Source organism: Scomber japonicus, chromosome 12, assembly GCF_027409825.1.
Source record: "Scomber japonicus isolate fScoJap1 chromosome 12, fScoJap1.pri, whole genome shotgun sequence".
NCBI classification, from domain to species: domain Eukaryota; kingdom Metazoa; phylum Chordata; class Actinopteri; order Scombriformes; family Scombridae; genus Scomber; species Scomber japonicus.
Window position 1 is genome coordinate 14,613,059 of NC_070589.1, and position 144,179 is coordinate 14,757,237.

At 40.5% G+C, this 144,179-nt stretch overlaps 6 protein-coding genes across 7 annotated transcripts; 2 read left to right on the plus strand and 4 right to left on the minus strand.

The window, feature by feature from the left end:
- The first annotated feature begins 18,356 nt into the window (after window positions 1-18,356).
- Window positions 18,357-20,209, plus strand: LOC128368534 (fractalkine-like). Its single transcript, XM_053329376.1, has 3 exons — window positions 18,357-18,731; window positions 18,847-18,961; window positions 19,501-20,209. The coding sequence occupies exons 1-3, from the start codon at window positions 18,665-18,667 to the stop codon at window positions 19,976-19,978; spliced, it is 660 nt and encodes a 219-aa protein (XP_053185351.1). The 5' UTR covers window positions 18,357-18,664; the 3' UTR covers window positions 19,979-20,209.
- A 4,696-nt stretch (window positions 20,210-24,905) lies between these two features.
- Window positions 24,906-25,741, minus strand: LOC128369165 (monocyte chemotactic protein 1B-like). Its single transcript, XM_053330156.1, has 3 exons — window positions 25,610-25,741; window positions 25,366-25,474; window positions 24,906-25,165 (listed from the first exon to the last, which is right to left on the minus strand). Exons 1-3 carry the CDS (start codon window positions 25,671-25,673, stop codon window positions 25,045-25,047), a joined length of 294 nt encoding a protein of 97 aa, XP_053186131.1. The 5' UTR covers window positions 25,674-25,741; the 3' UTR covers window positions 24,906-25,044.
- An 8,757-nt stretch (window positions 25,742-34,498) lies between these two features.
- LOC128369088 (C-C motif chemokine 20-like) lies at window positions 34,499-36,129 on the minus strand. Its single transcript, XM_053330051.1, has 4 exons — window positions 36,041-36,129; window positions 35,765-35,885; window positions 35,093-35,170; window positions 34,499-35,000 (listed from the first exon to the last, which is right to left on the minus strand). The coding sequence occupies exons 1-4, from the start codon at window positions 36,120-36,122 to the stop codon at window positions 34,841-34,843; spliced, it is 441 nt and encodes a 146-aa protein (XP_053186026.1). The 5' UTR covers window positions 36,123-36,129; the 3' UTR covers window positions 34,499-34,840.
- Window positions 36,130-43,631: 7,502 nt separating this feature from the next.
- Window positions 43,632-65,954, plus strand: LOC128369329 (ephrin type-A receptor 4-A-like). 2 transcript variants are annotated; one of them, XM_053330347.1, is made up of 20 exons: window positions 43,632-43,725; window positions 44,463-44,530; window positions 46,761-46,958; window positions 47,227-47,337; window positions 47,711-48,065; window positions 56,519-56,674; window positions 57,489-57,623; window positions 57,810-58,013; window positions 59,378-59,502; window positions 59,647-59,806; window positions 59,908-60,019; window positions 60,886-60,944; window positions 61,190-61,303; window positions 61,419-61,604; window positions 61,704-61,765; window positions 61,866-62,075; window positions 62,393-62,569; window positions 64,579-64,766; window positions 64,997-65,170; window positions 65,837-65,954. In XM_053330347.1, the coding sequence occupies exons 1-20, from the start codon at window positions 43,632-43,634 to the stop codon at window positions 65,952-65,954; spliced, it is 3,006 nt and encodes a 1,001-aa protein (XP_053186322.1). The 2 variants fall into 2 exon arrangements, with proteins under 2 accessions (XP_053186322.1, XP_053186323.1); XM_053330348.1 differs by having other exon boundaries at window positions 62,396-62,569.
- Window positions 65,955-78,491: 12,537 nt separating this feature from the next.
- On the minus strand, window positions 78,492-97,656 carry LOC128369615 (phosphatidylinositol 4-phosphate 5-kinase type-1 gamma-like). The gene is made up of 17 exons (XM_053330693.1): window positions 97,563-97,656; window positions 90,715-90,743; window positions 90,398-90,487; window positions 90,040-90,170; window positions 89,812-89,929; window positions 87,810-87,962; window positions 85,258-85,557; window positions 84,921-85,129; window positions 84,614-84,697; window positions 83,805-83,853; window positions 83,551-83,635; window positions 81,667-81,843; window positions 80,538-80,694; window positions 80,344-80,412; window positions 79,687-80,254; window positions 78,632-78,715; window positions 78,492-78,506 (listed from the first exon to the last, which is right to left on the minus strand). The coding sequence occupies exons 1-17, from the start codon at window positions 97,654-97,656 to the stop codon at window positions 78,492-78,494; spliced, it is 2,412 nt and encodes an 803-aa protein (XP_053186668.1).
- An 825-nt stretch (window positions 97,657-98,481) lies between these two features.
- LOC128368581 (phospholipid hydroperoxide glutathione peroxidase-like) lies at window positions 98,482-103,383 on the minus strand. The gene is made up of 7 exons (XM_053329432.1): window positions 103,305-103,383; window positions 102,289-102,383; window positions 102,029-102,173; window positions 101,511-101,662; window positions 100,539-100,563; window positions 100,343-100,402; window positions 98,482-99,013 (listed from the first exon to the last, which is right to left on the minus strand). The coding sequence occupies exons 1-7, from the start codon at window positions 103,371-103,373 to the stop codon at window positions 98,981-98,983; spliced, it is 579 nt and encodes a 192-aa protein (XP_053185407.1). The 5' UTR covers window positions 103,374-103,383; the 3' UTR covers window positions 98,482-98,980.
- Between the last annotated feature and the right edge of the window lie 40,796 nt (window positions 103,384-144,179).

Genomic DNA, 144,179 nt, shown 5'->3' on the forward strand with positions numbered 1-144,179 from the left:
ATAATTAATTTTTTTAATGGTGTGACAACGCTGTTGCCAAAAATCTGGTCATGTTTATGCACAAAACCCGATTGTTTAGGGTTAAGAAAACCATGGCTTGGGTTAAATGAAACGTGGTTTTATGTCGTCTTCATGGCAGCAGTAAATACCATGTTAAGGCTGTATTATGGTAGGTTGTCACTTTTGCTGTCACTCAACAGAAACTAAAGAGTCACAGTGACCTTTTAATACTATAGTGCTTTTAGTTATCTCCATGGTAACCAGACACTATCCTCGAGCTGGCTTGTTTAGTTATTACATTATATAATACTATAACAAAGACGCACAAATAATCTGAAGTTACACACCAAAATATAAAAAAGGAAGTTCAGTGAAAACTACAATCTTCACAGCGATGTCAGGAGTACTACCATCACATTAATGCTTTCTGCAACATGAACCCAGTGTAACAATGACATAATTTCTTTATTTTTTCTAAAACAAATCTGTAGAGGAGAGACACTTATCAAATGGGTCAGTGACCTACACTTGACCTTTCTTAAATTGGCCTTTACATATATTTTTTTTTAGAAAAAGGCCAGATTCATGACTGAAATGTGACATAGACCCAAAAAAATGGTCATGATGGGCTGAAAGAAGAGTTTAAACAAAGTGGTTACACATAAACATCAGGGCTGCAAGTAACATTGTAACAATATTTTAACAATATTTTCTCAGTTAAACGATTAGTAGTTTGGTTTATAAAATGTCAGATAATGGTGGAAAATGTCAATCACTGTTTTCCAAACCCAAAGTGACATCCTCAAATTTTGTACAGACCAACAGTCCACAACCCAAAGATATTTAATTTACTGCCAAAGAGGACTAAAGCAACAAGAAAATATTTACATTATTTGAGAAGCTGGAATCAGTGAATTTTAACATTTTTGTCTTTAAGAATATCTCCAAATGATTAATTGATTATCAAAATAATTACAGATTAATGTAACATTCAGCAACTAATTGATTAATCAGCTAATATTTGCAGCTCCAATAAACAGCACATTTCAAAAGTTGTCAAAATATAAAAAATGTTTTGATCTTTAAATAAACTTAAAACATAAAATGTAATGGAAAACCTGGTGACTTTGACTTTTCTTTTTATAGGACATCCATTCAGGTGAATATATGCCTTGATTCAGGCAATACAGCCTTTTCTTGTGAATTTGCTACCTTTGGCAGGGCATTTTTTATTTTTTGTTTTCTTCCAGTTTCTCTTATGTTTCTCCATTCCTCTTCCTAGTTAAAATGCAGGGCCTTCAATGACAAAACCAGAGTCAGTGTGGTTCAAGTCATGGGCTTTTATTAAAACCAATTAAAAATCTATCAATCGACAAAACACAAAAAGAGGTCTGATAGAGCTTCCACCAACCACAGTATGAGGGACTGGGAATTCAAAACATAAAAATCTACAAACAAACAAAAAATCATGGACTAAAAAAGGTGAGTGAACTCCCAGGGCACCAACCACTTCTGTGACCGGAGGCAACCACCAACCTCAGACCTAGAAGGTAAAAAAAATCTTCTAAAAATAATTACAAACAGGACCTGAGCTTTATTTTCTTAACAGTAACTTGATATTTACTGTTGCCATGATGACAACATAACATTTAACCATGTTTCATTTGAACTCAAACGCTGCTCTTTTCCTGACCCTAACCATGTGGTTTTTGTTCCTAATCCTAACCAGACCTTAACCACAGCATTATTAACGATCAATATTTCATTTGTTAACAGTGATTTGTAAGGGTTTTTGGAAGCAGCATATTCTATGAGTCATTCTTCTGGTCCCTATCCGTCCAATGGAGGGCTCATATATGTCACTTTGGGAGTTATTGGAAATAGATCAGTTCTGTCGTTTCAGTATGAGGACATGTTTAAATGTTAACACCAACTCTATTTAATTGTCAGTGCTTCAGGGACATCAACATCAATATTTAGTTATTTCTTCCAAAGCTATCCTAGGCTGAAAGCCTTACACAACACAAATTCGACTATAATAGGCTGTACATGTCACAACAAAACCATCTTATGGGAATTATGGGTTTTAACCAACATTTCAAACAATATTAGCACATTTTAACTCAAGGGAGAGGGAAAGGGGAAAAGGGTATAGCAAAAATGATTTATATGTACTATTTTGCTCAGCCATCAACTTATTTGAGATGAAAAAGTGACAGATGTTTATCCCATCTACTTTTCAGGAGCAGTGACCCAGTTCCAAAAGGGTGCAACCACTGAACATTAAAGACAAATGAATCATGATCCCAACTAAAACAATCAATATGAACCATAAGTGTTATCTTTTTGCCGACTTCATTTGCATTAGAATATTTAGGTGAGATAGTTATTCCACAATGGGAACTGTCTATTGTTTACCCGCCACCATGTACAAACCACAAAGCCAGCCATCTCATTACTGATCCAGATTTGTTGGGATTCACAACAGACAGTGTGGGTATCACCAGGATAAACACTTCTATCTCACTGTATAAAATACTGTCAATTATTTTGATAAGCAACATGGGCACATGGCTATTACTGGATTAGTGTCAGTTCCAGCAGGCCTCTTTCTATGTTTGCCCAGTTGTTGATATGGTTCCTGTGGATGCTACCAGCAGTTGACAACACCGGCATGCATGCGATTCCAATCAAACACTTTATGGAGATTTATTCAGCCTATGTTACATCTATTTGACTGTAGTATGGATGTCAGGAATGTGTGTGTGTGTGTGTGTGTGTGTGTGTGTGTGTGTGTGTGTGTGTGTGTGTGTGTGTGTGTGTATGTGTGTTTGTGCGTTTGTTGGCTGTTGGTATGTCTCCGGCAGACTGTCTTTAAACATGAATAAATAATGTGTGCAGCCTGTCATATGAAATGTGCAAGGAGGAGCTGTGAGTGAGCGAGGTCAACCTTTCAATCTTCCACTTCTTTAACACTGACAGAGCTCATGTGGCGAAACCCCTGCCCCTGATGGGAGGAGACGACGTTTAGCAGGATGTTACTTCTCTCGCCTAACTGCTCATCTGTGTGTCTTTGTTTCCCTATACAGGATGTTATACATTTTATCCATTCACTGTCAGATTCTCACTGTCTGTTTTGACCAGTTTAATCACCTGCAGGTCGAAGTCAACACAATATAATTACACCAGCAACAGTTTATGGAGACATAGGATGTGTGATTTGAATTGAATTTGCTAACAGTGTATGATTCCCTTCTAACCTTGAGTCCTTTAATTTTCACTTTTTTGATTTTATTCCTGCGAAGATCAAATCATTAATTCTAACTCTAATTTTATATATTTTGCTGTTTGGTTTTAGATATGCATTTAGTGAAATTAGGACTTATTTATGCATCTAATTTGGTATTTTTCTCACTGTGAATGTCCAACCCAGCTGAAAGAATGGGGTAAAAAGATCCCATAGGTCACCTGATGCACTGGGATTTTTCTCCCCAGAGGCAGCAGGCAAATGCGTTGTGACCACACCATGATTTATGGAAGGATCATGACCACAATTATATTTACCACGAGTAACGTTCTTCTATCACACTTCTGTCCCAAATGAGGCTCCTGAAAGAGCTATAAAACTGTCAAATGTACCCTGATTTATGCTGAAATTCTGTTTTACCCGCTTGCGGCCATGTGTGCAGCTACAGAAGTGTGTGTCAGCTCTTGTATTTCTGTGTATGTGTGGGTGTGTGTGTGTGTGTGTGTGTGTGTGTGTGTGTGTGTGTGTGTGTGTGTGCGTGTGATTGTGTGTGTGTGTGTGTGTGTGTGTGTGTGAAGCAGCCACCTCCACAGATTTGTTAAGGGTCCAATTATGATGATGATTTGTTCCTTACAATGGCTTTACTTGGGTGACCTAATTTCCTCATTGAGTGTGTGTGTGTGTGAGTGTGTGTGTGTGTGTGTGTGTGCGTGGGGGGGGTTACTATTCCTTTTTTTCTTATCATCCTTTTTCTTTCTTTCTTCTTCTTCTTCTTCTTCTTCTTCTTCTTCTTCTTCTTCTTCTTCTTCTTCTTCTTCTGCTGCCATGACTCTGCATTCATCCGTACGGGGACAAAACATTGCTGTCATGCATTCCAGCAGTGACAGCGTGACACGGCCCCTTAAACCCTTGTCACTCTCTCTACTGCGCACACTTGCATGCACAGAGACATGCACACACACCCCTGCATGCCTTGTGGAAGAGTGATCTCGCCAGTGTAAAAGGAGCGCTTTTGCATAATGACATTTCAAGGCTACACGCAGACACATTCAGTGACAATTCCCTGACAGTGCTGAGCGACAGTAGCCTAGAACAAACATTTTAAATATGTCATGTGTTTCCTTGTGGCCTTTCTTGCTGTATTTGACCCTCTTGAGTAAAGTCGGCATGTTTTATTTCCAGAAGGAAGTACTGATCTCTTCCTTGTCCTTCACTGATTTTGAGAAGATTTCTTCTTTCATTCAATGTCCCTCCTCTTTCGACCTCAAGACTCTCACCCCTCACCCTGCGTGGCCTGGCTGGGTCAGCCATTCACTTTCTCTGTCTTGGTCAGCTAATCAGCCACCCTCTTCTTTTCATTCTAAATACACACTCACACATACTGTAAAGTTCCTGTCAAAGAAAATAAAGGACAGTTACAAAGTAGAAATAGAACTTGGATCATCGCAACAGGCAGCACAGCAGGAGTGTGTGCAAGTGTGTGAGTTGCATGCATGTGCTATTGGTGGCGATTGCTTGTTTGACAAGGGCCAGAGGTGATGACAGGGTCGTCTGCCTTGCCAGGAACTCCCCCCTGTAGCCACCACTCTCTATATACACACACACCCTTAGCCTATTCAAAGCCACTCACTCATGTGGTAATGTCTCTATTGTGACAGCCTGAACGCTTTATGGGCAACAGCTTGATGCTGGCATTTGGGCAGAGGCATGTGTGTGTATGTGTGTGTGCGTGCATGTGTGTGTGCCTGTGTCTGGCTCATCCACTGTGGAATCCATCCATCTAGAGCTCAAAGCTTTGAGACCTTGAGTCCTCTGCTCCCGACTGGTGACAGACGAGCAGAGAATTGTAGGACAGAATGGGAAGCAGAGACATTTTCAGGAACAAAGATTAAAAGACAAGACTGTACACACACAAATATACACACACATCACTCCACTTCACTCCACTCTTACTTTCCTACTGCCACCATCTCAGTTAAGCAGGCAGAGCGATTCGTCATGTCAGAGAGCCCTGGTGCTGCTATACAACAAAAGGTGAAAGGGAGTGTGGGAAAGGGCTGGTGCACAAAGCCCTCCCTGCCCCCGCCTGTCTCCCTGTCTCGGATGCATACGCAGGCTGATAGGCCCTTCAACATCCCCCACCTTGTAGTCTCCTAGGCCCCCATCTGCAAAAACACACCCAATCTCCCTAGACCTAGACATTTACTTTAATATCCCAAGCTTACTTGTTCATTTGGTGGTGCAGGATATCATAATACCTAACACCAGCAGGAATGAGGTTAAAATATTTATTGTTCAAATCTTAAGTTTCCAAGTTCATATAAAGTGTGCACAAAACATCTCAAACATCAGGTTTTTAGAGCCTCAAAAAACCTTTAGCTCAGTCCAGACAGCCATTCAGCCAGATAAATAGAGGGAGGAAGAGACAGAAGGACAGAGGGAGGGAGAAAGAGATAAAAACAGCTATTCAGGGAGGAAAATTTGCCCATCTCTGCCAGCTTTTAAGAAAGCGGGAAAGAGAAGGAGGATCTCCTTGAGACTGACGCCAGCTATGCAGACAGAGAGGCAAACACAAACAGACAGACAGACAGACAGATAGAAGGGCTGAGAAAAAAAGATATTCACACTGTTCCAAGTGTCTTCTCATCGGAGCTGTGTTTGTGTACCTGATTTTCTCTGGTTGCTAGAGACCAAAATGCTGAAGACACACGTACACACACGATCTAACTGCTGACTCGTTGGAAAGTGAATGTTGTCTGGCTTATAGCTTAGCCCAGACGAAGGATATTTACCGTAAGTCTGCTGGGGAAGAGCAGTCAGTGTATCAATTGTGTCCTTCTAAAACAGAGGAATGATTTAACAATCAATAAAAACTGACCTTGCCTTCCTGTATCACATTCCCTCTGGAGCTGACCTATTAGCCGATGATGAGAAAAAAATGCAGATTCACCACGGGAGGTGAGGTGAGCAACAATTTAAATAACATCTGGGAAACAAAGTAAGCTCATTTGCTGAATAATTTTCCATAAATGAGAAAATACTAAAAATCTATCTTTCATGTCCCTCATAAAGTTATCTTGAATCTAAGCAAAACAAATGGGAGCAAGTCGTGACATTTAAGTTGTTTGCTATGGCCAATGTCACATCATATCAAAAGCGGTGAAAGAGAAGAGGAATGGACGGATAAAGAAGGATGGAGTCATCATAATGAACTAAAGTTTGCCCAAATAGTGACAGTCTGTTGGCAGAGAGAGTAGAGAGAGATGCCCAATTCAGAGCGCAGTCATTTCCTGCTTGCTTAGTGCTTTATATCGATAGGCTGCTGGAGATCAAAGAGAATATGAATAAGGATTTAGGCTTCTGAGTCATACATATGGACCACACAAAACTGTTGTCATCAAGGATCTGAGTGACTGATGCCTCAGAGACAGTTAATCCTTAATGTAAGGGCCAATAAGTTAATAATTTAATGGTAATAATTTAGTTAAAAACAGTTAAAATTGGTAATGATAGTGTAATTATAATTCATAAAAGATTTAAAATATCTTAGTTTAAATATAATTTAGTAATGTGTACATGATAAAAATGCTCTGTGTCTTTAAATGTTTTGCTATGATGTCACTGTGCAGTTGTACCTGTGACTGGATATAACAGTTTTCAGTTTGGAGTCAGATAATGGTGGAAGCAACACAGTCTTTTGACCGTGCAGCAGACATTGTAATTTACTTTTAAGTTTTCAAGTAAACATTGTGAAAACCAAAGGAAAGTTGTCTCCTCGTTGTCTCATTGTTCGCGTGGCAAGGGAGTGTTGGTTGACTGACTTCAACGGTTGGTGAGAACGGAGTGCCACTACACTTAATGTCCTACATAGTTTTGGAAAACTATGCAGGACATGGGCAGAAATGTATGATAGCTGCTGAGGAAAAAAATCACATGGATCAGGTATTATACTAGAACAAACTTTGATAAGTTGGTGGAGAGGAATCCCCACTCAATGTTCCTCAAAGCTGTGAATGAAGGAGAAGTTCTTGATATTGTAAAGAATTTTAAGAATAAAAAAATCCACTGATTGCAATGACATTGATATGAACACAATCAAAAGGGTAATTGAAGGGATCTCCAAACCACTAACGAACATCTGTAACTTGTCATTCTAAACTGGTTCATTTCCTAACAAAATGAAAACAGCCAAAGTCATACGTCCTGTTTCATTATTACCACAATTCCCAAAAATTCTTGAAAAAGTCTTCAGCTAGTCTTCGGCTAGACGAATTCATCCTTAAACACAACATACTCACTGACAGTCAGTATGGTTTTAGCACAAATAGCACAACATCTCTGCATTAATAGACTCAATAGAAAACATTATGAACTCAATAGAACGAAAACAGTTTGCAGTGGGGCTGTTCATTGACCTAAAAAAGGCATTTGACACCCTGGACCATATTAAATAAATTGGAACGTTATGGGATTAGGAGGGTAGCCTTGGATTGGATTCAAAGTTATCTAAGTAACAGACAGCAGTTTGTGAGGTTAGGTGACAGTTGCTCTAAATGTTTGGACATTACCTGCGGGGTCCCACAGGGGTCAGTATTGGGACAAAAATGTTTTATCCTTTACATAAATGACATATGTCAAATATGAAAGGTATTGAAGCTTGTTCTTTTTGCGGATGACACTAATATTTTTTGTTCGGGTGATGATTAATATCAACTACAAGATGATCTGAGGAGGGCTACAATCTAAGAGGTCATACTTATTTCAAACCTGTTACCGTGCATACGATGAGGAGGAACTTTTGTGTTTCTGTTTTTGATGTGAGGCTATGGAACAGTCTAAATGTGAAACTGAGGGAATGTCAAAGCATTATGTTTTTTAAAAAGAGGTACAAAGAAATGATCTTCAGTAGGTATAGGAATTAAGATGGTATTATTATATATGTATATATATTATATGTATGTGTATTATAAGTGATTTGGTTGGTGTATGAGATGTGGGGCTTTCAAAAATGAGTGGATGACATTGGATTTGGTACTTTGTGTACTATTATTTATATTACTTTGAGTTAATGGTGATGGTGATAATATTTATGATGATGGTGACAATGGTGGCAGTGTGGTGATGATGATAATGATGGTAATGATAATGATGACGATAACGGTGGTAATTATGATGATGAAGATATTATACTACGACTAGATAATAATAGTAAAAATAATAATGGTGATATAGACAGTAATGATAGTGATAATAATATTAATGATAATATATTTCAATATACTACACAGGAACATAGGGACAGAAATTTAAGTTGATTGTGAATATAACATAATGTGAACATAACATAGCATAACTTTTTAGATTGAAAATATAGACCTTTTTGCAGAAGACATTTTGACATCTCAGTCAGAAAAGCACAGGTGTAAACAATAAAATGAATGATCGCTGAATTCCATGTAGCTGCTGCAGTTTTATAGTCCTGATATTGTTCATGCTGGCTCATGTCACTGGGATACTTGAAAAGATAATTGAATAAGATAATTTAAACACATATTTCAAAATATTTGGAGCTCTCAAATCATATTTCTCAAAAATGTAGATTATAATTGTCAGCTAAAAACTTGAAGATGCACAGATTGCTCATAGATTTAAATACATAAAATTCATAACACTCAGAGGATGCACAGGTAATTAGTATTAGTAATATAGTAAATCTAGGTCAAGATTAGTCATATTGATTAAATCATAATGACACAAAATAATACAAAGTGAAAAAAATAAAAGTAACAGAATAGAATAGAACAGTAATAGAAGTAACACCTATGACCGAAAAAGGATGAGGTAAGTAAGATTTGAACACAAGAATTACGAAATTAACCGCACCAACACCCTTTAGAGGAAATGATCTCAGACCGGCCACAAACAAAATCCACAGTGCTATGATTGTGTTAGGAACGTGACCTTACTGCAATCTGACCCAAACAACAAAATGTACTCTGCAAGGTTTAGCTAAATGGCTCCCATGGCTGGGTGTGCTTTGTATACTGGGGTGCAGATGAGTGAAATCAACATTTCACTCATCAGAGACACAACTGAGGTCCAACCTGGACTAGCATCATAGTACATTATCTAGACTGATATTTTGACAGATAGGACCATTTACCTGTTATATGTTTGATCCCTCCTGCCCCAGACAAATCTGATCAGCTGAAAGTTTACTTTAATTTTTTTTGCGTGTGGAAAGAAACAGAACCAAGGGGGGAAAACACAAGTTTACCAACTCACCCATGGAACTGGACTAAAGCAAACTAAATATAGGTTTGAAAACACCCACAGACAGTATATGGTCTAAAAGTAGGAAGCAGGTTTATGACATAATGACTGGCAAATAGTTTCCACAAGTGAAGAGTAACTAAACTTATCTCCATGGTGTCTCTAAATCATTAAAGCTGCATTACTGTAAGTGCACTTTTGTCCACTGAAGGGCAGCAAGTAGCAAGAGTAGCAGGCTACAGAAAATAATTGTATTTACAGGTACACAGGCTGCTGAATTTCCAGCTGTACCAGCTTAATTCAATAATGTGAACTGGAGGTGTGGACGAGCTCTGTCTATTGGCAAATATCTGTTTGAGTCTGGAAAACCAAAACAATTACCTCAAACTGTTCGAAGGCTGCAAAATAACATGCAGTCACATTGGGTCACAGTTGATTAATTGCTAAATTTTAAAATACTGGTTAACTGTAAATAGACTCTTTCTAAGGAAGTGTGGATTCTTCTTTCACCTTTCTTTCACACACACACAAACACAATTATGTATGCTGGAGCAGATACACATGCTGGTGTGATTTGTCACCATCTCTCCTGGCACGGACAGGCCTGCACTAATGGACAGACACTCTTTGTGCGCTAAACAAATTAGCTCCATTACTAAGAGACAGACAGCATGGGTGAGAGAGGCAGAGAGAGAAAACCAAAGGTCCTAGATAAGGGATATAGAGGGAGATAAAGGTAGGGAAAGGTAAACATCAAAAAGGAAAGGGAGCAGGGAAGAGATTTATGCATGGTGTACAATGAATAAGAGAGAAGCTGCCTTATCAAACACAATTTTGTGTGTGAGTGTGTGTGTGAGAGCTTGTTTGTGTGAGCGGCGCTAGACATTTAAGCGCTTCGAGCCCTCGTGAGAGAGGGTAAATGTGCATTATCATCCATCCATCACTCACTCATTACTCATTCACTTACTTACACTCAGACACACACATACACACACACGGAGCACATACATGAATGCTGATACGCCCTAATACGTGCACTTAACACCAGACTGGATGCGAGCGAGACACATTTATCTCCATGCAACTGTGTGAAAATGATGCTGAGTGCATCTGTGAATGTGTGTATGTGTGTAGGGGAGAATGTGATCCGCCAGGTTTCAGGTCAAAGCAATTCTCTGTCAAATGATTGGTACATAATCTGATTGACAGGCAGACTCCCTTCTCTCCTCTGTCCTCTCCTCTCTTTCTCATCGTTTATCATCCATTTTCATTCTTTGTCATTATCCCTCCCTCCACTGTATGCATTCCTCTGTTCCTTTCACACCCTCTCACCTCTTGTTTGGCCTGCCTTTTGCTCCTCTCTCATCCGCTCTCCATCCTGTCTCACCCTTGATGATATAAACACATCATTCTGTCTGCACTGTGATCGTATTACCTGTGGTAACGCCGCTCATAACCACAGCATGCCGCCATCTAAAAGTGTGCGTGAGTGCACAAGATCCTCTGTATAAACAAGTATAAGATGTTCTCAGTATGGTCGAAGTAAGTGGAAACAGAAGCACAATAACTTACCCCTCAGTGATGGTAGCATTATGGTGGTCTTCAATGTTTGCTCTGGAATTACAAAAGTCAGACAGAGTTGTGTGAAGTGGAGGAGTGATGCTTTTCACTGCTGACAGGCTGTATTAGTTAAGAGCTACCATCTAGACCACCCAGTGAAAATGCAATCTTAGACATTGTTTCAAAGGGCTTCTAGAAATGCTTATGTGGAATAATCGCTGACACCATTTATTAAAAAAAAACCCCCCACTACATTTGTATAAAAATAACCTATCCAGGATGGTCATGTTTGCAATATTCCTGGTTCTAGCACTGCTGAGTAATTCCCATCATAAGAGGTAGCGCACACAATGAATGGACACATCATAACTCTGTCACAAGGCAAATATATTCACACTCACACTTAAGTTGCCATGTCATCAATGAGGTTCCTAACTAAATACACATAGCTCTAGGGATTTCAGTATCACACGACTGATGAAGATTTTGAGAATTTTTGTTCTTGTGTGAGATGTTTCAACAACTATTGGATGAATTGTTAAAAATATGATATACATTCATATCCCCTTTGGAATAAATTGTAATTATGTTGGTGACACCTAACTTTTCATTTTGTACCATCATCAGGTCAAAATTTGAATGTGGTCAACTATACTTTGGTTTATTACCTGCAAAGCTAATAACATCTTTCATCAGCCTTGCATTAGCTATACAGCTGGAGTGGCTGTAGACTCTTTGTCTTAATGAACCTGCAGGAAATGTGTAGAAATGGGAGGTTGTGTTAAGCCTGTTTTTTGTCATAAGGCAGGCTTAACAACTACTCTAACATATCATGCTTAAATAAAGATGACAGGGTTCATAAATGAAATGATGCAGCCCAACTTACGCCATACTCCCCTCACTTTAGCACACTCTTAAAATCATGGTGGCGTATTGAAGCCGTCAGTGCTCCGCTGACACTTTGTTGCATGTCTTCTGCTACATCGCTCACATGCTCACACGTTCATATAGCGTTTCAAAAGTCCCACCTCCGCCCTAGCATCAACCTGTAAGCTCTGAGTCCATCTCCCTGGGTTTGGGGGGAGGTTAGTAGTGTCACTTCACACTCCCCACTGTGTGAGATCAGTGTTTTGTTGTGGGGAGCGATGAGGTCAAAGCCTAGACGCCAAACACTAATGCTGTACATATTCTACATTTAAATAATAATCTACTCCACATAAGTTGGCTGACTGAACTGTGATAAATATGGCAATGATTATAATATCATATTATGATATTATAATCATAATAATCCTAAACTGAATTTATGTCACTTGTCTAAAATTAAAAAGTGCTTCCAAATAAGCATTCCACAAGTTGAACTTCTGCAATTAATTACTGTTGAAGACCTCATAAAAGACACATAAATAGATATTAGATATAGCCTAACTTTCCAAAAATTCTACACAATTTCCCAGAAAACAACTAATTGCATCTCTTTGTCAGTCTATCTTCACCAGGGGTTATTTTCTCTGATTTAACAAAGCTCCCTCGAAAGCTACAGAGGACAAAAGTTTGACTTCTTCTCATGCAGGAGCGAAACTGATTGTGGAGATCAGAATTAATTGAGCTTCTGCACCTATAACATGGAGGCAACTGTACCTTAATCAGATAGAGGGTGATTGATCTGATAGTCTTCAATTAGGACTTGGCTCCCTTACCTCTGACCTATCAACCTCTAACCTTTGTATGGATGCATTTACAGTATAGAGTCAGCAGCCAGGTGAGAATGCATTCTGCAAGTCAATGAACACACAGTTTTAATTTTGTCTTGAGGAAGAGAAAGGAATACACTTCACCAGAGTCTCCTTTGACATTATCCCAGAGATTTAATGATATGCTATAGGCCTCATTTAAACTCTTAGCAGCTGCTTTGGATCTATAGTGCCATGTCATTCAACAATCAATATCTCTCTCACACACAGACGCGTGCGTGTACACACACCCTTGGAGGAATCTCTCTTATCGGGAAACATCAGATCAAGCAGATACACTTGAATGGCTATTGGGGCCAGATTGACTCACTGTGAGGGGACTCAGGATCAATGTTTTTGCTTGCAAGCCAAACTCATCCTGTGTGTTTGAGTGTGTGTGACTAGGGAGTGTTTGCCTGCCCAACCAGCTGTCAGCTCATTCACAGCATATTAATATTGAGATGGTGGTGAGGATCAGACCTGCAAGCCCCAGAACAGGCCTAGTGCGTCCATGGACTCGCCTGACAAGAGAGGCCCCTGGGCGAGCTCTCCCGCTGGGCTCGGGAGACAAAGACAAGTGCCCGTGTTTCCAAACATGGGCCCCACTCACCACCCAGGGGTCAGGAACTTAGAATAATCTAGCTCAAACAGGAGGACATGTTTTCTCATGCACACAGACACACACACACTAACCCACACACATTTAAGGATTAAGGCTTTGATATGACCCTGCTTAACCCAATGGAGGAGCGAATGGCAGGGTGTCACAGGGGGAAAAAAGAGCTGTAGGAAAACAGGGATAAGCAGGAGAGAAAGTTTCAAGGGGGTGGATGGGTCTACGTGGGTAGAAAGACAAAAAGTGGTGGTATTGGTGTGTATTGAGGGGTGGGGGGTTGAATAGGGGCAATCAAGGGACATGTGCTTGACAGACAGAGTGCTAGCACATGCCTGCTAAAAGACATAAAGAAGAAGCAAGAGGGTGAGATATGGACTGAATGGACTGTATGATCAAAGCAGACAAATAATAAAAAGTGAGATAAAGAGACTCGGAGACCTTGCTGCAGTGAGTCATCTTGAATGAGCCTGGTGGTCTAAAAAGGACACACGCTCTTTGATCCTCTCCTAATAATGTTTCTAAAGCACAGCCTCATGTGCTTTAGAAATGCCACCAAAGGGAGACAAATGACAGATGAGCAGACATGATCATCAATCCTTGTGTTTGTCACCTACCTGCAAAAAGACACAGGCGCCCTTTTTTAAAGCACAATATCAAACTTGTAGCTCATGTTTAAGTACTGTAGTGTCTGGAATGGGAAGTCTAAATTATTCAAAGCCAGCTGACATTTTATCTCTTTAACCTCACTACTAACTCTATTGCCATGAAGAGTAGAATAATGTCAGCTATAGCCTAGGGGTTTCAGTAGTTGTATTTTTGCCACAGTAGACTACTGGGCTAAATTTGGATGACTTTCTCAGAGCCTGTCAAGCTCAAGCTCCTTGTTCCCACACTGTATGGAAAGTACGCCATCTAGTGCTATGGTTTGAAGGTTCACAAAGGAAACTGAAAATACAGAGTAGGAAGATCAGAGGAGTAGAGTGTTAAGTGTACTATCATTTTGGACTCTGACAGTAAGCACTCTACTGTCAAATACACATTTTAGATCCCTTTCAATTTGAGTGGAGCAGCTATATAAAGTGCCTATTGATGACAATCTATGATGTAGGTCGTAATATTGTGTCTCATCTTTGGGAAAGGGAGAGCATTTAAAAAATGGAGCCAGCTTGGTAGAGAATATATTAAGATTTACTCCAGATCTGAATTTCATAGCGAAAAACATGATCATGGTCAGATTAATTTATTAAGTAGCTTCTGGTTAAATGTTAATGTTTGGCCCTTACTGAATCCCTCCCATTCCTTGTGCATTATGGGTCAACATCAAGTTTCTATTAGGTCTAGTACACACAGAGATGCCAAAACTAAGTGGTTCCTCGAATAACAATATCTGGCCTAAAGCTTTCTGTGAGTCAGTTTGATTTACATAATCCTATTTATTTAGGAATATGCACCAGGTGAGTATAAAATAAACTGCAACAACAAATGTATTAAAACTTTTGTACAGGGACATTCAGCAAGCCAAGATTTAGGGAAAAAATGCCTTTGTGTAAATTCTCAAACAAAAATGAAATACCAAAAACCAGCTGACTAGCAGTTAAAAGTGGGATTTTGAGGCCCCAGTATCTGTGGCCTTTGGTAATCCAGCCTGGGATGATATCATAAGAAAACATTCGGGATATAAAACTCATATTAAGATGTTTTCCTGTATTATACCCTTTAAAGTTTCAATACACTATAAATTGAATTAACTGCAACAAACATCCACCTTTTACAAAAGAAAGTGTAAACTCAATCCACAGTAATGGAACAAAATAGAAACCCAAAAGTGCCCATCACCTCACTAATCGGCCCATTTTACCAAATCTAAGGAGAGGAGTAGACAATTTGCTGTGTATAATGGCATTGGCCAAAAGAGACAAGTTACTGAGGCGGTGAAAACCCACTCCATCTCAAATGATCGTGCTGGATCAGCTGTGGCATTGCGCGTCTCCCAACCGTGAAGAACTGCAGGGCGAGCGCCGCTATAATTAAAGCGCTTATTGATTAGACTTTACGCGCTCCTGCGTCCTCTGGACCGTGAGCCGGAGGCGCGGGGCGGGTCACTCCCTCTCACAGACATTCAAATCGCCTCAGAGCCACCAGAGCAATGTCTATGCTAATGTCTATGGTAATATAGCCCCCGGTTTAAGTCGATTATTGACGCTCTCCCTAAATGGACGGTTGATCCACAATTGAGGTTTTGTGTGCAGGGGTCAATAGCAACGAGATTGATACCGGGGCAGGAGGTCAGTTTCATTTCAACTCCACCGGCTTCAGGAAATGAATTGGAAAGACTTAGTTAATTGAAATATTAATTGGAAAGTAAATGACACTTTTTCAAATCCAAGTGGGATTTCTATTCATCCCTTGGTATTCAGCAGAAATATCAGTGTATAAAGGCTCTGGGGAATGGGTCAGAAACCTCATTTGTTGGGGATCAACCTCTCCTTGGTTTTATATAGACATTTGTGTAATTTGTATATGTTTGCAAAAGCAATTTGTGTGTGTATGCACATGTCTGTGTGGGTGAGGAGAGAAGAGATCAAATGAAAAGAGTCTGCCGTGAGGTAAAATAAAAAGAATGAGGCACAAGCAAACTGGCCATACTTTGCCAGTTGGAACAGAGAATATCAATGGTTGATGGTTGATGGACCTCTGGTGGGTGCTGGTGATGGGGGCCAAGCAGAGCATCATGCAATCAGTCTGAGAAAGGTCTGTGTATTGATCGGTGTGTATGGTGTCACTGTTACCGTATGTTATCAGAAACATCTTTGCTCTTCCCAACACTTAAAATGACCTGAAGTGTTCTAGTCTTTACAACAGTCCATCCCCAGGCAGCTGTTGGGGCCTGTCACACTGCGGCACCATCGCTGTCACACTCAAACCCAGACACATAGCTCTTTGTTACAGCATTCCTGGCCTTTAAAGAATTTCTCTGTCAGTTTTTTTTAACTTGAGATGAACTTTTCAGTGTGTGTACACAGACAGAAAGGAGAGAGAATGAGTTAATCAGACTGTTTGATCATGATAATTCTGCAAAAAAGAAAAAAGACAATTACATATCTTGATCTTGAAAGGAATGAATAAAATTCCCTGGTGCTGGATAAAGGATAAAATTAAACCTTGATATGTCTGGAGCTGATTCTTTATTGAACAGAAAGAGCAGACACAGCCAAATATATCCATCTGATGAAACATTCCTTTAATTACTGGTCTCATTTGTGACATGACACTCACAGTGTCTTTGCCTGTAGGTGTACGTGTGTTTGCTCTGGTGATGATGATGTGTTTAATATCAAGAAGTTTCTCCCTCAGTCTGGTTTAAAAAACCTCATATCTACTGTAACTTGCACAAAAGATCACACGGAGGATGCAACCACGATTTGCATTGTGTGAATCATACATGCGTGGGAGTGAATGCATAGCATGCGCAGAAAGTTGTGGTTTGAGGTAGAGGAGTTTGGTTTTCTTATTCTTTTTCTCACCTTGTCCATGCATGGTGATAAGGTCGGATTGTGTGTGTGCTCACGTGTCCATGTATAGGGGCTTGACAATGTGCTTCTCATTCCCATTTGTGGTCGATATCGGATGAGGATATGAGAGTCAGTATTGATTGTAATTTCCTGCGACGCTACGTTCCACTCTCTTGCTTTATCAGGAGACTAATTCCTATCAGCTACGCTGTCGGCCAACCAACAGCCCTGGCTGCTGCCCAGGACAACAACTAATGAATAAGAGAGGAACGAATAATCCAGCGAGGCATTTCTCTTCTGACAAATAGGTTGCCACAGGGATGATAATGATGAGGTTGGGATATTGGGTGTGGAGAAATGTGTACACGTGTGTGTACGAGAGCCAAGTACATCAGTGCAGGAAAGTCATTATGTGTGCTTGCTTGCATATGCGCCCTCATGCCTTTGTGGGTTTGTGTATGTATGTTTGGAGAGTGTTATATTTGTATGCATTTTGTACTTTGTGAAGGTATACAGCAGCCAATCTTTTACTGATTTTAATGAGTGGACAGGCGTTTGTGTGACTTGGGATTTGATGTTGCTGACTGATGGAGTCAAGGGCAGGATGCTAACATTTACCTTCCATCCTGCCTGCAGGTGGACAGCCAATCAGCTGTTTATTTTTGCTGCTATTGTAGAGCTGGTATATTGATGCACTCGCTGAGATGTACCCAGATACCACAGGGTCTGTCACTTAATCCATCCTCCCCTTTTTCAAATTTTATGCTTTAAATTGAGTCCATTACACTGTCAGTTGACCTGGCTTTATGGTTGGTTAAATGCTATGTAAAACCTGAGGATTGAACTAGCCAGTACACCTTTATGGTCCAGATTATTTTAGCAGCACAGGGGATATATAAGTGTACATAAGTCTATTTAGGACAACAACTCCAGTAAAACTAAATCATTTCACTGGTGGGGATGAGCTCTAGAGCTCGAGTGCAACCTAACAGGAGAGTCAGCGAGATGTCAAAAGTCTAAAGTTATATTTAGTTTAACTTGGAACAAAAGTTTTATTTTTTTTAATTTATTTTACTGATTACTAGCAAGATGTTTCCAAAGACTTAGCTAAAATATGATAAATGTCAATGCACCTTTCAGCTACTGAAATTGAAATACTACCATTGACTCTGAAAGTAGAAGCAATGTGTGGCTTTCAGTGTGAGTGGAGAGGAAATTGATTAGTTTTTTTTGTTTTCTTTTTTGTTTTCTGTGTATGTGTATGTGTGCATATACCTCTACGTGTTTTGAGAGGTGCTAGTTGTTGCATTGTGGGCAGAAGTGTGGTGAATAGTCCGTTTGTCATCTTTGGCTTGTGAAAGGTGAACTCATAGTTTCCACTCCCCACAGTGGAGCCACAGACTCCAACAGACTCATCACTCGTCCCCCAATTCGTCACCATCTGGTGACGAGTTGGGGGCTGAGATGGTGGAGGGCCGGAAGGGCTTCTGTTTTATAACAGCCTAAACCAGAGCTTCACAGAGAGAACATCATCAATTAGAGGAGCATTGAACATACACGCTACGGCTGCTGTGTGTATAGCTTGACTCAGTGCTTTAATAATAATTTCTAAGGCAAGTGGTGAGATTGTTATCTGTGAGGTATCTAGACTGTACAGGTTTGTGTTCAGATATTCTACACTCAAATAGCTGTTGACTGACGAACCCAAGGTGTAATTTTGAAGATGGGTTTCGGTGTGGTGCTAGCCACTCTTCTCTGCATTGCCACATGGATGACTTCTGTCCACACAAGTAAGTATTTCAAAAAATACTGAATGTTTGATTAAGTATACAGTCTCAGTGTTTGGTGGGGTAATGTGAAAAGTATAAAAACTTTAACTTGTCTTTCTTTCTCTGTCTTGTTTAGGCCATGGTCCGATGAGAAACTGCTGTATTGTGACGACCACAACCAAAGTCCGACCTGTACTAATTAAGAATTACACCATTCAGCAGGATGATGTCTGTCCCATCTCGGCCATAGTGTAAGTGGTTATACACTATACATAATTAAGTCATATCAGACAAATGCCCAGATGTACTTTCAGTTATTATATTTTTAAAAGGTGGGTTCCCCAAAAAAATAAAAAATAAAAAAAATAAAAATCCCCTACATTTCCACAGTGGTATCTAGCCATGCAGTTTTGGTTTTATTTGTCCAGGTCAGATACAGTATCTGTTGGTGAGATTTCTGCCTCCCCCACAATACAACAGGGGTTGTATATTTAAAAAAATTCACCAGCAACATCTCTTTAGAGAAAGCTGTTCACAGCGATATCTATGGATTATTCAAAGTGACAGGGACCTTTTCTGGAGACAGATTTCAGTTTTTTTGAATACTGTTTATCAGTGCATTGAGATTAGACACTTCAAAACAAAAATGTGTGGCTAGTAAGTGGGAAAACGTGTTTTTGTTATAATTTGGGTGAAACTACTGCTTTAAGAAACTATTTGTCAGTTCTTAATTAAAAACAATGTTAAAACTGTATGACAGTGCCATTAACAGCAAACATTCCAATTGCAGGTTTCAGACAACGCGAGGAAAGAACATTTGCTCTGACCCTAAAGATCCCTGGGCAAAAAGAGCCAAGAATAAAGTGGATGAAGAGATGAAAGCTGTGGCAAGGAAGGGACAACAAGTGGACACCATGACACCAGCTGTTGCCATGGCATCAACGGAAGCAAAGAAGGGACAGAATGAAGAAGGATCAACAAGTGACACCATGACACCAGCTGTTGCCATAGCATCAACGGAAGCACAGAAGGGACAGAATGAAGAAGGATCAACAAGTGACACCATGACACCAGCTGTTGCCATGGCATTAACGGAAGCAGAGAAGGGACAGAATGAAGAAGGATCAACAAGTGGCACCATGACACCAGCTGTTTCAAGTTCATCAACAAAAGCACCAATGAGACGGCAGAGGAAAAAAGGCAGGAATGGGATGAGGAAAGGGAACAGGAGAGGGAGGAAGGGCCAGAGAAAATGCCTGAATCCCTGAAGAATCACAAGATGAATCAAACTGTCCACAGTCAGCTAATCTTATTCTTTCACATTGGACTCAACCTGCTGTAGTAACCTTATCCAGAAAACAGACCTTTATATATTGTTGTGTTGATTACAAACATATCTTATACTGTATATTTAAATATATGTCAAAAATGTATATGTATATCAAAGAGCTTTTATTTTGACCCTTTCTACTGTCATTTTCCAATAAAGGATTTTTTAAAACAAATTTTGTGTTTGTGTTGTGAACAAATGGATCATTTGTTTGTTGTTGGCATATACATATAGTCAGACGCTAGTTCACAGTAGCTCTAAATGTTTTTTGACACACTGGTACAAATGTACAGTAACATATGTAGCTAAATACAGCTAAACAGAAATAATAAAAAAAGATACTCAAGAATAGCTGTTGAACATGTGTACCGCAAGTAGACAACAACAGCAGCTGAACAAACAAACAGATTCTACAACTAAAATAGTTACATTATACTCTAGATACAGGGTTATGTTATGTTGTAACTATACTGTGCAAATAGAGCATGGCAAGATTAAGAACTATGGAATCAATTCAGTTTTATTGTAGTACAATAAATTATACATGCATGGCTTTATGTCCTATTGCTATATATTTTACACTGTAAGAAAGACTACAGTGTTTTGATATTGGACATTTGGTTTATTGTATTTAAATTACATTGGAATATCAAATGACTGGTTTACCTGTTTATGTAAGGGGAAGACATAAATTAAGGGTTTAAAGGGGTCCACAATCAAGAGTACATCAACCCCAGTGATGACCAGTCTTTGATATCCTGTCTGTCTGTTCCAACCTCTTTTTGTGCAGCTTTGTTCCAGATCCAAACCAGACTTTGATGGATGTGCAGAGAACAGACTTGATTGCTGTAATAAGCGTGATTGTTTGTCACACTTAGAAATTCATCATACACAGATACATATTTTTATTTTTAACTTGATCAAATAGAGAATCATTTATGTCTACATAGCACATCTGTGACGCACACAAAATACCACAGAACCCCCCCCCCCCCCCCCTTCTTTCCTTGAATTGTACTGGTCAAAAGCGTCATTATATTTCTTTCCACTTTCTTTCGGCTCTTACTCTAATGGCTATCAGCTAATGGAAAATTACACATCATTGCCATCGCTTATTGTCATCAGTCAGATGAATATGACCCATACCAAAGATGCAGATTTTACTTTTTCTTTTTTGCGTGTGTATGTTTCATTTTTTATTTATATGTTACAATAATACAATAATAACCAAATTTAATAACAAAATGCAGTAATTGAGACAAAATGCTAAATTATTTGAAACCTTTTGACCAGAAAAAAAAGATACAATATAGTAAAATATTGACATTCACAAATAATATGAGAGTAGAAAGTACTCTTGTGTGTTTATTGTCTGATAGTGACAGATAACAGGTGTGATATTGTTGCCTCTGTGCTTCAAGGATGTGTTTGGTTTTTATTTGAAACTGGGGTGCTGTTAGGCTGCCACAGCGACCACATCCTGAACTCTTGATCGAGCATGTTTATGTGTTAGCGTATGTTTGTGGTTATCTAATGCAGCAGAGGACTATCAGTAGCACTATTTCCTGTGTTCTAAGAAAATTAGACTAAATGTACCTTTCAGCAGCCATGCAACACTGACCAAATCAACACAAAACAACACATCAATGACGTATAAGAATACTCAAAGGTGCACTTATCAATATTTTTTATAACAATGCAGAAAAGGTCTGCAATATGAAAGGTGCCGCTTATACATTAGTGACGTTCTCCTCTGCACAGTGGAACATTTTACCGTCTTTCAGCTCATTGTTTTGGTTTCATGGCCCACAACTTGTTTGTTTTGGGTCAATTTCACCAGTCTCAGCTACCCTATTTCCAGCTGCATCTAGCAGCTGTTCAGCTGAACAGCTCTGATAAACCATGACCTTTCCAGCAGAAAGACAAACTTAAGCTAGTGACCATAGTTAAGCATTTACCAGCTAAAGTGGCTGTATTTTCCCTCAAGAGTTGATGGACACCAAAATTTAAATATGAGCTGAAAGGAGAGCTAATATTGGATATATGTGGATGTGTACATAGGAATAAGGTAGTAATATGCCACTTTAAAGTGAAACTGACACCTTTCAAATGCACAAATAGTTTTGCATTATCATTACATATGAATAATAATATCAAAAGAGTATCAACTACTCCAGTCTTTCTAGAGCCTTTAAATATTTAAATCCATTCAAAGAAAGATGCAATATCCGAGGAAACACTGTGACACATACCGAGGGCATCCTGGACAGATAAACCTAGACACCCCCTTTTAATTAGACCCCTGTATGTAGGCTTGTCATGTGTACATGTATGTGTGTGTGAGTGAGTGAGTTAGTGAGAGAGGTGTTTTGTGGTTAAACCATTGGAGGAAAATGCAATCTCATATTGTTTCTGTTGGCTCCACTCATCAGCCTGAATCTAACCCATAAGGCCCACTAGGGTAAGGAAAGATAATTGTCATCTTCCAACCACTGCTACTTACACACACACACACACACGCACGGACATACACACACACACACACACACACACACACACACACACACACTTAGGCTAGGTGTGAATGATAAAACATAGACTTGAAAAGCACTTGCACAATGTCAGTTACACACCTCCAGGCAGAGCTGATGAGAGACCACAGAGGTGCAAACACTACTAATTACAAACAGACTTGATCTCACAACTGACATAACAGTACAAAGCACAGAAGCCAAGGTTTGTATCACACTTAGAATAAACGATGTCTCTCTCTTTCTGTCTCTCTCTCTCTCTCTCTCTCTCTCTCTCTCTCTCTCTCTCTCTCTCTCTCTATATATATATATATATATATATATATATATATATATATATATATATATGTGTATATGTTATATTCATTCATTACATTCATTCATATTTAATCAAAGCTTAGTTGTAAGTTGTATGCATACATTTAACAGCTCGGTCATACAAGTAGCAATGGTGGGCCACAAATTTAGCCGAGGGGTGGGGAAAACCCATTACACTGTGGTTCAAGCGAATGTTGCACCGACCTCAAACACTCTCCACTCTCAGCTCCTCAAACTTCCCCCAGAGCTGTACTTTCTCTCTCGGCCTACGCATAGTAAATAACAGTTTGCATGATAACTTTTTTTGTCACACATTATACTATTAGCATCAACGATGGAAACATGTTAACTGGAAGCCCCGAAATCTTCCACATGGTCAGCCTGAAGCCCACCATTTCTGACTGCAATGCTACCACAATGAGGGGAGGTGGAGCATAGCAGCTGCCAGCGGAGGTGAAAATTATTCAATTGAGTACATTATATATGAGTCACCCATGGTTTTGAGAACAAACTTAAAGATGACTTGCTGAAAGAAAAGTTTGTGTTGCATGGGGTTGCCATTTTATTTCTTGGGTTTAACTACAGTATGTTTCACCAGAATGATATTAAAAGGTTGCGTGGTTAGAGAACAGCTCTAAGGGTGTCACAAATTTGGCCATCTATTCATATCAAGCATGCTCTTTTTGGTTAGTAGCAGCAACGTGGTCACAGGTTTGTAGGTCAGGTAGTAAATTACAAACAGCATCAGCAGCTAAATATCAATGTATGTATCCAAGTCACATGCACATTTATGTATCATTGAGTATACTATTTATGCTTGCTGTAAGAATACTGTCTAATTGCAATGCATTGTTGCTTCCTTTTGAAAAATAAAATAAAAATGGCCTCTCACAAAAAAATGTCACTAGCTCGTACCACCAGCTAGTGAGATTGTGATATAGCATCTATTCTTATCGAATATACTTTCAAATATCCAACATGTACAGGGTATCTTCTCTATACCCTATTCAACATTCTCAGGCATTAAAAAGAAAATTCCTCATATAGTTTTTATAATAAATATTTATTATTTAAGAACTATGGTTTACAGTATTTCACACCAATGCTCTAGATATCTTGTCCACCCCTTTTGTATAGTATATTAGTATAATATGTAGATCAATTTTTATTTAATATTATATAAATGTGTTCATACAATACATATATACAATCAGGATTTGTTCCTGGAAATCTCACTTCTTTCCTGTAGTACAGGGTGGGGTGGACTGTGTTTTAAAATTACATGACATTATGATACATAGAAAGACTGAACTGTTTGGGGTTGTGACCCCTGAAAATGAAACCTTTAGTATGTACGACCCCTCAACATACTGGATTGTATATGTCTGAACTGTGAGATTTACAGATTGTTTGATCTCAGTCACTTTTGGAGAGTGAAGAGGAATAACTAATGTATTTGACAAGAATTTCTTCTTTTTCTTTTCTTTTTTTTTTTTTTACAGAAAAGTCAAACAAATTAACACCTTTTTTCCTTTTCTTCTCTTTAGTTAATTCTCTTGTGCTCCTCAGATTTATCTTGTGACCCCAAGAACAAGTCGGACCCACTGTTAGTATGCATAATATGACCATAACTAATAGTCCCGACCCTGAATTCTCGCCTCAGCCAGCTTTCAGTTTGCTAAGAGTGCCACTGTTCATAGACTCAACTATGTTACAGCAGAAACGTAGTAGTAGTAGTCTCTGTGTTTTGTGGTCTTTTATGAAATCGAAAGACATGAGGAGATCAGCAGACTATACTGATATAGTGTTGCTATTCTCACAGTACGCGCATTTAGACTGTACTCCACCCTGTGATTCACAATCACCAGAACTTAGCCATTATATTGTGACAATTTTTATTTTCTCTTATTATCAGTGTAAAAATGAAACTAAGAAGTTATGTACATATTCACATTCATCAAATAGTAGTACCAAAATAGTAGAAAATAAACATTACATAATTGACAATTACGTGTATATAAAAAAAGATGCCAATATAGCTTTACTAGAATGAGGTAAGGTATTAGCAATATCAAAACATTCAAAGTCATTGATACTCAAACTTCTAATTTTATTTTTAGGAGTTCTTTCTTTTTGTGTATAGATGGATATTGTGTCAGTGGCCGTTTAAGGCGCGTTGGCGAGTATAGTTCTTCCCGTCTAGGAAGGCTGTGCTGGTCTTTGTCCACAACCTCTCAGGATCAGAGCAGATTCTCCTGCCGGTCATTGTAGTGAATCTATTAAAAAAAGATGTAACAAAAAACACGCTCAATAACATGTTACAATTATTTCTGAAGAGAAAATAGTCAAAACTTGATTGTGGATACTTCTGAAATACATTGTATCATATAGATGTACTAGATCTGGCAATAAAAGAACCCAGATTGTTAATAGACTATGCACACAAATGCAATCTTGAATATATTTGAATACTTACACCACTGCACGTAGAGGGCATGATGTTTTATGTTGTACATAGTAACTCATCAGCTGCTCTCGGTGGATTTGAGTTTTTGAGACTTTGCGACAACAACTCGCTATCCCACCTATGAGTAAAGACACAAGACCCCATTAGTATCATCATCATCATTACTACAATCCAACATGAAATAATACATCATATCATATACGATGTAAATGAACAAAATGCACATTTGTAAAAATCTTCACATTGGTCTTACCTTGAGCCGAGGCTGTAGACAGGATAGTTAAAAGGAAAAGTGAGACAAAAGTGAGACTTGTCATTGTGTGATCTCTGGCTACAACAAGTATGAGGTTATGGGTTATGTCTGCACTGCTAGCTGCAAGACTCGTTTAAGGCCACCAACACACTCAACTCTTTCATTTATGCTGGTTGCAAGTCAAGCATGCTGCACCCACATTTACGCACACGGCTGGAAAAAAGAGTACATACAGTATTTCCTCCCACCGCAGCTCATTGGGGCTGTCATAGCCCCTCCACTCATTACTGGTGGTCTGAAGGTGTCAAGACTTTTTCCACTAAAGAATGATGTGGTCTTTGCTCATTGTACCACATTTACAATTCAAATCATTATATGGAAAATACATGTAATACCTGTACCTGTAATGCCCGGTTAACAAAGACTTGATCTTGATCATGACGGTCAGTTAAAATGATGACATCACTGAGTGAAACACTTTGATGCACTCAATCTAAAGGGATTAATGCACATTTACCGGCACTTTTATACAAAGATCAGCATTCCAGCTATCTTTGTTATTTTTATCATGTTGATGACAAAACAGACAATAAAATTTGCTTTTGATACTTGGTACGTATCAACTACTCCAGTTATTTTTTAATTTAATTTTTTTAAAGGCTTGGTACATTAAAAATAGATCCACTGACAACTTGTTGGACTCAGCAGAACCTGGTAAACTTGGTGAATCTTAAAATAAGATTCACATATAAGGGGAAAGTCTTTCATGTAGCAGCAAAGGTTAAGATTAATACCCAGAGCACAAGAATATAATCCGTCTCGCTTTCTAACACGGAAGCTGCTGTCAGGTTTTTGAGGTGAGTGTTTCTGTGTGCCATTTATGCTCATGTACTCATCTCTGCAACCACAGTGCATGAAGAGAGATAAATATATACCACCTAAAGAAGTATGACATTTTATATTGCACACACAAAGATACACAGTATATACACCAAACTATGTTGCTTTTTTCCATGGACACCCACATGGTTTTGTGGTCACCTGTTCTTTCATGCGAGAGGAAAAGCATGGCAGCAGAGACACTGATGTGCAGTTCAGCTATTTGGAAGTTATGCTACCATGTGAGCTCATGTGGTGAATACAATTCACACATAGGTCACAAAAATCTCAGACAGGTTATACTGTTTTACAGTAGCCTACAGAAACCCTAACTACACCAAGAGTATGGAGATTATGTAAACTAAATGTAGGCCTACATAACCCCATATAGGTAACAGTTATATTAAGTGCCAGGGTTGACATTGCATCAGGATTGGTGGGATAAACATAACAGATATAAACAAAGTACAAACAAACATATTAGCAAAGTACTTCAAAGACATAGTCTAATAATGTATTCACCACACAGGAACATTTTTTGTGTTAGTTAGATAATTGAGCTGGAGCGGAAGATGATTTGTTACATAGTGTTTTCTTATTGTTTTGTTATTTGCTGTTGTGTTTTGCGATTTGCTGTTGTGTTTTGCACTTCAGGGCCACCGTAGAAAAGCCGGAAACTTGGCAGGTGATTGGATGAATCATTTACCTATCACCGTTTTAGCTTGCTCGATTCGCGAGATCGCGCGAGAATCCTCATAGGACGCTGAGTGTTTGGGACATGGCGCATAACTTTAAACCCCAGAAGATGGATTCTCGCGTGATCTCTGTGTCTCTCCAAAATGCAGATGAAGAGAGCCAACAATAGACCAAGTGCATGACTGTATCTGTCTTATTGTCACAAAAGGTGCATTTATTAGGCTATGTAGTATATCAGTAAATTTGGAAATTGTAAGATGGGTAGATGAGGAGAAAACTTGTTATGTGTAAAAGATTGTAATATAAGTGCAAGATGTTGTAAATTATGTAAAAATGGAGAATGACTGTGTGATGACTATGTGCAGGTTGTGTTTGTGGGCATACTGTGGGAGCCTGAGAGCCACTGTGGAAAGCAGGAGGCCAGCTGACTACTAGGGACATGAGGGACCATACAATGAACTGGACTTGGACTCATGGATTTGTTCTCTTTTCAGGTAAGCTGTAAAAAACTGTTAATGTCTCCTAAAATAAGCATTGAACTAAGGTAAAAACATCTGATTTCACTGAACTGAATTGAAACTGCAGAAAACAACAGTTACCCAGGTAGTGGCAGAAAGAAATGGACAAATGATGTACTTATGCTTTGGTGTTTGATATTTAAATGTACTGGACACTGACCATATGGAAAGTTTCATTTCGTGTAAAAGATTGTATTTGTTATTTTAATGAAAACAATACTGAATCTGGGGTGATTGAAGCTACAGGTTTTGAGACTGCCTTCATTATAAGAACTTTTTTCCTTTGTTCAAACGTCCTTTGTTCAAACGTAACCTATTATAAAAAAAGATATATGTTTACCTGACAAATACTGTATCTTCTGTTGCAATGTGAAAGACTCTTGTCTGCCAGGAAGAAAGGCACAAGTAGCATAGTGTCATTGCAGCACACACAAGCTAGTAAGGATGAGGGTGGGGTCAAAGAATAAGTTACTAAACCTAAACAAACCTTTAACATAGAAGGGTGTTTTCTTCTGTTTAACAGTTCTGTTTGTGAGTCAACAACTTACAATGTGTGTGTCAGAGTTGTTGACTTGCTGACAAGGGAAAAGAGTGACCTTTGTTGTTATTTTCATAAAGCAGTAGTTTGTATTATACTTACATCTATATAAACTAGATTTCTTTCAGTTTTAAAGGTATTCCTTATTGAATACTATTCCTACGTCGTATGAGGATGGTTGATGACACAAAGCTGTGGAAATTTAAGATGAGACTATTTTATATCCTAATGCAGGGCAGAAAGTGGATGATCACTACTGAGAACTCATGAGAGCTGAAATAAGATCAGGAATTGAACACTCCTGCAGCCACCATCTCTCTTTAGTCATCTTACAGTCAATAAGCTCTGATGGAGCAGTCATTCCGTCGCTTTTAAAACAACAATGTATGTGGAATTTTTGAAGATGGGTCCATTATGTTTAATTGACTCTATCCTGTCCCTCATTCATGACAGACTCGTTATTATGACTCAGGAATAATCTGATATAGCTGCAGAGTGCCGAGGTCTGTGGCGCAGTAACTCACTTTAAGATTGTTCTATCAAGTCTTGTAGTATATTAGTCACTTAGCAGCAAGTTGTGGCCCATAAAGATAATGGTCATCATGGCACAAAATCTGCCAGGATTGTTGAAGTTCTCACAAAATCACACCTATTTTCATGAAATGGTGAAGACAAAAAGCTAACCTGTTGGAATAAACTAGAGAAAAACTGAATGAGATTATAAAAAAGGAGAACTTTCTTTTTTCAACCCACCATTCACAGAAAGCAGAAAGTATGCCACATTTCGTAATTTTATCTTCATTTTAGTTAAGCCGATCACACTGTTGATGCTTCCTTCCTCATTTTGAGTAATCATTTCTGCTTTCCATAGACATTTGTAATGTCTGACTAAACACACAGAATCATGTCTGTGTAGTTCAGTATCAGCTGGTACTGCTTGTCTACTGTAAATATGTTTTTATTTATCAATACAGATTTAAGAATGCACTTTTTCAGGTTGTTAAAATAATATAAATGTAAAGTCACTTATAATTTAGTTAATACTGATCGTTTTAGGTCGCTATGTTATCAGGTGAACTAAACACCAGCCTGCATGTCTGAGAAACCTGTTCACTAATCAAACATTATGGGGAAATCTTCCTTTATTATTATTATTATTATTATTATTATTATTATTATTATTATTATCATTATTATTAGTAGTAGTAGTATTTTCTTATTAGTTGATCTTATAAGCCTAATCATTTATTATAGTGAACACTCCTGGCAGGCTTCTTGAAAAATGCTGTTGCATCTCATGAACTTCTTGAGAAATTCAGCACTAAGAATATAAAGCCGTACACATTATCATAAGTTCTGCTTTTTTGAAGTCCTTTTTTTTGAATGCATTGCTAAAAGACATTAAATCAGGGTTGTGACTATTTTGGTGTCCTATTACTGTGAATTGACTCAATTCCTGTGGATATGCAGTTGTTTCACAGCAACCGGTTTTAACAGAAAAATACAATGGGAAACTTCATTGCAACCTTTTTACACATTTATGGGAAATGATCATTGGTGGCCCTGTGACCTGGCCGGTTCAGTTTATGTGATGAAATAGGCTGCATACCATTATAGTCTTACCCTTCTGCTTAACCCTCTCATTTGAGTCCTGTACAGAGGTGTGTGTGTGTGTGTGTAGGTTTAGATGAATTCCAGTAATGACTTGCAATCCATGTTGGTTATGAATAGAGGTGTATAAAGGGTACAGATGACACAATGGTCCTTTTAAGACAAGTAACTTTTAATATCTATTTAAAATGCTGATATATAATATATAATATTCAAAATATATTCATAAGTAGTCAAAGCAAATAAAAGCCAGACAAAGCAATTTCACTTTGTTTTCACATACTCTTGTCTCAGGGGACAGTGAATAACTGGCAGCAAAGAGGCCCCTCAAACAAGTTCAACAATTCAACTAAAATGACGGATCGTAAGATGACAAATGACCAAATTTGGGTGGAGAATTCTCGGAAATATGTGGTTTGTGATGGAAAGCCTGAGGATCTCCTTCCTTCCCCTTTTCTTTCCCCTTTACTTACCATGGCTATCAGCACCAAAGAAAAAGGAGGAATAGATGAAGAGAAAGATGACACATTTAGAAGAGTGACCGGCACATGATATAAATGAAATAGCTGAAATCAGCAGGATTTTTACCCAATTACTTAACATTTACCACAGTTAATATAATATGAATTAATCCATCCATTCCTCCAGTATATCTATTCATTTTCATTCTTTCTATTCTGTTCAAGGTCATGGTGAGATGTATAATATATTGTGTATGTATTGAGTTATAGGCTGGGTAGCACATATATGGCGCTTTTCCACTACACAGTTCCAGTTGTCGCTGGAAGAGTCATGAGCCGTCCCACACAAGAATCAAACCCGGCATTTTTAAATGCCGGCAACAGCGTAACAGCCAGTTTCACGGAGCCGCGCTATGACGACCCCGTCCACGTTTAGTAGGTACCTTTTTGTAATGGAAAAGGTCGTTCCTGGAACCGAGCCAAGTCGAGGCGAGTCGAGTCGTGCTGGAACTGTGTAGTGGAAAAGCGTCAATAGACACATTTACACTCACATGCCCACCTTTCGAGTGATTAAAGTCTGTGTAAAGGAAAATTAAATGTTCTGAGTTTGACATACCACAGAAAATTGTGTTGTTAACCACCCTGCCAAATTTGAATGATTAAAAAAATGGCCAAATATATGAAGTTATGCTTCAAAGTTGTGTAAAAATCAGCCTCTTTCCCTGCTGCCAAACGCTGTGGGCGTGCCTGCCGAGTTCGCTGAAACCCCGCCCCCTACCAAGTGTCACCTGTCAATCAAAGTCACCACTTCTACCAGAAACATGGACGCTACGTCTGAGAGCTTTCTGCTGCTAACTCAGCGGCTAACTCGGCGGCTTGCTCGGTGGCTAACTCAGCTAACTGGCTAACTGTAGACTGTAGTAGTAGTGTGCTGAATGTTTTTATACCTCTACAGCAGCGGCGGGTTTATGCCAATCACCGCCGCGTTATGTAACGCAGCGGTGATTTTCAGACCTGCCCACTAAATCCTGAACATAGAAATCTTGAAACAGTTTGTGAAGCCTGGCTCCACAATTCAAATCTAAATGTTTGAAATACTTTTTACACCCTTTTTAGAAATACATTTATGACCTATTTAATGTGAAGAAAATGTCTGAATTAACTTTACACAGCCTTGAAATGTCCAACACCACAAAACATGGTACAAATATGTAATATTTTACCTGTATATTAGTAGGTTAATTCCTTTACTTTTTATATGTATTTCATTTCATTATCAGTTACCCGTTACACTGATAAAAACTTCGTCAGAAAGAACAACATATGAATCACCAGATATGATGATGGAAGACTATTTGGGGGCTGACTTGTAAACGTAATTTGCAGTGCAATCGTAAATCTTTAAAAACGACTTACTTCTAAATCGTTTGTGGTCACTTTTCTATGATAATATAAATTCATGTTAATTTTGATCCATATGTAAATTTGCCCGTTTTCCCAATGGGGAAAAACGTTAATTTCAAAACCTCATAGTCCAGGTCACAAAAGCAAAGTCTGAACGGAATGATTCCTATACTTTTTAGGTATAAGCAATTCTTAGTACCCAGGAATAAACTTTTCTTCCATATTATAATGGATGAATTCAAGCTCAAGTTTGTGTAAATCATTTAGTCAGCTCTGTCAATGTCATGATGAAATAGCAAAAAGGAAATTGTCAGTACTTACAGTACGTCCATGCCCCCACCCTAATACACACACACACACACACACACACACACACACACACACACACACGCTGAATGCCCTGGGAGACAATGCATCCTGTTAGTTGTGCCTGGTTCCTCTTTTCTGGTATAAAATCTGGAGGTCTGGTCAGAGGAGATCAGTCGTCTTCATCTGCCAGATCAAACGTTCCGCTTCTTCCAAGAACCTCTGGACCATCTCACGCATTAACCATGCAGCTGTACGTCAGAAGACTGGCAAGCCTGTCTCTCTTTGTCGGGGTTCTGGCAATGGTAACAGCGGCTCCTGGTAGGTCACCTGTGAAAGATTCTGCACCATATTAAACTGCTAGAAATTGTACAATGTTATGCAGGCTTGAAATGGTTGAATTCTGATTTTATGCTGCAAATCAAAGAGACTGCTCATAATGGTAAATCCTTGTTTGTTTCCCATCTAACAGACATAAAGTTAATCAAGTGCTGCACTAAGGTCGGTACGGAACCTGTTACAGCGACCATCATTGGCTACAGGATCCAGAGGAAGGCCCTGCCATGTGTTCGCGCTGTCATGTAAGAGCCATCCTCTCAAAAATATTGCACGATATAAAATGCAAGAATAAAAAATGGATTTGAGTTTTTGACTAAACATTTCTTCTTCTCCACACAGATTTGAGACCACAGAGGGGGAAGTCTGCAGCCACTGGAAGCAGGACTGGGTGTTTGATAGGATCAAGGAGCTAGAGTGAGTAGGCATTTGTCAATATAGTCAGTTTTCAGTATTAACAGTTAACATATCACATTAACACACATTTTGATATATTGCTCAGGAAAAGCACAAATTATTATTTTAACCTTAATCTCTTATGTGTATTTTACAGGAAGGCCCGCAAAACAAAGAGCAACACTACGGCTGCCCCTAAAACCTCAAGCCAATAGAAAGAATTTCTCACTATCATGAAGATATACAGACAATTATCTTGAGCTTATATAATATTGATATTTAAAACGCTTTCAAATGTTATTCTGTAATATTTAATATTTATTACTTGCAGTATTTATTTGTCTGTCATGTCATTTTCTTAAATTCTTAAATTCAAGGATATAAAATGTAACCATGATTGGCAGTACAGATTAATACAGCTGAGAGTGTTCTGTTGTTTGCTATAAAGAAAATAAATGTCTATGTTCACTATCCTCACTTCTTGTTATTATTGTTTAAAATTGGGAATTGTGGCAATTGAAAGAAAGGCAATTGTGCTTACCAAATGACCAGAATGTGTCTAAGGTGCAGATGTTACAGATTAATTCTGCCATCTAGTGGAATGATGGAGTTACTGCAACAAGTGTGTCATTTAGGGAGTCATCTTTTCTTATTGGGTGCTCATCTGAAATAGCACAAGAGGCAGCTTCCCCATCTGTTATATCATGTATTTGGATGAGCTAGAGGGAAGGACAGCTCAGACACCTGATGGAAGCACCATTTTTAAAGAGAAAAAAAAATACAGCAGGCACATGGCACACCACTGAACACAAACACTATGCAGAGCACTAGTTTACTGCGTTTGCACAAGTTGTAGGCCTACCTTCATCCAGTGTTTGCAAAATACACCTTATATTGATGTTAAGTTGATTTTTATTACATGTTGAGTGCAAAAATAGATTAAAGGTAGAGTTGCAAATAACCATTTTCAAAAATATTTTCATTATTGATTAATCTGTCAATTATTTTGTTAATTAATAATTTTGCCCAGTCACAAAATAGTGAAAAATACCATTATAAGTTCCCAGAGTTGAGCATGATGTCTTCAAATGTATTTCTTTGTCCAACCAACAGTCCAAAGCCCAAAGTTGACTATCATAGTGACAAAGAAAATAAGATGAAAGCAAGTAATTTTGGCATATCTGCTTAAAAATGACTAAAATAATTATTGGATTATCAAACAAGTTATAGTATTTATAGCTGATTAATTTTCTGTCAACCAACAGATCGGGGCAGCTGTGGCTCAGGAAGTAGAGCGGGTTATCCACTTATCATAAGATCAGGGGTCTGATTCCTGGCTCCTCTAGTTCAAGTCTCAAATATCGAACCAAAAATTGCTCCCGAAGGCTGGCCCTCAGTATATGAAAGTGAGTGGACGGTTAGATCCTATGAGTGCCTTGCATTGCAGCTTCTGCCATCAGTGTATGAATGTGCATGTGAATGGGTAAATGTGGCATGTAGTGTAAAAGCACTTTGAGTGGTCGGAATACTAGAGAGGGTGCTATACAAAATCACTATTTGCCATTTTATCGACTAATCGTTGCAACTCTAGTTTAGAGCACAAATTGCTCTTTTACCACAGTTGAAAATTAATTTTAACAGTATGCTAGCCATAGCTGCACTGCAAGTTACATGAAACATTTCAGAAAGACAGATTTATGTAGTTTGACAAATATAAATATGCACAACAATGTAGTAGTACTATGAAGCATGTTTATTTGTGTCTGTGAATTGCTATTGGCATGTTTTTGCACATTAATACATCTAAGCAGCAGATTCACAGTAGGGAAGGAAATTGCAGAATCAGAAAAGCGTGATTTAAGACACTCTCTAAAACATGTTGAAAATGCTAAGCACATAACAGGAGTTTTTTTTATAGGTCCCCATAAATCATGTTAATATTGTACGGCTGACATTGTGTACCTTTTAAGCAATGAAGGTACCTAAGTAGCAAGTAATACATCTGCTATATCATTGGATGTCAGTAGATTCAAATTTGAAAATATGATTCAAATTGTAACTCCCTACATCCACCGCCTGGTTTTTGCTAATAGAAACGTTCAGTGCTGTTTGCGAAGGTTTCAGTGGTATTCATGGTGGTATTGAGGACAGATCCATCTCCATCCTTAATGGTAGGGTTTCCATGTCTCTTCGTGATGGCTTCTCCTGCAGCTGTGCTTGTCTTGGACATCTTCTTCAGTTTTGAACTGTAAAATAAATTGTTTTTTACTCATGAACATGACCTGTTCAGGTTCACATCTAAACTTAAATTGGAAGGTATTTAAAGTGGGTCTCATACCTGAGTAATTCCAGATTCTTCCTCACCCACTCATCCTTCCGAGTGGCACATATCTCAAGGTTCTTGATCGTGTAGAAACTGCGATAGTGAGTCACATCGTCAGACATACACACACAAAGTACTAAATTGTGTATTAGTGTATAACATAACTATAATCTTTTGGTTAATGGTGCCTATCCCTATATCTGGGTATTAAAAACAATATGTTTTATTTTATTTTAACACAACAGGATCTTCAAATGAAAGTCTAAAATGATATGATTAAGTCATATATCATAAAAAAAATAAGTAAGCAAACCTAAGAATGAGGTATTTTAGCTAATTAGGTAAGAATTAAGTATTCAGTGCCAACTTAACACTTTTTAATACTTGGTGACATTCAGTATTCGATACATACTAAGGTTCGATACCCAGCCTTATAAATTTAATTGTGTGTTTGAAGATTGTCATTCTTAAAGAGTGGACAGTTTGATTACAAATATTTATAAACATCATTTATGGAGATATAGAATGCTTTCTAGTGTCTTTTGAATAATTTGGACTAAACCCAATCGGTACAAATTTAGCTTCATAGGACCTTTCCAAAAGGGTTAACATAAAATGACTGAGATATTCAAATATTAAAGGTCAGGCATGTTGGAGTGGTGATGTCTTGGTAGGGGAGAATCTTACATGATTGCCTCAATGCGGCAATTTTCAATGACGGTTTGTTCTCTGTAGCCCTTTATGCGCTGGAAAGGCACTGGTTTCCTGTTGTATCTCGTACAACAACCTCTGCCCGAATAGGAACCCACTGTACACAAACAGTAACACACAACACATTACTGATTGGTCAGTGAAGCTTTTCTTCACATGTCACAAAAATCAAAAGTGCTCTCATTTGCTGTCGTCTTCACAGCTATTATTATTATGAATGACAAGCAGGTAAATGTGATGAAATGAACTTACGGGCAGCTGGAGCTGGACTGAGCAGACCCAGAACGAGGCAGAGGAGAACGGTCGTCCCGGTGATCATACCTCTGAGGACCATGTTGACAATGACAAGAACCAGCAGAGAATTTGCTGAATGCATAACCTCTGTGCGTATATATAGGTATCCCACTACTTGTGTTTTTTTGTAACCTGTGGCGCCGAAATTGAGGACAGGAAGCCCACTAGTGCATCATGACAAAGCTGCAGACATTGCACATTGCTTTGATTACAAATTAAGCTTCTACTGTGCTATTATGCAATACTGAGCTATGATTATATGGGCTTTTGGGCCTATGAGAGTATCATTGTGAATCTGGTGCACTAACAAATAAGGTTCAAATAATCTCCTAGGGCTTTCATCTATATTTATGCTTTCTGGGTTAATAATCGTGCTGTGAAGTTTTTTAATATACAGCACAGCAGATTTTAATCGTCACACATTCTTCTTTTCATTTGGATTTCTCTAAAGCTACATTATATTACTGCACATTTGGATCTCAGTGCGCATGCATAATTACACTTAAATAGAATTTGTTACACAAACTATTGCCCTCATCTTGATTCAGATATTTAATAGTGTTGACAAGAATGACTGTAATGTCCTTTAGCTTAAAGCTGTAGTCAGGGTGTTTTACATAATCAACAATATTGAGATTGTGGTGAGAGATGATGGACTGTGATAGGCTTGTCAAACCCCCCTCCTTGTTACTATGACCTATTTAGTTTGCAGAAAGCTGACAACTCCAAATCTAGCTCAGCTGACCCAGATACAGTAGGAAAAACATCTTCAAGTTGTAAACGTTCTGTGGCGTATAGTTTGTCTCAGAAACAACACATTCAAAATGTAAATTACTGGTTGTAAAAATCAACACTGTCTGCTCTGTAAAACACTGCGTAAGCTCCTGAGTTCATGAATGAATTCATAGATATTGTACAGTCATCATGACTTTTTAGTTACGAGACTTACACTTACAGTATGTGATTTCATTCAGATATTCTGACAGGCGATGCATAAACACTAACACTGAGCTGTGAAAATGATTTACTTTGGAGACTATTGAGAATGATGCTCAACTGGTCCCTGAAGGAGAAATCTATTTTTTGTTTGCCCTTATCCACAAGCAAATCAAGAGTGTGAAGGCCTGCAACAGATTAAGGCCATTTTAGCTGATAGGAACTTGCTCAAGGATGCTTCAGAAGGACAGATGCGTGCTGTCATAGCGTGCTGCTGGTTGAATCAGTCTCCAAAGCCTCACTGCATAAATTGTAATTTCTTTCTGTGGTATTTAGTTGTCCTCCCCTAGAGACAAGGCATCTTTGATTAAACAAGGACCTAACCTATTTGTTCAGGAAATAAATTAGATTTTGTTGAAATTCTCTGCAATACTTGTGAACAGTTTGAGATTATGTTGTGTACATAAAGCTGATGATATCCAGTATGTCTTCATATGGGAATAATTGTCATAAGGAAAGTACACCCTGGTAGTTTAAATATTTTCTTTCTATGCTAAAACATTTGGAAGATTTGAATGTTTATATTAGGGTGATATAGTTAAGATGTTATTATTGTTTGTGACTGTTACAGCCTAGACATCACCTTGTCTGGACAAGTAAGCCTAAATTAGTTGTGACTGCTCTGCGCTTTGTCAAGTCGTGACAGTTTCAGAGATCATGACTCATTATGTTCTCATTATGAGTTGCCCAACTTGTAACCTCCTTGAAGCCTCCGCTGTCCAACCACTCAAAAGTCAAGCCCACACATCTCAGTTTAGCGCATCAGACAAACTTTGGCCTCCTTTAATGCTGTCCAATAGTGGTGGTTGTTACCTTCTCAGCCATTAGGGGGCACTGTTGATATGGGAGAGTCCGCTCAAGCAAGACAATAAAGGGATGTAAAATAAATGTCTCACATCAACCTGAATATCTGTCATAACAATGACAGGGATTGCTAATTATATATAAGATGCAAATCAGGCTTTTTATTTATCAAAGTACTTCAATAAGAGCATGGTTTCAGCACTGTTGTAGACCAAAATAATTCAGCAACCGAGAAGCAGCAAATTTAACAGTACAAAAACATTTGGGAGTCACTTAAACATTATCCCACACAACGAATACTCGTTAAGCACAAATGTCAGACACAGCATGAAACGATGTTCTTCATAGATCAGGGGCAGTTGGTGACATTCTGACTTAAGTTTCATTCTGTCTTCTCTCTCTCTCTCTCTCTCTCTCTCTCTCTCTCTCTCTCTCTCGCTCTCTCTCTCTCTCTCTGTGTTTGTGCATATGTATGTATATGTGTGACCTATTGTGTCTACAGATAAAGGCAAAGGTAACGTGATAAACTGGACAATCATCTAGTTTGATAGCCTAATCCCTGCTAATCCTCCGTAAAACACAGACTCTTATCATCATCCTGTCTTCCTCAACGAAAGACACACAAACACAGAGACACGCATACTTTCCTGTGAGGTTATGGTAAAATACATCAAATGATTGTACTAATTTTGATCAATTTACTCTTTGTGTTCTGATCGTTGAATTCAGAATTGATCATTTGGAACTGAGATGAATATTTGATTTATTGCATAGAATAATTCCGAAAATGAATTTGACTCATTTATAAAGTAATTACACCTGAAATTTGCTGGTTATTAACCCTCAAATGTGAAGATTTGCTGCTTTTCTCTGTTTTATGTCTTTAAAATTGAATATCTTTAGACTGTTTGTTGGACAGCTGCTTGTGCTATAGCCGTAAACGTGGCTGATGATAGTGGTGTTGACTGAATCAAAACAATAAAGTTGCAGGAAGTAAAAGCAAAACAATGAACGGAAAGAAGCTATAACTCTTGGTAGAATTAAAGGAAGTGAGAGCAACTGATTTTCACATTCTACGTAGTCACTTGAAGCTAGTCCATTATGAAAACAGTCATTGATTGATTTCCTATTTACTTATTAATCCATTAATCAACTAAATGTTAAAGCACCACTTCACAAGAACCTTCTCTCATGGTTTGCCTCTCACTAATATGGAAGCTAATACTTGATTACATGATAAAAAAATGTGTTCTAACATTTTCTTACTTTGCTGTTAAACTTAGATTGCAAGATTTTGGCCAGTGTGTTTGCTGAAGGGTGGGTGTGAAGCAGATTTTTTTTTTTTATCTCCAGGGCCCCTCTCCTTCTTTTTGGACTCCTGCTGGTGGATGGAGGGCAAGAAAAGAGGGAAGAGTAGGGGAGAGAAGGGAGGGTGAGGCTAAAGAGAAGGGGTCACCATTGAGTTGTCCACCCACACAAGGACCCCTCTGGTCACTTGCGTGGGTTTGGGCCAAAAGAAAGGCCAGGATGCATACACACTTGGGTGCACACAAGAAAACGAACAAAAACGACAGCTTTCTAACCCCAAATGTCAAATGTGGCAAAAGAGCCACAGGAATACAAATATTTTAAATTAGCAAGAACTTCCTCGAAACTACAGAAAGGGGCATTCTCAGTATCCTTAAAAGCACTTCACAACAGAGGAGTGTCTCTGCAGCGGAGATGAAAAAGCTTTCAAAGCACTTGGCTGTGGTATGATCTTCAAAAAAATGCCTAGTTTATCATAATTAGCATTGTTCCAAACTGTCAAACCCGTGAGGCAAGGAAAACAATACACTCTTCAATATTTTATTGAGGAGCTATGGTAAATTATTTGATGTATAATTATGTGAGCCCGACAGATTCTGTCCTCACCGTCTCCTCCTACATCCCATCTGCCCTGTGTGTCAAGAGTGTGGGTGACTGAAGTAGCTGCGGGGGGGATGAGGAATTATTGTGGAAAATGATAAGAAAACTTGTGATATAACAGTCTGAGTTGCACTTCTGTTGTTCAAGCTGACACTGTAACATCTACGGCCTCCAACAGAATGAGTTGTGGAAGACGAAAAGCGGGGAAAATATAGAATTAAAAGACCTTTGTGACACTAGGAAGCGCCCAGAGGTATTTTAGTCTGGCAGAGCAAACTCCTGGCCAGGGAGACTCCGGAGGATACACTGAGCCAGAAGAGGTGAGGAGAACAGAGGGGAAGAGCGGAGAGGTAGAAAGAGGAGTATTTTTAGGGTGGTCTGTTATCTGTGGAGATGAGGGCGTGCGGTATCACAGCCAGGTCACATCGCTGAGGGGGGAAACAGCATGGGCTCTCCGTCGAGACAGTAGATAAGGAGGAATGGAACAATGAGATCTCTCTCTGTCCTTCACATAGACACACACAAAACACACCCACGTCCGCAAAGGCACATGCACACACTCAGAAACTCCGTAGCCACATCCACAGGAAGACAAACTGCAGTTTCATTCTCACACATCTTGCAGGTACTGAAAACCCCTCAGACATGTTAAAAGATCACATCAAAAAGGAGCCTCCAAGCTCCACAGGTGACCTGAGAGTGTGTTATTGCTCTGGTGACTGACAGATGAAACCAATGTTGTCGTCCAAACTCTTCACACAACTGTTTATCTCTTTTTCTCTTTCTCTCTCTCCTCCAGTGTAGCCCTCTGAAGATGTAAATACCAGCAGAACAGATGGATGGAGAGAACATCTCATCACTGACACTATGTTTATGTAATCACACACACATACACATGCAAACACACCACGCAAACACACTCCACACGTGCATGCACTGGTGCGCGCACACGTAAACGCTCTGAAGCAAGATGATGATTTCTTCACCATCAAAGGGAGCACATGATGCGCGATACACACACAAACACTTTTGGTGTTTTGGTGTTTTTGATGAGACCTTCTGTTCGCTTCTTCCTTTGTTTATACTGAACGCAACACACACATAAACACAGAAGCACATCGACATACATACACACACATGCATGTGTGCTTGAGTAATTCCCCAGACTAGCAGCTGTTACAGAGAGAACCGGGTACTAATGTAATGCCTCTGACATGCTAATGACGCTTTGTCGCCTTGTGGAGTTCAAGCACACACACTCACACCACACAGATTTAGAAAACCTGACTATTATCAGTCTAGTAGTATGAATATTGAATGGTTTAAGCTCCCAGTACGATGTGAGCACTCTGTGTAGGACTGCAAGCCAAATGAAACCCTAACTCACTCTAGGAATATCTTAGCGAGGCTTTGAGGGAAGATCCTTTTTCAACACCCAACACCCCCCACTCTATAGCACCACCACCCACCCACCCAATCAAATCCTCACTGGCAATGCTCTGCTCCTCATCTCTCTTCTCTGCTTCTTTTGTTCATCTCTCTCAGCCGCCCACACACCTACCGTCCCTCGGGCTTTTCTCTTTACACTCTCACACACATGCACGCATTTACATTTGGCTACTTCGTATGTATTTTGTTTTATTTCTTCCTGCTTTTTCTGATTTCTTCATCACTATTAGTCACTTGGAGATACTTAATGTGTGTGAATGCAGGTTAACGTGTGCACTTGTAGAAACAAAAATACACAGGGCCTATATTTAGTGCTTCACAATACAGATGTGTGGGCAGCAGCCATCTGGGGCCCCAAATCGAACAAAAAGCAAAAAGTGCGTGTGTGTGTGTGTGTGTGTGTGTGTGTGTGTGTGTGTGTGTGTGTGTGTGTGTGTGTGTGTGTGTGTGTGTGTGTGTGTGTGTCAATGTGTGTTTGTGCAGCGAAGGCTTGGGGCCAAACTTAAAGTAGGTGTTCAAAGCTGGGGGCCTGTTGTGGAAATCCCCTCCAGAGAGCTGGGAATCTCAGGGGAAAGTACGAAAACGGTCATCAATCAAAACTTCGGTGACACAAATGACCAGAAACAACGGACTGCTCTCTATCCATGTCACTGTGTAACCTCCGCCCCATACCCATGTCACACCCACCTGCGCCGCTGCCCCATAGGCTCCCACCCTGCGCCGCTCGATGTGATTGGCTCGCTGGTCCCCGAGCGAAATCTTGATCCCCCTCTTGGCTAATTGGGCTTTTGTGATTGCGCAGTCTGTCGTGGCACTTGGGGAGAATGAAACGTGAAAACGGTATTATGGTTGATGGGGGAAGAGTGGCAGGTCGAAGCGGGGAGATCGTTTTTTGCGTCTCAAAGCACCAGATGCTCTTCCTGGGTCCATTATGATGCCTTACAGGGGATCGAGATGGTTTCGGCGTAGCAACTGCGAAGACACAAAGCGAGATGGAGACCGGCCCAACGCTTACACAAGCACATACATGCAAATGCAGGCAAACACTCACTTAAACATGCAGTCCACTGCTTAAAACACTCCTTGGAATTGGCCATTAAGCCCACCAAACACACACAATTCAGTGGTCCTTGTTTTCCAACAACAGTTACAAAAAAGCTTATCTTTTTACATGTTAAACAAGAAAGAAACAAAGCAGAGCATATCTCTGTTTCTGTTATGATACACAACAGATAGATAGAAAACCCCACTGGATCAATGTAAAATTGCTTCTTCAAGCTGTTCCTCCGCTGAGAACAATTGTTAACTAGAGTCTTTGAATAAGGGAGAGTGTAGGAGGACAGGTCATGAGCCTTCTCTTTGTTTGCTCTACTACGCTTCTACACAAGGCCGTAGTCTTGTGCCGTTGTTTACAACTGCCTTATCATTAAAAGATGAATCTGCTCCTATTTTTTATGGTGTCCATGAGGGGTTTACATATAATGATAATAATAATACAAACTGTTGTTGACAGATGGTGGGGGGAATGATTGAAACTCCTTGTCCTCATCATAACAGATCTCTGATCATTCATTTTTCTCCTCCTTCACCCAACAGTCATCGACAGGTGGCGCTGTAGTCACACTCTTCGCAGTTATGCTCCTCGAAAAAGACAAAGAGCCTCCATTAATAGCTGTTGCTGCAAATTAAACCAAATTCAGCCAGTTCGACCTTTTATCGGCCAGTTGTGACACATTCATGTTTTGAAATTCATGTGACAGACTGTGATTTATTTATTTTTTTAAAACGTGTTAATGTGACGTTTAGGAACTCATGCCTGCTGGCATCCTTCACGGTCATCACTGCTAAATGTCATTTCTGACGTGTAATACAGAGTAACCGAAGAAGTAATTGTAAACTGCATCCTCACATATTTACCTTGGATCTGTGGATCCAGAATGATGCCCTGTAGGTGGTCCTACCTGGAGGTTTCGGGGGATTCAGCTAACTCCGGGGGAAATCAAGAGAATATCACCGTTATTTATCCATTTAAAGTTATTACAGTCAATTAATTTACATGAAAGTGTATTTTAACCCTTACAAAAATGTTTACGAAATCATAACCACTACTTCCAAACTATTTCAGCGTGGGTCTCTTTTAGTATTTTTAGATGCATTTAATACATAGCTTATGACTGTAGATGTTAAATTAGCGCTGGTAGTGACCATACTACTCTAAATCAGTCGGCTCATGTCGTTTGAATTACCATTAAGGGAAGTGTGAGGGACCGCCCCAGTATCCGCTGCATCCAACTCGCTTTCACACTTGGGTTCATTCACACACACTTTTCCCACCGGGATGGAGCCGCTTCAGCCAGAGCGCAGAGCCAACGGGGAACACACACGCTTCCACATGGCTGCAAATGTATGGCGAATATCTTTTGCGTTCATCTGGATAATTACATTAGTTTCATGTTCGAGGACTAGGATTTATCCACCAAATGAAGGTAAGGTTGGAATCTAGATGCGACTGTGCTGTGCTGTGTGTGTGTGTATGTGTGTGTGTGTGTGAGAGAGAGAGAGAGACACGGTTGGGTTTTAAGCTCCTGCACGCAGAGCAGAGGCACCTCTGAGTGCGCTCCTTGTGCGTCCGGCGATGGTGAAGAGCGGGGCGATTTTGCATGAAACTTTAACTGTCAGAAAGTTGTAAGAATAGGGGATAAATCACAGTTTTCGATTTTCCTGGTTTGTTGCAGAGTTGTTCCCCTAAGGAGTTCAGTTGCATGTGTCCAAGGCTTTCACGAAAATAATTAGTTTCTTGTATATTTCCTAATGAAATGGCCACTGAAGCATACACTGTAGTGTGCAGTTTACTGTTAAAGACTTTTATTCATGAACTCACGTTTGGGTTGTTTCTTTACGCACACATGACTTTCAACGCCCTTAAATCTGTACTAGAATTTGAACATTTCAAATGATCTAGACTAAGACTAGTTAAACTAACCGATCTGATTTACTAGAAATCCAATTAATTTTGAAACTAACTAGCAAACACAGCGGGGTATACTTTCTGCTAATTCTATATTCATCCAAAGCATAGTGATCATTTATTATTTTGTGGAATGACGGATCCAAATGCAAGACATGTAACTCAAGTCTACCAGCTAAAGAATTGTATTTGTATATTTTTATTGCGGCACTAGGCTGTTTGCCCCTAAACCACCTGCGTGTGTGTGCGTTTTAGTGACCCTGCTGGATACCAGGACAGTGCCAGGAGAGCTGAAATGGGCAGCCAGTCCCTCGGAGGGAGGGGTGAGTGGGAGCTCTCTTTTTTTTTCTTCTTCTTACAGATAGACTGTTTACAACCTGTTCTCTCTTTGGAAAATACACTTTCTCACACACATACACACACGCCTGCACACACTTGATCTGGTAACAGTAAATAATCATCCCACAGATTTTGAAATGAGCTGTTGTTCACCAAGCCTAAGTGCTAATAGCCTATGAGATTGCTGGCATTGAGTTTGGCACACAAAAAGGCATAAACCAGCTTGGTGGTGGGTGTCATTTTTTAGGAATTTTACTTCCATGTAGTTGCCAGAATTGAATCCTGGAATTGTGATATTACATCCTCCCATCTTATTTGTACTTTTGCCATGTTGTCATTGGTGTACATTGTGATCAGCCATCTTTACCCCCCCCCCCCTCCTCCTCCCCCCTCTCCCTGTTGTGCTCAGTATCTCTTTCACCTCTTTGTTTAAAGAGTTATTGGTGAACTTGACTCTTATTTCTTCTGTCACTATGCTCTCATTCTCTCACATGCCGCTTGATTGACAGGGTCCTGGTCTGCACGCACTGAGCTTTTGATTACAGCCACCCCCCACCTTCTACATCCACAGCTACACACATATACACACACACAACACCATCTCTGTATCATTAGGGCAAGTGCAATGCTTTTTTTCCTCTGACAGCTGTGATTTCTCTCTGCTGACAAAGACTCCAAAGGAGACTAGACAAGGGGGCATCATACCCCATGACAGCTCTTTTTTTTTTTTACAGCTCTCTTCCTCAGTGCACACATACCCCACAAAGACACACATAAAAACGTACACAAAGAAACGACCATGTGTTCATGCGTACATGCTCTTATGTACTGTACATAAAGGAGAACCGTTATACACGAAAGAACTGGACCAATGCTGTATTTTTTGGTCAATATTGATGTTGATAATGGTGAGTGATTAAATTCTATGAAGATATATTGGTATATAATTAATCGTTCAACAGTATTGTGAGAGGTAAGTGTAGAACAGTACATTTTTAAGAGTAATCACTACTTGGTTTGCCAAGCTGTGATAGCCCAATTTAGGCTAATGAGATCAGCCCTGATGGCTTATCGATCAGCCACCTACACTGACCCCCCCCCCCCCCCCTCCAATTCACACAAACACACACATTCTGACGTTCTCTGACTCTCCCTCTCTTTTTCTCTCTTTCGACACGGCACATTTAGTGTGTATACATCTCTCACTAGTAGGGAGAGGGTAGATTATTATTCAGTGGCAATAAAAAGCCAATTTGGATTTGGGAGGCTCAGCGGTCATTTGAAGGGTCACAGTACAAGGCAAATAGTCTGCTCTATTGAGATGAATGGTGTAGTGAAGGCTGAGACTGCTTCACTTGTATTGAAATGTGCCTGTAAAAACCTTTTGAGTTGCAACAAATCTGAACTACTGTCCACTGCAGAATATTTATACAATAATGAACCCTAACCCTAGCCTGTGAGATTTCAAATGATAGCAGTGAAATAGAGGATGTGCCCCAGCATCTGAAATGTTTTGTATTTCTGTATTTCTGAGGGAAAAAATGTCCTCAAGTGGGTAGAAAAACTAAATAAATTCTCCACTGTGAGCATGTTTTGCTGGCCACAGCTTTTGTAATAGTATTTCTGTTTCAAGGCTAGAGCTAAAGTTTAGACTTTTACACTTGTGGTTTCTGTACATGCAGGATGAAAGTGAAAGATGAGAATCAGCTACTTTAACCTTGCTGCACACATTAAGTCACCTTTTTTTCAAAATTACTCATCTGACACTACCAGTGGGAACTGTTCTGAATACTTTTTTGTCAGTGCATTCAAGAGCATTTGGAAAACTCTAATATCTGAGACTTGAATGTCAGATACAAAACTGCAGCCATTTAAATACAAACTATTTCATGTTCACATGTTCATTTTCACCACATCTCTGGATGTATTGTCTGTTTCCCAGGTTTCTTTTTCTGGCAACTTAATTTAAAAACATTGCTACCTGGTAGTTGACTTCTTAAAATTTAGATGTCAGAGTTTGTTGGATAAGGTAAACTTAAAAATTTACTGGCATGAGCTAAAAAAGTAGGAATTCATTCAGAATGTTTATTGTCCATATTGTAAAGTGGTGGCCTTCAATGTTACATATACACAGTTTAGTAGTTGAAAGATACATGTCATCAATAGACTCCCTCACAAGTGTGATAATACAATTATGTGAATGTTTCTTTGCAGTGGGAAGAGGTGAGTATCATGGATGAGAAGAACATCCCCATCAGAACATACCAGGTGTGTAACGTCTTAGAACCCAATCAAAACAACTGGCTGAGAACTGACTGGATCCCTCGGTCCGGCGCTCAGCGGGTCTACGTTGAAGTCAAGTTCACACTGAGAGACTGTAACAGCCTGCCAGGGGTCACTGGCACCTGCAAGGTACGAAGCTTGACAGGGAATAACAGTCTTTGTATGGTTTTAGATTTCTCATATAGGCTTGAGTTCTTAAACATGTTAACTTTTATGCTAATCAGTTAGTGGACATGCTGTTGCTAATGGAGCTTTCTTATATATTACTGCTTCTGGTTATTCAAGCACAACCCCCCCATTTGACTCATTATCATATTAAGAGGACAGATGAGCTCTGATGATGATAAATAATTGCTTCAGTCTAGCTTTTTACACAAAAAACCCCTTTGTCTTGCAGGAAACATTCAATCTGTACTACCACGAGTCAAACGAAGACAGAGAGAGCTACATCAAAGAGAGCAGCTTCATTAAGGTGGACACTGTGGCAGCAGACGAGAGCTTCACCCAGGTAACACTAAACAATTGAGACAGGCTTTGAGTTCTTTATCCTCCCTCCTCCACTCACTTTAATTCGTTCTTATCTGGAAATAAAACCCCAGCGGTACTTAGCTGTAATTTTTTTATTTGTTTTAAAAGCACTTTTATCTTGGATGACCATTCTGACATCCCAGGAATGTTGCCAGGGTGTTTTTTCTTAGTCCTTACTAAAATTACTTCTGATTTTAGTGATGTAGGCATTCAATCTTTTTACTCTTTCAATCAATGGAAGTCAACCTGGAGGAGAGCCAATTGCTGAAAATGTGAAGCTCAGCCATAGTTGGATAGTAACTCTCCGTGTTGAATAAGCAAATTAAGCACATTTCCATTTTCTGTTCACCTAGGTGGATGTCGGAGACCGCATCATGAAACTGAACACTGAGGTGCGTGACGTGAAGGTCACAACCCGGAAGGGCTTCTACCTGGCCTTTCAGGATGTTGGCGCCTGCATCGCTTTGGTTTCTGTCAGAGTTTTCTACAAAACCTGCCCGCTCACCATCCGTAACCTGGCAACCTTTCCCGACACAGTTACCGGGGCTGACACTTCATCTTTAGTGGAGGTTAGGGGGTCCTGTGTCAACCAATCGGAAGAAAGGGAAGAGCCTAAAATGTACTGCGGAGCTGATGGCGAGTGGTTGGTTCCTATTGGTGGATGTCTTTGTAACCCAGGATACGAGGAGAAGGGCGGTGCATGTAAAGGTATGCAACACAGGGTCCAACAGTACTACTGTACCATTATTTGATTTGTTTTTGGTTTTGTGATGGTCTGATTCATCTGTTTTGGCCTCTTTCAATAAGTTCTCCTCTTGCCAGGTCTGAAACTCATGTCTCTGTGGGTAACAATTAGCGCTTGAGTTGACAAGCTACTCACTAATGATGGAAAACAGTGAAAGAGATTTGGTGTTTGTAGCAATTAACACCTGTGGTTTGTTTAATATTATGTTTAAAAATGTTACTGTCTTAAGGGGATAATCAGCACATTTTTCCCCTATCTAATACAGAATGATAGTTGGCTGTATGGAAACATTTGGAGATAGGCTGGCAAATGCAAGACAGTGTTACTCACTTTAATTCTTTGCAGAAATAGTAAAAATTGCACTTTTAAATTATTTCTTTATTTATGTATTTATTGTATTTGTATAGCACTTTAAAAAGCAAACCGTTTTTGCACCAAAGTGTTTAACAAAGGCAGGTATATGTATGCACAAACGAGCAGAAGGACATTTATGTGCAAGCAGATGGTTATGAAAAATAGCCAGATTAAAATAGCACAAAGTTTAAGCACAAATTTAAAATCCTAAGAAATCAGATAAGAAATAAAAACAGATTAAACACAGTTAAAAGCCAGAGAATAAAAATTAGTCTTAAGATGCATATTAAAAGACAGACTCAGCCCGTTTAATGGTATCCGGCAGGCTGTTCCAGAGCTGAGGGCCCAGGCTTTTTTTTTTTCACGAACCGGGCGCTGCCAACATACTATGGTGGGAGGATCTGAGGGGTCTCGTGGTGTTGTAAGGGCTGAGAAGTTCTGAGATATATGTAGGGATGAGACTGTGGAGGGATTTATAGTCAACTAGAAAACATGTTTTATCCTGTACTGAACGGGGAGCCAGCATAAGGATGCAAGGATATGGTCTTATTTCTTGGAACTTTTTTTGAATAGTCAAACCTATTTGAATGACATGGCTATTTGATGGCAGCTATGACTTTTTTGACAATAGCACAGACTCACACTGAGGTATATATATTTGTTCACATTTTTTGCTGATAGTTAGACTAGTACATGATACAGCGCTCATATCTGTGCATTGAATATGATCCCAGCACGATAATTAACTTGTTACATCTTATGGGGTCTCTGCTGGTTCCCTGTTAACCTCACAGTGACAAGACTATAAGTAGATACTGATTTTTTATTAATTGAACAGGCTAGCTGATTCCCCTTGTTTACAGCCTTTGTGCCACACTAAGGTAATGGCTGCTGGCATTAGCTTCATATTTAGTGTACATCTAACTCTGCAGGAAAGCAAATAAGCATACTTCCTAAAATGTCAATTTATTTCTTTAAATTCTAGTCTTTACTGGCTCTAGAAGATAGCAAAAACTTAATTTTGTTTAGGTTTTTTATAAACAGTTTCTCTAAAAAAAAAAAAAAAAAAGCCCTGAAAACATGTGACAGTAATCACGTTATATCACTGTGACTGCTTATATCATCATTTTCTATATCCCCTAAATATTCAGTAGTTATATTTCAATAAGTCCAAGCTGTAAACAGTGTTTTAGCCCTGCACTGATTCAGTCTTTTTAGTATCAGTAGACGTTCTCAGGTCTCAGTGAGAGGTGTGCTGACATAACAACAGCCATCTGGACAAAAACGTCTCTCTGTCACTTACAAATCTGGTCTGAACTTTAAGGTAACAAATATGCAAGCTGTTCACACCTCTCACAAACATACATGTGGCATGGATGACGTGTAATGATTGCAAGTGGTTGTTGTGATAGTGAAGACTACTGAATGTGCGTGTTTGTGTGAAAAAGGGGAAAGTGGGGTGAACGGCGGACAACAGACTTTGTGGAGACACTTTTACAACATGGCGTCACTCCCCCTATTCAGTCACATACACAACGTGTTCGCACATGCATACACACACTCACACGCACGCACACACATGCAGATGGACAGAGACCAATAGAAAGACAAGGGAGAGCGACTCACTGATCTGCTCCCTCAGTTTTATTTATGAAGCCTATCCCAGCAGGCTAATTGTATAACAAACAGACCCATAAATCAAATAGAAAAGAGGAGACACTGAGAGAAAGAGAGGGATGGAGAGATGGACATAAAGGAGGGATGCAGTTGGTGCCAGTTGGCGATAAAGAGAGAAAAAAGCTGGATCGCTCTGGTAGCAGAATGGTAACTGTGTATACCACATAGTCGCAATATCACTGGTTTGATTCCATTCAGTAATCATTATGGCATGTCATACCCATCTCTCTCTCTCTCATCTGCCTCTTCACTGCCCACTGTCCAGTAAAAAAAGGGAAAAATGCCAGGAGAGTGAGAAATCTTGACTCTCTTTTTCTTTGCAAAATTTCTTTCTGTGTGACAAACATACTCTAAAACCTTCACCCTGCTCGCCCCATTTGTTCTCTCTGAAAAGAGGAGGAGGTTTATGGGAAGTCTGAAAGATGTTCCTCCTCAGCTAGATTTAGGAGAGACCCTTGACTCTGTTGAACCTCCAGCAGATGTGAAGTGCCATCTATCTATCTGCTGCTCTCTTCTCTCTCTCCCCTCTTACACTGCCTGTCAGGTTGTTGGCCGGGCTCAGCTGCCTCAGTGGAAATCCATCAAAGTCTGGATGAATACCGAATGCTGCTCAGAGAAAACTCTGACCCTGCAGTATTGGATAGGCACTTTAACATTTCTCCCATTTTAAGTTTGAAATTCACTGAAGGAAAGAGGGAGGGGTTAGAGCAGGATGGAGCGAAAAGGTAGATAGATTTGAGAGGAGATTTAGATCATCTGTCTCTTCTCCCTTCACCAAGATCAAAAGGTTTCTGGATGTTCTCGACTCCCATGACTTCACTCCATCACTATATGAGACATACAGACAGAAGCTTAACCAGACACACTTGCAATTATTGTATATGTTCAGGCTAGCTGCTTCTCCGTTTGCAGTCTTGATCTTCTGGCTCCAGCTTCATATTCACTGTACAGATTATGAGAGTAGTATTGATCTTGCAATTCTTAGAAAAAAAGCCAGCAAGCACATTTTCCAAAATGTCAACCTATTCTTTTAATTTCCTCCTAAATACCTCAGAATATAATAACCACACAAACACAACAGACTTTAATGGTAAAACACCAAAACTATGTAATAGAAGCTAAAATGATAGAAATTGTTCATACATTCTTGTATGTTATGCAAAATAGTTTTACATTCTTGGATGTTATGTATGTTGCACTGTTAGGTCTCCTTAGTTGGATAGATTTTTATTTGTGGTGTGTATTTATTTTTGAAGCAACCACCAGTTTGCTTCTGTTGAAATATTTTTACTATCTGTCTTTGTGTGTTGTTAATACATTTTTTTCAGCCCAAAGACTCCAGTTAAACTGAACTGATTTGAGTTGAAACAAGAGTAGACTTAGCTAAAGCGCTGAAATGTGAAAAGTTCATTTTCAGTGTTGACACAGGGTAATGAGGATGGAGGGGATGAGAAGAGAAGCTCTGGAGAGGAAGAAGGGATTAGATGTTGAATGGGGCAAGAGGGGGATTGAAAGAGGACCACTGACAGCAGAAGGCATCAATACAGAGCTGCCCCTCCCCCGCTGGGGGGTTCGTCATCGGGTGCAAAGGGAACAAGTAGAGAAACACAAGAGAGAGGGAACTCCCCCTCTTTTCTGAACCCCTGGTTAAGACCTAGGTCATGACTGAGCCTGATGAAGACGTCAAAAGCTATGACTGACAGCCACACACACTCACACACATATAGAGAGTTTAGCTTCAGAGTGCAGGGTCATGACCGAGATAGATGAAGACGTCAAAAGTTTGACAGCTGCGATCCGTCTGGGAGGATCGGAAATGAGGGAGGAGAGACGAGAGGCGAGCGGAGGAGAAACAACAGAGAGAATTTGAAATGTGAACGGCTTGAGAGGCAGAATGAAAGAGGAGCCTCCTGCTTTTTGTTTCACTGTCTCTCCGCTGGCCTCCTTTTTCTGTCGTCTGATTTTTGCTCAATTCCACTCACTGCCTGGGAGGGTTGGAATGTTTCTCTGTGTGCATGTGTGTGCGTTTGTGTCCAGAGAGATTTCATGGTTGTGCTTCTTTCCAACGCACCTGCAGTGTCTCATCAACAGCAGAAAGCATTTGGACGAGCGGGGTGAAAAGAGAAAGAGAGGCAGAGGGAAAGACAGCCGCGCTGAAAGAGAGATGACAGAAAGAAAGAGTGAGCGGATGATAGAAAGAGTGTGTAATCGCTGTATTCAGTGCCTCTAATTATTGCATCGCATTTTTGGCCTCTGGACAGTGTTGGATTGCCGATTAGTGTGTCTGTGCACGAGTGTATATGTGTGTGTACTGTATCTCTGATTTTCTGTCTAACAAAGCCCTCCCTCCCATATACTCACAGTTTGGAGAACTGCCCAGGAATGCCTAGAAAAGAGTGTGGTGGGGCAAACAGCGGGAGGAGAACAGTGTTTTTTAGTGTGTGTGTGTGTGTGTGTTCACACAGTAATGTGTGTGTGTTCACACGGTAATGTGTGTGTGTTCACACGGTAATGTGTGTGTGTTCACACGGTAATGTGTGTGTGTTCACGTGCATTCACGTATTGCAGGTGACAAAGCAGGGAAAGACACTGGAATGGCACAAGTGATTGTCTGAAGCAAGCCCGACCCTGGTGGGGGGGAATGGTTTGCATTTCACCAACACAATTAAAGTGTGTGTGTGTGTGTGTGTGTGTGTGTGTGTGTGTGTGTAGGTGTGTGTGTGTGTAGGTGTGTGTGTGTGTGTGTGTGTGTGTGTCTGTGTGTGTGTGTGTACTAGTGCAATTGTCTCCCTCTCCCAGGTTGTTCTTAATGTAGAGGTTTGCCAACTCCACCAGTCCGTCTGTAGCTCTCTGGCATCAGAACAAGCTCTGCTCTCCCTCTCCCTGTCTCTCTGTCTTGCTCTCATTATCCCTCCTTTTTCCTCTCCAACTCTTATCCCTGATCCACGGTCAGGGGTTGATGGGGGTGGGTGATGGTGGGAGGGGGGTTATTGTTGTAGAGCCCCTTTCACATGCTAATGTTCGCAATGTTGGCTTTAGGAAGGCACACACACACACACACACACACGCACACACACACACACACACACACACACACAGAGTGAGTTTTTTTAATTTAGACAAAGTTAAAACTGTGGCTTCCACTGAGCACATTCCTAAGGTTTTAAGTGTAAACTCAATCTGAAAAACTAGTGCCCATATGAAATATGACATGGATTTTGACACTGTAGAAATTTCAGTCTGGAGGCATTCATTTAATGAAGACATACAGTAGGGAAAAGATTAGAATCATGTCTTATCTCCAGCAGTGTGTGGGTTTTAATCAACAGGTCATGACCCCCATAATTAATAGTGTCCCTCCTTCTCGAGTGACAGTCTATCAATCTGTCCATCCATCCATCAATCCGTCCCTCCCTCCATCCATCACAGAGACAGGTGTCAGACTGGAACAGTCAGGGGTACTTCCTCCATCTACACCCCTGTGCTGGGAAGGAACAAGAGATGATGACAGATAACACGGGGTCAAGGAGAATACACACACGTGTGCACGCATACAGTGTGCCGACGAGGCTCTTAGTTGGATTTGAATTGAGCTGCATTTGCATTTTAGGTAGCAGAAGAATGCATATGCAAATGCCGACAGTGCTGATAGTAATCAAAGGGCACCTTCTCCTCCATGTCTTCATCTTCCCCTCCTCCTCGCTCCCTCTTTTTCTCTTCGCCTATTTATCTTTTGCTCCTCGTCATTTTTTTTCTGTCGCTGTCTCTCACAGTCAACCTTCTCCATCCTTTACACTTGTCACTTTCTCACACTTGTCTCAAGCAGCCGAGCAGCCGATTACAGTGTATGCACTCTCGTGCTAACAGGCACATAGGCACATACATATATGTGAATCATTTGTCACCTTATCTTATCAGCATGTCCATATTTGTGTCCATACCACTCCCAGTTAAGCAGGGAGGTGGTCAAACTCAGGCTTTGCACAGCCCTCAGTAGCGTAGGGTTAATGTCGGGTTAATGACACCCTCATGAGCTCTTATTCCAGGTCAGCACTCATCCACCTCCCCAAATCACTTTGAAACCAGCACTAAAGACACAAAAGGCTACAGGCAACAAAAAGAATAGAGACATGAGAGTGTGCTGAAGGAAGTTTATGGCTTCAAATACTGGCTCCTTTCTTTCTCTTGCTCCTTCTTTCTGAACTTTAGTGTTGGAGAAAAAGATAGATGATTGGGTGGTACAGGGACAAAGACAGAGGCCTGTTTAGCCTTATAATCAACCCTTAAATCCACAGGTCAAATACTTTCTCTTTTCGATTCCCTCCCTTTCACGTCTGTGGCTTACTTTACCCACTTTGATGATTTCAAAACAATGGGATGTGTGCAACAGCAGGAGAATGATAATTCATTTTATATAACATTTGATGATATCAGCTGGCACATTATGTTGAGTCATCCACCAGATGAAACCCTCCCTTATCAGCTGTAAATGTGTCCATGAATTTACAGGTTTCAACTGCACAGCTTTCAGCTGCATGTGTTTGTGTGTGGCCCCATTTGAATTGGTATCGATATCAGGCTATAAAGGCTGCTAGCTGGCTTCAAAGCTTTCTTGTTTGACACTTTGGAGAGGAGAGGGTTATGCGGAGAAACAGCAAGAGTGAGAGAGTTATCAGAGACACAAAGACAGATAAGTAGAGGTCGAGGAGGAAGTGTGCAGGGAGCAAATGAAGGAGGTTCTGAAAAATGTGAAAGGGAGGGCAAATGAGTGTGTGAAACAGCAAATCTATGGAGGCTCACACAGATGGGGCATGATGGTCGGTGTGAGTAGATTACAGAGTACACTTCCTTCCTCTCATCTACTGATGAGAGTGTCATAAAGCATACTGTCATACACGAACACACACACACACACACACACACACACACACACACACACACACACATCATTCCCATATTCGTATCCACTCCACTCCCACTGGGATGTCTTCATCTCCTTTGGAAATGTGAAAGACTTGGGGCAAAAAATGAGAGAACTGGGAAAGATGGTGGGATTGAGGAAGGAGAATGAATAGGGTGTGACAATAAAAAAAAGGTGTTGAAAAAATGATTGCAACTGGAAAAAAATGAAGAATTTCCATGAAATTAAAGAGGGAAAAATGGCTCTAAACAGCCACACTTTGCCATCTCTTTTGCTTCACCAGTGGATGTCAAGCAGTATAATTATGCACTCATTTATTGTATTGTTGTTCTGTCAATGCATGAACTCCTTGGTATACAGAGAGAAGATTTTTCTCCCTCCACCCCCCTCTGTCTCCCTCTCTCTTTCTCTGTTTCTCTTCTTTCATATATTTAAATGTCAATTATATTTGTGTGGGCTGCCAGCACTGTGGAGTTTTGATGTATTCAGTTCTAGTGTTTCTGGTTTGTGTGCGTGTGTGTGGGAGCTGATCAGTAAGTGTTCTTTTAGGTGTTTCTTTCTTTGCTCATCAAAATCAAAGATAAAAGAAGTCAAAGTGGCCCTCCCTCTTCTGCTAGAGCCATTTATCTCTTTAGATTTTTCTTTACAGTTGTTTACCTTTAGATGCAAATGCAGTCCAAAGACAGGAATTTCACCATGTGTTGATTAAGTTGTTGTTTGGGGTCTCTGAGCAGTCAATATGCAAGACAACAAAGACTGTATCAAAAGTCAGGGGTCACTTCACCTGGAATCAGTGTTGACTGCACTGCTGGCAGCCAACATCAGGGTTGACTTTGATTCCTACGTGTAACTTATAACAGGGACAGATGATTTATTAAATGTGCCTTGTGGGGTATTCTTGTAAACAAACAAGAAATTTAAATTTCTCACCAAAATTCATTGTGTGTGTCCAAGTGGCCTTACAATCATGTTTAATTCATTTTTTTCCTCATAAACTATTTACAGAGTTGTTTGAATATTGAATATTTTGAAACCTGCAATATGTTCAACCATGTTTACTAGCAAGCAGTCCTCCCCTTTCCCAGCTGTAGCTGCCACCTTGCTGTGCTTCTTTGTGTGTTATCAGCTCCACTGATAACAGTTGAGTTGCATGAAACTGCTGGCACAAAGCCACCACCAGCATGTTTGTGCCACCAGAGCTCAGCATACAAACAAAACAGGGACTTGCTGATCAAAATCTTGCTCCATAGCGCCATTAGTGGTTAAAAATTCAACAACCTTTAAACAAATACTTTGTTCTGTGCAAGGCAATGTGTTAATTTTAGAAGTCCTTTGTTGTCTTATTATATAGGTTATGTCAAAGTGACCTGTTTTTTCAACATTTATAGATGCAGGTGTACATGGCTAAGCATTGTTGTTAAAGTGGAAAGTTTTAAATCTGTCCTTCTCTTTGTCTCTCTGCAGCCTGTACTACAGGTTTCTACAAGGCCAGGTCTTCAGATGCAGGATGCTTGAAGTGTCCTCCACATAGCCACTCGCTGAGAGATGGGGCGACTGTCTGTGACTGCCACACTGGATACTTCCGCGCTGACACGGACCCTCCATCCATGGCTTGTACCCGTAAGAACACACACACACACACATAGGGACACATACTAGTAAGACAATGCCTAAGTGAAAGTGCAGACAATATATGTGTGTGCATTTTTTTACAAATAAAAGCAAAAGGCATGCTCATTGTATCCGTACCTCTCTATCTCTGCCAAACAGAGGGAGACACAAACTTGTCTGAATGCCACCCCTGTTTCATGATCCCATTACTTATGACTAAGCCACCATCTACATCCTGTCTGGGAGCGATAACTAAAGACATTGAGAAGTGAATAAATGTCCTTTCTCTCGCTCTTGCTCTCTCTCTCTCTCTCTCTCTCTCTCTCTCTCTCTCTCTCTCTCTCTCTCTCTCTCTCTCTCTCTCTCCCTCTCCCTCTCCCTCTCTCTCTCTCTCCCTCTCTCTCTAAGTCTCTGAGTAAGTCCTGTGTGACAGACTTGAAGACCTCGGTCTGTGTGTCATAAACTTAATTATGCCTATATACAGCACATGGTTTCCTTGGCCTGGGAAAAATGAAAACACACACACACACATACACACACACACACACACACACACACACACACACACACACACACACACACACACACTGTCCCTCAGACACACAAAAAAGAAATACCACAGAAGAAAACATGAGCCCATCAAAAACATCTCTGAACAGTATGGTTTTCAGTCTGATGCCAGATGTCTACATTTCAACCCATGCCAACAACTCACTGCACCCCCCCTTACCCCTCATCTACTTCCCCTTCCCTTATGTGCTGTATATAATGCAAACTTGATTGGTTTTGTTCATGCTCAAGCTTTTCCTTGTCTCTTCCCCAGAACCGCCATCAGCCCCACAGCAGCTGATATCAGTGGTGAACGAGACCTCTGTGGTCCTGGAGTGGAGCCCCCCTCACCGACTGGGAGGACGAAGCGACACCAGCTACGGCCTAGAATGTCTCATCTGTCAAACTGGGGGTCAGACAGGCAGCCATAGTCAGGCCGGTGGTAAAGCCCTCAGCAGGAATCACAGTATGTCCGAGCCTGAGCACCGTGGCGTGGGGATGCAGTCAGACCAGGGCATTGTGGGATCTGAGATCCAGTCAGGGAGAGGTGTCTTTCCCAGAGATTACCCCAGACCTGGCTCTGGCTCTGTCTCCAACTCTCAACTCTGCCTTCCCTGCGGCTCAGATGTGCTCTTCTCTCCAGGACAGACAGGCCTGAGGACCACCAGGGTGGTGGTTAGTGAGCTCAGGGCCCATACCCACTACACCTTCATCGTCCATGCACTCAATGGGGTCTCCCAGGCCAGTGGCGCAGGGGCATCCCAGAGTGTGTCTGTCACCGTCACCACCAACCAAGCTGGTAAGAAGTAGAAGTGGTTGGTTTATCTGATTTTGACTGTTGCAGTAACATGAAAATTGCGTATAGCTGCTGCATGTAAGTGGGTCAGCACAATGAAAACTGCTGCTCACTGCATGTGGGTCCACAGGGAAGCGGGGCCCCATGAGTAATGTTCAAAATTGTGGAAGCATGATATGAACATGAAGCTACATGCTTGCATACTAAAGGAAGTACCCAAACTTGTCAGTGCTGAAAGCAACAGCAATTGGTAAAGCAGTTTTGCATTTAAAAAATATAAAAGGTATTTGAAATACTCCAGTCAGATAATAACTGAAAAGCAGTTCTGCATTAGATATTCTATAAATTAAGTACTTTTATAAAATATCTTGCAAAAGCATTTCAAATGCATCCCTTACATAGTGCTACAATTGATTTTAATAGTAGAAAACGAATACGGAGCAAAACAGAGATACCAGTTTCTCCACAACAGCCTCGATATTCTGTAATGTAACACAGCTACAAGACACTTTTGTCGCTATCTCTTACTATCACTGTCATAGTTGCCATAGTTATTACTCTGTCCTCCTACACCTAACAACAGCTGAATTAATTATAGGGGTGTTCTCCAGAGGATGTCAGAAAGCGTTCTTGGAAATGTAAATCACTGACTTAAGTACAGATAGACAGAATTGGTTAAGACGAAAGTAGATACAACAAAGAGTATATAATAAAATAACATACAGATGTACAGTATATAAGTGTGGGATTTTCCTTGTGGCAGCCCATGACCACGGAAGTGCTTGAAAAATTCACCCACATTTTATGGCGTGTTTCATTTTAGTTGTGAAGGTGTTAGCTGGTGTGTGGCGTTCCTCACACATGCTCTCCATTAGTTTTTGGCTTGTACTTTTTTTTGCGTGCTTTTACATCTCAACTGTCGTTACTTTAAGTCTTTACGGTGGCATTTAGAAACTGGCACACCTGCTTAGTTCCAGTGCCCTGGGGAAATAACTGTGTGCACAGCATGAAAGCGTTTCTGGTATGTGTCAAGTCCAACCTGCAATACCATATGGCCTGATATCATATGACCAGCAACAAAAGAGGACAGCCAGGAGAAAAGGGATGGGAAATGGAGGGATATAAGAGGAGAGAAACAGGAGAATGAGGGTTGTCCCTCTGGAATAGGAAGGGATGAGATTTAGGTCAGTTCTCAGGTGCATTGGGTCAATGGGATTGTTGACAAACTAGTACTATATACATTTTGAGCTGTGTGCATAGCTGTGAAACTGTTATTAATGTTATCACAGAATGTTATTCTATGAAGTTACACTACTGTCATTTAAAAATGGTCTCTCTCCCTTTCTGTCCCTCTCTCTCCCTCTCAGCTCCTTCTCCAGTGTCGTCCATCCAAGCCACCGATGTCACCAGGCATAGCTTGTCATTGTCATGGCAACAGCCAGATCGACCCAACGGGGTCATCCTGGAATACGAGGTCAAGTTCTATGAAAAGGTGAGCTGCCTGCAGGTTAATGCAGCTCAGACAGCTGTCTGGAATGTCAATATGTTGGCACGCTGTTTGTGTTTCACTGATGGTGGAGATGGATTTGCGGTCAGGCATTTAAAAGAGACCCCTCTTTTTGTTCGCTCTAATCAGGATCAGAGAGAGAGGTCCTACCGCATAATGAGGACCTTCTCTCTGAGCGTCGATGTCACGGGTCTCAACCCCCTTACTGTGTACGTGTTTCATGTGCGTGCTCGCACAGCTGCTGGATATGGAGATTTCAGTGGCCCGTTTGAGTTCTCCACTAATTCAGGTATTCAAACAATAATACTCAGTCATTTTGTGGGATGCAGTTAAGTTTATCATGATGAAGATGTAACTTTCTAGCTGGTGACATGTGTTTCTCCCTGTTAGACCCCTTCCCTCTGATTGGAGAAGGAGTTAACTCGGCCTTCCTGTTGCTGTCTGTTAGCGGGGTTGGAATATTGCTGCTGATATCTGCAGCTGTCTTCATCATTAGCCGCAGGTATATACACAAACAAACACACTCACACACACACTTACTGGCAGGCATGCACCCCTTACACACAGGTTTGTTAGGTTTGTGAGAAGTTTACTAGCAGTGCATCTTAGCCCATCCCTGACGTCAAAATTGACCAAACTGCCACAATGCACACAGACAACACATACAGTTCCTCTGCCATTGTGTGGCTAAATAATGTGTGTGTGTGTGTGTGTGTGTGTGTGTGTGTGTGTGTGTGTGTGTGTGTGTGTGTGTGTGTGTGTGTGTGTGTGTGTGTGTGTGTGTGTGTGTGTGTGTGTGTGTGTGTGTGTGTGTTACCTGAAGCTTTTAAAGGGGATTAGAGTGGAGACAGTGATAATCCCTTTGTCCCTGACTTGTCATTACTGTGTCTTCAGCAGCACATCTTGTGTGTCAGTTTCCGCTAGCACACTCACACACAAATACACATTCACACTCACTCACACCTGCTCAGCCACAAAGGTGTTTTTGACAGTTTCTTTGTTTAATGGAAAACACCTTTTATCTTGCGTTACCTGAGGCATCGCCCCTCCTCCCCCTTTCCCTTAAATGCTTTCATCTGCTCGCTCTGTCTTTCCTGCAGCCAGTTGCTCTCTGTTCTCATTGTCAACGCTTTCCATTGCGGCAAATCCCGAAAAAACCCAATGAATATACACTGCTACTGGAAGGAAAACACACAAAGTTAAAAACAATGTGACACAGATGCCCTTTTGTCAGTTCACTTAACTGTAAAAATCACAACAAAAAGATGAGAGACGTGAAAAGAAATGGTTGCAAAAATGCACTGACAGACTTGCTTGTGTTGTCCATGTATGTGTGTTGAATGTCCTTCCTGTCTCATGTCTAATCAGGAGGAGCAAGTACAGTAAAACAAAACAGGACTCAGAGGAGGAGAAACATCTTAACCCAGGTAGATCATCACACACACACACACACACACACACACACACACACACACAGTAACACAGAGAGACAGATGGATGCTCTTTTTCCTTCTCTTCTCTCAAATCCACCTGCACACGTCTTATAGAAGTTCTGCCAAATACATTAACATAGCATATGCAGCAGCTATGCAATTCTTATTCCTCACCCTCTTCTGTATCTCTCCCTTTCCTCCCTTGTTTCCTCTCCTCTTCCACTTCTTCTACTTGGCAGGAGTTAAAATCTACGTGGACCCGTTCACCTATGAAGATCCCGATCAGGCCATCCATGAGTTTGCCAAAGAGATTGATGTTAGCAGTATTCACATCGAGAGAGTTATTGGCATGGGTGAGCTTGGCAGTAGTGCTCCTCACAAACCCACATCCGCACATACATGCTTACTTGGCGCTGATATTGCTGTTTGCTGTTTGCTGACCGTGTGTGTGTGTGTGTGTGTGTATAGGAGAGTTTGGTGAGGTGTGCAGTGGTCGGCTGCATATGCAGGGAAAGAGGGAGATCTACGTGGCCATCAAGAGTCTGAAGGCGGGATTCTCTGACAAACAGAGGAGGGACTTCCTGTCTGAGGCCTCTATCATGGGACAGTTTGACCATCCGAACATCATCAGGCTGGAGGGTGTTGTGACGAGATGTGAGTTGTCATCAGAACCTATGACCTGTTTGCATCAGTATATTGCAGTTATAACCTGACAGTAAATTCAGCCCAATAATTTGAACTCTGCCTGTCTAGGTAAGCCATTGATGATCATCACAGAATACATGGAAAATGGATCTCTGGATGCTTTTCTTCGGGTAAATGCATTTTATTTTGCTGTCTTGGTTGTTTCAGTGTACTGAATTGTGGGAGTCCATGTTAACCTGATCTTTTGTCTTTATGATCTCAATGTTTCAGAAACATGATGGCCAGTTCACAGTGATTCAGCTGGTTGGCATGCTGCGTGGCATCGCCTCAGGTATGAAGTACCTGTCAGACATGAGTTACGTTCACAGAGATCTGGCAGCTCGAAACATCCTGGTCAACAGCAACCTGGTGTGTAAGGTGTCTGACTTTGGCCTGAGTCGAGTTCTGGAGGACGACCCCGAAGCTGCTTACACTACAAGGGTAAGACACACACAGAAATTCTGCTGTTATTGTAATAAACCCCTGCCTGGAGAAATATATTATACTCCATCTTAAAATAAACATTAATATTCTATTTGTATGCTATCACATCTCCAGTTCGCACATTTTTTGTTCCACAGATCTCTTACAACACATAGTTTTGAAGCTGACAAATGCATAGACATCCATGAAGGGATAAAGCATGATGCAAACATATTTTTGGAAGGCAAAAAAATAAATCAGATAAATTAATCAATTAATCAATTAATTAAATTCCATTACTCATTCAACCAGTGTGATTTTAATTGCTGTTTTAGGAGGCCATTGGGACTTACCTTTCACCTGGAGGGAAGATCCCCATCAGATGGACTGCACCCGAAGCCATAGTCTACAGGAAGTTCACCACGGCCAGTGATGTGTGGAGTTACGGTATCGTTATGTGGGAGGTGGTTTCATATGGAGAGAGACCCTACTGGGACATGAACAACCAGGACGTGAGTAATATTTATATCCTGTCACCTTTGAGATAGCCCCTCAGTCAACAGAGTGAAGGAAAATACAAACAAGTTTCAGCTTGCAACAGAGGGTCATGACCAGGTTAATCTTATTTTATTTCAAATTTTGAGGTTTGAGATGAGCCATCTTGCTCTCAAGGGCATCCTTAAGCTACATTACCTAAAACAGTTATTTAGAAGTAAAAAACAACAGCGACTGCACCCATAATGTCCTTTATAATTATCCATTGCATTGAAAAACCTTATTTGCACACAGGTACGGTACTATAAGTACAATAAGCATGAGTGAAAGTTGAAGTGGAGAGTAGCTCTGTAAGATCTGATGATTGTTTACAGTTTGAGTAATAACTTGAAAATTCACCCTCATTTTCAAATAAGTGTTTTTTGGTCAAAAGTGGGGATTTGCTTAAAAGCCGTCTCTGTGGTTGCTCATGTGGTCGCCCCCGAGCACCCTGCTGTGAGGCTGTGTCTATCAGCCTTGATGTGTTTGAGTAAGATGATATCATAACTCAAAGAAAAGATGAACAATAAATGGTAAAATAAGACTTTTTTTTCTAAAATCACAATTTACCTGTCAAGTTCCCTGTCATAACAACTGTTAATAGCACACTCTCTGAACTTGCTGACAACCACCAACACTGACATCATTACAGTTTTCCTTAAACACAATTTGTGTGCTATGACTTTCTGTTGAAGTCAAATTAAACTTGTACTTCTGTAGAGTTATGAATAATCCAGTTTAAACAGAGGAAAACATGAAATAAGCATCATTTCTCGAGGATATTTAAAGAGATTTCTGGAGGAAAATAAACTAGTGTGTACTTGCAAAGGCTTGTCCTCTGTGTGACATTCGGCATTCTTCCAGTGTGTTCGACCTCTGAATCATTTAAAAAATTGCAAACTTTGCTTTTAAGTCACCCACAGGAAGGGCAGCGTGCCAAGAGTTTGTTCACCAGTCATGATACATTTTATTGAAGATAAATACTGAGACTTATCTTTCAGCCAAACACACACATACTATATGAATTTTAGGCGTTATTTAGTTGTTTTGAACAATTTCTGAGATCTGAGACAAGAATCATTTTTTCAGAGCAAATTTGCAATCACTTTGCTATCAAAGCTTGTTCAGTTAGAGTGGGTCAAAGAGCCACTGTGGTATATGGAAATGTTCAAACAAGATTGATTTCATCTGTAGTACTCTTGTAGTCAAAGAAAACTTTTATAATGAGGCATTCTCTAGAAACTCTATCCAGTTTATTTACTTTCTTTTTCAAAGCAGATTAGTACACGCTGAGATGCTCTTCTTATATGAGCTTATTTGTTTTAGTGAAACACTGGGGTGTACAGTTCACTCAACTGAATAAAAGAGAAGTATCTTTAAACATAATATGTTAGTGGAATTCTTTAGCTGTGACCCAATTACATATGACACGCAGAGGCAGGCTTTGAGTAGGTAATCATGTAACAAAACTAAGTATACTCAAAATTTCAGTGTGTTTTCAGTGTGCTGTTACTGTATTGGTTAGGCCCACAATGCAGTGTACACAGGAAATAGCAGAACTGCTCACAGCTGCAAAGAAGAGGAATAAATTACAGTTTATGGGGAGACATTTCTGGAAAGATTTTGGAAAACAACAAAAATGAGTAATAAATCTTTTGAAAAGATTTTTCTCTCCCATGTGAAGTTTATATGAGGCTTGTGTTTGTTCCTTTGGCACAAGTCATTCATTACTTCCTGTACAAAACCATAACTTGCAATGATCTCGTACACTAACTCCAATATACCATGACAATTTGTATATGGTTTACTATTCGTATGTGTAGGGCAAAAACTGCTATCTCAGCATCTCAGATAGTGTCTACAAATAGATAAATCTCTTTTTTCATGCTCTTTACTTCTGGAATTTGTGAACCCACAGACCCAGTTTTTAGAAACTCTTATCCAGCTTTTTGAAAATATAAAACCTCCGCCTCTGTCTTACCTGTAGGTGATTAAAGCGATAGAGGAAGGCTACCGTTTACCTGCTCCCATGGACTGTCCTGTGGTTCTGCATCAGCTCATGTTGGACTGCTGGGAGAGAGACAGAGCAGACAGACCCACCTTCAGCCAGATACTCAACATGTTGGATAAGCTCATCCGTAACCCTGGGACTCTGCGCCGGACAGGGGGGGACAGGTATGCACTGTGCCTGTAAATACAGACATTAAACCCTTATAGATATAAACAAAGACACATAGATACAAATACATACAGTATTCACTTAACACAGCCAAACACCCACACCTACATTTTTGCACCCACATAAGTAGGAATGCATTGAATTATGATTTCACATTCTCACAAAGTCATGTTTCAGTACTTTGCCACCACCGACCCGCTTTCTCCGTCTCTCTGTGTGTTTACAGACCCACAGCCACTATGTTGGAGCCAGAGGTGTGTGTGTCAATCATACCAGAGGTGTGTGTGTCCGAGTGGTCAGTTTGTGAGTGGCTGCAGTCCATCGGGTTGGAGAGGTACAGAGACACTCTGGCAGCAGCAGGATACACCAGTCTCGACAGCCTACTGGCTCTCACACACCAGTAAGTGTAACCTTAATGCACAAATATACAGTATACTTTTATTTTACAACCATTACGTCAAAAGGAAGAAAAATTTTCAAATGTAGTTATAGTCAGAATGAGAACCGCCTTAATTCAGATCAAAGTCTGGGCAAGCAAGGAGGAAATCTGCTGTATTTTCACCTCATAATAACATGAACAGTGACTTCACTTTGTGCCAGGGTAAAACAGGACAAGGTATAGTGCTCACTTAGCATGACTGTGACCATACATTTCTGCAACAGTGACGTCCATTTACACAGTTTTTCTCATTTGAGGAGCTGAAAGTAATTAACTAGACTGTGTTTATGTTAATGAAGGAATAGGTCACTCAGATGCATTAGCTACGGCTCTTTTAAGTGATTTTATTAGTTTTTGGATAACAATGGACCTTTATGGTATAATGGCATAAACTATAACAGGCTTTGACTACACATGATGCTTGTTAGTAGGAGAGATTTACTGTTGCTTTAATGAGATTGATAATAGTAAAAGATCAAATCATACAAGCTTTATCTTTTTGTTTTTTATTTGATGTATTGATTTATTAAACTCAGATGGAGGCGTGTTGAAATGAGAACACGGATTTCTAACATGGTTTTAGCTTGTTGCATGTTTTAAAGTATATCTATGTCTCTGCACCCACAGGGAGATGGACAGACTTGGAATTATCACACCATCACACCAGGACATACTAATTGCTAGTGTGCAGCAGGAAATGTTGTCTCAAATGCAGCACATGCAACACACAATGGTTCCAGTCTGAGGCGGAGAATGGATACAAACCTGTTTTTGAGAAGATTTTCATTTACCTCATCCATGCACTTTAGAGGGACTATTTCACCAGTGGAAATAAAAGGGGCGGAGTTAAATAAATAAGTATCAAGTGAGAAGAAGAGAGAGAGAAAGCAGCACTTTTGTGAACTTCCATACCGTGGAGTTTTCTAAAAACCGTGATCTGGACGTGGCCACAGCTAACATTAAGCTACTGACAGCTTAGACTTGAAGCCTCATCCTCTTATCCAGTTCAATTTTTCATGATTTTATTATCTGTTTTGTGAAGGCTGACATGTAAGGCTGTGCATAAGCAGAATGGCTTCCAACCTTATTTCTTTTTTCGCTGCTTTGGGCTTGACTTGAATAAAATGTGTTTTGTGTTTGCTCATACGTGTGTGTGTCTGTGCGTGTGTGTGTGTGTGTGTGTGTGTGTGTGTGTGTGTGTGTGTGTGTGTGTGTGTGTGTGTGTGTGTGTGTCAAGGCGTCAGCTATTTCTTTGAATATTCTGAATATGCAAAGTTAAAGAGAGAGTGGGAGGAGCCACACAGAATGTATCATTTCAAGCTCTTACTAGTTTCATACTAACAGACTGTATGATTTGTTTTTTATTGTTCTGTTTTTTATTTTCCATTGTGTGAATTATTGGTTGTGTTGAATTAGACATTTAGATTAGAATGTTGTCCAACTGTCAATTGTATATGTCTCTCATTTGATGCTAAGAGTTAGCTATGTGAAGCATTTTCTTTATTTATGGTCTTTTTTTATCTAGTTTGTACATTGTAAAATAGAAACCCTGAGGAGAAATTGTAATGATTGCCATATTGCATTGCAATAAATGCCAAAACCCATCCATGTATGTAGGTTTTAATATTGTTTGAATGGAACATTTGCATTGCAATGTATTTAATCATACATAGTGCTGTAGACACAATATCAAATGAAGCATGAAGCACTTTATGTTTACAATTTCTGAGTTTGGCAGAAGAATATGTCCTCTGTGGAAGTTGAGACTTAGTCAGAGATGCCTGTAACAAGGAAAACAACTCCAGAAGAACACCCAGCTGAAATGCTGCTGGTATAATGACACTGACACTGCTGGCTTTGTGTGTGAAAGAAAGGACAGGCAGAAAGAGCAAAGAAAGACTAGGCGAGGAAACTGAGAAGAGAAAGAGTTTGAATTAAAAGGAGAGAAAATTAAAAGTGGGCTGTCACCATGAGCGTCTGTGTGGCATCATGTTTTTAGTTGGCTAAATTGAGCTGAGTTTGCAGTGCAAACTTGTCGAATCAGCAAACATCTGTCTCCTACTACACTACCACACACACACACACACACATATATACACACACATGCATACACATGCACAACAGGGAGCTGATTGGAGGAATCTTTTGATACATAAAGGATGTATGTATTCTGGCAAAAAATGTCAATGTTTTTCCAGCCTAATGAGAGTTGCGTGCACACAGACACAAACACACATACCACCCTCTGCCTCACTCCCAATACATCCAAATCACACAGCAAACAAAATGCTGATGGTGGTTAATGAGGCAGATGCCTCTGAGCAAGAGACAGAAAGAAGAAGAGAGACAGTCAGTTTGGCTCAGGGCAATGAAACAGGCGGCTTCTGTCAAATAATGAGACACTGACACCACATTAAGCAGGTAGCCTTTTGTAATGATGCATCACACACTGAACTCTACTTGAAAAGTGATAGAAAGGCATCTGTTCTTGTAGAAAATAGCAATGTGTACTTAAACTCTAGACTTAACCATGTGTTGAATTATGAAAGTACCCAATGTTTGTATGATATGAGGAGCGCTTTGCAAAGATATGTCATAGTCTTATATGGTTGATTTTGTAACAGCGAGGTGTTCCTACACTCTGATCTCTTAATTTTTCCAATCCTCTGAACACTTGGAGACTTGTGTTATATGGCTCGACATAGTGTCAGAAATGGAAAAGCACTTGCATTTGCTTCCATTGAGCGCAGCGGGTAGGTGTTCCAAATTGTGATAAAAAGGATCGATCAAAGAGATAAAAAGGACACAGTTTAGGGCTGAATCCACATTGACTGATGGTAGACTGAGCAGTAGTAATTTTAACCCCAAAAGACACTCTTGTTATATTGAGGAGGGCAGATCAAATTGAATCTTTCTGTCTCCATGTCTCAGTGGGAGGCGATTGTGGGTTTTTGTCCCCAGATTAGGGTGGGTATAGAGCTGGCTAATCCTGCCTGCTCTTCCATGTGGGAGTGGCGGTGGGGTGTCTTTGCTGCGCGGCCAGCCATAATCTAATGGGTGTGAGATTGAGTTTTACACACAGGCACACTCACTCACACACAGCCAGAGACACACAACACAAAGTCTAGATTTGTTTCAGGATTAAAGGCATCACCTCAATGACTGACATAATGCCACAGGCATTCCCACGGTAACCCTGATGAGGTTGTCTCTAAGTGTGTGCATGTGTGTCTGAGAATGTGTGTGTGGCTGTATTTCTAGATGCTGCTGATGAGAAATACATTGAGAAAAGAAGCAGAGAGAGTACAGGAAAACAAGAAGAGACATATATGTGCACACACACACACAAATACACACACAGAACACTCAGTCCTACTAGTGAAGCAGCTGCCCAAGTTGGCAGGCCGTGTCCCTCTCATTATGCTGGCCAGTCACTCATGTCCTGGCTCTCTCTCCCCTGCTGCTGCTGCTGGACAGGCAGCATCTGACACACATTAGCCTGCTATTAATGACTTCTTCTGCAGCCATTACCACATACTTAGGAAGAAACATCCCCGGGGTGTCATTTTTGTGGTGACAAGCATTATCTATCCAAAACCATTCAATTTTCTCCAAAGCACAGCAACCAAAGAAATGTTTTGTAAAACTTTGTTTTCGGTTAAAGCTCTTAAGTTTGTAATCCTTCAATTCATTCAAGTCATTCTCTTATTTCTTTCCTCATCATGATGCCACCTCAGATTAAGTTCAGGATATGAGATGCTCCCAGAGGTGACTCTACAGGAATGGACCTCCCACATCAGATTTATTTACCCATGATCCCAAAGGGAATACTACTGTGATTAACATTAATCCTACAAGTCTGTGTGCAAACAACACAAAAACCATCTCAGGTTCTCTGACTTCAACAGCAGGTGTTCCAAAACATGGACATCAAATACTCTTCACTCTATCCTGCCACACTGAGAGTTATAGGTGAGCTGAATATACTGGTCATTCATTTGGGATATTTTCATGAAATCACCATAACTCCACGGGTGATAAATCTTCATTCTTTCTCTCCATCTAAGTAGTGTTTTTCTTCTTTATATCATTAATTTGTAATGATGGCACAGCATGCATTTGAGTTGTAGGCACTTATAACTAACTTTAACAAGAAACATTGCTGCTACTGCGATGTGCTGTTAAACCAATCCATGCCAATATGTGAATATTTTTTGTTTTCGTTTGCTATAAACCATAACGTAAGGCGCCATGACACAGTGATCTGTCATAAAGTCATGCTGTGAATGTTTGTGACAGATCATATCCTTGGTTAAATTAGTCTCATTTGGAATGCATATTAATATTAGTTGTGACACAATTTATTTTTTCCAATTATTCAGGACGATTAAAATGTAACATTCTGATCACACTATCCCCTGCTAAACTTACAGACTGAGCTCTGCTTTGTCTTACACTTACCCCTTGCCCCTCTTGTTTTCATTATCCAATACTCAGGACATATGATGATGTACTTGTGAATATTTTCTTTATTTATTGCAATATCTGCATAATTAATACTGCTACACTACACGTTATTAATCTGACTTTTAGTAGCTTACCTTCTGATACCTTTTTCATTCTTGAGACATGGTTGAAAAGTAATATCACTGACATTTTGTACAGAGTTGATAGAGTTCACCATTCACCATTAAGTCTTTAGATTGTCCAAAAAAAATTATAATTTTGGGAGACTTTAACAGTAATTGGTTGGATCGGTCATCATTCAGTTTATCATTTTGGCAGTATAAATAAGACCCAACTCATAAGTGAGCCTACCAGCTTACCTTAATACTGAACTTATTATTCAAGACTTAAGTTCTTTTACACTGAGTTCATTAATGTTACAGACAAACATGCCCCCCAGACAACATTTAAGGTTTAATGTAGACATCTATCTCAGGTTAATGTTTTCTTTAATGGAATTTATAAGTCTTTAAACAGAGCGATAAGGCCTAGTGAAAAATAATGCTCAATAAAAGATTTGCTGACTGGAATGCATTTAAACATTTAAAGAATATACGTATAACCAAAATAAGAAACAGTACATTTTATTTGGGCTAATGATATTAATAACCGAAAACAGTTTTGGATGAGAATCAACAGTATAATAAATAAATCCACCAAAACTTCCACTACTCATGTTAGTCTTAATAACAATCTTAATGTTAATGATCTCTCTATAATTTCTAATACCATCAGCCAGCATTTACCCCTATCTGGAGTTCTTTTTTTTTCTAAATGTCCCTATTCTGATATTTCATTGAATAACTTTATGTGGTAGCTTTAGTCCAATTGTTATCCAGCAAGTTCTTTGTTAAATAAAGCTCAGGTAGTGGTGCTGGTCCAGATAGTTTGGAGATTCAGTACTTCTCTACAACCACTGCTATTTTAAAGTTCACCAGTGATGTTTCATCTCCATTGGCCAACAACATGTTTACTGGCACAATATTTATAGATCTATCATCTTACTAAGGCTTTTGACATGGTTGATCACTACCTCCTCCGTCATATCTTTACCACAGATGTGAATGTGTCCCTTATCAGGGCAGTAGTCAGATTTTATTATTATGGCAAAAGGGTTACCTAAAGGTTAATCTTGAGGGCTATTGCTGTTCTCCATTTTTATTATTGATGTCCGACATCTCATGCATCTGTTCTGATTGTCATATTTAATTATATGCAGACGATGCTCTGATCTCACAGCTATTTTCACAATTTCAATGTACTTTACAGTCTGATTTTGATGCCACTCAAAAGTGGCTTTCTTTTATTGGTTAGAAGAATTAGAAGACATCTTATAGTATGTTGTTTGGCATTGGACCTAATTCTTTGCATTTAACCAATAACTGGAGAGTTAATTTCCTAGATTGGGTACCACTCGAGAAATTGAAGGAATTTAAATATTTAGGTCTCTGGCCTCTCTTGACTTCTTCTTAAGCCCCATATTGATTAAGTGATAAAGCTAATAAATTGCAGCAGGATTTTATATTGTTCTATCAATTGTTTCACCTATAGTTCATGAAAATATTTTTTTCACAATTAATAAAACCAATACTAAATTATTTAGATATTGTTTATCAAAATACCTCAGAGGCAAAGCTAATCTCTGTAGAATACTTATGTGGTGTCCTTATAGAACCAATCACTGTTTTCTGTATGAGTCGTTAAATCAGTTAACACCTGAATCCAGGAGACATTTTGCCTGGTTGCAATTTATTTTTAAATGCATTTTCTTTAACTATCCTTCTAACTTAAAACAATGTCTAATTCCATAAGCTCTTGTTTCTAATCAAATTTGAGACATAGAAATATTGGATCTCTAAAGTGTAGGTGCATGTAAATGCATATAGCTTTGTATGGATAAGTGTACATTCACTGTATGTATTTTGGTATTTTGGATGAAATCAATGGGTGTGGACATGACTAGGCCTGGGAGAGCTTTTGTCTGCGTGTATAGTGTATTTATATTGTTTTGTTTTATATACTATAATTTCTATATATTTGTGCTAAGGATCCCTTGAAAACAACATGGTTCATCTCAAAGAGTGTATCCTTCTAATAAATATATAAACCTTTCTCTATTCCTTGAAGTCTAGTTCAGTGTTTGACATTGTGTCTGTCCGGGTTTAGGGTTGAGTAAGTCTACAGAATAATTCCTCTCACAGGGGTCATGGTCAGTGGACTTTGTTCCCCTCAAATGGCTCAATCAAACAAATTATGGCTCCTTTCAAATCATGCTGTGGTCATAGTGTCAGAAAAACCCGGGATCACAGGGTCAAGCATTCATTTGTCAGTGCCATGAGAATTTGTCACTGCAATGGAATATATGACCGTATTTAACAGAAGCAAGGAGAGGAACTCTCTTATTCTAGTTATTTGTCTTCACCATACAGAATTCGGACACTGACATATATTGTGAAGATTAGAAAAAGAATCTGGTCTTCCATTTTAAAAACCCTAAGAGGAAAATTAAAGTGAGAATTCAAATGAGATCTTTTTCTTCACCAGAAACTTGCCCTTGAGCTTTAAGTAAAAACTGCAGAGATTCAGATCTCTGTGCCAGCAAGTGTGTGCTATCAAGGTGTCCTTGATCAAGACATTGAATGCCAAACTGCTAATTAATTGCCAATTAAAAAAAAAGTTTTATAGTAGTAGTAGCAGAAATATATAATACAATAATGACACAATGAACTTAAAGTGAATTGATATTTTTCAGAATAGCAATGTATCAAAGGACAATGTGTAATGTGAAAGATGTTGCTTGACATGAGGATCCTAGAAAGAATGATCAGTGACTCTGCAGCCCCCCTTAGTTTTACACTTTATAACAAGTTTCAACTCATTGTTTATGTGGCTGCAACTTTACTGGTTCACCCTAACCACTGTTGCTATCAGCTAAAGCAGGCAGCTGTTTTCTGAGAAAAATCTCTAAAAACCTACTGAATACTATCTGCTCAGCACCAAACAGACAAAGTTATCAACTAGCTAAAGACCATGGAGAGGCATTCACAAGCTAGAAAAACCCAAATATTTCCCTCAGGAGTTAAAAAAGTGACCAAAAGCAGAGACAAAATAATTTATAACATTTATCAAGTGGACAGAAACACGATCACACTAATAATGTTGTCATATTAACTTGTATACTTTCACATTATCTAATGTGGACAAGAATCAGTTAATGCAGGTTTAAAGAAATAGTGAATTATTTTTAGCCACGTAGGGGAAGTGGAACAAGCTATAAACATAATCACCAAATAAAGTTGTGAACATGTTACATGGGAACTGCAGCATTAGATGATAATTGACTGTAGGTTCATTAGTTAAAGCAGCTTTAAACATACATGAATACTTTTTAAAGCACAGTGTCTTTGCAATGGTAACATTTTTCCTCTCCTTTTGAGATCCTGGTGTTGATAACGTTAAAACAACAAATAGGATGTCAATGATGATTCTGTTTTCATAGAATACAATTCCCTGGACATAAAGATCACTTACACTTGTGGTCACTGATCTGCCAACATCTGCTCAATGGTTTGTTTCAACTGATTTTTTTGACCCAAAGATAAGACAGTAATGTAGTATCTGCTCTACCTGTAAAATCTACCACCATATCTACATAATGTATATACTTAATCCAACAATAGACACTATAACAGCAATGAAGATGACTGACTAAACCTCTAAAACTGATAACATTGACTTAAAATTAGCTTAAAACCAACTCCACTGTGACAAGACCAATGAGAGAGCATGCAAAGGTTATGTGCAAGTACAAGCTAAAGATAACTTCAATAACCTTTGTTTTTTACATCAGGTGAATGAAATCATGATTCTAAGATGGTCTATATGCAGAGCAGAAGAGAAATGCTTATTATCAGTGACATAGTACCACACAGGCATATCATTACTGGTGTTTGGACTGAACTCAATCCCTTCTTGCTGTGTATACATGCATGTGCTTCTGTGTGTTTAGTGCATTCATCCGTGTCATCCACTTTCAATATTTAGGCAAACCTCCACAGCTCTGCAAGCTTTCATGTTTGATAAACCTCTACAAAAGTACCACACATCATTTATTTTCCATTCCACTACAAAGAATGTCAATTTAGTGAAAGTCCTGAGAACGAGAGACAGATTGGAAAGAGATGTGTTGAGGAAAAAAGACGGCAGCACCCTGGCACAAACAGTTTTGTCCTTCATCAGCCCTCCATTCCTCTATCCCTCCATCTCATTAAGGATGGATAGATGATCAATAGGAGAGAAGCAGTACAAGGGGATTAGGATTAGAAATCGATGGCTTTGTTTTCTACAGCCTGCCAAAGATAAACACTGCCTTAAGACACTCACAACGCAACACAGAGACTTTCACGGCTTTTCATCCTTGTGTGAGGGGGCATGACATCCTCTCTGTGTGGACAGACAGACATCTGTTTGCAGCTTCTCACGCTGAGTTTAAAAGAGACACTTCGATCCCTTCACGAGATTGGGAACAAAAGGGGGGATGGGCTCTGATCCAATTGACTATAATCTTCTATAGTGAGATGAAAACCAGCGTCTCTGATGATATGTCGTAGATTTTTTTGTATTCTGCACTGCAGTAGCCTATGATTGAAATGCACATGTTATACTGTACGTGGGAGATGTCAGAGATTGACTGCAGGTTCACACCAAGTCAATGTTTCCAGACTCTCTGAGAATAGCTGGAGATCACTGATGGAAAGGCAGCATCATCATCAGTTCGCTGCAAAGAGAAGTGATGCTCCTAAAAACCTGAGTGGGTTGTAAGGAGTGAGGCAAGGCATTCTGGGTAGGTGAGGCTTCACCTCCCACACAGAGATTCAAAAACATACCCCCTGCTTTGATCTCTCTCTGCTCTCTGTCTCGCTCCTCTTCCTCCCTCTCTCTTCGTTTCACAAGCACACGCACACACTCACACACACACACACACACACACACCCTCCATGTTTGTCGAGGCTTTTGCCCCTCTCTCCTTTGAAAGAACAAAGGCATTTGTTATGTTTCCTGCAGATGAAAGCTTGGCATTGTACTGGCCCATTTCACCCTAGGTAGCCTACAGATGCCACTGCTCCATAATTTTTCTTGAAATTCATTAAATCTTTTTTTTTTTTTAAAAAAAAAGAGTATTTCAGAACTCTGTAACTATGGTAATTTGTGTACAGATATTTTACTACTAGATATTCTACATTAAGCTTATACTGTGTTTTTTTTAAAATGATAATCATTATCACATGTCACAGGTGTGCTGGTGACTATCACAGCATGCACTGGGCAGAAAACAGGAGGAGGAACACCAGAAGCAGAAAGACTTTCACATCTATTGTAGTATTCAATCCAATTCAATTGCAGCCCAAGTGGACTCCACCCAGAAACCATGCAGGGTGCTGTGAGACTAGTATTTTCCATCAGTGCTTAAGGCCCCCCTTCACTCAAAAATGTCTTTTTATTGTTACTTTAGTTGGATGTTTAAGCCTCATTGTGCAGAATGGCGTATGTGCTGAGTTTGAGAACAGAAAACTATTCTCACATTCATCTGCTGAAGAAGGAAAGTTTCTGTGTTTTTAGGGGTGGACTTAAAGAGCAGGATTTGTGACATCACAACTACTTTGGAGCCAATCCTGGTCCAGTATTCAATTTACACAACTGTGATAATGAAATTTGAAACTTCTAGTGCAGTACAGAGAAGTTGTCATTTTGACATTTTGTATGCAGCAATTAAACTTTTGAATCAATCAATCACAGTTTCTGGAATTTGAAATTATAGAAAGTAAGTAGTTGTCATTTTAAGGATTTTAACGAGGTAATTGAACTTTTTTTGTGAAAAAAACATATTAGATACAAATTATTCAAAGTGGAGTGTTTTATATACATTTTAAAACTTGTCCGTAGGCAGAGGTGGAAAGTAACGAATTACATTTACTCGCGTTAAGTAATTGAGTAGTTTTTTGTGTACTTGTACTTTTAAAAATCTGTAATTTTACTTGAACTAGAACACTTCACCAGAACCAGAAGACATCATACAGCTATTTTTACAGGCTGAGTAGAACTCTCCATGACAAGTTAAGTGACCTTTATGGGTAAAATCAGTGGATTGCTCTTTTTGAATCATTGCACCAAGAATACCTGTCTGACTGAAAGTCAAAATGATAACAATAAAGCCATTATTTAACCAGGTAAGTCACATTGACATTGAGATCTCATTTACAAGAGAGACCTGAACACTTAACTGTATGAACCAAACAATTTTATAAGTGCAAAATAATTCATACTAATAAACAATAACACCATTATAGGAATAATAAGTAGAATTAAGTATCATACAAATGATAAGAGTAACATAACACAATAATAAGTTGATTAAAAAGAAGTTAAAAACAGTCACAGCTAAATACCAATCCAGATGATGGAATTGAATAGCAAGAAGACTACACAGAATACGTGTGTGTGTGTGTGTGTGTGTGTGTGTGTGTGTGTGTGTGTAAGTAGATGTAGAAGGACAACACATGAGGGAAAAAAGTGAGGAGAGGATTTTCATTTTAGGACAATTGGGCAGGTGGCTGCTGATCCTTGTCCATCACACATTCCATCATGAGTCGACACGGCTGACTTGTCACCCTGAGTGACATTTGTACTCCATCTCACTCACACACACACACACACACACACACACACACACACACACACACACACACACAGTGCAGTGTTTTCCGGTGCTTGTTTTCTCTCACCTGTACTTAGTTACCCAAATTTTTTTTTACTGTTTTCTTTCTTCCCTGTGTGTGTGTGTGTGTGTATATAGACACATAGAATATGTTACTGCACATGGCCAACTCAAGTCCCAAAAGGCTGATTTGTTTGAATCCATATTGATCTCCGTGCCTGTTTTATTCCTGTTTATTTTTAGCAGCTAAGCCTGCACAGAAAAAATAATCACCAGTCCCAGTGAAGCAATCAAGATTTCATTATGTTTGTGTGCATTAAAATACCAACGTGATGTGGAGGGGTTAGGTCTGCCTATGAAGACTTTTAATATATGGTCCATCAGGAAACACTATAAAATGAATTATGGCCAACAGGCAGCTCATATACTTGCATATGACTTTGTGCAATTTAATTTTACAGTGCAACAAAGAGTCCTAAATTTTCTGGTAAACCATAACACTGTATGAGATTCCAGTCAGGATGTGGCAGGACTGGTAAATGTCCTTTCTGAGACATTCTAGTGCCATCTAGTGGGCTAATTATGCAAATTTGCTTTGCTGCTAATTGTTGAACCGAATGATATAGAAAAATACTAAAATTCACCAAAAGTCTTTTTTTACACAATATACTCTTTATTTTCTTTTACACAGCTTTTATCAGCTACAAACAGGCAGGTTAACTTCAGCAGACTCAAATAATACAGTTATATGTTACAGCAGTGCTTATCGACACAGTCAAGGAGTCTAATTATGGTCTGTCCTGCTGTAACATCATAATGTAGTATCACTATGTATGCGAGAAGAAAGGTACTGGCTTCAGCAACTGTTGAGTTATTTTCCTATTAGTCTGCAATACACAGATCCTGTTATTTGAAGTCATTTTATTTAAATTTCAATTAAATTCAATATGTCTGGGACAGTTATTTTTTCTCACACAGCCAACATGCTTTTAGCTGGTTGCAGACTTTCATGGTCTATAGCAACAAATGGAAGTTACACCTTTTGATAAAGTGACAAATAAGCAGGATAAAAAAATTCTTAGGTCTCCCAGTCACACATAGAGACACAAGGGCACACACAGTTTACCTACAATTTACAACAGATAACTGCAATCATTCTTGTCTAATTTCTTTGTTCTAAATCCTGAAAAGTTGTAAATGCATGGCTGCTAAATTATTTTACTCTGCTTCAAAAATGTGGTATTTACTTACAATAAAATATACTGTATGTTAATGTGTAAATGTATTTTTAACTTTTTTCTTTAATGAAAATGTGACTGAAATGTTAAAAACAGTTATGAAAATGAGTTAGTCGGTAAGGCATTTTGAACACAACCATTCACTGTCAGATTACAGTTTCATAAATGGACCAACACACGCTACAGAAGAATACTGTGCACACACAGCACACAAAACAATAACCGTCTGCAATAGAGTGTGTTTTCAAACTATAATTGATGACATAACATTTTAAAAAATTACAAATTTTCAAAAGACCTCAGTCACATGTACACTGATAAAGTGCTAAAAATAAAATTATATACAGTCTCAACGTGTCCCCAACAAAAAAGTAAATGTGTATGTTCATATTGCATAGCCAGAGCTGGCACAGAGCAGCTGACTCATGAACACTAAAAACCCAACATGGCGTGATTTCTTTCTTTCTTTTTTTATTTTGCTGAAAGAACAAAATCATTCACAGTGCCACTCAGCTGATTGTACCATATAGTTTATTTTCAGCCTGATGCCATTCAGATATATGCTTTATGGTTTTTGTTATTTGCATATTATTGCTGTGCATGTATGTGCCTGTATGCATGTATATATTTTTTGTATATTTGAACGCTCTTAAGTTAATTCCTCTGAGTCTTTTCTGTTTCTCTGTTACAGTTGGCAAAGCAAGCTTTCACATGCTGCCTGAGCAACCAGCATCAAACAGTATCATGAAATCTTCATAGTGTCCTGGTGGCTTTATAAAACCTCACAGCTTCTGTATGTGGAAACAGCCTCTTGCTCTACTCATCACTGCTGCCTCCACTGTGAGTGAAAAAGAGCACAGAGAGAGAAAAGGAGAGCGTCATAGAGGATGAGTAGGAGAATCACTAACAGTAGGAATATGTAAACTAATCTCTGCTTTGTAATTTCATGATAAATACAATTACCATCTCACTCTCCCCATCTGAGCCCCTTCTGGACTCTGAGCCACTGTGCAGAGGAGAGTGCACCCAGCTCTGATCCTCCTGAGCCTGATGATATCAAATCCAGCCAGCAGAGGGAAGCAGAAGAAAGAGGTGAGAGAGACAGGAGGAACAAGTCAGGAGTTGGAAAAGAGAATTTACAGCAAGATCTTTGCTAAAGACATTCTCGAGACAATTTTGTATGTGGCCAAAAACATTACTTCTTTATTCTCAAGTATTTCTGAAGATCCATAAGCTGCCATGTTTGTGACAGTCCCAGCGCAACAACTACCAGCAATGTGATGGTACCTGGAAGTATCTCCCGATTTGACAAATGACTCTAACTACCTTGATGGTGACTTACATTGCAACTTGAGCTAGAGTTTAGCTTACGACGGCCAAGAACTGGAGAGTACACCCAATATCTGCCATCTGCATACTGATGGATGGACACACACACAAACACACACATGAACACACACAATGCTTATAATGTGTATGCAGGAAAATAAAGAGACTTGAATTAATCATCACAGAACAAAGGAGAAAGATGAGTGTGAGACGACAGAAGCTGTTTTATAATGGAGCAGAGAAAAGAAAGAAAGTGGAAGATGAATGCACACAAAAGAGAGATTTATGGAGAGTAGTGTATGACATTGACAGGGTGCATGAATGCAGATTGACAGATGTAAAAACATCAAGCCGTGCGTGAAAAGACAACCCCAATGTTTTTGCTGATACATTCAAAAGCATGAACTGCGAGTGTTGGCAGTCTCGTGCTCCAGAAAAAAAAGTGTTTTCGGACAGTGAGAGCAACTCCCATAAGTACGTGCACACTGCAACACACACCCTCCACCCTCACCATCATAACTCTATCACGCTGTCCTGACTGGGCCACTGCAAGAGACCCAGCAAATCAAAGACAAACAGAGGAAAAATTATTTTTACTCTCTGGAATAGTACTATCTTGTTATAGTTTGTTTCACTGCTTTGCAAGTGGATTATTATCACAGTGAATGATAATGACGATAAGGACTTACGAAATAGATGTCGGAAACCTGCACCTCTCCATCCAGCGAGTTCTGGCTGCTGGACACAGACAGCTGATTGCACGATGTACGTAGTGCCTGCTGGGGCACCTGAGGGCTTGGAGGGTGGGAGGAAGGAGGGGTCGAGGGGAACTGGTGAATGGAGCTCTGGGTGGAGGAGTTAGGGAACGCGGGGCAGATGGGAGTAAATGCTGAATTACTAGGGAGGGTGATGGTGTTACGAGCTGATGAGGTTGGCGAAATGGAGAGTGTGGATTTTGCAGCTGAGTGAGAGATTGTAGAAGAGAGAGTGGAAGTTTGAGCAGCTGTGGGTGAGGTGAGGGGTTTGGTGGATGGACAGATGGATGAAGCAAGTGTGGAGGATGACTGGCAAGCTGACTGAGCTGTGGAGGAAGAAGATACAAAGGAAGGAGGAAGGGTGGAGGAGCAATGCGCTGAGGACTGACTAATAGAAGGAGGAGAGGATGAAGGAATGACACGCCGTGGACGGACAGGGGGCAGGTGGCTGGGAGAGCTCTTTTCTGTCATCTCTGTGAGCTCCGTGCTGTTTGGGATTTTACTGTATGAAGCAATACAAAGAGCAATGTCAAAATACTGTTACATAGACATTATACTATACTAATATTTGATCTCCATATGTGTGTGTACCTGAGTTCCACCTCCACTGTTATGGTGTCCTGCTTTTTCTCATGAACCTCAACTACCTCTTTTTGTGACCTGGAGGAACACAGGACAATATAGGTTGTGATACCAGTGGTGGAGGATGCGGCACACAGTACATTATGTTGAAAAAATATTGTCCAAATAGACTAGATACATGATTAATTTACAATTATTCTCACCTAGCCACAATTGGAGAGTGCATTTGTCTCCTGTAGCGTGGGTGCTCTGGTGTGTCAAAGGGGGTGGTGGGGAGGGAGTTGTTAGAAGAGAGCGTGGTAGCGATAGACACTGTGGTAGCATCTTCAAAGGAAGGAGGAGTGCAGGGTGGATCCCTCCCTAGATGGCAAAAAATATAAATATATGAAGAGATTATTAAGGCATGATCAAGAGAGGTAAAAATATTCTATGAAAATAATTAACAGAGCTTAATTGCTTGAACAAAATCCTGAATATTGCAATGATATATATCAGGCAGCAGAAGTTCTGTTTAATTTCTTACCCTCATTCATGTGTGATGAAAACAGAGAAATGCTTGTTTGTACACCCAGTGTCATGCATTTTAAACAATATTCATGCATATCTAGTGTTGATTGTTTAAAGTTTCACAATTACACTTTCACTTAAATGTTGTTGGCATTGCTGCTATTTTGCTGCTGCACAGCTGTATCTCCAAGGACATCAATAAAAGGTTCACTTTATCTAATTTAAACAGAAAATGGAGTGCTCGAGTGCAGACAATTGAATTAATAATGTACCAAGTCCTGAAAGAAACAATGCATCAAGGCTATTCCACTCTTTTTTATTCAAGCAGCATGTTGCATAGCAGGGCCACAACCAGCAGTTATTCATCTTTTGAATATTTTCTTGATGTCTGAAATTCTAACATTCAGTTGACTATCATGTATAACTCAAGCTTCAAATCCTCACATTTGAAAAGTTGCAACAAGTAAATATTTGATGTATTTAATTTAATTAATGACTAAAATTAATTAAATTATTAAAATTATTTGATTATCAAAATACTTGCAGATTAATGTTCTGTTGATCAACTAATTGTTGCAGTAGTCTACTGTGGCATAGACATTTCTTCACTAGCTCTGATGAATACAGGTAACCTTTATAAACACTGATGATGGCTAGTGCCACCTTGTCCAAATAATATGCACTGCTGGGTTTATGTGTTTGATATTTAAAAATCCCATTTTTACTTGATATTAAACAAGACAATGCTTTAATGAACCTCTTGGGCAACATTTAATCATGACTGTGTATCACTGTGAAGTAATAAGAGTTTACAAGAAGACCTACCATTGTCCTCAAATATGGCAAAGGTGTGAGCTCCTCGTAGGTTCTCTAAGTTGTCCTGGTTTTCCTGCCTCTCGTCACTCACCGAGGGGCACTGCCCTGCTGAACCTGTTCCACCAGCACTGGGCTTGGATGCTGCGAGAGCTCCTCGTCCCCTCTTAGATGGTGATGATCTTAATGCTGTGAAAGAAGGGGACGATAACTTGGATTGTCATTCCAAAAAGAAAGATGTCACAATATTATTAAAGAAGACAATTAAATATTACCTTGGCATGGAAAACAAAAAACAAGAAAGTGATGTCACCATGTCAAGAACCTTGTTGACAAATTGAAACAAAAAATTGGCTTTCTTTATAGGAATAAATCCAACTTCTACATGAGGAAATCTATTTTATCAGTCTTAGATTATGGGGATATAATTTACAGAAATGCTTTTCCTTCACACTTTATCACTCAGCCCTTAGATTTATTACTGGTAATGGCCACAATACTCACCACTGTATCCCCCATAATAAAGTAAGCTGGCCTTCTCTGACTGAGACACAATAATCACTGGTATACAGTGCGTCCAGAAAGTATTCACACCCCTTCACTTTCCCCACATTTTGTTATGTTACAGCCTTATTCCAAAATGGATTGAATTATTTTTTTTCTCATCAATACACACAATACCCCATAATGACATAGTGAAAATGTTTTTTAGAAAGTCTTGCAAATGTATTAAAAATAAAAAACTGAAATATCTCATGTACATAAGTATTCACTCCCTTTGCTATGACACTCAAAATTGAGCTCAGGTGCATCCTGTTTCCACTGATCATCAGTGAGATGTTCCTTCCAGAAGGACAACCATGTTTGCAGCACATGACAGCCCACTTGGAGTTTGCCAGAAGGCACCTAAAGGACTCTCAGACAATGACAAACAAGATTCTCTGGTCTGATGAAACCAAGATTGAACCCTTTGGCCTGAATGCCAAGCGTCACGTCTGGAGGAAACCAGGCTCCTCTCATCACCTGGCTAATACCATCAGTTAAGCGAGGTGGCAGCATCATGCTGTGGGGATGTTTTTCAACGGCAGGAACTGGGAGACTAGTAAGGATCGAGGGAAAGATGAATGGAGCAAAGTACAGAGAGATCCTTGGTGATAACCTGCTCCAGAGCGCTCAGGACTTCAGACTGGGGTGAAAGTTTACCTTCCAACAGGACAATGACCCTAAGCACACAGCCAAGACAACCAAGGAGTGCCTTTGGGACAAGTCTGTGAATGTCCTTGAGTGGCCCAGCCAGAACCAAGACTTGAATCTGATTGAACATCTCTGGAAAGACCTGAAAATAGCTGTGCAGCAACGCTCCCCATCTAACCTGACAGAGCTTGAGAGGATCTGCAGAGAAGAATGGGGAAATACCCCAAATACAGGTGTGCCAAGCTTGTAGCTTCATACCCAAGAAGACTTGAGTCGGTAATCGCTGCCAAGGGTGCCTCAACAAAGTACTGAGTAAAGGGTGTGAATACTTATATATATACATGCGATATTTCAGTTTTTTATTTTGAATTAATGTGCAAAAATTTCTAAACTTCTAACCCGCTTCAGTGACTGGCTCATAAGGTACCTCGTGCCAGGACTAAACTGGGAAAACTGCTTTTAGTGTTACTGCAGCAAAATCATGGAGCCTCTTCGAATGTGGCCTAAAACTGATTACTCCCATACCTCTTGGACACTTAAGGAATATAAGTAATAACTGTCAACTGCCTGTTTGTAGCTGTTTTATCTTCCTTCTTTGCTTGTATTTACATTTTTAATCTCGGCACCACTGTTAATGAGGGTCGCGCTCAATGGTTTTCTTAAAGGTGAAATGAAATGTCTCATGCATGTTTGTGAACTCACAGCAGCTCTTCCTGAAGACAGTGGTGCTACAGAATTTGTAGAATCTTTCAGCATAGAAACCAGGTCTGTGAACTGACACTGTGTCCTGTGAGAGGAGAAGTCAGGGTAGTTCAAGGAAAAAGAGCATTTATGCAGCATTTTTCATACAATGTGACAATTCAATGTGTATTGTATACTTTGAAAAGGAATAAAGCAAAAGCATCACATTTGAAGTTTGCTTGCTTGAATACTTAATTGTAATGAAAGCTACTCACCCCATCATGGATGAGAGACTTCCAAGAGTGCTCCAGTTTCTTTATCATTCTGTCAGACAAGACAATTTAATTATTTAGCTCAACTTACTGTGGTTACCTGGCTACCTAGGGCTGAATCAGTGGCTAAAATCCCACATGCAATGTTGATGTGCATTTTAAAATTAGTTTTAAAAGATTTTCATGTTAGGCCCCTCACACATCTGAATGTCCACACACTTATCCCAACGATAGCTGTTATGCGTGTTCTCCATTTGTATTTATTTAAGGGACAGTATGACATGTCTGGGATTACTTTTTCTCCATGATTTCTCTCCATATTTTACAGTAATATTACTTAAAGCCACATTTGTCTGGATTAATGTCAACTAGTGCCAAACCCCATCCTGACTTTGAACCCTGAGAAAAATCCAATTTTTGTCCTGTCCTGAGATGTCCAGTGAAAGACAGACTGATGTGACAAATGCAACATTAAACAGTGTACCTGGCTTAAGGTAGTAGAGATAAAGGTGATATGTACAGCATTTATAACAATTTTAAGCATGATCAAATTCATTGTAATAACATCTCAAACTCTGAAAGTCCTGTTTGTCCTGGATTTTTAACTGTGACTGAGTCCTGCAGTACCTTCCAGGAAATATAACCTAACACATTCAACATAAGACATTATCTAAAATGCTATGTAGAGGCTGTTAATACTCCTCCAGTTGGCTTTGTCCCATAAATATTAGACAAATTCTTCAAGTTTGAATTATTAATATTACATGACACACAATTACAACACCTTTAAATGCTAGAGTTTCGACCCCTACCTGTAGGACTGCAGAATGTCAATGATTCCAATGAACAGCAGGAGGCGCTCTCCTTTACCACCCACAGCTGGAATACCACCCATACTACAGACAGAGAACAAGAAGTTATATCATGTGTGAATGATGGACGTATCATAAGAGTTGGACAGGGCTCAGCCGCTCAGCCAATTTTTTTTGGCATATGCGCAAGCCGAGCAAATCTTATTGGACTGAATGGGTGCCATTTTCAGTCTGGTACCCAGTTCTAGTAATACAACCTTGGATTCAATGTGATGATTAGGGCAACCATTATGAAATGTTGACTTACGTGTCATCGTGGTCAAGAGTGTCCCTACATGTGGAGCCTCCCTGTATAGACTCTATTGCAGTGGAATACAATGCCCTCTGAGCTGCAGGCTTCTTTTCATCCCCCCCGGCTGCAGGTGTGCCCTGAGACTGATGCTCTCTCTCAGCTTGTGTCTTGTTGTGGACTCCAAGCAGCAAACTGTAATCCATAATCTTAAAACTCTCCAGCACCTGACATGAAACACACAAACCATACAGGAAACTGTACTGAATATATTTTTAGCATTACAAAAAACAAATAACCACAACTTCTCTGTATCTATTGTTTTCTTTCATCTCATCTCTCCACTCTCTCTTACCAGACAGTCTCTTTGCAGTGTTTTGACCAGAGCGCTATAAGTGTCCTGGTCCAGAGTGAGGCCTTCAGGAACGTCATTCAGAAAGTCCAGGTCTTTAAAAGTGGGTTTGGACTTCTCACGCTCTTTCTTGGATGCTCGTCTCTTGTAAGTGGAGCCCTTCAGGTCAAACTTGAGGTGCATGCGTACAGAACGCGGTAAAATATTGTTCATCACAACAACTCGGATGTTTTTGCCCCCACACTGTACGCAGTAGAGGCCAAAGAACTTTGGCAGCAAAGTTCGAGGGTTCTGGTTCAAGTTCTGGAGAAGGGGTAGAGGTAGCAGATACAGGAAAGGAAACAGGAATCAGAGGGGGAAATAGAAGAAAATACATTTTATTATTTGGTAATAATAGATGTAGTCTGTGTTTCAGCCTCAGTACCATGCACCTGTCAAACAGCATGACGTATCCACAGGCCTCAGCCAATACTAATGTGTCTCTGCATGTTTAGCCTGTTAAGGAGTACTTAGCCCAGGTCTCGGTCAGGCAACAACCTGCGCTTATCTATTAGAAAGCCAATTGTTGGCGTCACTGCTGACCGGGCACGACACACCGGGGGCCAGGATAAAGAGGATAAAGATGACTAGAAGGTTCAGCTACCGCATTGCTCTCTTAAGCATGCACTCCTGTACACAAACATCTCGCCTCCACAACCACGAATCTCTTAATACACAGACTATTACAAACCCAATGGCTTTAGTTTTCCACTTGTTCTCAGATGCACAAAGATAATTCATCAGAAAATGATCCTCTCTGATTAACACAAAAATAACCTTCAAAATTACTAACTTGCCACACATGTTGGCTGTGTTTGAACTCTACTGTATATACTTAGTATTAAAGGTAGAATATGTAGAATGAGCAGAACAACGCCATCTAATGTCTCGAGATCGTAGTCGCAACAACCAAAAAGTAATTCCAGCAGTCGGGTTGCCAGGTCCGGTGCCGGATTTTATTTTAGCTCTAACTCTGTAAATATACCACTTTATCCACATGTCTAACCTTTTTAGGCGAGAAAGTAGCCCTTTAGATCCACAATGTGACGCTAATTTGTCCAAATAACATCTGCTTAAAGTTTTGTTCCTGCGAATTCGGAGCCACTCAAGTTCGCCGTAGCGAGTAACGCACTTCCGGTCATTTTCACAAAATAAAACACCCGTTGCCTTTTATTATTAAGATAACGATAGAGTTGGTGCTTTTATTTTGAAAACAGGAAGCGAACATACCCTCGCTGTAACTGACTTGAAACCACCGAGGTACATTACATTGTAACGCCAGTGGGAGTAGCAGCAATGTCTCTGCATGTACTGCCTAATCCTAAACACCGATTGGCTTGTGTGTGGTGTCGTCAGAAGCAGAAGAGGCTCACGGCTCACGGTCGTAAACATCTAGTCACGTGTAGTCTGAGATGGACGCGCAGGTCAGGAAATGACGTAAACGGACCGTATATGGTTTGTTATTTGTGTTATTACATTACGTGTTGGACTAAATACATGGACATATTGCGGAAAATATTCCGGTTTTATGAAAACGGATTTCATATTTCACAAGAATGGATACTTGGCGAGCTGTACAGAAAGTCCTGAGTCATAAGATGATCGTTGTGGATAAAGGGAAGACTTTGAAGGTATGTAGGCATTATAGCTTTTCTCACTTAGCTGAGTGGCTAGCCGAGCTAATCGGTAATACTATTACGGCTGTGAGCAACCATATTAGTCGTGAGTGGTCTTGAATGAATCAGAACAATCTAAGCTTTCCAACAATGTACGGCATGAGTATATATGTTTAAGGGTTGGTGTTTAAAACATTCAGAAGACCGTGTGGCTACCTCCTAACATCCGTCCCGTCCCGTAGACGGAACAGCGTGCGTTAAGAGGTTAATGATCAAATATCAAAATCCGAATAGCGTCAGAAAGTCAACCCACTCTCCACATTTCCATTGCTACCGTTTTGATACTTCATGGTACACAAACAAATAGCATCTCATATGAAAGCTAAGACCCTGGCGAGTTCAACAGTACCACTATTATTGCGCTAAAAACTCAGTGAACCAGCAGCATACAAAGGTAAACAACCACTTATTTACAGTGACTAACAGATATTCTGTTTTACCTTCGAAGTTTTGTGATGAAAAGTTGTACTTGAGAGCAAAAAACGCTGTTTTTAGTGAGTCCAACACGGCCGTGTTTGTTTACAACTCCATTTCACCCAGTGCCAGCCTACAGTAGCTGCACCGGAACAACAGACAACCCTGGCAACCCGCAATTCCGGCCGTTAATTGGCTGGTACAATGTACACAGAACGTGTCAGAACGTCATTGTCGAACCGTCAAAAAATTTTAAAAATATTAATTCAGACTAAATATTATTTTTTATGGAAAAGCAATACTTTCATTCTGTACCCCTCAAAACGCCCCGTGGCTGTATTATTTTAAAAAAATATATAGCTTTTAATAAATATTCTACATATTCAACCTTTAATAGTGTGTGCAACTTTGGTGTGACTTACTTACCATATAGTATCCAGGAAGCAGTTTCTGCAGAAAGTCTGCCTCCTTGTGCATGACAGTTTTAATGATGAACTCATCATCTCGGGTTACGTAGAATATGGAGCCACTAGCTCCAGGATTTGTCAGCTCAATCAACGGCTCGTTACATAGAGAATACTAGACAAGGACACACAGAAACAAACATAGATCAAAATGTATACTGGATTCTTGCTTTAATCACTGAAAAGTGTTTTAGCATAAACAGCCACATGAGCATAATTAATTCTTTTCAGCTGACTCTGTCTGTTTTAAATGAAAAATCTCACCCTTTGGAAAAGAAGATAGTTGTTTCACCTGAACTTGTACTTTGTAGTTAATCTGTTGATCTCATTATTAATGCTGGATCCAAGCAAGTTTTAAAAACCCAAGCAACAGATTAAGTCATATAACCACTCAGATGGCATTGCTCATCTGCAGCAAAAAAGTTCAAATGTGTACACACTACTGAATACGAAAATGATTTGCGTGTGTGGGTGAGAAGAATTACACATCTACTATTAGGGGTGTAAACTGTGCATTCTGACATTTACACCTTTTAGTGTTAACAACTCAAATGATGCTACTGTACTTTCGCCTACTTCATGGCTGGTGTTGAACAAGTGTTATGTGTTATGTTTGCTGCCAGTGCACATAGCAGAAAACATAACACATAACACTGAAACACATCAACTCTCATAAGCATCACCTCTATCAATTTGAATGATGAAAAGAGCTCTAATGATGTAGACTTTGCTATGTTCCTTTACAAATGACAGAGGTGCACGTTTTGTGGTTTAATTGTGTAGTGGCTGTAATGATAAAAACCTTTTATGGCTTAGTCAACATCCCAAAATACCACAAACAAACACAAGCTGGCACAAACACAATCTATTCTCTGATTGTCTGCTGCCACTACTTGGAGTTTAAAAAAGAAAGCTTTAGTCTGCTAATCTCTCTCTGGCACACGCAGAATGTGAGCTTAAACGTGCTGCTGAGTACAGTGTATGTCTCTGCATGTGTGTATATGTGCTCCCTCATATGCAAAATATGTAAAGGATTGTGCAACAGCATGTGTTGGTGTGTGCACAGTTTTGTGTTTAATGTTCATCCTCGCATGCAGGGAGCGTTTATTCTGATAACTCCGGTGATCATCAAAAAAGCTCAAAAGTCAAAAGCTATCAGAGGGAACTTCACACAAATCTATATTTATCCCATATTAGGTCTCCTTTAGTGTGATTTATTACTCTGCTATCAAATGATTTCTAACAAGTGAGTAGAAGAACAAAACATTTTTTTAGATTTCTGAAACTGAGATATTATCACTTTGAGCAACGCACTTAGTACAAAGTGAAGGGTCTAAATACTCTAAATGGGATATTTCAGTCTTTTTTATTCTTAATTAATATGTTCAACTCTCCAAAAACCTGTTATTGCTTTGTCAATGTGAAGTATTTTGTGACAAAAAAAATGATTCAATTCAACAGGTATTGCTGTTTTTGATTATCATTGATTATTGATGGTGTTTTTGTTGTTACTTTGGCATTTCTACATTTAACAGTAGTTCAAGAAGTGTTTTTTGATCCAGTGTACATAGAAAATATGATAATGTATTACTTTTATATAGTTTCTATTGCCACATCTTTGTTTTTGTAGTAGTATTAAAATATTATTGCTTATTGCTAATAACTGTTTGAAATTTGCCTCAATTCACCTCCTTGTCCTAGTGTATGATTCAATTTTCGATTTACATTATTGACTCGGCACAGCAGGTGTTGACTAGTTCCATATAATAACAACAAATGAATAGGTTTGCAGCAGTTAGTTAACCATTAAGTCCTCTGGAGCAAATAAGGGACAAATGTTTACGTATGGAATTATGATGCTGTACGTGACGGCAAACATTTTAGTTTTAGCTGCACAGCAGTATTCAGATACTCAAGTACTCAGACACTCTCCATGCATCATGGCTCATTTTATGTAATCTCACCAAGTAGTCATCTGGTCGGATCCCAAACAGCTCCCGGAAGTACCGAAAGGCCACAGGGGCATATGTTTTAAACCTGAAGTCTGGGAAGTGATGGGCTGGAGTGAGGTTACTGCCCTCACTGTATGAAGCAAGGTGGGGTCAGCAGGGAGAAGAGAATGAAAATAATTGTATTAGATACTTCCCACACACATATGCACACACATGCATGTCCACTCATATAAAACCCACTTGGGAAAGAAGACGCTTTCGACCACATAGAAGTCCTGCATCAGCACATCTCTCTCGGGCTTGGAGCTGAGGTTGCCAACAGTATATCCAATACCCAGTTGGATGGCTCCTTTTAAGGCAGAGGAGGCGGTCTGGAGGCAGCAAAGAAAAGAACAACAAGCTGAAGTGTGGGTGGAAAGTAGTTGATGAAATCGTGGGGCCAAACAAACGTACAAACAGTACTTGAGATACAAAGTACACAATAACTTCACACAGTGAGAACATGGCAATATCCAGAGAGAATGTGTGTAATAAAAGAGAGTAACAAAGAGAAAGAGAGACAGAGATAAGTAAAAGTATGAGAAGAGGAAAAGCCAACCTTCTTGTATGATGTCTCTCCAGAGGCATCTACCCTCCTGTGGCCAATCTTCTTCTCATGAGCTGCGCCCGCTCCAAATGGGGACGGCATCTGTCACAAGGTCAGTAAGGGGAAATGTAAATTCATTATTTATGTCACATACTGTTGTTCTATGTACTGTAGTTTACATTGTCCCATCAGAGGTCACATGAAATTGAAACATAAAGCAAACCAAAAGACAAACACATAAAGTAAGAAGGATGAAATAAAGGGAAAGAAGAAGAAAGCGAGTGAGACACGTGAGACAGACAGGTGGAGAGTGTGAAGTATCCTCTCACCTCTGTTATCTGACCTCCCTTGGCTGGATCTGTAGACAGAGACAGAAAGAGAAGGCACAGGAGAAACAGATGAAGAGGCGTATACATTGGTGCATTATTTAGCATGATTTAAGGAAGGAATGCCAACTTTGCCATCAGACTCACACTGGGGTTATTATTACCTATATACTGCAGATTAAAGCCTTTATAGGGATTCATTAAAAAATCCTGTTTGGCTGTCTAATTATCCCAAAGCAAAATGAACCCGCCACTGGTAATATACACCAGTACATTTAGTGACACATGAGATGAGTTATTCTGCAAGTGCCCTGCTTTTTACCTTATGAGCCCACTGGTTGAAAGCTACATACAGTGGATACACAAATGGTACACAGATCATAAGTGCTTCATTAGCATTCATTATCTTAATAAATATTTCAATAGGTCTGCTGAGGAAGATCCTGATTTTGAAAAAGCTCTTGAAAAGCTACTGAATGGGCTTTGTGAAAAAAGTGTTTTGTAAAACGTTGTTTCCAAGGTCAAGAATGACCAGAAGTCAACATGGACGAGATGTCTTAAATTCACAGAAGAATGTATGAAGGCTGTAGAAATCCATCTCCTGAGAAATCTGGTGATATGATCAAAAGTTCCAGAGCAGTTACCTCATGAACCTTGTGGTGAAATTATTTTGTCATTTTCATAACATACTTAGAAGGACTATACCATTGTATTTATAATGGGTACTGAATGCTTTAGCTATAATACACAGTCATACCAGATGGAATTGGACACTCAAATCAATAAAAAGCATCTCTCTGCACAGGGTATTGATATACTATCATCTGTATATATTACTTCATCAACCTCATTCAATTCATAAATGATTATTTAACTCACCAGAGGAAGAGTTCAGTGTCTACAGGTTGCCAATTGTTTGATAATCCAGAAGCAGAAAAGACATGCAGCAAAACTCCCCAGCTAAACCAAAATATAGCTAACATTCAGCAGTAAGAGTGCAGTCAGTGTTTTCTATTCCTGTATCCGTCAGATTTGTACCGACTAGGTAAAAACTCTATTGGATTGACTTCCTCCTTAATCTGAGTTCTGTCATTGGCTGAGGTCTCCAGATCACACCACCAGCCAATCACACATGAGGATTAGGAAGAATCTTTCCAACTGACACAAAGGACAAAACTGAACTTGTATGTGTCTGTCTTGGAATAGAGGACGAGGAAGCAGTAAAGACGGAAGTGAATAAGACATGAGACAGTTCAAAGTACTTCACAGCACTACAGACTACTCAGTTTGCATCATAATGCTACATTTCAGGTCATGTGAGGGTAAAGATTAAGGAAATGCTTGCTGACAAAGTAGGGATAATGAATCTTTAAGCCATGTTAAAGCGCACAGCACACTCTGTGTCAGATGTTGCTATCATTAAGGCATGGCAGAATACAACAATAATTCATATACAGTATAAATATATATATATATATATATATATATGTACAATGACTTCTCAGTGGTGGGTCAGCAGATGCGTTAGTATGATGGTGTTAGTATGATAACATCTTGCTCATTAGTACCACACACAAAGTACAGTTGAGGCAAATGGGGTTAGGGTTTTTTATTTTAAGCTATATGGACAGCATTTTACATATATTTGATCCTTTAGTATAGTTTAATATATATGTACTTGTTCTAGGTTTTTTATTAATTTATAGTTATTTATAATTATTTAAAGACCGTGTTAAGTGAATTCAGACATTTTCTTCTAAACACATTAAATAGGTCATAAATGTATTTCTAAAAAAGGTGTAAAAAGCATTTCAACCATTTAGATTTGAATTGTGGAGCTAGGCTTCACAAACTGTGTTTCAAGATTTCTGTGTTCAGGATTTAGTGGGTGGGTCTGAAAATCACTGCTGCGCTGATTGGCATAAACCCGCCCCTGCTGCTGTAGAGGTATAAATATATTCAGCGCACACTACTACTACAGTCTACAGCAGGGATGGGCAAACTACGGCCCGCGGGCCATATACAGCCCTTTGGGCTTTTTAATCCGGCCTGTCGAATATTGGTACAGAACAGGCGGGGAGTTCCGGTCCTCTGAAATGAGGCCAACGCGGAAGTAACTTAGAACTGCATTCTAGCTAAAGGCCACCAGGGGGCAACCGTTTTGGTGTCAAAAGGACTTCCGTCTCAATACAGGTCAATGGAGAATTCACCAACTTCTCACTTGATTTCTAACCTCAGTAAACGTTTTCAAAATGTGTTCATGGTCTCAATCGCTAGTTTAAAGCCTTCTTCAATGCAGTATGATGTTCATTTGTGAAATTTTGGCCTACCTGATTTTATATTTGACAATAAAGCAGGGTATGCATTAGGACATGGCTATGTTGTGATTGACAGGTTGATTGCCCTATGTCCTCGAGATCCAGCCCTCGCAACCTATCGCAACCTCCCCGCTCCGCCCATGGCTCTGCCCACGGCGCCGCCTCATGCCCATATATGTAGAATCCGTGTTTTTATTTTTCCCAGCATGCACCTGAAATTTTCAAGTTGGGGCTGCCTAGATTCAAAACTATTGGCTTCCGAGCAGCAGTCCACAAACCAATGGGTGACGTCACGGATGTTATAAATTAATACATTTCTTGCAGTACCTGGTGTTTCAGTTAATCCCACTAGATGGCTCACTCCAGACACAATTGACCTTTGCTGGAGACAGATGTATGCTCTCTACTTCTCTTTTGCTGCAGCATTGAACCCTTCTGTAATAATGAGTGGACTAAAGAAAAGAAATGTCGATAGTGAGTGCCGAGTGTTTAATAAGGAGTGGACAGCTAAATATTTTTTCGCCCAAGTCCGATCTAAAGCTGTATGTCTTATTTGCAAAGAAACTGTTGCGGTCTTCAAAGAATACAATATCAGCCGCCACTTTTCCACCAAGCATGCTAACTACACTAGCAACCAGTCAATGCAAGAACGGGTGGCTACTGCTGAGAGGTTGGCAGCCAATTTACAGGCTCAGCAAAATACTTTTCTCCGACAAACTACCATTCAAGAGTCAAGCACTAAGGCAAGTTATTTTCTGGCATTCAAATAAGCAAAAGCCAGCAAGCCTTTCTGCGAAGGGGAGTTTTTGAAAGAATGCATGGTAGAGACAGCTGGTCTCTTGTGTCCAGAGAGCAAAAACAAATTTGAAAAAATGAGTTTATCATGCAGGACAGTGACTCGCCGTGTAGAACTAATTGACGAAGACTTTGCTAACGAGTTAAACAAAAAAGCGGAGTCATTTAAGTTATATTCGTTAGCACTGGACGAAAGTAACGACATAAAATACACCGCTCAGCTCGTCATTTTTATCAGAGGGATTAATGACAATTTCGAGATAATGGAGGAATTTTTGACCATGGAATCCCTAAAGGGGAAAACATGAGGAGAGGACTTCTATGAGAACGTGTCTGGTGTCATCGAGAGGCTGAAGCTACCTTGGTGTAAACGTGCCAATGTCACCACGGATGGATCACCAAACTTAACAGGAAAAAACGTTGGGCTGCTGAAAAGAATCCAGGATAAGGTGAAAGTGGAAAACCCTGAGCTGGATGTAATTTTCCTACACTGCATAATCCACCAGGAAGCCCTGTGTAAGTCTGTCTTGCAGCTTGATCATGTAGTGAAGCCAGTTGTAAAACTCGTTAACTTCATACGAGCCAGGGGACTTCAGCATGGTCAATTTATTAAGTTCATTGAGGAAACTGATGCTGATCACCAGGACTTGCTTTACCACTCTCATGTCCGCTGGTTAAGTTTGAGGAAAGTTTGTCAAATAGTGTGGGAGCTCAAACGGGAGATTAGCTCATTTTTGGAGTTAACCGGGAATGCCGATGATTTTCCTGAGCTAAGCAACACAGATTGGCTGTGTGATTTTGCTTTTGCTGTGGACATACTGACACACATGAATGAGCTGAACGTGAAACTATAAGGGAAAGATCAATTTGTGCACGCAATGTACACAAATGTGAGAGCCTTCAAAGCCAAGTTGACTTTATTCTCAAGACAAATGTCAAACAAATCATTTCCCCACACTAGCGACGCTTACAGAGGCCTCTCGACATGTGAAGAAATACAGGAAATCACTGGACGACCTGCACAGAGAATTCTGCCGTTGCAATTGGAGCTGATCGATCTTCAATGTGACTCCGTCTTAAAGTTCAACTCCCTTAAACTGGATGAGTTTTATGCTTCACTAAGCATATGTATGTATATGCTTCATAGCTTAGTAAGCAATGCCAAGTTTCCAAACATTCGGAAGATGGCACAGAGGTTGCTGGTGTTGTTTGGTTCTACCTACGTGTGTGAGCAGACATTCAGCGTGATGAACATCAACAAAGCACCCCACAGATCCCAGTTAACTGATGAACACCTCAGACCTGTCCTGAGAATTGCCACAACCAAACTGACACCAAACTTTCATGCACTGGCAAAAAAGGGTGACCAACAACACTGAAACTGAATGTAAGTTTTCTTTACTTTTTAGTTATTGGCTTTTACATGTAATTTATATTCCTTCACACAAATACTTTCCAAACATCTAATGCTGGCCCCTGAGCCAAAAAGTTTGCCCATCCCTGGTCTACAGTTAGCCAGTTAGCTGAGTTAGCCGCCGAACTAGCAGCCGAGTTAGCAGCAGAAAGCTTTCAAACGTAGCGTCCATGTTTCGGGCAGAGGTGGTGACTTTGATTGACAGGTGACACTTGGTTGGGGGAGGGGTTTCAGCGAACTCGGCGGGCACTCACACAGCGTTTGGTAGCAGAGAAAAAGGCTGAGTTTTACACAAGTTTGAAGCCTAATTTCATTTTTTTTAATCATTCAAATTTGGCAGGGTGGTTAACAACACACCTTTCTCTGGTATGTCTAACTCAGAACACATATTTATTCTTACTTTACACGGACTTTAAATCCCAATAAAGTTGACTGCTTCATGGAACTGACGTCATTTTATACAATAAAGTTGGTCTCTGTTACATATCTTTGTTACAAGTATTTGATAACCACATTAAAGGAATCATTGAAAAAATGTATGAATATATATATATATACATACATACATACATATATAATTGTCCAATATATTGATATTGTAATTGTTTTACTCCCTAAACCAAGGAAAGCAAAGGGGTGATCAACATTATTACATTTTACCCTGACATTCATGTCTGCAATGGCAAACCATTATTGGTTACACACAGAATTATTGGTAAATTTCAATCAAAAGTACAAATGTCCTGCTTGAGGAAAAGTCAGTAGATCACCAAAGTCATTAGGACTGATCCTCTAAGACTATGAATATACAAAATTGAATCCATCCAATAGTTGTTGACACATTTCAGTGTGGAGCAAAATCAAGAGGTGAAAAGGAAAATGTTGAAGAATGTGGAACAAATTTAGGAAGAGACAACCAGACAACAAAAATAAAGTATAAAAAAATGTAAATTCAACATGCAAATGCATCAACAAAAATGAGTGGCTCCTCATAATTTCATTGGTTTCCGTTTCTTGTTTGCCCTTTCATGGATACACCCACCCAGGCCACACCTGTAACCTACAGATTAACAATGCCTCAAAGTCTGTCAGGCAGAACAATGAGAAGGAGTATCCTGGGGGCAGGCACATACACAAAGAGTCTCTGTGGGATTAGGGTCAAACCAGAATAATGTGCCACTGAGCTGCAAGCAACACACAGGACAAACTCACTGTAGCATTTCTGATTACTACGCGTAAAACAGGCTACCAGTAAAATTGTTTAAGTAGCTGTGTGAGAGTGGAAACAATTGAGAAATGTACGTTTGCTGTACATGCAAATGAAATAATGTTAGGAGAAATATGCCTTAAAGCCTTTGTGTGTGTCACAGTAAAGAGGATTAGATCTCTCCTTTATCAGCTGAGAAAATGGCGGTCTGTTTCTGTGACATTAATGTGACACTAAAGACAGGAGTAGATTTTGATGCTCCGCACACAAGTATAATCTGAAGGATTTAATGATAATCATGTTTACATAACATGCATAGGTATGAACATGCAGATGCAAAAACAATTTATTGCCCCCCTCCAAAACTGATATGGAACATCTGCTTTGCTTCTGTAACATTAGTACATGCATATCATAAACTTGTCATGCATGTTCTTATAGCCACGGCAGAGTGATTAGTGGTTTATGTTATAATTCCATATCTGATTACATAAAGCACTCTTCAGATTTAGCAGGGAAGAGAAATAGGGAGACAGAACTATGAAGACTGGTAGAGGTTGAGGAGAGGAGAATAAATGACATCTCACACCATGATTACAGTCCAAAAGGTACAGCTCCTACTTATACTGAACATGCAAAAGACTGTCTCTGCCCCTTAAGCAAACAGCTGCACACAGGTTAGAGGTAATTATTTTCATGAACATCACACAGCAGCTGTCTTGACCAGTTCTTTATATGCATCCCTGATGTGCACCTTGTATTGGTGCCAGTCTGCAGTGAGCCACTGACACTGTGTGTGGGCCGTTTACAACAGAGCAGCATTGACTTGAATCTTGACACTGTTATCCAACAAAGCATTTTATTATTCATTTCCCCAGATTAGGTTCCTCTCATCTGCCTTGGTGGACAACATGAGCTATTTTTTCTGTCGTCTCTCTTTTTTTTAAGTTAAATTATATTCGCTACACTCACATATAACTGGATGGGCTGCTACTTGTTTCCAACTTCACATCCCCTCTGCACCTGCTGTCACAGGCAGCTGCATGCGCCCGAGATGATGGGACTACACAACAATGTGATACTGATCGATAAAAACATAAGTGGAAGACATACGTACCGGTGTCCCCCATTTCAAGCTGTAGATAAAGGCCGCCGGCCGCTTCCTCGCTCGGTATCCCGTCATTCCCGGTTTCCGCAGTCCTCCCGTCCATCTCCGGTTGCGCACAGCCGTGTCCTTTCTCAGTAAGTACCAGGTGCGGAGGTATGCGCTTGGATACACTCTAGATAACCTGTCATTTCACTTCCTTCAATATTACTGGCAGAATCACAGACTACATAATGGTAGAATCACAGACTACTACATGACTCGACAAGCGCATATTTGTCGTTGTTGCCAAACGCAGGGAGCCAGTCACGTTCAAACCCAGCGGTGCGGATCATCTCTGCGTCATTTCACACGCAGTGGTGGACGAGTGCGCTAGTAATTCCACTATCATCCTGCTAAAGTAACCGGTGAGCCGTTACATCATTTCAGCTTGTAACATTCATACACTGCCTATGTTCATGAGGGAGTAGTCATTTTAACACTTGAGTTTTCATTCTCATTTAAAGAAGTACATTTGCAACAAGGAAAATAAATATCTGCTGTCATCCTCTAAGCATTTAATGAGTGGTACCTACAATAGAAGATGAAAGTTGACCAAATATATTACAGATCCATAAAATAAAGCTTCTGCGCACTTGCTTTTGGATAAATCTCAAATCAAGAAAATGAGATGAGGTTGGTATAATGACACCTGGGGTAATATTGAAACTTATTGTGTAATTTAAACTGTAGTCTTCAATTATGCATTACAGGAAATTATTTTAAAGCATTATTTACTTACCAGTGCTACTTGTAACATGGATCAAACTTTGTAAATGGTCAAACCTGCATTTTAATTATGACACCTCCAAGCAAATGACTATTTGAATAAACATTATTAATAACATTGAAATAACCAAGCCATTTAAGCCACTATGTGCTTAACTGTTGCTCAGGTTCCATCATTTTAATAAGTGTATCTACACTGGTAGATTAATATCCAAGACAGCATTTATTTTCCAGCTTCATCACATAATCATTATCAGGTCTAGTTTTAGATACAACTGACATGTTAAGTGCAAATACTATTATCATCAGTAGTTTTACAGATGTCTGTGAAATCCATTGACTGAGAAAACTGACATTGACACATGAACAAGTTTGACAATTAACATTCAGAAATATATACTGTAGATGGCATTTGTAATAGACAAAGGAACGGGTGTTTTGAGTTGTATGATGTGAAGGGTGGAGTGAATATCCACTCATATGGTCTTCAAGGGTTTAGTGTGGGTGTGCTCTGGAGGTTAGTTGCACGCAGGGTTCATCAGGCCAGTCCTACCCAATACTGGGTTTACAGACAGGCCGTCACTGGCCCAGACACACACACACACCAATAACCAGAAGTCCATAGGAGGCGTCAGGAGTAGAAGACATGGGAGACTGTAGTATTACATGTAAGTGGGCAGGTCTTTCTCCACCACCTGCAATGAGAAATTAGTAGCAATGAAATGTTTGTAAAGCATCCTTTTTAGATTGTTTTCCATCAAATACAAGGTCTTCCAGGGATCCACTTTAGGCCCCCATTCTGTATTTAAATAATGTTGTGAATTCTTCTGGCATTCTACTTGCTGATTATACAAAATTATTCTTATCACTAAAAAATCTAAATGATTTGCAAAATAATCGGAAGAACTAGTTAAGGTGGATACATGGCTTATCTTCAATACATTATTCACAAATATAAGCAAAACAAACTTAACTGTAATAATGTATAACATACTTGTATCAAAAATAACATCCAGGTTACTGTGAGAGTGAAGTCTATGGTGAAGTCCACCAAGTTCCTTGTTCATAATGATGATTTTTTGTTTAACTTTAAAAAGGCCCATATTGATTAAGCGATGAAAAAAAGACCAAATACGTTGATTTTTCAAGTTGAGGCTTTTTACCCTGTACTCTGAACACATTTAACCTTACATGAGTTTTTATTTGAGTCACATATAAATTACCATAATGTTATACGATACAATACTTTTCCTAGTTATCTGGAGAAACTAGAGGTATCACAGAATGAAAAAGGTATTCATGCCATATCATGGTTCAAAGTAAATGCACCCACTGACACTCTTTTCCACAGATTGTGCTCTAAAGTTTACTGAATGTGATATCTCTCACAATGCATGTATAATGTAATAATGCTTAACAGAATGTATTACCTTATTCCAACCTTCCCTCTCATATATAAAGACTAGAAAAAAAGCATCTTATAAAAAGAGTATAAAAAATGTCACTGTGTCTGTTTTCAAAGAGCTTAAGGCAACAGTTGTTACCAAAATATGTTCAAGCTTTAACATCCTGAACACCTGGGGACTTCTAAACTCTGTAATCCATTAAAATTGTACTACTATTTACACTTAAAATATGTCTCTATTTAGTGTATCTTACATACTTAAACCGATGCAATAAATGTCTTGGGATGAAATAGGAATATTTTTGAGGGTCTTGTAGGTTGTAAATGTTATTTTTTTTATACATTCACTTTTTCAAATCTAGACGTTTTGGTAAACATGCATTTTAAATGTTATCTGCTTAGTGTCTACGCCCCCATTCTCAAGCTCCTGATAGCTTATCAGGGTCCCATTTTACACATCTACATAATGTCCTATATGATTGTACTTTTACTTTAAGTGAATAAACTGAAACTGCACCGAGCATTTTGAGTAAATAACAGGCAAGATACTACTGTATCCTCCAGCATCATCTGAAAAGTGCTGCATTTCATAAGAAAAAGCACAGTGAATGCCACTTACGCTGGGATCATCTGTTGGACCGTACCTCTTCACCACTAGTCCTTCTTTATTTATAAGAAACTGTTGAGAAATAAGATATGAAAATATTGGCATGTGTTCTTCATGCAGTTGTGGCAATACAATTATTAAAAAAGGTAAACTGGGACTGAAAATGCATCTTAAAAAAGGCAGAGTGTCACTTATATTAGCAAATTACCTTTGTGAAGTTCCATTTGATGTTACTGTGAAGAGAGAGAGAGAAAAAATAAACTGTAGTACTGCAATTGCTTTCATTACAACACAAGTGCAGATTAATATAGTAGCATGGAAGTAAGTTTTTATTTGTCTTTTTAACACAAGCTCACTGTGCAGCAGCCTTCCACTCTACATGCAGTTAAAACAAAAGTGGCTTATAGAAGTCAGGTTAAGACTGCTTTATGGAATACGGTCACAGATTTATAATGAAATGATGACATTTCTAACCAATAACCAATGTATTTGGATGGGGGCATTTTTTTAAAGTTGTGGTGATAGTTTTTGGATTTCAGGATGTTTGGTTTTATATTGAATTTCCTTTGCCTATGTTTTTAAACATGTAGGGACCATTGGATTTATGGATCTGTAATTCATTGATAAATCATATAATATCATATCAAAAGGTGACCATTAACCATTAATAGCATTGTCAATGCTGTGGAAAAAAGATTGATAACCCTCCCTGACTGCCAACCCCTGCAGAAAGTGACCTACTGCACCATGGTGAGCAGGAAGGGAGGGGTTGTGATAGTGACAAATTTTTTAAGATCAGCCAATGTAGAAACACAGATGAAGAAAGCAGAAAAAAAATTAAGCGACACAAACTGAACAGTGTGTGTGTGTGTGTGTGTGTGTCTATATAACATACAGAGCTATGAATACTCTGACTTTTTTCCATGTCTTACAAAGCAGCCTTTCTATTCCAGCTTTAACCATATATGATCAGAACAGCCTTGCACTCTATTAAACCACTACGAGAAAAATTTACTTTTAGTCATACTGACCTCTAAACAAAATAGGCATTTTAAAAAGGTATCAAATACAATAAAAACTAATTTATATTGAACATTTTTCTGGCATTACAGTTTTCAAATACAACTCCAATTGCTACTGCCCTCTGTTTTTTGTCATGGACTACATGAACATAACTTACTTTCCCAGAGTTCCTTTGCCTTTAGGCTGAGCCTTCATCCACTTCCACAGAGGGTGAGCATTGTCTCCATTCACATCAATCTTACTGAAGAGGTCAAACTCTGCATTATAACCTTTTGCGAACTCTTTAATCTCTGCATCAGTCCCCGGCTCCTGAATCACACACATAAAAAAAAAAAAATCCACGTTAGAAAACTGGAAATATATGATTGCCTAATGACTAGCAGCACGGTGATGATTACACTAGCTGTGCAAAAGATGACAATATATAAAATTATTTCTTGTGTTTTATGGGCTTATGTTACCAAAACCTTTACAACTATCCAGGAATATATCTAAAATATGCCAGAATCCAATTTGCATGTTTGTTTGAGTTGCAGGGTGCAAAAATGAATTATTTAAATAACTACCTCCCTCCTAACTTACTCCCTTATTTCATAATAAAAGAATAGTGAGATGGAGATAAGGGACACAGTACAAAACAAACACTGCTGTTACCATCAGGTTATTTTACGTTACCTGTCCTCCAAACTGGTTGCATGGGAAGGCCAGGATGCGTAAACCTTTCTCAGCGTAGGAGGCGTGCATTCCCGCTAGCTGAGTGTAGTTTACCTTTGTCTTTCCTCATTTAGAGGCTACATTTACAATGATGCAGACGTTCCCTCTGACAGAGAAATCAGAATGAAACAGATGTCAGATAGAAGAAAAAACAATCCTACAAAAGGACTACTTCCAAATTTGTGTATGATTTTGATGTGAGACGACACATATATATTTACCTGTATTTATCGAGAGACACCTCATTGCCATCAATATCCTTGGCAGAGAACTCATAGATTGACTTGGCACTTTGCCAATCAGTAGCCTGTGCACACTGCATAGAGGCAAAGAGTCAAAGAGTCAAAATGGACATTGCAGGTGAATGTGTTATGGAGTAAGACAGCTGAAGATAAAGGCTTAAAGTCCATGAAAGCAAAGGGCAAACGTATGATAAACCCTATGACAAAAACAAGATGAATCACAAACTGGAAGAAAAACAAGGAAGTTAATTACTGCCCTCATTACTCAAGTGCTCTTTAGCCTACTTGTGTCATAAATGATGATGCCCCCACCCTTAACCGCATATGAAGCATAGGTCTGAATGGAAAATTACTGTAGGAGCCATTTCTATTTATAGTTAGTGATTTTACGTCTGTCCACAGAAGTCCAAAGAACTGTAAATACAAAATATGAAAAGCAATCAATGTAGAAGATCTGATAGTGATCGTTAAATCGATTATGACTTATTGTACCTTTATCATTGGATAAAATAGGAAATGGCAGGACTGCGCATAAACTATGGAGTACACTCCTGCTTTGGGCGATAATTTACATCACCTGGTTTGTGAATTATCAGCAATTTGAACGGGATCGTTATCCTCTATACAAGGCTGACGTTAATTCACCGCAAAACTAGCCAACTTTAGTCACACTAACGGGACAGAAAAACCCAGAAGTTTGACTTCACTTTGCTGCATCTAATCGGAAGTGTGTAGCATTATCTCAAATCCCACATTTAAATGTTTAAATGACGCCCACATGTCACCATATCGCCTCTGGCTAAAGCTAATAACAGTAGTTAAACAAACTGTAACGACATCGGACCCATTTCTGCGTTGCACCGCTTTTAAAAATAGAAATCCTAGAGCTGACCGACACGCTGTTCACAGAGCAGACATCAGCACTATACATGAATGGGTTTAGTCACATCGTATGTAAACAGGCAGTAATGTATCATCAAGTTTTAGTGACTTACCATGGCTCTCAGTGTTCCTCTGCTCCCCACCAGTCCTAACAGCACTGTGGTCGGTCTCAGGAGCCACATGCCTGTTACGTTGACGACCGCTGTCATGTGACCTTTAAGTACCACCCACGGGGGAGGGGAAGGGGGGGGGGGGGGGGACACAGCTCTGTACTGCGCACGCGTATCTGCAACCACCTCTCTTATTATAACCGTTGTATTTCCGTTCAGATGGTGACATTTCTCATCCAGGCATCTAATAAGAAGGAAAATAATGCCTTACTTTCTCTGTATTAGAAGGAACTTTCATCATCAAATCAGTGCTTTGACACTGATGAAAAGAAAACATGCAGTCTCTCCTCAGAGCTTATGAAGAACTGAAAATATCTGACAGAGCAAATGTGAAATATTGGTCCTTGTATTCGATTTTCTTTTCAGGAACGAGTATTGAAAAACAAAAACGAGTGGTTATTTTATTTTCGTTCAAATACAAAAGATGAAATTGAAATATACGAGCTGCTTTTCTTTTTGGTGGTCAAAAAGGAATGATGAGATATGTTTTAATGGTTTGATATTCTTTTCATATTTAGAGTAATAACAAATAAAGTCATTGGCAAAAAAAACAACATAAAATGACCAGTTTTCTCATATTCTGAAACCGAATGTCCTCATCAAGACTTGATAAAGATCAATAAAAAAAGACTGCACACAATCCTTGATCCTGATCTGTAGCTGAGAAGTGTGGAAAAGTGAATAATTTTTAAAAAATAAGTGCGTTCACAATCACATGCTTCATTTTGGACATATCACATGGAGAAATAAGAAAGTATTTTGCTATCCTTCATCTATCAGGCGAAATAAGTTATTTGCCATTGCTATTTATAGCCTACTGCATGATTGATCAACTGCAGAAGTGGAACCATTTCACAACCACATCTTCATACACTGAGGCCTGGATTATAACCATCATGTCCACACAGGCCAGCAATGAAAAACAGGGCTGGTATTTTGCTGTATGTTGAATCTAATTACCTTACTAAACCACTGACTAACATGTATTTATAATTACAAAAGAAGTACCTGGAACATTACTACAAATTAAAAATGTCATCATATATAGATTGTTATGTTTTATCTTTTTTTTTCTCAAGGGTTAGGCTAGGGAAGTCTCAGCACACGGGGTGTGGTGGTGGGGGGGTGCACCGCACCCAAGCCGCACCCGAGAACGCAAATTTCTGTATCTGATTACTCTTCCAAAAATAATCTGATTACCATAGTAATAGAGCTGATACAGTTTAATACTATTCAACTTAAATCTCACTATATCTTTATGAAACCTTGTGACAATTAGCTGCAGTTGCACTTTTAGAGTTTACTATATGTATTTGGGAGGTTTGATGTATTGCTGTGCGGATACAAAAGAAGTATTTTATCAGTTTGTCTTATGTAACTGTAAATATCTGTGCCACATGTGTATTTCTATATCAATATAGAAAGGTAAATATAATGATTGAGCTCGGACATTTCTGGTAACAAGGTGTTACAGCTCACTCTGGTCTCTCAAAAACAACCAAACCGCCCAGATATCTGAGGTCAGAGAAGGATCACATCCTAACCTTTTTTCACTCAGAAACACATTTTCAGTTACTAAATGTACAAGACAATTAATTCAACTTAAAAATTAAAATTCTACCCATGACTGAGCAAAGCTGTTATTTTGACTTGCCTGGCAGAGTTGATATATTGCTTTGGTTGATTTTGATAACTATCCTGAACCACCATCTGTTTTGCACCCATCATCTTCATCATCATCATCATCATCGTCATTGCCACATACTTTTAACACCTTCAACATTGTGAAAAACAAAAAAAACAACAACAGACCGGTGACACCATGTTGCCTCTGGAATGAGTTGGCTTATTTGTGTGAAACAGTACTGATAACAAAGCTCCTCTATCTGCTAGGTTTGTGTGTGGTGGTGTCTGCCAGATAGCTTCTTGTGCTTCCAGTGTATCATGTCCAACTTGGTAAAAGTATTGTAGTCTAATACAACAGTCCTGCAGTAGATTCTCACTTCATGAAGGTTGTAATGTTCAGTTTTTGTTGAACCAGAGAGGCACTAAATCAAATGTATGGTCATTTTGGAGGCTGTTTAGAGCTGTTTATGATACTGCTGAATTATATTTCATTATACAGAGAGTCTTCTGTTATTTAGCGTCACCTCATTGGTATAATAGGGGTAGACACAAGATTAGAAATCGCTGTCACTACGGTGCAGCCAATTTCAACAGTACAATCTGGCGCCTTTAAAATGATCCTACACGATGATGATCATAGATTTGAAACACTGAAAACTTTAAACAAAAACTGAACATTATCAACTTCATAAATGGAGGATTTGTTGATCAAAAAAAAGTTAAAAGTAGTTTGGACAGGATTTTTGACTCTTGCCTTGATGACAGCATTTGGTTTGCCAATGATTTTATTTTTTATTATTCTAAATATAAAAAGGAAGTTCTGTCCATCCTTTTTTGACCACGAAAAAGAAAAACAGCTCGTAATAATACAAGCTGTTACTCATTGTAATACTCATTGAATATTGGCATCTAAACTTTTATTTGAGCATTTACATTAACAGATCAACTGAATATTGCTTTGTTTTTTTCCCTGAAAAAAGTAAAGTTACCCTTACCATCAATGGAAACATTCTGAATCTATTAATGGCAATGTTGGTATGTGAATATCCATAAACATAATACATAAAGGTCACTTAAAGGTCATGCCCTAACATGCTTTAAGATGTATGTAAAATAGTCTGCTCTAAATAACAATTAGTGTGAAATAGTTAATTTTGTTAAAATGTTTCCACATCACATTTGTGTAAGTTAAATACTGGAATCCAAACTAGTTGAGATGTCACAAATCTAGCTCCAGGTCCTTCCCCTATGAGCATCAGATTTTTCAAAAAGAAAAGAAAACTTTCCACTTCTTTTTTTTTTAACTTTAAATGTTTCCTTTGCATTTTTGTTCCCTTCATTTATAGCTACCTCAGGAAACATAATGAGAGACAGGAGGGATGGCATTCATCAAAAGTCTCCAGTCTTTACATAAAATATCTGAACTGCTGCATAAGTTATCATTATCAGCTTATATATTTCAATATTTGATATGGTGTTTGTTCATTCGAAGGAAATATTAGATTAATTAAATTAATAGATATCTATTATACGTTTGTACTGCAGATCTATCTGTAAAAACAATCACAATAAGATATGTAGACAAAAGACTAAACAGAAATGATCATGACACTATACTGTATGTATTGAATGGACACAAAAGGAGATTAAGCAGATGTACAGTATATTTATGTTGTTATACATGTGCTGCCCTGCCTGAAGGAATTTAGTTTTTTAAAACAACATTGTAACTGGCCTTTATATTCTTCAAAATAAAACCAGTACCAAAAGTCTGAAATTATGAATTAGCATCAAAAGTAGAGAACTGTAGTACTGATCCTAATAAAAGGCATCTGACAGTGACAGTGTGAGGTTTGTGCTCACCCACAGGGGAGCAACCATGTAATATTACGTAGGGACATTTAACTTCATGTCTAAACATGTTTATGCAAGTGGATAGAGTCAGCTGCCATGGAAACACTGGACAGCAACAGAGAGCAGGTGTACACACATCGATAGATATTTAATGAGAAGCTAAAAATGCACACTTATGCCCTATAAATATTACTTCATAATAAATATCGGTGCTCTCGACATAACGTTGGGAGACAAAACCAGGTTTAACAATGAACGGTTTATTTTAAATAAGTATTAACAAAAGGATAAGCATGGAATGTGAGGATCAGCTGCATGTAGCAAAATGTTGGTGTGAGAGTGTTGAATGCAGCAAAAATGTCAAACAAATCAGAACATGGAGATGTAGAGCCCAGAGAGCAGGCCTGGTAGAGGCATCATAGAAAGACATCATACTGTGGGTAAGTGCTAGAAGTGGCAACAATCTAGCATTAGCTCACCTTTGAGGGTCAATACATTTAATCTCATTAATCTTCATCAACATGGACACACACTACTGTACTAACAATTTAAAATAAATGTTAATTAAAATATTGTCAGCAGGTGTATTTCTTAAAACTATATCTTAATATTTATTGTGTAAGAAGTGAATAACTTATGATGCACTATCCTCATTCTTACATTCATTTTATTTAGTATTTATTTAAAGGTTTAGAAATCAGGGACAATGCACATTAATAAAACACATCTGCTGTCCCTGGACTGATGTTAAATAGTCACCCTAAAATAATATAAAAAGATTTAGTTTTAGGCATACAAATAATACATTAAAAAATAAGAAGACTAAATCTGAATAAAAGCAAAAGAAAAAAAACAATACAAAAATCCTTACATACACACACAAGCTAACACAGACTCAGCTCAAACAGCAGACAGTTGCTGACAGACAAAAACAAAACCAGCATTAAGCAGAAACACCAACGTCAACAAAACTGATTACACCAGACAAGCTAGCAGACCACAAGCAAGCATTCATTATGTCATCATTCTTATGTGCAGGTATATGCCTATGCAAGAAGGAGGACACGTTTAAACACGTTACCTTTCTGCATGCCCGAAATGATGCCACAACATCACTTTTACCGTCATGTCTGTATGAAATTAAAAGCATTTGGTGTGTGCAGTACAAAAAATGCCAAAGTTCATATTTTTTTGAGGGACTTTTTAGGCTACTTTTGGCACACTGTATATGAACAAGCTGGTGGTGCACAACTCAAAACTTAACTGTATTAAAGTGGCCAGCTCATTATCTGTAGTTTCATTATTCTTCCAACAGAGAGCACTATATAACTGTAGAAAAGATTGCTACATAGATATAACAATATTGTCTCTGGTTGAGACATGAAACTTGTGTGAGAAAGAAGGATGAGACTGAGACTTCTACAATGTAACCTATGTAAATTCTCAGTGATAAGCTGAATGTGTTGTGTATGACTTAGATTGACCAGGTTCTGTGTTATGGATCAGTTTTTATGTAGAGATTAGTTTTGAAGCGAGGATAGTAAGTTTGGCTCTCTGATGGCCATGCAAAGTTATTCCAGTTTGAGAATTGTGTTTGTGTAACATAAGAATTTGGACATGCTTTCCTATTACACAAGTTGATTCAAAACCATTTTTTCTTTTCACAGTATTAAAATTAGGCCAAGGACTTATAACATCCTTGTTCTGGGACAGTGTTTTGAAATAGACTTGGCTAGTCTGATGTCAGAATTGTGGCACAATTAAAGTCCTCATGAAACAGTATCTTGCTTCTTTAATTAGATGTATTCCCTATTGAAAATCATTCTGGAGTGGGACATAACACACAAAGGAATCACTCAAAGGTGTAAACCAATAGGTTATCAGTTGAAAAGAAAAGGTATCTTATTACTCGTACATTTTGTATCAAAGGAAGATGTAGTTATAGTGTACCATTAATGACAACCAGAGTCCAGTGGAGATAAATAAGAGAAGAAAAGTCGCATGTAATTTCATGGAAACCTTAAATTAAATATTTCATATATTTATTAAATATCAATCCAAGTGTGAATGTGTAACTGTGTGAATATGATCAGGGTGTGAGGAGTGAATTTAATCCCTTCTGATACATGAAAGGACATAATATGGATTTATGACTCACATGAGTTTGGTCAATACAGTTTTAATATCATAAGATCCCATCTTCTCAAAAGAGTAAATGATTTCATCAAACGGACATGCCACAGCACGTTTGGAATACGATGGCAAATGACTTGCTGGGATGATTAAAAAGATGCTGCATGTGGACTTCTCCCTGTTAGTAGAAGCAGTGGGTCGTTTGCTCTCTAACACGCACAGGTGCATGCTGGGGTACACACACACGTGTTTGGGTGATGTGGAGGTCATGTCTTCTAAGGAAGAGGCTTTTAATTAGGGTATGACAAAACACAGAATCCACCACACGTTTGCACCTGAAACATCAAGTTCAAAGCCCCTAATTAAACACCTCACATATCGCCAATTAAAATCAAAGGGTGTGTGTATGTGTGTGTGTGTGTGTGTGTGGGGGGGGGGGGTGCAGTAAGGTGTAGATGCTGTAATTAGTCGCTGCTCTGCTTGCACTGTCAAAATGTGTGTGTATGAAATAATACAGTAGGTTTTTATGTTTGTACTTAAAAGAACTGTTAAATTATCCCTCATGAACTACAGAAACTCTTAAACCAATGACATTTCATTGCAAAATTGAGCAAAAGATTTGTGCAATGCATCATGTTTCACAAAGATATACATGGGTATATCATCCTAAAAACTGTAAAACAGACTAGATGTCACTTGAAAACTTAAAGAAGCAAATTTAATTGGTTTGTTTGTTTACTTTGTCGCTGCCTACTCCCATCTGAGGCAGCTGTGATAGGTCAAATATTCAAACATCATGTCACAGGCTGCTGGCATGTGGACGGCAATGACAGATGCTATCAAACAAAATAAGCACATGTTGAAACAAAATTATTAATTATTGCACATTCTGTAGAGACTATGAATATTTTCATTGCAAACAAACCAAGCTCGTACAGTTGACAGCAAAGTCTGCACACAGGACATGGTCTCCTCTGATCCTCTGATCTAAATGATTGAAAAATAGCTGCATCTACATCACGCTGTAATGAATGTTAGGGCCTTTGCTGAGCCACACATTGATGCTGATGCCATTTGTTTCATCAAAGAGTGTTTACTAGGTCAAACACCAGAGAACCAGTTAACCCTGCCTAAATGATGAGAATATGCATTTGTGAAAAAGCAGATCATAATGAATAGAAAGAGATGGAAAATACAGAAAAAAACAAACAAGTTTCTTTTTTTTCTTTTTTTAAACTGTTGCCTAGAAACAACCTCTGCTAAACCTGACTCCCCCAACCACCCCACCCCCCATGACACACACACACACACACACACACACACACACACACAGACACACACACACAGCTACGGGCACCATGGGAGATAAGATCAGATGCTTCAAGAAAAGTTAGGGTTATTTCTCACTGTTCCTTAGCAACAAGTTTGCTGTTTTCTTGCCTTCGCCATATCTCTGTCGACTCAAGATTAATAGTCAGAGACAGAAATTAAGTTTTAAGTTGACCATAAAACTTATCAATTTCTCTGAAATGTGCTCTATATTTGAAGGCATAGTTACATTTGGCATCACTGGGTTCTAACCACTGGAAGTAAAATACTTTTTTTACTCTTGTCATTTCAGGATGCTTTGTGACACAGTCTACATACTGATGATTATATTGGGTAGCACAATTTGCACATCAAATGAAGCAAATGCATTAAAACATAACAAGGAGCCCACATATGCTTCCTATCATGCAGTGTCTTGGGAGGCATATGGTCTTGTAAATAACATTAAGGTATGCATATTACTCTCACATCAAAAAATAACTGATCTAAACACATACATCACCATACCACATCCTTAGAACATGTAACAAAAGGAATTGTAATGAAAGCAGATGGTAACCTATATTTGCATTGGCAGAGAATCTTTTACATTTAACCCTCATATGCTGAGGGGCTTGGTTGGCAAGGCAACAGATTCTGCAGTCTGTTTTCCCATGACTGCTTCTCAATAGTCCAGATCAGCTCCTTATCCCTCCATATTCCTTAAGAAAACGATAGTAAGACCAGGCAGGTGTGCAATGTGTTCAAATCTTCAAAATTATGCTGACAGACAATTGGCAGCACACTGACTGCATCCTACACCCGTATCTCTCAAATCCATCCCCAAGAACAATTTAATACTCACAATATTATTTGCCGCTGCCTAACCTGCATGTAACAGTTTGAGCCTTAAATAAATCAAATATTTCAGCTCAGTTCGTCTACAAACCTCAACTTGCCTTCAAAGTATTATGTTCCTATACTATAGGATATATACTATAGGCTATATATTATTCCCAAAGATACTAGCTCTTAAACGCCAATTTAAAATCCAATTTAATGTGTAGTTACATATATATTTAGTGATTTTAATTTTTTCAGATAAATTGAAGGATTAAGTAAACGAAAATTCTTTACAGGTTGAGAATCTTGCCTACTTCTGTCAGCTAAATAAACCCATTTAAAAACAATAGATCATCTAAAAAAGAAAGGCATTGCTACAAAGCAGACGGCAAGACTGCTTTCCTCAGAAAATACGTTTTGATCGTTGTACAGATTCAATGTATTTATTGCATCGCACACAATGTATTTCTATCATGAGAATACAGTAGATTCCAAATGCCAGATACAAACAGGGAGTATGGCTCACACTTCAAGGATCTGGCAACAGGTGCTTTTTCCCCATTGTGTATACTCTGTTTACTTGCTACAGAAGTTGGTGGAAACAACTAGTTTACCAGCAACTTTTTAAAATGACATACACTGAACTACCAGTCAGGATGTGAATGGCAAAAAATAAGTAGTAAAAAAAAAAGTAATAAAAAACCTTTCCACCAAATTAATTTGTTATACTGGTATATCTTTCTGGAAGAACTGTAGTCTGTACAGAAGTTTATGAATCTGTGCTACATGGCAGGATGGCAGTAGAAAAAGACACGACCTAGTGACAGCATGCCTGGATTTTGAAGTAAGCATCAGACAAAAGACTGTAGTGTAATGTAACAAGAACTGAACTCTTCCACTGTGGGCTAATTGAAAGTGCTATGTCTAGGAGAAAGCAGGCACAGCTCATTAACCATTTAACATGATCCCCACTGTGAAGCAATGAGGTGGCAGCATCTTGCTGGGAAGGTGCTGGTGTTGAGCGGCAGGGACTGGGACACTAGAATAGAGATAAAAAATTAAATGCAACTATGTATGAGAATATGGTTCATAGTGCCAACGACTTGGGAGTGGGATGATATTTTATTGTCCAAAAGAGCTTGATTTTGTGCTGACTCACTTCAGAAATAGTTTCTTTTTAGTCCCAACAAATACTTTATAGATATTTTTATGTTTCAGATTATTTAAATCAGTGTATTTCCATTTGTATCCATATGATATGAGATGAACTAAAATACTCATGAAATCTGATTGAGAGGAGTAATCCATCATAGTGAAAGTCAGCATCAATTTGTTACAAAGGTTACGATATTGTTGTTAAAAAATGCTCCTTCAGTGGTAATTGGTCCATTAAAAAGCCCTGACATAAAGGAATCATTTGACATGGTCAGAAATGTACTTATTCACATTCACACACAAGAGTTAGGCCCTCTTTAGACCTGGCATTAACATCTATCTTCGTTGTCTAGATCACAAGTGGACAGCAGTAAGGAAAAACTCAATTTCAACGAGAAGAAACTTTAGCAGAAGCAGACTCCAGGTGGGCAGCCATCTGCCAGAGAGAGAAGGAGAGAGAGTCAGAGAGGAACAGTAACAACAACAATGATAATTAAAACTGCAAGCAGTGATGAACGGGCCCTCGCGCCCCCATGCACCGCGCCGTACGCGCATGTCGGTGCGTGCTGCAGGCACACGGCAGACACAGCGGGCACGTAGACGTCTTGGCACCCGGGCTCGTAATGAACGTTGTGTGATGGGGCTAAGTCACATTGCATGTGTCCACTAGGTGGCGCTAGAGATCACCCACCAATTATATGTCATGTTGCAGTGTGTGATGTGGAGAACACATCCTGTAAATTTCATGTAAATAGGATAATGTTTGTCATATGAGGCTGACTTCCTGTGTCCAGTAGGTGGCGCTATGTATTTGACACAGTATTGATGCATAGATGTGTTCAGGGCGGGACCCTCTACATGCATGATGAATTTGGTGTAGACGGGACAATTTCTGTAGGAGTTATAAGGACTTCCTGCTTCATGGCGAAGCATCGAAATGGTTTGCACAGCCACGCCCAACAGGAAGAAGTCATAAAAAAGCTTTTGATAACTTTTCATCTCCAATGTCTCAGGATTACTCTGTGTGAATTTGAAGTGGATGGGATTAAATCTCTAGGACTAGTTCGTTCAAATATGAGGCCTAGAAATGACCAAAAAACTCAGCAAAATATAGCATTTTTCCCAAGATGGCCGACTTCCTGTTGGACTTAGGGTATGGGTCCAAATGGCGTTTTTGTGCGTCTGGAGATGATACATAAACCTACCGAGTTTCATTCTTCTACGTCAATCGGGAAGGCTGAGGTTCGATTTTGAAATATTCAAGGGGGCGCTATTGAGCCGTTTAGTCATGCCCATCCCATTGAAGTATATAGGATGTTAAATGAACCCACTCCAGACGTGTGTGTTGAATTTCGTTACCGTGGAGGCATCCTTTGCCTCTGAAAACTGTAATCGTATTTTCATGGCGTTGAATGTGTTGTCATGGCAACGGTATTTGATGATGCGTCACGAGTTGCAGAATGTAGCATCACCAAGGTCTTATGTCTCAGCTGAGTCAATTTCAGGTGGAAATACTTAAGATTATGGGAGTAATTAATGAACAAATGACGCAAGTGACTTCCTGTTGCCAGTAGGTGGCGCTATGACTGTCACTAAATATGAGACTGTACATGTGTTCAGACCAGGACGCTGAACAAGCATATTAAATTTGTAAAAGCTCAGATCATGTGGAGTCAAGTTATGAGGGTTTGAAATTTCATGGCGAAGCATCGAAATTCGCCGCGTCACCACGGCAACCAGGAATGACGTGGGAAAAAGCTTTTGATAACTTTTCATCTCCAATGTCTCAAGATGACTCTGTGTGAATTTGAAGTGGATGGGATGAAATCTCTAGGAGTAGTGCGTTCAAATATGATGCCACAATTTGCATTAAAATCAATATTTTGATTCAAAATGGCCGACTTCCTGTTGGTGTTAGGGTATGTGTCCAAGAGACTTTTTGGTGCGTCTTGACATGATGAACATGTGTACCAAGTTTCGTTTCTCTATGTCAATCTGTCACGAGGGGCTCGCTTTTATTGATTTTGTAGGGGGCGCTAGAGAGCCATTTTGACACGGCCATTTGTGCAGACCATAAAATATCGAAATTTTCGCCGGGTCTGGCTTGCGTGCAAACTTTGGTGACTTTTACGGCACGTTCAGGGGGGCAAAAAGGCCGTCGTTGTGCAAAAAGAAAAAGAAGAAGAATTAAAGCTGCAAGCAGCGATGATCGGGCCCAAGCCCCCCCATGCACCGCCCCGTACGCGCATGTCGGTGCGTGCTGCAGTTACACGGCAGACGCAGCGGGCACGTAGACGTCTTGGCACCCGGGCTTGTATTGAACGTTGTGTGATGGGGCTAAGTCATATCGCATGTGTCCACTAGGTGGCGCTAGAGATCACCCACCAATTATATGTCATGTTGCAGTGTGTGATGTGGAGAACACATCCTGTAAATTTCATGTAAATCGGATAATGTTTGTCATATGAGGCTGACTTCCTGTGTCCACTAGGTGGCGCTGTGTATATGAAGCAGTATTGATGCATAGATGTGTTCAGGGCGGGACCCTCTACATGTGTGATCAATTTGGTGTAGGTGGGACAATGTCTGTAGGAGTTATAACGACTTCCTGCTTCATGGCGAAGCATCGAAATTGTTTGCACAGCCATGCTTAACAGGAAGAAGTCATAAAAAAGATTTTGATGACTGGCGTTATGTCTCAGCTGAGTCAATTTCAGGTGTAAATACTTAAGATTATGGGAGTAATTAGTGAAAGAATGAAGCAAGTGACTTCCTCTTGCTAGTAGGTGGCGCTATGACTGTCACTAAATATGAGACTGTACATGTGTTCAGAGCAGGACGCTGAACAAGCATATTAAATTTGGAAAAGCTCAGACCATGTGGAGTCAAGTTATGAGGGTTTGAAATTTCATGGCGAGACATCGAAAATCGCCACGTCACCACGGCAACCAGGAATGACGGACAAAAAAGCTTTTGATAACTTTTCATCTCCAATGTCTCAAGATGACTATGTGTGAATTTGAAGTGGATGGGATGAAATCTCTAGGACTAGTTCGTTCAAATATGATGCCACAATCGGCATTAAAATCAATACTTTGATTCAAAATGGCCGACTTCCTGTTGGAGTGACGTCATGGGCACCCCAGACTTTTTTGTGCGTCTTGACATGATGAACATGTGTACCAAGTTTCGTTTCTCTCTGTCAATCTGTGGCGAGGGGATCGATGTTTTTCATTTCTCAAGGGGGCGCTACAGAGCCATTTTGCCACGCCCATTTACAAAAACCATAAAATATGAAATTTTTGGGCAAGTCTGGCTTGCTTTGGTGGATTTGGAAAAGCTCAGACCATGTGGAGTCAAGTTATGAGGGTTTGAAATTTCATGGCGAGGCATCGAAATTCGCCGCGTCACCACGGCAACCAGGAATGACGGGTGAAAAAGCTTTTGATAACTTTTCATCTCCAATGTCTCAAGATGACTCTGTGCGAATTTGAAGTGGATGGGATGAAATCTGTAGGACTAGTTTGTTCAAATATGATGCCTGGAAATGACAAAAAAATTAACCAAAATATAGCATTTTTCCCAAGATGGCCGACTTCCTGTTGGACTTAGGGTATGGGTCCAAATGGCGTTTTTGTGCGTCTGGAGATGATACATAAACCTACCGAATTTCATTCTTCTATGTCAATCGGGAAGGCTGAGGTTCAATTTTGAAATATTCAAGGGGGCGCTATTGAGCCGTTTAGTCACACCCATCCCATTGAAGTATATAGGATGTTGAATGAACCCACTCCAGACGTGTGTGTTGAGTTTCATTACCGTGGACGCATCCTTTGCCCCTAAACTGTAATCGTATTTTCATGGCGTTGAATGTGTTGTCATGGCAACGGTATTTGATGATGGGTCATGAGTTGCAGAATGTAGCATCACCAAGGTCTTATGTCTCAGCTGAGTTAATTTCAGGTATAAATACTTAAGATTATGGGAGTAATCAGTGAAAGACTGAAGCAAGTGACTTCCTGTTGCCAGTAGGTGGCGCTATGACTGTCACTAAATATGAGACTGTACATGTGTTCAGACCGGGACACTGTACAAGCATATTAAATTTGGAAAAGCTGAGACCATGTGGAGTCAAGTTATGAGGGTTTGAAATTTCATGGCGAAGGATCGAATGGTGAAGGAAATTGTCGGCGCCGCCACGGCCAAACCGGATCCCTAATCAGAAAGTTTTTGATATCTTTTCATCTCCAATGTCTCAAGATGTTTCTGAGTGAATTTGAAGTCGGTCGGATTAAATCCCTAGGACGAGTTCGCTCAAATGCGATGCGTGGAAATCGCCGAAATCGCGGCAAAAACGCAGATTCGATACAAAATGGCCGACTTCCTGTAGGAGTGAGGGTATGGGTCCAAGAGACTTTTTTGTGTGTCTTGACACGATACATATGTGTACCGAATTTCGTTTGTCTAGGACAATCTCAGGGGTGGGGCTCGCTTTTTTAAATTTTGTAGGGGGCGCTACAGAGCCATTTTGCCACCGCCATTTTGGCGGACCTTAAAATATCAAATTTTTCGCCGGGCCGAACATGATTGCACATTTTGGTGACTTTTTGGGCACGTTTAGGGGGGCAAAAACGCGTTTGTTTAGGCAGAACGATAATAATAATTAAAACTGCAAGCAGTGATGAACGGGCCCTCGCGCCCCCATGCACCGCCCCATACTCGCATGTCGGTGCGTGCTGCAGTCACACGGAAGACACAGCGGGCACGTAGACGTCTTGGCACCTGGGCTTGTAATGAACATGGTGTGATGGGGCTAAGTCACATTGCATGTGTCCACTAGGTGGCGCTAGAGATCACCCACCAATTACATGTCATGTTGCAGTGTGTGATGTGGAGAACACATCCTCTAAATTTCATGTAAATCGGATAATGTTTGTCATATGAGGCTGACTTCCTGTGTCCAGTAGGTGGCGCTGTGTATATGAAGCTGTATTGATGCATAGATGTGTTCAGGGCGGGACCCTCTACATGTGTGATCAATTTGGTGTAGGTGGGACAATGTCTGTAGGAGTTATAAGGACTTCCTGCTTTATGGCGAAGCATCGAAATTGTTTGCACAGCCACGCCCAACAGGAAGAAGTCATAAAAAAGCTTTTGATAACTTGTCATCTCCAATGTCTCAAGATGACTCTGTGCGAATGTGAAGTGGATGGGATGAAATCTCTAGGACTAGTGCGTTCAAATATGAGGCCTGGAAATGACCAAAACACTCACCAAAATTGAGCATTTTTCCCAAGATGGCCGACTTCCTGTTGGTCTTAGGGTATGGGTCCAAATGGCGTTTTTGTGCGTCTGGAGATGATACATAAACCTACCGAATTTCATTCTTCTATGTCAATGGGGAAGTCTGAGGTTCAATTTTGAAATATTCAAGGGGGCGCTATTGAGCCATTTAGTCACGGCCATCCCATTGAAGTATATAGGATGTTAAATGACCACACTCCAGACGTGTGTGTTGAGTTTCGTTACCGTGGAGGCATCCTTTGCCCCTGAAAAGTGTAATCGTATTTCATGGCGTTGAATGCGTTGTCATGGCAACAGTATTTGATGATGGGTCACGAGTTGCAGAATGTAGCATCACCAAGGTCTTATGTCTCAGCTGAGTCGATTTCAGGTGGAAATACTTAAGATTATGGGAGTAATTAGTGAAAGAATGAAGCAAGTGACTTCCTGTTGCCAGTAGGGGGCGCTATGACTGTCACAAAATATGAGACTGCACATGTGTTCAGACTGGGACACTGAACAAGCATCTGAAATTCGGAGAAGCTCAGACCATGTGGAGTCAAGTTATGAGGGTTTGAATTTTCATGGCGAAGGATCGAAATTCGTCGCGTCACCACGGCAACCAGGAATGACGAGGGAAAAAGCTTTTGATAACTTGTCATCTCCAATGTCTCAAGATGATCCTGTGTGAATTTGAAGTGGATGGGATGAAGATTATGGGAGTAATTAGTGAAAGAATGAAGCAAGTGACTTCCTGTTGCCAGTAGGTGGCGCTATGACTGTCACTAAATATGAGACTGTACATGTGTTCAGACTAGGACCCTGAACAAGCATGTGAAATTTGGTAAAGCTCAGACCATGTGAAGTCAAGTTATGAGGGTTTGAATTTTCATGGCGAAGCATCGAAATTCGCAGCGTCACCACGGCAACCAGGAATGACGGGGGAAAAAGCTTTTGATAAGTTTTCATCTCCAATGTCTCAAGATGACTCTGTGTGAATTTGAAGTGGATGGGAAGAAAACTGTAGGAGTAGTGCGTTCAAATATGATGCCACAATTTGCATTAAAATCAATATTTTGATTCAAAATGGCCGACTTCCTGTTGGTGTTAGGGTATGTGTCCAAGAGACTTTTTGGTGCGTCTTGACATGTTGAACATGTGTACCAAGTTTCGTTTCTCTATGTCAATCTGTCATGAGGGGCTCGCTTTTATTGATTTTGTAGGGGGCGCTAGAGAGCCATTTTGGCACGCCCATTTGTGCAAACCATAAAATATCGAAATTTTCGCCGGGTCTGGCTTGCGTGCAGACTTTGGTGAGTTTCGGGGCACGTTCAGGGGGGCAAAAAGGCCGTCGTCGGGAGAGAAAAAAAATAATAATAATAATAATAATCATGGCAAAAACAATAGGGCTTCGCGCTGGTCAGCGCTCGGGCCCTAATTAAAACTGCAAGCAGTGATGAACGGGCCCTCGCGCCCCCATGCACCGCCTCGTACGCGCATGCCGGTGCGTGCTGCAGTCACACGGCAGACACAGCGGGCACGTAGACGACTTGGAACCCGGGCTCGTAATGAACGTTGTGTGATGGAGCTTAGTCGCATTGCATGTGTCCACTAGGTGGCGCTAGAGATCACCCACCAATCATATGCCATGTTGCAGTGTGTGATGTGGAGAACACATCCTGTAAATTTCATGTAAATCGGATGATGTTTGTTGTATGATGCTGACTTCCTGTGTCCAGTAGGTGGCGCTGTGTATTTGACACAGTATTGATGCATAGATGTGTTCAGGGCGGGACCCTCTACATGCATGATGAATTTGGTGTAGATGAGACAATGTCCGTAGGAATTATAAGGACTTCCTGCTTCATGGCGAAGCATCGAAATTGTCCCCACAGCCACGCCCTATAGGAAGAAGTCATCAAAAAGCTTTTGATAACTTTTCATCTCCAGTATGTCAAGATGACTCTGTGTGAATTTGAAGTGGATGGGATGAAATCTCTAGGACTAGTTCGTTCAAATATGAGGCCTGGAAATGACCAAAAAATGCACCAAAATGTAGCATTTTACCCAAGATGGCCGACTTCCTGTTGGTCTTAGGGTATGGGTCCAAATGGCGTTTTTGTGCGTCTGGAGATGATACATAAACCTACCGAATTTCATTCTTCTATGTCAATCGGGAAGGCTGAGATTCAATTTTGAAATATTCAAGGGGGCGCTATTGAGCCATTTAGTCACGCCCATCCCATTGAAGTACATAGGATGTTAAATGACCCCACTCCAGACGTGTGTGTTGAGTTTCGTTACCGTAAAGGCATCCTTTGCCTCTGAAAACTGTAAACGTATTTTCATGGCGTTGAATGCGTTGTCATGGCAACAGTATTTGATGATGGGACACGAGTTGCAGAATGTGGCATCACCAAGGTCTTATGTCTCAGCTGAGTCAATTTCAGGTGGAAATACTTAAGATTATGGGAGTAATTAATGTCCAAATGATGCAAGTGACTTCCTGTTGCCAGTAGGTGGCGCTATGACTGTCACTAAATATGAGACTGTACATGTGTTCAGACCAGGACGCTGAACAAGCATCTGAAATTTGGGAAAGCTCAGAGCATGTGGAGTCAAGTTATGAGGGTTTGAAATTTCATGGCGAAGCATCGAAATTCGCCACGTCACCACGACAACCAGGAATGACGGACGAAAAAGCTTTTGATAACTTTTCATCTCCAATGTCTCAAGATGACTCTGTGTGAATTTGAAGTGGATGGGATGAAAACTCTAGGACTAGTTCGCTCAAATATGATGCCACAATCGGCATTAAAATCAATACTTTGATTCAAAATGGCCGACTTCCTGTTGGAGTGACGTCATGGAACCCACAGACTTTTTTGTGCGTCTTGACATGATGAACATGTGTACCGAGTTTCATTTCTCTATGTCAATCTGTCGCGAGGGGCTCGATTTTCTTGATTTTGCAGGTGGCGCTAGAGAGCCATTTTGGCACGCCCATTTCTGCAAACCATAAAATATCAAAATTTTCGCCGGGTCTGGCTTGCATGCAAACTTTGGTGACTTTTCGAGCACGTTCAGGGGGGCAAAAAGGCCGTTGTTGTGAGAGAAGAAAAAAAAGAATAATCATGGCAAAAACAATAGGGCTTCGCGCTGGTCAGCGCTCGGGCCCTAATAATCGGTACGATTACAATAGGGCCTTCGCACTGTAGTGCTTGGGCCCTAATTAAAACTGCAAGCAGTGATGAACGGGCCCTCGCGCCCCCATGCACCGCCCCGTACTCGCATGTCGGTGCGTGCTGCAGTCACACGGCAGACACAGCGGGCACGTAGACGTCTTGGCACCTGGGCTTGTAATGAATGTTGTGTGACGGGGCTAAGTCACATTGCATGTGTCCACTAGGTGGCGCTAGAGATCACCCACCAATTATATGTCATGTTGCAGTGTATGATGTGGAGAACACAGCCTGTAAATTTCATGTAAATCGGATAATGTTTGTCATATGAGGCTGACTTCCTGTGTCCAGTAGGTGGCGCTGTGTATTTGACACAGTATTGATGCATAGATGTGTTCAGGGCGGGACCCTCTATATGTGTGATGAATTTGGTGTAGACAGGACAATGTCTGTAGGAGTTATAAGGACTTCCTGTCTCATGGCGAAGCATCGAAATTGTCCGCACAGCCACGCCCAACAGGAAGAAGTCATAAAAAAGATTTTGATAACTGGCGTTATGTCTTAGCTGAGTCAATTTCAGGTGTAAATACTTAAGATTATGAGAGTAATTAGTTAAAGAATGAAGCAAGTGACTTCCTGTTGCCAGTAGGTGGCGCTATGACTGTCACTAAATATGACACTGTACATGTGTTCAGACGGGGACACTGAACAAGCATATTAAATTTGGAAAAGCTCAGACCATGTGGAGTCAAGTTATGAGGGTTTGAAATTTCATGGCGAGACATCGAAATTCGCCATGTCACCATGGCAACCAGGAATGACGGACGAAAAAGCTTTTGATAACTTTTCATCTCCAATGTCTCAAGATGACTCTGTGTGAATTTGAAGTGGATGGGATGAAATCTCTAGGACTAGTTCGTTAAAGTACGAGGAGTGGAAAACGCCAAAATCGCACATATTTTTCAAAATGGCCGACTTCCTGTTGGAGTGACGTCATGGGCCCCACTGACTTTTTTGTGCGTCTGGACATGATACATATATATACCAAATTTCGTTCATGTACGTCAATCTCTCACATTTTTATATTCAATAGGGGGCGCTAGAGAGCCATTTTGGCACGCCCATTTCTGCAAACCATAAAATATCAAAATTTTCGCCGGGTCTGGCTTGCGTGCAAACTTTGGTGACTTTTAAGGCACGTTCAGGGGGTCAAAAAGGGCGTTGTTTTGGGAGAAGAAAAATAATTAAAACTGCAAGCAGTGATGAACGGGCCCTCGCGCCCCCACGCACCGCCCCGTACGCGCAATGGCGTTTTTGTGCGTCTGGAGATGTTACATAAACCTACCGAATTTCATTCTTCTATGTCAATCGGGAAGACTGAGGTTCAATTTTGAAATATTCAAGGGGGCGCTATTGAGCCGTTTAGTCACACCCATCCCATTGAAGTATATAGGATGTTAAATGACCGCACTCCAAACGTGTGTGTTGAGTTTCGTTACCGTGGAGGCATCCTTTGCCTCTGAAAACTGTAATCGTATTTTCATGGCGTTGAATGCGTTGTCATGGCAACAGTATTTCATGATGGGTCACGAGTTGCAGAATGTAGTATCACCAAGGTCTTATGTGTCAGCTGAGTCAATTTCAGGTGTAAATACTTAAGATTATGAGAGTAATTAGTGAAAGAATGAAGCAAGTGACTTCCTGTTACCAGTAGGTGGCGCTATGACTGTCACTAAATATGAGACTGTACATGTGTTCAGACCAGGACACTGAACAAGCATATTAAATTTGGAAAAGCTCAGAGCATGTGGAGTCAAGTTATGAGGGTTTGAAATTTCATGGCGAAGCATCGAAATTCGCTGCTTCACCACGGCAACCAGGAATGGCGGGGGAAAAAGCTTTTGATAACTTTTCATCTCCAATGTCTCAAGATGATTCTGTGTGAATTTGAAGTGGATGGGATGAAATCCCTAGGACTAGTTCGTTCAAATATGAGGCCTTGAAATCATCAAAAAACTCAACACAATTGAGCATTTTTCCAAGATGGCCGACTTCCTGTTGGACTTATGGTATAGGTCCAAATGGGGTTTTTGTGCGTCTGGAGATGATACATAAACCTACCGAATTTCATTCTTCTATGTCAATCGGGAAGGCTGAGGTTCAATTTTGAAATATTCAAGGGGGCGCTATTGAGCCGTTTAGTCACGCCCATCCCATTGAAGTATATAGGATGTTAAATGACCCCACTCCAGACGTGTGTGTTGACTTTTGTTACCGTGGAGGCATCCTTTGCCCCTGAAAACTGTAATCGTATTTTCATGGCGTTGAATGCGTTGTCATGGCAACGGTATTTGATGATGGGTCACGAGTTACAGACTGTAGCATCACCAAGGTCTTATGTCTCAGCTGAGACAATTTCAGGTGGAAATACTTAAGATTATGGGAATAATTCATGAACAAATGACGCAAGTGACTTCCTGTTGCCAGTAGGTGGCGCTATGGCTGTCACTAAATATCAGACTGTACATGTGTTCAGAGCAGGACGCTGAACAAGCATATTAAATTTGGTAAAGCTCATACTATGTGGAGTCAAGTTATGAGGGTTTGAAATTTCATGGCGAAGCATCGAAATTCGCCGCGTCACCACGGCAACCAGGAATGACGGACGAAAAAGCTTTTGATAACTTTTCATCTCCAATGTCTCAAGATGAGTCTGTGTGAATTTGAAGTGGATGAGATGAAATCTCTAGGACTAGTTCGTTAAAGTACGAGGAGTGGAAAACGCCAAAATCGCACATATTTTTCAAAATGGCCGACTTCCTGTTGGAGTGACGTCATGGGCCCAACTGACTTTATTGTGCGTCTGGACATGATACATATATATACCAAATTTCGTTCATGTACGTCAATCTCTCACATTTTTATATTCAATAGGGGGCGCTAGAGAGCCATTTTGGCACGGCCATTTCTGCAAACCATAAAATATCAAAATTTTCGCCGGGTCTGGCTTGCGTGCAAACTTTGGTGACTTTTAAGGCACGTTCAGGGGGGCAAAAAGGCCATTGTTGTGGGAGAAGAAGAAGAATAATCATGGCAAAAACAATAGGGCTTCGCGCTGGTCAGCGCTCGGGCCCTAATAATCCGGACAGATACAATAGGGCTTCGCGCTGGTCAGCGCTCGGGCCCTAATTAAAACTGCAAGCAGTGATGAACGGGCCCTCGCGCCCCCACGCACCGCCTCGTACGCGCATGGCGGTGCGTGCTGCAGTCACATGCAGACACAGCGGGTACGTAGACGTCTTGGCACCCGGGCTTGTAATGAATGTTGTGTGATGGGGCTAAGTCACATTGCATGTGTCCACTAGGTGGCGCTAGAGATCACCCACCAATTATATGTCATGTTGCAGTGTGTGATGTGGAGAACACATCCTATAAATTTCATGTAAATAGGATAATGTTTGTCATGTGAGGCTGACTTCCTGTGTCCAGTAGGTGGCGCTGTGTATTTGACACAGTATTGATGCGTAGATGTGTTCAGGGCGGGACCCTCTACATGCGTGAGCAATTTGGTGTAGGTGGGACAATGCCTGTAGGAGTTATAAGGACTTCCTGCCTAATGGCGAAGCATCGAAATTGTCTGCACAGCCACGCCCAACAGGAAGAAGTCATAAAAAAGCTTTTGATAACTTGTCATCTCCAATGTCTCAAGCTGACTCTGTGTGAATTTGAAGTGGATGGGATGAAATCTGTAGGAGTAGTTCGTTCAAATATGAGGCGTGGAAATGACCAAAACACTCACCAAAATTGAGCATTTTTCCCAAGATGGCCGACTTCCTGTTGGACTTAGGGTATGGGTCCAAATGGCGTTTTTGTGCGTCTGGAGATGATACATAAACCTACCGAATTTCATTCTTCTATGTCAATCGGGAAGTCTGAGGTTCAATTTTGAAATATTCAAGGGGGCGCTATTGAGGCATTTAGTCACGGCCATCCCATTGAAGTATATAGGATGTTAAATGACCCCACTCCAGACGTGTGTGTTGAGTTTTGTTACCGTGGAGGCATCCTTTGCCCCTGAAAAGTGTAATCGTATTTCATGGCGTTGAATGCGTTGTCATGGCAACAGTATTTGATGATGGGTCACGAGTTGCAGAATGTAGCATCACCAACGTCTTATGTCTCAGCTGAGTCAATTTCAGGTGTAAATACTTAAGATTATGGGAGTAATTAGTGAAAGAATGAAGCAAGTGACTTCCTGTTGCCAGTAGGGGGCGCTATGACTGTCACTAAATATGAGACTGTACATATGTTCAGACGGGGACACTGTACAAGCATATTAAATTTGGAAAAGCTCAGACCATGTGGAGTCAAGTTATGAGGGTTTGAATTTTCATGGCGAAGGATCGAAATTCGCCACGTCACCACGGCAACCAGGAATGACGAGGGAAAAAGCTTTTGATAACTTTTCATCTCCAATGTCTCAAGATGATCCTGTGTGAATTTGAAGTGGATGGGATGAAGATTATGGGAGTAATTAGTGAAAGAATGAAGCAAGTGACTTCCTGTTGCCAGTAGGGGGCGCTAGACCTGTCACTAAATATGAGACTGTACATGTGTTCAGACTGGGACACTGAACAAGCATCTGAAATTTGGAAAAGCTCAGACAATGTGGAGTCAAGTTATGAGGGTTTGAAATTTCATGGCGAAGGATCGAAATTCGCCGCGTCACCACGGCAACCAGGAATGACGTGGGAAAAAGCTTTTGATAACTTTTCATCTCCAATGTCTCAAGATGACTCTGTGTGAATTTGAAGTGGATGGGATGAAATCTCTAGGAGTAGTGCGTTCAAATATGATGCCACAATTTGCATTAAAATCAATATTTGATTCAAAATGGCCGACTTCCTGTTGGTGTTAGGGTATGTGTCCAAGAGACTTTTTGGTGCATCTTGCCATGTTGAACATGTGTACCAAGTTTCGTTTCTCTATGTCAATCTGTCATGAGGGGCTCGCTTTTATTGATTTTGTAGGGGGCGCTAGAGAGCCATTTTGCCACGCCCATTTGTGCAGACCATAAAATATCGAAATTTTCGCCAGGTCTGGCTTGCGTGCAAACTTTGGTGACTTTTAAGGCACGTTCAGGGGGGCAAAAAGGCCGTCGTTGTGAGAGAAGAAAAATAATAATAATTAAAACTGCAAGCAGTGATGAACGGGCCCTCGCGCCCCCATGCACCACCTTGTACGCGCATGTCGGTGCATGCTGCAGTCACATGGCCGACACAGCGGGCACGTAGACGTCTTGGCACCGGGGCTCGTAATGAACACTCTGTGATGGGGCTAAGTCACATTTCATGTGTCCACTAGGTGGCGCTAGAGATCACCCACCAATAACATGTCATGTTGCAGTGTATGATGTGGAGAACACATCCTCTAAATTTCATGTAAATCGGATAATGTTTGTCATATGAGGCTGACTTCCTGTGTCCAGTAGGTGGCGCTGTGTATATGAAGCTGTATTGATGCATAGATGTGTTCAGGGCGGGACCCTCTACATGTGTGAGCAATTTGGTGTAGGTGGGACAATGTCTGTAGGAGTTATAAGGACTTCCTGCTTTATGGCGAAGCATCGAAATTGTTTGCACAGCCACGCCCAACAGGAAGAAGTCATAAAAAAGCTTTTGATAACTTGTCATCTCCAATGTCTCAAGATGACTCTGTGCGAATGTGAAGTGGATGGGATGAAATCTCTAGGACTAGTGCGTTCAAATATGAGGCCTGGAAATGACCAAAACACTCACCAAAATTGAGCATTTTTCCCAAGATGGCCGACTTCCTGTTGGTCTTAGGGTATGGGTCCAAATGGCGTTTTTGTGCGTCTGGAGATGATACATAAACCTACCGAATTTCATTCTTCTATGTCAATGGGGAAGTCTGAGGTTCAATTTTGAAATATTCAAGGGGGCGCTATTGAGCCATTTAGTCACGGCCATCCCATTGAAGTATATAGGATGTTAAATGACCACACTCCAGACGTGTGTGTTGAGTTTCGTTACCGTGGAGGCATCCTTTGCCCCTGACAAGTGTAATCGTATTTCATGGCGTTGAATGCGTTGTCATGGCAACAGTATTTGATGATGGGTCACGAGTTGCAGAATGTAGCATCACCAAGGTCTTATGTCTCAGCTGAGTCAATTTCAGGTGGAAATACTTAAGATTATGGGAGTAATTAGTGAAAGAATGAAGCAAGTGACTTCCTGTTGCCAGTAGGGGGCGCTATGACTGTCACAAAATATGAGACTGCTCATGTGTTCAGACTGGGACACTGAACAAGCATCTGAAATTCGGAGAAGCTCAGACCATGTGGAGTCAAGTTATGAGGGTTTGAATTTTCATGGCGAAGGATCGAAATTCGTCGCGTCACCACGGCAACCAGGAATGACGAGGGAAAAAGCTTTTGATAACTTGTCATCTCCAATGTCTCAAGATGATCCTGTGTGAATTTGAAGTGGATGGGATGAAGATTATGGGAGTAATTAGTGAAAGAATGAAGCAAGTGACTTCCTGTTGCCAGTAGGTGGCGCTATGACTGTCACTAAATATGAGACTGTACATGTGTTCAGACTAGGACCCCGAAGAAGCATGTGAAACTTGGTAAAGCTCAGACCATGTGAAGTCAAGTTATGAGGGTTTGAATTTTCATGGCGAAGGATCGAAATTCGCCGCGTCACCACGGCAACCAGGAATGACGGGGGAAAAAGCTTTTGATAACTTGTCATCTCCAATGTCTCAAGATGACTCTGTGTGAATTTGAAGTGGATGGGAAGAAAACTGTAGGAGTAGTGCGTTCAAATATGATGCCACAATTTGCATTAAAATCAATATTTTGATTCAAAATGGCCGACTTCCTGTTGGTGTTAGGGTATGTGTCCAAGAGACTTTTTGGTGCGTCTTGACATGTTGAACATGTGTACCAAGTTTCGTTTCTCTATGTCAATCTGTCACGAGGGGCTCGCTTTTATTGATTTTGTAGGGGGCGCTAGAGAGCCATTTTGGCACGCCCATTTGTGCAAACCATAAAATATCGAAATTTTCGCCGGGTCTGGCTTGCGTGCAGACTTTGGTGAGTTTCGGGGCACGTTCAGGGGGGCAAAAAGGCCGTCGTCGGGAGAGAAAAAAAATAATAATAATAATAATAATAATCATGGCAAAAACAATAGGGCTTCGCGCTGGTCAGCGCTCGGGCCCTAATTAAAACTGCAAGCAGTGATGAACGGGCCCTCGCGCCCCATGCACCGCCTTGTATGCGCATGTCGGTGCATACTGCAGTCACATGGCAGACACAGCGGGCACGTAGAAGTCTTGGCACCGGGGCTTGTAATGAACACTGTGTGATGGGGCTAAGTCACATTGCATGTGTCCACTAGGTGGCGCTAGAGATCACCCACCAATTACATGTCATGTTGCAGTGTGTGATGTGGAGAACACACCCTGTAAATTTCATGTAAATCGGATAATGTTTGTCATATGAGGCTGACTTCCTGTGTCCAGTAGGTGGCGCTGTGTATTTGACGCAGTATTGATGCATAGATGTGTTCAGGGCAGGACCCTCTACATGTGTGATGAATTTGGTGTAGACGGGACAATGTCTGTAGGAGTTATAAGGACTTCCTGCTTCATGGCGAAGCATCGAAATGGTTTGCACAGCCACGCCCAACAGGAAGAAGTCATAAAAAAGCTTTTGATAACTTTTCATCTCCAATGTCTCAAGCTGACTCTGTGTGAATTTGAAGTGGATGGGATGAAATCTCTAGGACTAGTGCGTTCAAATATGAGGCCTGGAAATGACCACAAAACTCACCAAAATTGAGCATTTTTCCCAAGATGGCCGACTTCCTGTTGGACTTAGGGTATGGGTCCAAATGGCGTTTTTGTGCGTCTGGAGATGATACATAAACCTACCGAATTTCATTCTTCTATGTCAATCGGGAAGTCTGAGGTTCAATTATGAAATATTCAAGGGGGCGCTATTGAGCCATTTAGTCACGGCCATCCCATTGAAGTATATAGGATGTGAAATGACCCCACTCCAGACGTGTGTGTTGAGTTTCGTTACCGTGGAGGCATCCTTTGCCTCTGAAAACTGTAATCGTATTTCATGGCGTTGAATGCGTTGTCATGGCAACAGTATTTGATGATGGGTCACGAGTTGCAGAATGTAGCATCACCAAGGTCTTATGTCTCAGCTGAGTCAATTTCAGGTGTAAATACTTAAGATTATGGGAGTAATTAGTGAAAGAATGAAGCAAGTGACTTCCTGTTGCCAGTAGGGGGCGCTATGACTGTCACTAAATATGAGACTGTACATGTGTTCAGACGGGGACACTGTACAAGCATATTAAATTTGGAAAAGCTCAGACCATGTGGAGTCAAGTTATGAGGGTTTGAATTTTCATGGCGAAGGATCGAAATACGCCACGTCACCACGGCAACCAGGAATGACGAGGGAAAAAGCTTTTGATAACTATTCATCTCCAATGTCTCAAGATGATCCTGTGTGAATTTGAAGTGGATGGGATGAAGATTATGGGAGTACTTAGTGAAAGAATGAAGCAAGTGACTTCCTGTCGCCACTAGGTGGCGCTATGACTGTCACTAAATATGAGACTGTACATGTGTTCAGACCAGGACACTGAACAAGCATCTGAAATTTGGGAAAGCTCAGAGCATGTGGAGTCAAGTTATGAGGGTTTGAAATTTCATGGCGAAGCATCGAAATTCGCCGCGTCACCACGGCAACCAGGAATGACGTGGGAAAAAGCTTTTGATAATTTTGCATCTCCAATGTGTCAAGATGATTCTGTGTGAATTTGAAGTGGATGGGAAGAAAACTGTAGGAGTAGTTTGTTCAAATATGATGCCACAATTTGCATTAAAATCAATATTTTGATTCAAAATGGCCGACTTCCTGTTGGTGTTAGGGTATGTGTCCAAGAGACTTTTTCGTGCGTCTTGACATGATGAATATGTGTACCAAGTTTCGTTTCTCTATGTCAATCTGTCACGAGGGGCTCGCTTTTATTGATTTTGTAGGGGGCGCTAGAGAGCCATTTTGCCACGCCCATTTCTGCAAACCATAAAATATCAAAATTTTCGCCGGGTCTGGCTTGCGTGCAAACTTTGGTGACTTTTAAGGCACGTTCAGGGGGGCAAAAAGGCCGTCATCGGGAGAGAAAAAAAAAAATAATAATTAAAACTGCAAGCAGTGATGAACGGGCCCTCGCGCCCCCATGCACCGCCCCGTACTCGCATGTCGGTGCGTGCTGCAGTCACACGGCAGACACAGCGGGCACGTAGACGTCTTGGCACCCGGGCTTGTAATGAACGTTGTGTGATGGGGCTAAGTCACATTGCATGTGTCCACTAGGTGGCGCTAGAGATCACCCACCAATTACATGTCATGTTGCAGTGTGTGATGTGGAGAAGACATCCTGTAAATTTCATATAAATCGGATAATGTTTGTCATATGAGGCTGACTTCCTGTGTCCAGTAGGTGGCGCTGTGTATTTGACACAGTATTGATGCATAGATGTGTTCAGGGCGGGACCCTCTACATGCGTGATGAATTTGGTGTAGACAGGACAATGTCTGTAGGAGTTATAAGGACTTCCTGCCTCATGGCGAAGCATCGAAATTGTACGCACAGCCACGCCCAACAGGAAGAAATCATAAAAAAGATTTTGCTAACTGGCGCTATGTCTTAGCTGAGTCAATTTCAGGTGTAAATACTCAAGATTATGAGAGTAATTAGTGAAAGAATGAAGCAAGTGACTTCCTGTTACCAGTAGGTGGCGCTATGACTGTCACTAAATATGAGACTGTACATGTGTTCAGACCGGGACACTGAACAAGCATATTAAATTTGGAAAAGCTCAGAGCATGTGTAGTCAAGTTATGAGGGTTTGAAATTTCATGGCGAAGCATCGAAATTCGCTGCTTCACCACGGCAACCAGGAATGGCGGGGGAAAAAGCTTTTGATAACTTCTCATCTCCAATGTCTCAAGATGATTCTGTGTGAATTTGAAGTGGATGGGATGAAATCCCTAGGACTAGTTCGTTCAAATATGAGGCCTTGAAATCATCAAAAAACTCAACACAATTGAGCATTTTTCCAAGATGGCCGACTTCCTGTTGGACTTATGGTATAGGTCCAAATGGGGTTTTTGTGCGTCTGGAGATGATACATAAACCTACCGAATTTCATTCTTCTATGTCAATCGGGAAGGCTGAGGTTCAATTTTGAAATATTCAAGGGGGCGCTATTGAGCCGTTTAGTCACGCCCATCCCATTGAAGTATATAGGATGTTTAATGACCCCACTCCAGACGTGTGTGTTGAGTTTTGTTACCGTGGAGGCATCCTTTGCCCCTGAAAACTGTAATCGTATTTTCATGGCGTTGAATGCGTTGTCATGGCAACGGTATTTGATGATGGGTCACGAGTTACAGACTGTAGCATCACCAAGGTCTTATGTCTCAGCTGAGACAATTTCAGGTGGAAATACTTAAGATTATGGGAATAATTCATGAACAAATGACGCAAGTGACTTCCTGTTGCCAGTAGGTGGCGCTATGGCTGTCACTAAATATGAGACTGTACATGTGTTCAGAGCAGGACGCTGAACAAGCATATTAAATTTGGTAAAGCTCATACTATGTGGAGTCAAGTTATGAGGGTTTGAAATTTCATGGCGAAGCATCGAAATTCGCCGCGTCACCACGGCAACCAGGAATGACGGACGAAAAAGCTTTTGATAACTTTTCATCTCCAATGTCTCAAGATGAGTCTGTGTGAATTTGAAGTGGATGAGATGAAATCTCTAGGACTAGTTCGTTAAAGTACGAGGAGTGGAAAACGCCAAAATCGCACATATTTTTCAAAATGGCCGACTTCCTGTTGGAGTGACGTCATGGGCCCCACTGACTTTTTTGTGCGTCTGGACATGATACATATATATACCAAATTTCGTTCATGTACGTCAATCCCTCACATTTTTATATTCAATAGGGGGCGCTAGAGAGCCATTTTGGCATGCCCATTTCTGCAAACCATAAAATATCAAAATTTTCGCCGGGTCTGGCTTGCGTGCAAACTTTGGTGACTTTTAAGGCACGTTCAGGGGGTCAAAAAGGGCGTTGTTTTGGGAGAAGAAAAATAATTAAAACTGCAAGCAGTGATGAACGGGCCCTCGCGCCCCCACGCACCGCCTTGTACGCGCATGTCGGTGCATGCTGCAGTCACATGGCAGACACAGCGGGCACGTAGACTTCTTGGCACCTGGGCTTGTAATGAATATTGTGTGATGGGGCTAAGTCACATTGCATGTGTCCACTAGGTGGCGCTAGAGATCACCCACCAATTACATGTCATGTTGCAGTGTGTGATGTGGAGAACACATCCTGTAAATTTCATGTAAATCGGATAATGTTTGTCATATGAGGCTGACTTCCTGTGTCCAGTAGGTGGCGCTGTGTATTTGACACAGTATTGATGCATAGATGTGTTCAGGGCGGGACCCTCTACATGCGTGATGAATTTGGTGTAGACAGGACAATGTCTGTAGGAGTTATAAGGACTTCCTGCCTAATGGCGAAGCATCGAAATTGTCCGCACAGCCACGCCCAACAGGAAGAAGTCATAAAAAAGATTTTGATAACTGGCGTTATGTCTTAGCTGATTCAATTTCAGGTGTAAATACTTAAGATTATGGGAGTAATTAGTGAAAGAATGAAGCAAGTGACTTCCTGTTGCCAGTAGGTGGCGCTATGACTGTCACTAAATATCAGACTGTACATGTGTTCAGACCGGGACACTGAACAAGCATATTAAATTTGGAAAAGCTCAGACCATGTGGAGTCAAGTTGTGAGGGTTTGAAATTTCATGGCGAAGCATCGAAATTCGCCACTTCACCACGGCAACCAGGAATGGCGGGCGAAAAAGCTTTTGATAACTTTTCATCTCCAATGTCTCAAGATGACTCTGTGTGAATTTGAAGTGGATGGGATGAAATCCCTAGGACTAGTTCATTAAAATATGTGGCCTTGAAATCATCAAAAAACTCAACAGAATTGAGCATTTTTCCAAGATGGCCGACTTCCTGTTGGACTTAGTGTATGGGTCCAAATGGTGTTTTTGTGCGTCTGGAGATGATACATAAACCTACCGAATTTCATTCTTCTATGTCAATCGGGAAGGCTGAGGTTCAATTTTGAAATATTCAAGGGGGCGCTATTGAGCTGTTTAGTCACGTCCATCCCATTGAAGTACATAGGATGTTAAATGACCCCACTCCAGACGTGTGTGTTGAGTTTCGTTACCGTGGAGGCATCCTTTGCCCCTGAAAACTGTAATCGTATTTTCATGGCGTTGAATGTGTTGTCATGGCAACGGTATTTGATGATGGGTCATGAGTTGCAGAATGTAGCATCACCAAGGTCTCATGTCTCAGCTGAGTCAATTTCAGGTGGAAATACTTAAGATTATGGGAGTAATTAATGAACAAATGACGCAAGTGACTTCCTGTTGCCAGTAGGGGGCGCTATGACTGTCACTAAATATGAGACTGTACATGTGTTCAGATCAGGACGCTGAACAAGTATATTAAATTTGGAAAAGCTGAGACCATGTGGAGTCAAGTTATGAGGGTTTGAAATTTCATGGCGAAGCATCGAAATTCGCCGCGTCACCACGGCAACCAGGAATGACCGGCGAGAAAGCTTTTGATAACTTGTCATCTCCAATGTCTCAAGATGACTCTGTGTGAATTTGAAGTGGATGAGATGAAATCTCTAGGACTAGTTCGTTAAAGTACGAGGAGTGGAAAACGCCAAAATCGCACATATTTTTCAAAATGGCCGACTTCCTGTTGGAGTGACGTCATGGGCCCCAGTGACTTTTTTGTGCGTCTGGACATGATACATATATATACCAAATTTCGTTCATGTACGTCAATATCTCACATTTTTATATTCAATAGGGGGCGCTAGAGAGCCATTTTGCCACGCCCATTTCTGCAAACCATAAAATATCAAAATTTTCGCCGGGTCTGGCTTGCGTGCAAACTTTGGTGACTTTTAAGGCACGTTCAGGGGGGCAAAAAGGGCGTTGTTTTGGGAGAAGAAGAAGAATAATTAAAGCTGCAAGCAGCGATGATCGGGCCCAAGCCCCCCCACGCACCGCCCCGTACGCGCATGTCGGTGCGTGCTGCAGTTACACGGCAGACACAGCGGGCACGTAGACGTCTTGGCACCCGGGCTTGTATTGAACGTTGTGTGATGGGGCTAAGTCATATCGCATGTGTCCGCTAGGTGGCGCTAGAGATCACCCACCAATTATATGTCATGTTGCAGTGTGTGATGTGGAGAACACATCCTGTAAATTTCATGTAAATCGGATAATGTTTGTCATATGAGGCTGACTTCCTGTGTCCAGTAGGTGGCGCTGTGTATATGAAGCAGTATTGATGCATAGATGTGTTCAGGGCGGGACCCTCTACATGTGTGATCAATTTGGTGTAGGTGGGACCATGTTTGTAGGAGTTATAAGGACTTCCTGCTTTATGGCGAAGCATCGAAATTGTTTGCACAGCCACGCCCAACAGGAAGAAGTCATAAAAAAGCTTTTGATAACTTGTCATCTCCAATGTCTCAAGATGATTCTGTGTGAATTTGAAGTGGATGGGATGGAATCTGTAGGACTAGTTTGTTCAAATATGAGGCGTGGAAATGACAAAAAAACTCACCAAAATTGAGCATTTTTCCCAAGATGGCCGACTTCCTGTTGGACTTAGGGTATAGGTCCAAATGGCGTTTTTGTGCGTCTTGAGATGATACATAAACCTACCGAATTGCATTCTTCTATGTCAATCGGGAAGGCTGAGGTTCAATTTTGAAATATTCAAGGGGGCGCTATTGAGGCGTTAAGCCACACCCATCCCATTGAAGTATATAGGATGTTAAATGATCGCACTCCAGACGTGTGTGTTGAGTTTCATAACCGTGGAGGCATCCTTTGCCCCTGAAAACTGTAATCGTATTTTCATGGCGTTGAATGCGTTGTCATGGCAACGGTATTTGATGATGGGACATGATTTGCAGAATGTAGCATCACCAAGGTCTTATGTCTCAGCTGAGTTAATTTCAGGTATAAATACTTAAGATTATGGGAGTAATCAGTGAAAGACTGAAGCAAGTGACTTCCTGTTGCCAGTAGGTGGCGCTATGACTGTCACTAAATATGAGACTGTAAATGTGTTCAGACCGGGACACTGAACAAGCATATTAAATTTGGAAAAGCTCAGACCATGTGGAGTCAAGTTATGAGGGTTTGAAATTTCATGGCGAAGGATCGAATGGTGAAGGAAATTGTCGGCGCCGCCACGGCCAAACCGGATCCCTAATCAGAAAGTTTTTGATAACTTTTCATCTCCAATGTGTCAAGATGTTTCTGAGTGAATTTGAAGTCGGTCAGATTAAATGGCTAGGAGGAGTTCGCTCAAATGCGATGCGTGGAAAACACCAAAATGATGCCAAAAACGCAGATTCGATACAAAATGGCCGACTTCCTGTAGGAGTGAGGGCAATGGTCCAAGAGACTTTTTGTGCGTCTTTACACAATACATATGTATACCGAATTTCGTTTGTCCAAGACAATCTCAGTGGTGGGGCTCGCTTTTTAAAATTTTCTAGGTGGCGCTATTGAGCCATTTTTTCTAGCCCATTTTCGTGATCCTTAAAATATCAAATTTTTCGCCAGGTCGGACATGATTGCACATTTTGGTGACTTTTCGGGCACGTTTAGGCTGTCAAAAAGGCGTTCGTTGTGGGAGAGGAATAATAATAATCTTGACGATTACAATAGGGCCTTCGCACTGTAGTGCTTGGGCCCTAATAATCATGGCAAAAACAATAGGGCTTCGCGCTGGTCAGCGCTCGGGCCCTAATAATCATGGCAAAAACAATAGGGCTTCGCGCTGGTCAGCGCTCGGGCCCTAATTAAAACTGCAAGCAGTGATGAACGGGCCCTCGCGCCCCCATGCACCGTGCCGTACGCGCATGTCGGTGCATGCTGCACGCACACAGCAGACACAGCGGGCACGTAGGCGTCTTGGCACCCGTGCTCGTAATGAACGTTGTGTGATGGGGCTAAGTCACATTGCATGTGTCCACTAGGTGGCGCTAGAGATCACCCACCAATTACATGTCATGTTGCAGTGTGTGATGTGGAGAACACATCCTGTAAATTTCAAGTAAATAGGATAATGTTTGTCATGTGAGGCTGACTTCCTGTGTCCAGTAGGTGGCGCTGTGTATTTGACGCAGTATTGATGCATAGATGTGTTCAGGGCGGGACCCTCTACATGCGTGATCAATTTGGTGTAGACGGGACAATGTCTGTAGGAGTTATAAGGACTTCCTGCTTCATGGCGAAGCATCGAAATTGTTTGCACAGCCACGCCCAACAGGAAGAAGTCATAAAAAAGCTTTTGATAACTTGTCATCTCCAATGTCTCAAGCTGACTCTGTGTGAATTTGAAGTGGATGGGATGAAATCTCTAGGACTAGTTCGTTCAAATATGAGGCGTGGAAATGACCAAAACACTCACCAAAATTGAGCATTTTTCCCAAGATGGCCGACTTCCTGTTGGACTTAGGTTATGGGTCTAAATGGCGTTTTTGTGCGTCTGGAGATGATACATAAACCTACCGAATTGCATTCTTCTATGTCAATCGGGAAGGCTGAGGTTCAATTTTGAAATATTCAAGGGGGCGCTATTGAGCCATTTACTCACGCCCATCCCATTGAAGTATATAGGATGTTAAATGAACCCACTCCAGACGTGTGTGTTGAGTTTCGTTACCGTGGAGGCATCCTTTGCCTCTGAAAACTGTAATCGTATTTTCATGGCGTTGAATGCGTTGTCATGGCAACAGTATTTGATGATGGGTCATGAGTTGCAGAATATAGCATCACCAAGGTCTTATGTCTCAGCTGAGTTAATTTCAGGTATAAATACTTAAGATTATGGGAGTAATTAATGAACAAATGACGCAAGTGACTTCCTGTTGCCACTAGGTGGCGCTATGACTGTCACTAAATATGAGACTGTACATGTGTTCAGACCGGGACGCTGAACAAGCATATTAAATTTGGAAAAGCTGAGACCATGTGGAGTCAAGTTATGAGGGTTTGAAATTTCATGGCGACGCATCGAAATTCGCCGCGTCACCACGGCAACCAGGAATGACGGGGGAAAAAGCTTTTGATAACTTTTCATCTCCAATGTCTCAAGATGACTCTGTGTGAATTTGAAGTGGATGGGATGAAAACTCTAGGAGTAGTTTGTTCAAATATGATGCCACAATTTGCATTAAAATCAATATTTTGATTCAAAATGGCCGACTTCCTGTTGGAGTGACGTCATGGAACCCATAGACTTTTTTGTGCGTCTTGACATGATGAACATGTGTACCGAGTTTCGTTTCTCTATGTCAATCTGTCGCGAGGGGCTCGATGTTCTTGATTTTGCAGGTGGCGCTAGAGAGCCATTTTGCCACGCCCATTTGTGCAGACCATAAAATATCAAAATTTTCGCCAGGTCTGGCTTGCGTGCAAACTTTGGTGACTTTTCGAGCACGTTCAGGGGGTCAAAAAGGCCGTTGTTGTGGGAGAAGAAAAATAATAATTAAAACTGCAAGCAGTGATGAACGGGCCCTCGCGCCCCCATGCACCGCCTCATACGTGCATGCCGGTGCGTGCTGCAGTCACACGGCAGAAACAGCAAGCACGTAGACGTCTTGGCACCCGGGCTTGTAATGAATGTTGTGTGATGGGGCCAAGTCACATTGCATGTGTCCACTAGGTGGCGCTAAAGATCACCCACCAATTACATGTCATGTTGCAGTGTGTGATGTTGAGAACACGTCCTGTAAATTTCATGTAAATCAGATAATGTTTATCATGTGAGGCTGACTTCCTGTGTCCAGTAGGTGGCGCTGTGTATTTGACGCAGTATTGATGCATAGATGTGTTCATGGCGGGAACCGCTACATGTGTGAGCAATTTGGTGTAGACGGGACAATGTCTGTAGGAGTTATAAGGACTTCCTGCTTCATGGCGAAGCATCGACATTGTTTGCACAGCCACGCCCAACAGGAAGAAGTCATAAAAAAGCTTTTGATAACTTGTCATCTCCAATGTCTCAAGATGACTCTGTGTGAATTTAAAGTGGATGGGATGAAATCTCTAGGAGTAGTTCGTTCAAATATGAGGCGTGGAAATGACCAAAACACTCACCAAAATTGAGCATTTGTCCCAAGATGGCCGACTTCCTGTTGGACTTAGGGTATGGGTCCAAATGGCGTTTTTGTGCGTCTGGAGATGATACATAAACCTACCGAATTGCATTCTTCTATGTCAATCGGGAAGTCTGAGGTTCAATTTTGAAATATTCAAGGGGGCGCTATTGAGCCATTTACTCACAGCCATCCCATTGAAGTATATAGGATGTTTAATGAACCCACTCCAGACGTGTGTGTTGAGTTTCGTTACCGTGGAGGCATCCTTTGCCCCTGAAAAGTGTAATCGTATTTCATGGCGTTGAATGCGTTGTCATGGCAACAGTATTTGATGATGGGTCACGAGTTGCAGAATGTAGCATCACCAAGGCCTTATGTCTCAGCTGAGTCAATTTCAGGTGTAAATACTTAAGATTATGGGAGTAATTAGTGAAAGAATGAAGCAAGTGACTTCCTGTTGCCAGTAGGGGGCGCTATGACTGTCACTAAATATGAGACTGTACATTTGTTCAGACTGGGACACTGAACAAGCATATTAAATTTGGAAAAGCTCAGACCATGTGGAGTCAAGTTATGAGGGTTTGAATTTTCATGGCGAAGGATCGAAATTCGCCGCGTCACCACGGCAACCAGGAATGACAAGGGAAAAAGCTTTTGATAACTTTTCATCTCCAATGTCTCAAGATGACCCTGTGTGAATTTGAAGTGGATGGGATGAAGATTATGGGAGTAATTAGTGAAAGAATGAAGCAAGTGACTTCCTGTTGCCAGTAGGGGGCGCTATGACTGTCACTAAATATGAGACTGTACATGTGTTCAGAGCAGGACCCTGAACAGGCATCTGAAATTTGGAAAAGCTCAGACAATGTGGAGTCAAGTTATGAGGGTTTGAAATTTCATGGCGAAGCATCGAAATTCGCCGCATCACCACGGCAACCAGGAATGACGGGGGGAAAAACCTTTTGATAACTTTTCATCTCCAATGTCTCAAGATGATTCTGTGTGAATTTGAAGTGGATGGGAAGAAAACTCTAGGAGTAGTGCATTCAAATATGATGCCACAATTTGCATTAAAATCAATATTTTGATTCAAAATGGCCGACTTCCTGTTGGTGTTAGGGTATGTGTCCAAGAGACTTTTTGGTGCGTCCTGACATGTTGAACATGTATACCAAGTTTCGTTTCTCTATGTCAATCTGTCTCGAGGGGCTCGCTTTTATTGATTTTGTAGGGGGCGCTAGAGAGCCATTTTGTCACGCCCATTTGTGCAAACCATAAAATATCGAAATTTTCGCCGGGTCTGGCTTGCGTGCAAACTTTGGTGACTTTTGGGGCACGTTCAGGGGGGCAAAAAGGCCGTCGTCGGGAGAGAAAAAAAATAATAATAATAATTAAAACTGCAAGCAGTGATGAACGGGCCCTCGCGCCCCCATGCACCGCCCCGTACTCGCATGTCGGTGCGTGCTGCAGTCACAAGGCAGACACAGCGGGCACGTAGACGTCTTGGCACCTGTCACATTGCATGTGTCCACTAGGTGGCGCTAGAGATCACCCACCAATGACATGTCATGTTGCAGTGTGTGATGTGGAGAACACATCCTGTAAATGTCATGTAAATCGGATAATGTTTGTCATATGAGGCTGACTTCCTGTGTCCAGTAGGTGGCGCTGTGTATATGAAGCTGTATTGATGCATAGATGTGTTCAGGGCGGGACCCTCTACATGTGTGATCAATTTGGTGTAGGTGGGACAATGTCTGTAGGAGTTATAAGGACTTCCTGCTTCATGGCGAAGCATCGAAATTGTTTGCACAGCCACGCCCAACAGGAAGAAGTCATAAAAAAGCTTTTGATAACTTGTCATCTCCAATGTCTCAAGATGACTCTGTGCGAATGTGAAGTGGATGGGATGAAATCTCTAAGACTAGTGCGTTCAAATATGAGGCCTGGAAATGACCAAAACACTCACCGAAATTGAGCATTTTTCCCAAGATGGCCGACTTCCTGTTGGTCTTAGGGTATGGGTCCAAATGGCGTTTTTGTGCGTCTGGAGATGATACATAAACCTACCGAATTTCATTCTTCTATGTCAATGGGGAAGTCTGAGGTTCAATTTTGAAATATTCAAGGGGGCGCTATTGAGCCATTTAGTCACGGCCATCCCATTGAAGTATATAGGATGTTAAATGACCACACTCCAGACGTGTGTGTTGAGTTTCGTTACCGTGGAGGCATCCTTTGCCCCTGAAAAGTGTAATCGTATTTCATGGCGTTGAATGCGTTGTCATGGCAACAGTATTTGATGATGGGTCACGAGTTGCAGAATGTAGCATCACCAAGGTCTTATGTGTCAGCTGAGTCGATTTCAGGTGGAAATACTTAAGATTATGGGAGTAATTAGTGAAAGAATGAAGCAAGTGACTTCCTGTTGCCAGTAGGGGGCGCTATGACTGTCACAAAATATGAGACTGCACATGTGTTCAGACTGGGACACTGAACAAGCATCTGAAATTCGGAGAAGCTCAGACCATGTGGAGTCAAGTTATGAGGGTTTGAATTTTCATGGCGAAGGATCGAAATTCGTCGCATCACCACGGCAACCAGGAATGACGAGGGAAAAAGCTTTTGATAACTTGTCATCTCCAATGTCTCAAGATGATCCTGTGTGAATTTGAAGTGGATGGGATGAAGATTATGGGAGTAATTAGTGAAAGAATGAAGCAAGTGACTTCCTGTTGCCAGTAGGTGGCGCTATGACTGTCACTAAATATGAGACTGTACATGTGTTCAGACCAGGACACTGAACAAGCATGTGAAATTTGGTAAAGCTCAGACCATGTGAAGTCAAGTTATGAGGGTTTGAATTTTCATGGCGAAGGATCGAAATTCGCCGCGTCACCACGGCAACCAGGAATGACGGGGGAAAAAGCTTTTGATAACTTGTCATCTCCAATGTCTCAAGATGACTCTGTGTGAATTTGAAGAGGATGGGAAGAAAACTCTAGGAGTAGTGCATTCAAATATGATGCCACAATTTGCATTAAAATCAATATTTTGATTCAAAATGGCCGACTTCCTGTTGGTGTTAGGGTATGTGTCCAAGAGACTTTTTGGTGCGTCTTGACATGTTGAACATGTGTACCAAGTTTCGTTTCTCTATGTCAATCTGTCACGAGGGGCTCGCTTTTATTGATTTTGTAGGGGGCGCTAGAGAGCCATTTTGGCACGCCCATTTGTGCAAACCATAAAATATCGAAATTTTCGCCGGGTCTGGCTTGCGTGCAAACTTTGGTGAGTTTCGAGGCACGTTCAGGGGGGCAAAAAGGCCGTCGTCGGGAGAGAAAAAAAATAATAATAATAATAATAATCATGGCAAAAACAATAGGGCTTCGCGCTGGTCAGCGCTCGGGCCCTAATTAAAGCTGCAAGCAGCGATGATCGGGCCCAAGCCCCCCCACGCACCGCCCCGTACGCGCATGTCGGTGCGTGCTGCAGTCACACGGCAGACACAGCGGGCACGTAGACTTCTTGGCACCCGGGCTCGTAATGAACATTGTGTGATGGGGCTAAGTCACATTGCATGTGTCCACTAGGCGACGCTAGAGATCACCCACCAATTATATGTCATGTTGCAGTGTGTGATGTGGAGAACACATCCTGTAAATTTCATGTAAATCAGATAATGTTTGTCATATGAGGCTGACTTCCTGTGTCCAGTAGGTGGCGCTGTGTATATGAAGCAGTATTGATGCATAGATGTGTTCAGGGCGGGACCCTCTACATGTGTGATCAATTTGGTGTAGGTGGGACAATGTCTGTAGGAGTTATAAGGACTTCCTGCTTTATGGCGAAGCATCGAAATTGTTTGCACAGCCACGCCCAACAGGAAGAAGTCATAAAAAAGATTTTGATGACTGGCGTTATGTCTTAGCTGAGTCAATTTCAGGTGTAAATACTTAAGATTATGGGAGTAATTAGTGAAAGAATGAAGCAAGTGACTTCCTGTTGCCAGTAGGTGGCGCTATGACAGTCACTAAATATGAGACTGTACATGTGTTCAGACCAGGAGGCTGAACAAGCATCTGAAATTTGGAAAAGCTGAGACCACGTGGAGTCAAGTTATGAGGGTTTGAAATTTCATGGCGAAGCATCGAAATTCGCCGCGTCACCACGGCAACCAGGAAAGACGGGCGAAAAAGCTTTTGATAACTTTTCATCTCCAATGTCTGAAGATGATTGTGTGTGAATTTGAAGTGGATGGGATGAAAACTCTAGGACGAGTTCGTTCAAATATGATGCCACAATTTGCATTAAAATCAATACTTTGATTCAAAATGGCCGACTTCCTGTTGGAGTGACGTCATGGAACCCCTAGACTTTTTTGTGCGTCTTGACATGATGAACATGTGTACCGAGTTTCGTTTCTGTATGTCAATCTGTTCGTTAAAATATGAGGCCTGGAAATGACCAAAAAACTCTCCAAAATTGAATATTTTTCCCAAGATGGCCGACTTCCTGTTGGACTTAGGGTATGGGTCCAAATGGCGTTTTTGTGCGTCTGGAGATGATACATAAACCTACCGAATTTCATTCTTCTATGTCAATCGGGAAGGCTGAGGTTCAATTTAGAAATATTCAAGGGGGCGCTATTGAGCCGTTTAGCCACGCCCATCCAATTGAAGTATATAGGATGTTAAATGACCCCACTGCAGAGGTGTGTGTCGAGTTTCGTTACCGTGGAGGCATCCTTTGCCTCTGAAAACTGTAATCGTATTTTCATGGCGTTGAATGCGTTGTCATGCCAACAGTATTTGATGATGGGTCATGAGTTGCAGAATGTAGCATCACCAAGGTCTTATGTCTCAGCTGAGTTAATTTCAGGTATAAATACTTAAGATTATGGGAGTAATCAGTGAAAGACTGAAGCAAGTGACTTCCTGTTGCCAGTAGGTGGCGCTATGACTGTCACTAAATATGAGACTGTACATGTGTTCAGACCGGGACGCTGAATAAGCATATGAAATTTGGAAAAGCTCAGACCATGTGGAGTCAAGTTATGAGGGTTTGAAATTTCATGGCGAAGGATCGAATGGTGAAGGAAATTGTCGGCGCCGCCACGGCCAAACCGGATCCCTAATCAGAAAGTTTTTGATAACTTTTCATCTCCAATGTCTCAAGATGTTTCTGAGTGAATTTGAAGTCGGTCGGATTAAATCCCTAGGACGAGTTCGCTCAAATGCGATGCGTGGAAATCGCCGAAATCGCGGCGAAAACGCAGATTCGATACAAAATGGCCGACTTCCTGTAGGAGTGAGGGTATGGGTCCAAGAGACTTTTTTGTGTGTCTTGACACGATACATATGTGTACCGAATTTCGTTTGTCTAGGACAATCTCAGGGGTGGGGCTCGCTTTTTTAAATTTTCTAGGGGGCGCTACAGAGCCATTTTGCCACCGCCATTTTGGCGGACCTTAAAATATCAAATTTTTCGCCGGGCCGAACATGATTGCACATTTTGGTGACTTTTTGGGCACGTTTAGGGGGGCAAAAACGCGTTTGTTTAGGCAGAACGATAATAATAATAATCGGTACGATTACAATAGGGCCTTCGCACTGTAGTGCTTGGGCCCTAATAATAATCATGGCAAAAACAATAGGGCTTCGCGCTGGTCAGCGCTCGGGCCCTAATTAAAACTGCAAGCAGTGATGAACGGGCCCTCGCGCCCCCATGCACCGCCTTGTACGCGCATGTCGGTGCATGCTGCAGTCACACGGCAGACATAGCGGGCACGTAGACGTCTTGGCACCGGGGCTTGTAATGAACACTGTGTGATGGGGCTAAGTCATATTGCATGTGTCCACTAGGTGGGGCTAGAGATCACCCACTAATTACATGTCATGTTGCAGTGTGTGATGTGGAGAACACATCCTGTAAATGTCATGTAAATAGGATAATGTTTGTCATGTGAGGCTGACTTCCTGTGTCCAGTAGGTGGCGCTGTGTATTTGACACAGTATTGATGCGTAGATGTGTTCAGGGCGGGACCCTCTACATGCATGATGAATTTGGTGTAGATC

Coding starts and splice junctions, on each gene's coding strand:
- LOC128369615 (XM_053330693.1), bottom strand. CDS start 97,656: ATGGACGGGAGGACTGCGGAAACCGGGAATGACGGGATACCGAGCGAG. Junction 81,844..83,550: donor TGTCTTCAGGAAGAGCTGCT/GTGAGTTCACAA, acceptor CTTCTTTCACAG/CATTAAGATCATCACCATCT. Junction 80,695..81,666: donor TGCCATATTTGAGGACAATG/GTAGGTCTTCTT, acceptor TTTGCCATCTAG/GGAGGGATCCACCCTGCACT.
- LOC128369329 (XM_053330347.1), top strand. CDS start 43,632: ATGGCTGCAAATGTATGGCGAATATCTTTTGCGTTCATCTGGATAATT. Junction 47,338..47,710: donor CAGACGAGAGCTTCACCCAG/GTAACACTAAAC, acceptor CTGTTCACCTAG/GTGGATGTCGGAGACCGCAT. Junction 57,624..57,809: donor ATGTCTCATCTGTCAAACTG/GGGGTCAGACAG, acceptor GCTCTGTCTCCA/ACTCTCAACTCTGCCTTCCC.
- LOC128368534 (XM_053329376.1), top strand. CDS start 18,665: ATGGGTTTCGGTGTGGTGCTAGCCACTCTTCTCTGCATTGCCACATGG. Junction 18,732..18,846: donor GATGACTTCTGTCCACACAA/GTAAGTATTTCA, acceptor TGTCTTGTTTAG/GCCATGGTCCGATGAGAAAC. Junction 18,962..19,500: donor TGTCCCATCTCGGCCATAGT/GTAAGTGGTTAT, acceptor TTCCAATTGCAG/GTTTCAGACAACGCGAGGAA.
- LOC128369165 (XM_053330156.1), bottom strand. CDS start 25,673: ATGACAAGTCTCACTTTTGTCTCACTTTTCCTTTTAACTATCCTGTCT. Junction 25,475..25,609: donor GTCTACAGCCTCGGCTCAAG/GTAAGACCAATG, acceptor CTTTACTCATAG/GTGGGATAGCGAGTTGTTGT. Junction 25,166..25,365: donor TGCCCTCTACGTGCAGTGGT/GTAAGTATTCAA, acceptor TTTTTTTAATAG/ATTCACTACAATGACCGGCA.
- LOC128369088 (XM_053330051.1), bottom strand. CDS start 36,122: ATGGTCCTCAGAGGTATGATCACCGGGACGACCGTTCTCCTCTGCCTC. Junction 35,886..36,040: donor CAGTCCAGCTCCAGCTGCCC/GTAAGTTCATTT, acceptor GTTTGTGTACAG/TGGGTTCCTATTCGGGCAGA. Junction 35,171..35,764: donor TGCCGCATTGAGGCAATCAT/GTAAGATTCTCC, acceptor TCACTATCGCAG/TTTCTACACGATCAAGAACC.